Here is a 144,179-nt window from a genome sequence, read left to right on the forward strand (position 1 = left end):
ACTCGGGCAACATCCGCCAACTTCTGCTCACTGCACCTGCTCCTCTGGTATTGTACTTCGGTACTGCATAAAAATAGTTGATTGAGGGGGTCCACCGCTCGGAACCCCTGAGGATCAGCTGGTGGGATTATTATTGCGGACAGAGTTAGCAGTAGATAGCGCTGTTTATATTGTAGCAGTCTGGATTGGTATTGTATTGAATTCCATGGGAACTGTGCCTGCATTACCAATCCGGTCTGCTGCACTACAGACTGCACTTCCAGCTCTGTTCGCACTGATGGCAAGCCTGCTGTCACCAGGACAGTTCTCAGCACACCTGTTACCTGGGCGCATCTCCTGCCCAGACTGGCAAAAGTGCAGGAAATTTCTGATACAGACAGCAAACTGACATCTTCCTGCTTGTAGCAGAATAGAGCAAGACTGTGACAGGTTCATGCTGTGCTGACTGGGGACCCTATGGCTGTTACTGGGGGGGACCACTGGGGGCCACTTGCTACCCTTCAATTGTAGGTTTTTTTGCAATATAGTACCAAAATCTGTGCATGAAATTATATATTTACCCCAAGGAAAAGAAAGCTGAGCTTCAACCCCAGGGAGGAGGGTATGCTGTGAGAATTGGAAGGAGTGGGGAATGCTTTCTGTAACTACTGTGGCAAGCCAAGGTTACTCGCCTGCAGGATTACAGCTCTCTCCATCCGGAATAGCCACCACACATGTAGAAACACTCCAGAAGACTTGACTTTCTTTGAATCTGGCGCCTGCCCGTTTTTTCCACATCAAATGTATGTACAGCATAAACACAGTCCAGGGTTCACAACCCACAGGGTCTCCGTCACTAACCCCCACCCGGGGCATCTAGAGGGCGTCCTCCTCTGTCAGACGGGTGACAGGCCCAAACTGGTCCATGGCGAACCTCAGGCTCCCAGTCCTGATGGCTGCTCCTACAGCCTGTCTCTCTTTTGGCTAGCAGCCAGCTTTTTCTCCCCTGAATGCGGTAGGAACTGATCTTTTATCTAGTTCCTGTCCCACCCACAGGTGCTCTCTCACTGTCAGGTATCAGAATGGCAGTCTATCACCCTCTGCAGGCCATTCTGTACACTGCACTCCTACACTACTTGTTAAGAAGCGGCAAAAGAACGTGAGTAAAGCGTTGGAACTGTTGTGATTACTCAGGAAGCAGGGGCTATTGTAACTGTTGGTGGAAATGGAGGAGGGAATCATGTGAGTACTGGGGGAATGTGACATGTCTTGTTGTCACTATAGTAGGTAGCACTGCTGTGACTATATGGGGCAGGCTCTGATATGATTATAGGGTTGTGACCATGCTGTAACTATAGGGGGTAGACACTGCTGTGACTATCAGGGGCAGGCCCAGCTGTGTCTATACAGGATAGCGCTGCTGTTACTGTAGGGGTAAACACTGCTATAACTATAGAGGGTGGGTACTGTAGTGACTATAGGGGGCAGACCCTGCTATATAGGGTTTAGACCATGTTGAGGCTATAGGCAGTAGATTCTGCTGTGACTATAAGGGGCAGGCCTGGCTGTGTCTATACATGATAGCACTGCTGTGACTATAGGTGGCAGACCCTGCTATATAGGGTTCAGACTGTGCTGAGACTATATGCGGTAGATGCTCCTGTGACTATAAAGGGGAGGCCCAGCTGTGTCTATACATGATAGCACTGCTGTGACTATGGGGGGCAGACTGTGTTGAGACTATATGCTGCGGGCAGCAGTGGAGCAGAAGCATTGGCTGTCGCTGCAGGCAGCAGGATTGACTTCACCAGTGCAGCCAGCCAATGAGCAGCTTATGCTGTGACATCTAATACTGCTGAACCAAAATCACTGACAACTGCCAAGCTCCTCCCCCACAGATCCCCCGACACCTTCGGCGCAGCTCACATGTGCGTTACGGCTTCAGCCATAATTCCATTTCTGTTCCATTTTTGAAGCAGAGAAACGGAAAAACGGAATCAGTTTTTTCCTCCCATTTATTTCAATGTTTTAAAAAACGGAAGGCGAACTGAAGCTTCTATTTGGTTCCGTTCTGTTGGGTTTCTGTTTTTTGACCGGAACAAATAGCGCAGCGCTGCGGGTGGCACCTGTGTGCGGTCCGTTTTTTTTCTCTCCCTATTGACTTGAATGGGCGAGTCTCGTCCATAAAACAGATCAGTTTGGTGCCGGCGCAGTCCGTGTAATAATGTGGTGGTCTATATAATAATACGGGTCCGTGTCTAGTCCGCTGCTCGGCGGTCCAGCAGTGCGCCGCCGGACTCATCTCTCACCCCGTTACTCCTTCAGTGACACAGCTGGAAGCAGAACCTGCCGCGAGCCTACCGCAGCGGATTACAGCCGTGAGCCCGGCGTTACCCGGCGTACGGTCACGAAATCGTCCTGTGCGCGACCGCTTCCTCACGCCGGCGGTCATGCACAGTAACCGGTTTTAAATTTTTTGTTGCTGTCACTTAAGTGAGGCCGCAGATACCCGCAGCCTATAAACAATGTAATTGCGTACGGGCTGTGGGTATATCCGCGATCATAGAGAACCGTATATCTGCAGTAAAATACAACATGCTGCGTTTTATTTTCCGCTCGTAGATTACGCAATTCCCACACAATCTAATGTGAATGGAATGCATAAGGCAATACAACTGATTGCCTGCGAGCTACGGCGTATCACACGTGCGGACACAGGCCGCGCAATCCGCAGTTCAAATTCGGTCGTGTGAGACCGGGCTAACAGAGTAGAGAAAGCACGGGGATTTGTATGGAGGTTGGCGGCTGCAGATTACGTTTCGGCACAGTGGCGGGCACGCCGCAGGGCCGCTGTGGCATGGTCGTAGTGCCGCCTGCCAATGCCCCACGCTGCACCCTCATCAGGCCATGTGCCCTCCGCTGGTATCAGGGCAGAGAAGGTTAGAGGGACACTGTTACTATGCAGCCACAAAGGGGGGATTGTTACTTTGAGGGGGTCACTAGTACAATGCAGCATCAAAAGGGGGAGGAGGACTTTAGGGAGTCACTATTATGATGTAGCCACCAAGGGGGGATTATTATATTGGGGGTGCACTATTACGGTGTAGTCACTAAGTGGGGAACTATTATGCTGTAGCCACAAAAGGGTTATTACTTTATAGCCCCAAACTGGAGATATCACTATGTAGACAAGATGGGGGGATTATTATATGCAGAGGGGGCACTATTAGTTGGGCATAAAGGGAATACTGTTATTGTGGAGGGACACAAAGGAGAGCACTATGACTGTGAAGGGTAGAATTACTTTATATCCTCACTTGTGGGGGACGCCAAAGGGAATTCTTATTGCTTTGGGAGGCATCTATCACTTTTTGGTGGAAAGAAGGGCAGTATTACTGCGGGGCACAAAGGAGGCATCATGACTTGGTGGACATAATGGGGAATTATTACTGTGTGCACTAATACTCTGTGGGGTACAAAAAGGGCCACTAGTATTCTATGGGGTGATTGTATAGGGGGCACTGAGAGGGGCATCGGGTGCAGCAGCAGAATGGGCATTGTGTGCAGAGACTGCAAGAACTCGTCACATCGGTCAGTGATACCCAATCCGCTGTGACTGAGATGTGTGATATATGATTCATAACATCACTAGACGTCCAGACCCCCGCAGCTCTAGCGCCCCCGGCTTCCAGGTAGGTTTACAGGCATGCAGTCAGCGTGTGTAATCACTCATCACAATGCAGTTACACCGCAGGACTCAGCCAAATCTGCAGCTCTGGAATCTCACACCAGAATCCACAAGTCTAACTACGGATTTTGGAGCGGAATTCACCGCGGTTTGCAATGTGTCGGGCGGCCTACTCCGTCCCGTGTGAAAGGGCCCCAGTAATTGCCTTGTCAATCACTCGTGAGGACGTCAGTCCTGATGGTGGGCATGTGAGCGTGAGAGCAAGCAGACAGTGAGAGCGTGGGTGTGATAGAGAAAGAAGAGGAGTGCGAACGGGCAGAGACACAAGAGGAGTGCGATCGAGTTGGATTTCGTTACTTTCTTTAAGATAATTTGTAGATCCCCACTAGAATGTGCTCCATGATAGACAACCCACCCAGTTTACATCTTGTGCCATGTATGCTGCCCAGTGTACATCTTGTGCCATGTATGCTGCCCAGTGTACATCTTGTGCCATGTCTGCGGTCTTTGACCAGCCGGGTGCATACTGCTGTGGGAGATATGAGCGTGTTACACATTTGGAAGCCCCGATCCTGGATCTAAATGAGCAACACTGAGATCCATTGGCATCATGGAAAGGAGTTCGCTGGGGTAGATGTGGGGGCGGATGGTAGTTCGGGAGACCAGAACGAGTAGGCAGCTAGCTGGGTAACAGATAGAAGGAGGCGTAGAGGGAAGAGATCCAGGGAGGCTAGTCCTGAACTGGCACAACCCAACAAGTTTGCAACGTTGGCAGATGAGGGCGATGCCATTACAGAGTCAGCACCGCTGCAGCACGACATGCTCTCTGAACGCCAGGGAGATGACTGCTCCAATGAGATGGGGACGGGGAGCTCAGGGCAGGCTAGACAGGTCCTAGTGGTGGGGGACTCGATTATAAGGGGGACAGATAGGGCAATCTGCCATGAACTCCGGGATTGTCGAACGGTGTGTTGTCTGCCTGGCGCTCCAGTTCGACACATCGTGGATCGGGTTGACAGATTACTGGGAGGGGCTGGTGAGGATCCAGCAGTCATGGTGCACGTTGGCACCAATGAACAAATTAGAGGTCAATGGAGGGCCCTGAAAAATGATTTCAGGGACCTAGGGTCCAAGCTCAGGGCGAGGACCTCCAGGGTAGTTTTCTTGGAAATACTACCTGCACCTAAAGCCACACTAGAAAGGCAGCAGGATCTTAGGGAGGTAAACAAGTGGCTCCGGAGTTGGTGTAAGGAGGAGGGATTTGGGTTCCTGGAAATAACTGGGCTGACTTTGCTGTCGGCTACAGGCTCTACCGTAGGGATGGGCTGCATCTTAATGGGGAGGGTGCAGCTGTGCTGGGGAAGAAGATGCCTAGAAGGCTGGAGCGGTGTTTAAACTAGGGACTGGGGGGGGGGGGGGGAGGGCAAAGAGATAGGGGGGAAGACAGCTTCGACAGAGTTCTGGGGTTAAGGAGGGGAAATGGGGTCCAATGGGAGGTGGGGGGGGGGAGTACAGTTAGAACTGACAGAACAGCTAATAGGAATATAAGTGGCATAATGAATATAAAGAATAGCCATATAAATTGTATGGCAACGAATACAAGAAGTCTAATCGGTAAAGTGGGTGAGCTTCAAGCAAGAATGTCTGATGAAAACTGCAATATAGTAGGCATAACGGAAACATGGCCTGATGATAAGTGTGACTGGGCGGTGAACTTACAGGGTTACAATCTCTTCAGAAGTAACCGTGGAAACCAAAAAGGGGGAGGGGCTTACATAGTAACATAGTATGTAAGGCCGAATGAAGACAAATGTCCATCTAGTGCAACCTGTTTATCCTCCTATGTTGTTGATCCAGAGGAAGGCAAAAAATCCCAAAAGGCAGGAGCCAATTAGCCCTTTTGGGGAAAAATTCCTTCCCGACTCCCTAATGGCAATCAGACTGTTCCCTGGATCAACCCCTAATAGTTCCTACCTGCCTGTATACCTGGATTAACAATTAACCTAAGATTTATATCCTGTAATATCATAGCGCTCTAGAAAGACATCAAGTCCCTCTTAACCTCCTCTATGGATCCTGCCATCACCACGTCCTCAGGCAGAGAGTTCCACAGTCTCACTTCTCTTACAGTAAAGAACCCCCTTCTGTGTTGGTGATGAAACCTGCTTTCTCCTAGACGTAGCGGATGCCCTCTTGTTACCGTCGCAGTCCTGGGTATAAACAGATCATGGCAGAGATCCTTGTATCGTCCCCTCATGTATTTATACACAGTTATTTGGTCGCCCCTGAGCCGCCTTTTTTCCGGGGTGAATAATCCCAATTTCCATAGCCTTGTCTGTATGTTAAATCCTATTTAACTATCTTGGCCAAAACACTGCCCAATACCTCCTACATCCTATAGTTCTTCCATCTGTTATGTATGCAGGTGAGTGTTTGGGCGTCTGTCAGTCATTGGTTTGTGTCTGTCCATGAGTCCTGTTCCCGGTTCGCAGTTCACTGCCCCTTGGGGTGTTTGTGTAGTATCTCAGTATCTCTCTTGCTGGGTACGATATCATCCTCTCATCCGTGTCGAGGCGTGGCGCGCCCCGCAGACGGGACAAAGAGCTTGTGATTGTTTGCTCTCTCAGTATAATGGAGTACCATAGGATTACGTTATACTGCGATTTAACAGGCAATCTGCAATGGCAGCGCTGGGAGCCTTCCGAAAGTCCCCGGCTGCCATGGCAACTGAATGGCACCCTGCGATCTCATCAGTGCATTTAAATGCTACTGTCAGAATTGACAGCTGCTTTCACAAGGGTTAACAGCCACAATCAGCATGCGCACTGATTAAGGCCGCCTTCACACGGGCGGAAATCCCGCGGCGGTATTTCCCGCGGGATTTCCGCCACTGAAAGTTTGCATAGGAGTGCATTACAATACGCACTCCTATGCAGATGGCCGCGGTTTGGCCACGCGAAATCTCGCGCGGCAAACAAACCGCGGCATGTCCTATTTTTGTGCGGGGCTCGCACTCACCCGGTCGCCGGCTCCGGTCTGCGCATGCCGGGGCCGCCAGGCGCAGGTGAGTACGCGCTCGTCCCTGCAGGCTCTCGGGTTGGGTCCCGCGGCGAGAATTCTCGCTGCCGGATCCGACCCGCTCGTCTGCAGGCGGCCTATGGCTGCTGCAGGCGGGTGTCTGCTGTCAAGGACAGTCGGCAGTCACATTGTCTGGAGATCGACTACCGATCCCGCTTCATGCAAACCTCGAACCTTTATGACATAACTGTAGGTCATGGAGCATTAAAGGGTTAAAGGCGCTGTCCGGGCACGCCCCCACTCATCCTAATACTTAGCCCAGCCCCCTTTCTTTGTCTTGGCCGTGACAGGGGGGGGGGGGGGACTGGCTTTAGTTACTAAGGCTAATTTCAAATGGCAAGTGATTCATGGCCCGATGCCGCGCTCGCCAACGTGGGATTTTGCCGTGAATGCAAGGTGTTTTTATCTTAAAACCGCCTCACATCACTTCAGGGAAGTCAGCCACGGCGGAGGATCACGGGGGAACCTCTCATCGCGTGCATCTGCAGCTGTGATTATAGGGGGTCGGCCCCCAGGTGTCACTATAGGGGGTCGGCCCAGCTGTGACTATAGGGGGCCGGCCACCTTGTGTCACTATAGGGGTCGGCCCAGCTGTGACTATTGGGGGCCAGCCCCCAGGTGTCACTATGGGGGGCCAGCCCCCAGGTGTCACTATAGGGGGTCAGCCCAGCTGTGACTATAGGGGGTCAGCCCAGCTGTGACTATAGGGGGCCAGCCCCCAGGTGTCACTATGGGGGGTCAGCCCAGCTGTGATTATAGGGGGTCGGCCCAGCTGTGACTATAGGGGGCCAGCCCCCAGGTGTCACTATAGGGGTCGGCCCAGGTGTCACTATAGGGGGTCGGCCCAGCTGTGACTATAGGGGGTCGGCTCAGCTGTGACTATAGGGGGTCGGCCCCCAGGTGTCACTATAGGGGTCGGCCCAGGTGTCACTATAGGGGTCGGCCCAGGTGTCACTATAGGGGGTAACACTGCTGCTCATACTCTAGTATATTATTTACTCCATGTAAATATACCCACTATAAATAACGGGTTGTATTTTTGCGCATCTCGCAATGCACAAAACTTGCACGATTTTCTCGCCCGCTCCGTGTGTAAGCAGGTATCCGCCCTTGTGAGCCGATACCGCTTGGGGGGCACATGGACTGTTCTGGGGGTGTTGCTGGAACTGAGCACATACCAAGACGCCAGAAGTACGGCGCCGTACGCTGTGCATGCTGGGGGCTCCATCATAATGCAGACAGCCCTACTAATAATGCACAGCAGACACTTTACACGTGATAAACTCCAGGCCGGCGGGCCGAATGCCGACCACCATGTCCAGCCCTCAACGAGGCCCGGGCGCAGAAGGAACGGCGCTCCACTTTCCTTGGAAGATGCAGCCAGCACTCGGCAGAGGAGCGCCAGCAGAGGCAGCGGCTGCCATCCTGGTTCCTGAGCCCCGGCGCCCCTCCACACTGCTCTGTTTGGCAGCTCACAGGTGGCAGTTCAGCTCTGCCATCCCTACCCGCCACAGTAGGAAGAGGGGGAGGGGAGAAACGCCATCATAGTTCAGAGAGCGCCACAGCCATATTACTAGGTACGTTTAGGCCTCATTCACACCGGCGGATGCAGCTTCTGTCCGTGAGATACGCAGCGTATTCACTAAGTATTTGGACCTTCTTCTGTCTTTATTTTTGTGCATTATTGACTGCGCAAAAAAAAATCTGCAAGACCCCGTAGATTTCTCCTGCTTTCACGTGTAAATACTCAGTGGACGGGCGGTTATTCTGCATATTTACATGATCCCATCGACTTAAATTGGCAATTTTGGTCCATAATACGATTTATTTCACACAAGTAATAATAATAATAATAATCTTCATTTGTATAGCGCCAACATATCCCGCAGCGCTTACATAGACGGGGGATACAGAAAGACAAAAGTACAAACATTACAGAACCACGGTTACATAGTAATCAATTGATGGAAACAATAGGGGTGAGGGTCCTGCTCCAACGAGCTTACATACTACAAGTAATGGGGTGATACAGAAGGTAAAGGGGCTGGAGATGTGCACGGTATGGCGGGGTGGAGATGTGCACAGTATGGCGGGGTAGAGATGGGCACGGTATGGCGAGGTGGAGAGTGAGGGGTGATATACACATAGACAATGGTCAGACATTTAGCCATGTGACGGCAGAAACAGTATGACTGCAGGAGCGGTTTATGATGGCTAGCAGGGATTGCAGTCAGTAGGTCAGGGAGCATGTTATCAGGCGGAGTACAAAGGGGTTTGTTTAGGGAATTCGGTATGCCTCCCTGAAGAGGTGCGTTTTTAGAGCACGCCTAAAGTTCTGTGAGTCCTGGATTGCTCGGGTAGCCTTTGGTAGTGCGTTCCAGAGGACTGGTGCTGCTCTGGAGAAGTCTTGGAGGCGGGAATGAGAGGTTCAAATTAAAGGGGCGCTCAATCTGGTTTCGTTAGCAGAGCGGAGAGCCCGGGCTGGTTGATGGATTGAGATGAGGGATACAATGTAGGGGGGCGCTGCACTGTGGAGGGCTTTGTGGATGAAGGTGGCGAGTTTAAATTGAATTCTGTATTTAAAGGGCAGCCAGTGCAGTGACCGGCACAGGGAAGAGGCATCCGAGTAGCGGCTGGACAGAAAGATGAGCCTGGCTGCCGCATTCAGGATGGATTGGAGAGGGTAGAGTCTGGCGCAGGGGAGGCCGATCAGTAATGAGTTGTAATAATCGAGCCGGGAGTGGATGAGGACAACAGTGAGCGTTTTTAGCGTGTCCACAGTGAGAAAAGAGCGGATTCTTGCGATGTTCTTGAGGTGCAGCTGACATGTTCGGGCCAGAGATTGGATGTAGGGGGTAAAAGAGAGATCAGAATCAAATATGACTCCAAGGCAGCGGGCATGTTGTCTAGGAGTTATGGTGGCGCCACACACTGAGATGGAGATGTCAGGAGGAGGTCGGTTAGTGGAGGGCGGAAATACCAGCAGGTCAGTTTTAGAGAGGTTTAGTTTTAGGTAGAGAGAGGACATGGTGTTAGAGACAGCAGACAGACAGTCGGTGATGTTTTGGAGTAAAGGTGCAGAGATGTCACGGGAAGAGGTATATAGCTGGGTGTCATCAGCGTACAGGTGGTATTGGAGGCCAAATCTCCTGATGGTTTGTCCAATAGGGGCTGTGTAGATAGAGAAAAGAAGGGGGCCGAGGACAGAGCCCTGGGGGACCCCAACAGCAAGGGGAAGAGGAGGGGAGGTAGAGCCAGCAAAGGAGACGCTGAAAGAGCGGTCAGATAGGTAGGAAGAGAACCAGGAGAGGGCAGTATCCTTTAGGCCAATGGAGTGTAGCATACTGAGGAGGAGTTTGTGGTCAACAGTGTCAAATGCTGCGGAGAGGTCGAGGAGGATCAGTAGGGAGTAATCGCCCCTCGATTTGGCTGTCAGTAGGTCATTGGATACCCTTGTAAGGGCAGTTTCTGTCGAGTGTTGAGGTTGAAAGCCAGACTGTAGGGGGTCTAGGAGAGAGTGCTCTGATAGGTAGCTTACAAGGCGGGAGTAAACCAGCCGTTCTAGTAGTTTGGAGATGAAGGGGAGGTTTGAGATGGGTCGGTAGTTGGCGGCATCAGTCGCGTCCAGAGTCGGCTTCTTTAGCAGTGGGGATATGATGGCGTGTTTGAAAGGAGAAGGAAAGATGCCAAAGGTCAGAGAGAGGTTGAATATAGTGGTGAGATGGGAGATGACCACTGGGGAGAAGGAACGGAGGAGGTGTGAGGGGAGGGGGTCGCTAGCGCAGGTGGTGGGGCGAGCAGAGAAGAGCAATTTGGAGACTTCTTCCTCTGTCGCTGGTCTGAGTACAGACAGTGAGCAGGAGCTAGATGCAGTGCTGACAAGACTAGGGTCAGGGCTAGTCTGGGATTGGGAGGTTATTTCCTGACGGATGTCATCAATTTTCTTTTTGAAGTAAGCAACCAGCTCTTCGGCACTGAGATCCGTCACCGGGGGCTGTGGTTTAGGGCTGAGAAGGGAGTGAAAAGTATCAAAGAGCCGTTTAGGGTTGTGGGATAGTGAGGAGAAGAGAGAGGTGAAGTAGACTTGTTTGGCATGGTGGAGGGCGAGGTTGTAGGTTCTGAGCATGAATTTGTAGTGGAGAAAGTCTGCAAACGTTTGCGATTTCCTCCACAGCCGTTCAGCACTTCTAGAGCACCGCCGGATGAAGCGCGTTTGAGGCGTGAGCCAGGGTTGCCGTGGTCTACATCGGATGGCTCGGGTCCTGGGGGGCGCCGCTTCATCCAGGGCATGTTTGAGAGCGGTGTTGTAGTGAGCGGCAGCCAGGTTGGGGCAGGAGAGGAGAGAGATGGGGGACAGAGAAGACTGTAGGGACTCAGCAAAGTCCTGGGTGTGAATGGCCTTAAGGTTCCTGTAGGTACTGTAGGTGGGTCTGGAGAGATGGTAGGGAGCGTGACAGAGAAAGAGAGGAGGTTATGATCCGAGAGCGGGAGAGGGGAGTTAGTGAAGTTGGCAGCAGAGCAGAGCCGGAGGAAGACCAGATCCAGAATATTGCCATCCCTGTGAGTGGGAGAGACCGAGGGAGGAGGTGAGAGACAGAAGCTGAGAGGCAGATGGGGAGTTGGGGTCATTAGTGGGGATGTTAAAATCACCTAAGATGAGGGTTGGAATTTCACAGGATAGGAAGTGGGGGAGCCAGGCGGCAAAGTGGTCCAAAAACAGGCGAGCAGCACCTGGGGGGCGAGAGATAACTGCTACTCGCATGGACAGCGGGCGGAAAAGCCGTAGCATATGTACTTCAAAGGATGGAAAAGTGAGTGAGGGTACAGGGGGGTGACCTGGTAGGTGCATTTTGGGGAGAGAAGAGCACCTACTCCTCCGCCACGCCTGTCATCTGGTCTCGGGGGATGGGAGAACTGCAGGCCATTGTAGGACAGTGCAGCAGGGGAGGCCGTGTCAGACTGCTGTACCCACGTTTCTGTGAGAGCTAGCAGGTTTAAAGATTTAGCAGTAAAAAAGTTGTGGATGGTGGGGAGTTTATTACATGCTGACTGGCAGTTCCAGAGCGCACATTTAATGGAGTCAGGGGAGGGTATGCATGGGCTAGCAGTTGGGCTTGGGGATTTTATTAGTGAGCCCGGTAGGGGGGTGATAGCTAGGAGCAGTGGAGGGCGGGCCAGGATTGGGAGAGATATCCCCAGCAGCAGAATAGTGAGGGTTAGCAGATGGTTAGGAGATTTATGAGGAAGACTGTTATTTTTGTTAGTGGCATTAGGGGGTTTGAGGCTAAGCAAGAAGGTAAAGAGTGCCTGCGAGCTGTGCATAGGTGAGGACAGGAGAGAGGGGCTGATGTGAATAGACTGCATGCGAGCTGTGCCTAGGTGAGGACAGGAGAGACGGGCTGATGTGAATAGACTGCATGCGAGCTGTGCCTAGGTGAGGACAGGAGAGGGGCTGATGTGAATAGAGTGCATGTGAGCTGTGTATGGGTGAGGACAGGAGAGAGGGGCTAATGTGAAATAAATCATGTGAAGTAAAATAAATCTGAAGAAACGAATAGAAATTACCAAAGTTTAAGCTGTCTGTATCTGAATATGGAGCCCGTGCGAATGAGCCCTTTAATGGCACTTTGAAGGCAGCTATAATGCTGATGTGGCCCTCCGTGAGGACTTCGACACCCCTACTGCATACCATCTCAGCTGCTGGTCAACAGGAGGTGGCGCTGTGACCACAGTCCGGGCTGCGCGCTCTACCCTGTTTCCCCGAAAAGCAATCTGCAGTGGTACTTCCCTCATTCCGCCAGCAGATGTCGCTGTTGCCTCACCGCCGGCCGCGCACTCTACAGCGCTGCAGTAGTGCCACAAGCGGCCGCCGGCAGGTGGCGCTGCGGTGTTGTGACGTCAGCAGGAGAAATAAGTTGCTACATTGTATCGGGCGGCGGTGACGCGCTGCGGTTCGGTCTCCGTCAGTGATGTCATCGGGATTGTCGTGCTTCTGGTGCTGACGTCATGGATCAGGCCCTGCGGGAGTTCGCCGCCCACCTCGGGGTGTGTGAGGAGGCCCCGGGCTCCCAGCTGGCCGGCAACGAGTGGGATTTCCTGGACATCGATATGGAGGACATCGATCTGCGCTCCCTGCAGACCGCCGTCATCTGCTGCAACCTGGACGTGGGGGTCTTCTATGACGGGCGCTGCAGGGTGAGTGCGGGCGGCAGGTTATTGTGGCCCCGCCCAGCGGGGGGTGAGTGGGGCTGCAGAGGGGCGGCAGTGCTTACAGGTGGGGCTGGTTATTGTGGCCCCGCCCATTGGTGGGTGAGTGGGGCTGTAGAGGGGAGGCAGTGCTTACAAGTGGGGTTGGTTTTTGAGGCCCCGCCCAATAGGGGGTGAGAGGGGCTGTAGGGGGCGAGAAGGACCCTGTGTAATAACGAGTCATCTTCCCCGTAACGGAAAGCCGTTCTGGCACCGCTCTACCTGCCGTTCCTCTGTTACTCCTCCTGGAAATGTCTGCCTGAATGGATACCTGGTGATGCCGTTCCACTTGGCAATAAGGTTTGCCGTATTTAGGGCGCGTTCACACGGGCGAGAGCGATATCGGGGTGAGAAACTTGGATCAATACATCACGTGCGAACGTAACGCGCTTTGCGAGAAAAAGGCGTCGCGTCTGAAACGTGTCCAAAACCGCGTGTTGCTTCAATAGTAAAAATGTAAAAAATTGCGTAACAAGAAATCCGCGTGCGATTCGATATTTATAACAACTGTAGAAAATAGCGGACCATCGCTTCAAGAAATAAAACCGCGGATGACATCACTGGAGTCGGTTGGTCACGTGAGACCGCTGACCGTATCGCAATCGGACAGATATTGCGCATTAAACCCGACCGTGTGAGAGTGCGTTCACATGTGCGCTGTGACTCCTCTGCAGCAGGAATGGTGTCCGTGTTCAGTATGCTGGAGGCGCCCATCAACATGGAAGGGGCGGAGCCCAGACCACTGGCAGGTCTGATCCGCCCGTCGGACGGTCCGAGGCTTTGTCTAGAGACGGGAGTCGCCACGCTCAGAGGTAACGGCGCTGTTCTAACCGCCGTTCAGCCGCTCGTCCGTATATTGTTCAATGGACTGATGTTTCATCTGTAAAACGGATCAGAATAGCGCAGGCGGCGATTTTATCACGCAGTCCGTGTCCGCGAGACAAAGCTCTGTGGCGCGTGAGGACGGCGGGGCGGGGACACCCCTGGGGGCCGCAGTGCGGCTGATATCCGCGCCGGTGGGACTTTTATCACGTATCGGTTTGGTTTTCACAGTGACTGATGCCGCGACGCACCCAGAATCGCGAACGCGCCGCGTAGCATAAATAATACTGGCAAATATATATAATCCATTTCCAAAGTAAACATCGGCGCGGCGAGAATACCGCCTGTCAGTTCCTGCTATCTCAGGATGAGTATTCGCCGTTCTGTCCGCGCTCTCTGTGGATCTGGTATTTGCGCCGGCGCGGTCCATCCTTGCAGCGTGCCCGCTGCTGTCGCAGACCGTCCATCGGTGCCGCCACACACGGACCGCGCAAGACCAACAGATGAACCGGAGTTGGAGAACAGGGAAGGAAATTGTGCGCTACGGCCGTATTCGCGCATCTATCTTGTTACGGATTTGATGTGGAATCTGTGGTGAAACGGCCAGCTGAAGCGACGCGGAATCCTCGCGGTAGTCGCCGCCGTGCGGGTTCAGATTTTATATCTGTGTTGCGAAAAAATGAACTGCCGTGACTTCTTGACGCAGATTCTGCATCGGTCGTTCCGCGTGCGAATGATCCCCACTGAGCGAGGCGGATCCGCGTGCGACGCCGCAGTAATAAGCAGAACTCCATACGGGGCGCAAAATCCGCAGCCTTCCCGCATCCAAACACGCTGCAGAGTTTGACTTTGATTGAGTCGCGGAGCTGGTGTGGCACACAATGGCGCTCCTCTCGCCTCACTGCAGCGCGACTGTCAGTCAGGGGATGCGGACATGGGCCGCCTGTTACTGGAAAAAGATGGCGCTCAGTAGGCGTTGCCGGGTGACGGTGTGCGCTGCACTGAGCGGTCAGTATTTGGTGGCGAGAGGAGCGCCATTCTGTGCCGGCTGAACCGAGTAAACATCAGCGCCAATGCTGCGTTTTTGGCTGCAGATCTTCCGCTCGTGTGACCGCGCCCGTAAAGGGGCCGCCTTCTAGCAGAATTTCCATTGAAGTCCGCGTGGATTTTAACCGTGTGAACGGCGGCGTCTGTCTGCGCGTCCTGATAAGGTGGGAAGGTAAAAACCGTCTCACGAGTCCTTGTGGCGAGCCCGGTGCATGCTGGGAAAGCGTCAGTAGAAGTTCATGCTAGGACAGTGTATGGAGTTACCATGACAACACCTGACAGACATTTGCGCATCCAGGAAGAAACAATAACCTGTTATTATTCACAGCGAGAGAATGGCGCACTCCGTTCTCTCCTGTCCGGCGCGTTACTCGGCGACCTCTGCCCATGAAGGGTTAAACTATACCGGTTCCTAGTCGTAGTCCACGGAGTCTGCTGATTGGGCCGTCCACACCGGCGCTTTCATGTCCGTCTCACACGTGCGTAGACATTGGGCGAACGGTAAGACGCAGCCGGACGTCTCCGTGCGATTTTATTGATTGCAATGTTAAAGAAAGGGAGGGGCAGAAAAACGTAGAAGTCGCGGCTGGAACCCCGCAAAAAAGGCGCGCAGAAACGGATGAATGGCTTGAACATTGGAGCTTCTGGATCCCGGAAACGCCGCCGCCGCGTCCTCACCCCTTATTGGTACAAAATGCTATGAAACCAGCGGGGTGTCTGATCACCTCTGTTAGTGTAATGCAGACGTCACCATGACGATGGACGGCGAGGTTCCCGCGCTCGCCCGCCATTTTCCACATTGAAGTCAATTGGCGTTATAAATGGAACAGAATAAATGGCGCTCGGCGCTTTCCATAACGCTTACTTTAATGTAGCGCCTATCCAGGGACGGCGATGCACCGAGCGTCAGACATCATCGGGCATCTATAGTTGCGCCGCACGTGACGCCGCCGCGGCGAATCGTCTGACTTAGGCCTTTAGTTTATATTCGCATGAACGACTTTTCTGTCTGATTTTCAAAACTAAAAAATCGGACAGAAATAAAGCGCAATTCAATGATTTTATTCCCACGGGCGCGAAACGGAGGAGCGTGATGTGACTGCAGAACCTTCAGTTACGTTATTTGGCGCATTCCGTGTTTTTTTGGGGGGGAAAACGGATGAAAATCCCCCGAATAATCACAGAAATAAAAAAATAAACAAAAAGAGCTTGAAAAATCTGCCTTTTTTTTCCAAGAAAAGAAAGAATCCCGCCTGCGCGAATACGTTCTCGCCGTACCGTGAGGGGAGAGCGTTCCCATATTTACAATGCCGCACTCTAAATCTGCTTGCTTGTAGATTGTCAGAGCTGCGCCGTTCTTTACGTTCGCCGATTCTTCCGAATTTTGCATAAATACAATTTCCGTGTCTGGCTGCAGTCAGGCGGATCCCAGAGTGAACACTAGAGGGCGCTGCGGGAGCGCGTTACCATGTTTTGGGCCCACTTGCTGCTCTGACTCCTGCGGGTTACAGAAGGTCTTCCATTACTTGTGTATTCGCAGTAGGGGGCGCCATCCACCTTATTCCTTCACCAGCTGCCAGACAGGAAATGTCACTTTCCATGAATGCTGCGCCGATTTCATTCCGTCCGTAATCCGCCGCTGTTGTCAGTCTTTTCCTCTGAGATTCTTCACTTTTGGTGCTTAAATCAGTTTAACGGAAAACAACATTTATGCGACATTTTTGTTGATTTTTTATTACAATCTGACGCAGGGATAAGAAAGTCGCCTCATAAAAATGGCTTCACATGGCAGAATATCCGTGTCGCCCGCCGCACATGGCGCTCCCGCGGGGTAAAATAAATGTCAGCTATTAACGAAACCTCCCTGTAATCCGGCATCCGCCCGCCGCCGCAGACATCCCGGATTATTGGAAATTCTAATATGTCCGACCTTTACACTCGCAGGGGCGCTATTCATAAAAACAATCCGCCCGCAGAAGAAGTTCCCGTGTTGCTGCGGACCCCGTCCTGAGGCTCCATCTCAGGCAGATCTGTAAATGATGAGAGTTGTGGTGATTAGATGAACGGTCACCGGAGGCCCTAAAAGTGGTTCCCCCTTGGCCTATAAGAGGCTCTCGGAGGCTCCTTGTCTGTAGTGACCTCTTCTTCCGCTTGTAGAGCTTGTTGACCACTAGATGCCTCTACGACGCAGAGAAGAGATTTCACCCAGTTACCAGAGTCTGAGAGGGGCGCATTATTGGGATGTGAGAAGCTGGATGGTCGTATCCATGAATTGTCCCCCACCGGCCGTTCTGACCAGACTGTTAGGAGGTGTTGGGACCAGTGGATGGGGGCACACAAGGTCACCGGGCTCAGGACGCCCCCTACAGACCACCAGTAGAGAGGAGCGTCTGACCAGACTGTTAGGGGGTGTTGGGACCAGTGGATGAGGGCACACAAGGTCACCGGGCTCAGGACGCCCCCTACAGACCACCAGTAGAGAGGAGCGTCTGACCAGACTATTAGGAGGTGTTGGGACCAGTGGATGAGGGCACACAAGGTTTCCGGGCTCAGGACGCCCCCTACAGACCACCAGTAGAGAGGAGCGTCTGACCAGACTGTTAGGAGGTGCTGGGACCAGTGGATGGGGGCACACAAGGTGACCGGGCTCAGGACGCCCCCTACAGACCACCAGTAGAGAGGAGCGTCTGACCAGACTGTTAGGAGGTGTTGGGACCAGTGGATGGGGGCACACAAGGTGGCCGGGCTCAGGACGCCCCCTACAGACCACCAGTAGAGAGGAGTGTCTGACCAGACTGTTAGGGGGTGCTGGGACCAGTGGATGGGGGCACACAAGGTGGCCGGGCTCAGGATGCCCCCTACAGACCACCAGTAAAGAGGAGCGTCTGATTGTCCGACAAGCACCAGCAGCTGGTATTCCACGAGCAGATTATGCCCATTGGTGAGGCCATATCCGTGCGCACAGCGCTGCAGGAAGCCACGGATCGTGCAGGCCAAATTCACACCGAATATCCTGCGGCGATCTCTCCCCGTTTACACGAGCGGCACGACGAGCGCCAGTCAGCGAGATCGGAGCTCCTTGTTGCTGCCGCGTTCCTGTAGGAACGCCCGTATATCTGCAGCTTTATGAGGTGTTTGTAGATAAGCGCATCTCCTGGGAAGGCGCTGCCCCTTTAAATCACTTGGCGCTACCTTACGGCTGCAGCTCAGTGTCTCGAGGGTTAAATATCGGCACAAGAAAATCTGACGGAAAACGTCCTAATGAGAGAAAATAAATATTTCCTGCATTAAATATTAACGTGGGGGATAGTAATGGCTCCTCGTGTTCTCACCGCTTCCTGCGCGGCGCCCTCGGCGCGGTTAACTCCTGCTGGTCTGGTGGCGTTCCCAATTAACAAGCTCTCTAGGCCGCATCAGTCATGGCCTCCATCAGTTGGCGCTGCAACCAGCCTGCAGGGGCTGATAGCAGAGAGCAGTTGCTGGTGCTACGGGCTGCAGGTGTTGTTGCCGTGTGACATCTGTTGCCCGTGTGGCTGGTAACCACCATGGCTGTGATTTGGCGCAGATGTTTCCTGCTCGCCGCAGTCCGTGTCGCTGCTGACCTGTCGGGTTTCTCGCCCCCCGCAGATGTCGTTTATGCTGACTGCTCTTGTGGAGACTCAAGTTGGCGATTTAGCGGCGCATTTTATGGAAGTGAGGCTCAACGACTGCGGAACGGAGAGCGCTGCGGCGTTTGATGAGCTGCTGCTTCATTCTCTACATCACTGCTTGCTGTCACTGAATAGAAATATTTGCTTTTGGTGTCTGGGGTCCCGCCGCTGCTTCCCCCTCAGGTGACTATCATCTGGCTGGAGCTTGTGCGGAGGAGTAGAGGTTCGCTGTACGCGGCGTCTGCGCACTGACGCCAGGAAAGCCCCCGTTGTTTAGGTGAGGCCCTATGGACATCGGCATTCGTTCGCGGCGTCCGGCGTGCATCTGGTATAAAACGCAGGAATAAAAAGTCGTGCGTGCGGAATTAATCTCTTAAATATGGCGGCCAGGTGCAGGAAGCGAACGGCCTGTTGTAGTCAGCGGGTCCGTCCGGCACAGTGTGTGGAGCCGTCCATCCGGGTGGGACGTGTTTCTGCTCCCATAGTGCAATCTTTGGCGCAGAGATGTAAATGTCGCCGGACTCTGTCACATCCTGTTCGCCTTAAGGAGACGTGTAACATTTTGGGTGTCGCCCAACTCGCCAACATTTTACCATGCGCTGCCTGGGCACGTGAGAGCTGCACATGTGACGCGGAGATGCTGTGTAGTGCCAGCGCCGTCCTCGCGCGTCCGCGGCCCCTGCGGTCGGGGCTGCTGCTTTATAACCAGTATATTAGGGGAGCCCTTATAAAGATGGCAGAAGTCGCTGGGAAATCGGGATTCCTGCGCTCCGATAATCATGACAGTCTGTATGCGATGAACGCTGCCCGCTCCGTCTGGCGGTGTGAGATGGCGGTCCGGCTGCCACGAATGCCCCTATGAAGGGTGATGCTGCTCAATCTCCACGAGGGCCGGCGGCGCCATGTTGTCGCCTGTTGCTGGGCAACTACCAAACTAACTGGGGGGGCTGCCTGCTGAGTTTGGCGCTTGCAGAAATCCTCCATTTTGGGGTCCACAGGACTCTGCAGCTCCTCCTGGTAATGGGTAGCCCCCCCGTAGAGCGCCGGCCGCTCTGACATTGTATTTTCCGCTCTCCAGGTTTTGTCCGTTTTTCCGTCGTCTGATTTATTTCTCTCCTGAAGTCGTTCCATTAATATTATTGGACAATGAGGCGCTGTTCATTTATAGCCGTGGCAGCGGCTGGCGTCTGACTCCGTGACGTAATCCCCCACACCGCGGCCGCTCCGTGCACGGGTGGAAATCTTGTGGGATTTGCTGTTTTTATAAGTAGAGGGATTTATGGTCCAGAAAGCCGAGTGCTAACAATATGGCCGCCGGCTGCGGTGGGAGTTGGTACCCAGCTTTCCTGGGTTCCTGACTGACTGATGCCCTCGTTATGTTGGTGTCATTCCATAAACGGGAAGATCTACAATTTCCGTTCCCAGGGAAGCAGTTTGATCCCTGTGGGAGCTGCGATGGCGGCCATGTTGGTCCCTTAGTGAGCGGCTTGTTTTGTGCCTGAAGGACCGGGCGATTTTCATCGGAGTCGGTATGATCACTCCTTGAGGAGAGCACCCAGAAGGTGAGTGATGAGCTATAGGGCCATGCAAGCTCCTCTGGGAAATATGCAAATAAGGGAGATGGAACAATACCGCTGCAGTGCCACCTAGTGGTTGGCAGCATTCCTTCAAATCAATGTTTTGCCCCTTTTGCAGGAATGCTGCCATCCAGTAGGTGGCGCTGCAGCGGTATTGTTCCATCTCCCGTATTTGCATTATTACAAGAGCCATAACTCGCTGACCGCCGTATTGGGGTTTGAGTTGTATATGTTACTGGCTGCTCTCCGGGGTCCATATAATGTGTTGTAGAACTTTTTATTACTTTTTTGGGGGTGATGGAAAAAACGCCCAGAAATTCCATCATTGTTTTTGGGTTTTGTTTTTACAGCGTTCACCATTTGGCAGTAGACTCTTCCACCCCTCCCCCCCCCCCCCCCTCCCCCCCAAACCATCCTGAATGCAGCAGCCAGGCTCCTCTACCTGTCCAGCCACTACTTGGGCCCCTCTGCCCTGTGCCAGTCACTGCCCCGGCTGCCCGTCAAATACAGAATCCAGTTTAAACTCGCTACTCTCATCCATAAAACTCTTCACAGCACCGCGCCGCCCTATATTGAACGCGGGACGTCTCGGGCAGGTTTGGAGCAGATGTGCGGAGCGCCAATTCAAGCTGGTACTTTCCCACGGACGCAGCCTATCATTACCCAGCGCTTCGGGGCTGGAGACTCGGCAGACGGCTCGCTGTGATGGCGCACGCGGCCTCTGAACGTATATTTAGCAGCGTCTCACTTTTGAAGCTAAGATTAGACGGTTCTCTCTAAATTTACACCCGGCCGCTCATCAAGGACCGACCACAAAGCAAAAACACGTTGATGGTTTGAGGGGGCGAAGCGCGTTCTGCAGCAGCACCCGGAGCAGCGCTCCGCCGTGATGTTCCTCTACTGCATTAGTATTGTCTGTAACCGTCGACAGCGGCAGCCATGATGGTTTTCATAAAGGGAACCGGTCACCATTTTTACACCCATCAAACCCTCTACATACGGGGTGTCGGAGTCGCCCTCAGATCAGCATGCTGGTTGTCCTCGAAGGGCCATTTAGAAGGGCTCATTCACACGGGCGTATTTATGCTCCGTATTCTGCGCGTAATATGAATCGCTTAATCTCATTGATTTGCATTGAGGTATTCAGACATGCGTGTTTCATGCGTGTATTTTAGTCACATGTAAAAACTCGCAGCATGTCCTGTTTTTGGTCCGTACTGCAGTCTAAAATTGTCCATTAAAGTCAATGGGATGACGAAAGTCCGTGGTGATGATACTCGCTTTTACGTGAAGGTGGAGACATCTATGGAACCTGCTTGTGTTTTTATTTGTTTTTTGCACCCATGAAAAATGCAGTGAATATGTGCAAAAAAAATGCAAGAAGGTCAAAAAACCCGCAGTGAATACGCACCGTTACGGTCTATAAAAACGCTGCGCATTTCAATGACCGGGATGCCGTCCGTCCGTGTGAATGAGCCCTAAATGTCCATACATGGCGGTGTCGCTCCCCGCACTGTTCCCCTCCCCTTCTTCCTACCCTGGCGGTTGGCGCAGGTGCGGGTAGGGCTGTCAGAGCTGAGCCGCCACCAATCACAGCGCAGCGCTCATTTCCCAAGCTGCTGAGGTAAGGTGAACGGATAAAATGTGAGTTCTGAGGGTTTCGCATCGTATATGAGGTAGGTCCTGGTGGGAGGGTGGCTACATGGCTGGAGATGGTTGTCCGTAGAATACTCAGTAGCGTGTTGACTACTTCCCTTCCCTTCCCCGCCGTCTGCGTCTCTGTGCTGACAGTTCTTTTTCCACCCTCCATCTGGGGTGAAGGTCTCGGTGAGCGGAGTGTTTGTTTTTCATCGGAGGGATTCGCTGACCTCTCTCGCTCTCTGGACTCTGCCCGCACACCTTTCACTCCCGTCAATTGTTTTATAATTTTTTTCCATCCCTACAAACTAATAAAAACCGAGCGCAAATAAAGCGGAGAGGCTGAAGTCGCCTGAAGACGACCGGAGCGCGCCGCTAACCCGTAACAGTATAACGCTTTGTGGCCCTTGTATTGGGAAGCAACCTTTTGAAGGAAGGCCTTCGGGAGAGACCACCACAGGTGTCCTCAGGTGTCCAGACTTAAATAATACAGCGACTGTTAAAGCGGCCTGTGGTTTTAGATCTCTGTGCTTGGAGCAGAGGTGGCGGGGGACGTGTTACCTGAAGCTTTTCTTCTCCGCCAGTTCCAAATCCTGTTTTCGGTCGGCCGGCATTGGCCAATACAATCTTCAGACTGCCTAATCCTCGCGGTGCGTTGGTAGCCTTAAACTACCTGCGTACTATACCTGCTCTCTTATTCAGTCAGTCTATTAGGTAGTCAGAAAATCGCTGCAGCCATCTTGGACGGACAAAAACTGGGAGCAGAACCAGTGGATCGGCGAGACATCTAAGAAGTTCAACTAGAGTTTATATGCCCCCTCCTCCCTCTGGTACCGGGACAGACTTAAAATGTCTCCTACCATTTTCTGTCTAGAGTTCCTATATAATGCAATGTGTCTCCATGGTAACAGACTACAAACAACGCTGTGCAGTCTGATGTGTTCACAAAATGTACGGATGGAGATAATGTGACTGCAGGAACAGACCATGTTTGTAGTCCATAACTATATAGGTCCTCCTGGTGATCACCGATGCATCTCTTAATGACGGCCACAACTGAGGGCCCGTTCACACGGGCGTGATCCCTGAAATAGCACCCTTATCGCTGCGTGTTTATGGGGTTCTATGTTGTCTGTAAAAAATAGGAATGTAGTGTGGACAGCAAATCTACCCGTGTGAATGAGCCCCATGGGAAGGTTCGCAGCGTATTGTGGCTTCTGTTTAACACCTAAATATGCACCAAAATGTCTCCATCTTAACGACCCGTTTTTTTCTCTCTGACCTGTTTTTATAATATGCATCGCAGAAAAAGGGGGACGTAACATTTTTTTTTTCTTTTTTCCGTTTTCTGCGCCAGGATTTGGCTTTCCCAGGTGTGGACACTTATTTTGACGCGTATATGTGTCTAATAACTGAGCTCACAGGGGCGTACTCTGATGCAGATTTGTTTTCTGCCTCGTCAATTACACTGTGTGGCGAATTCCACCTCAGCCGCGTAAGAATCTGCCTCTACCGCGGTTTTTGGGGCGGTTTTGCACAAGGAATTTGTCAGCGGGCAAAACCAATATGTGGAATTTCAACGTGGAGATGAGCGTTTCCACATCAGGAAGTGACCTGTCACTTCTCCACGCGGAAACTTACGTAAACACTATTTCCTGCGTCGTAATTCTGCACGTGGATTTTTCCCATTGACGCCAAAAATCACTGCAAAATGCCGCAGATATTGATGTGCGTTTTTAGAAGCAGAAATTGTCGCAGAAGATTCTGCCACGTAAGGCCGCTCTCACACATGCGATCGCAAAATGCTGCATTTGAAACCGGAGTGCTTTACTGTGATTTCACACTGTGTTCTCGATGAGGTGCGTTAAAAAGCGCTAAAACACGTGAAAATGGAGCAGACTGCGCCGAAAATCGAGGTGTTCAAATGCTAGTTTGCAAGATCCCTATGAAATCAATGGATGTGTTTGAATCCCTTCACTAAATGCTGTAAAAAGTGGGCGAGCATGCCCTGTGCTACTGAGAGCCGGGCCCTCTATTCCAGCCGTTTAACCCCGTAGATGCCGTGGTCAGTAATGACCACGGCATCTAAGTGGTTTCAGAGGGTGAGATCCCTCAGCAAAGAACTGGATTGTAAAAATTTGCATAGTGTATTCAGCCAGCGAGGGGAACGCTATACCCGGGCCCTTCATTCTGTGTGCACAAGGGCCCCGGGGATCAGATGGGCCTCACGTAAGAGAATTGAATGTTGTGGGTTTTCTTCTGCTTACGTATTAACCCTCTGCTGGCTGTAATGCGTTGAAGCTTTTACTTTTGAATTAAAAACCTGCAATGACATTTTATGCTTCACTTGCAAGGGGAAAGTAAGTGCCCCCCTCCCCTGCGTGCAGCATTTCCGGGTGAGTGTAAAAATCCTGCAGACTCACTCCGAGGGGAGCGCTGCCAGTCATTGTTGGCGTCACGTGCGGCTCATGCTTCAAGATTAACCCCGAGCCAAGATAGCGGCGGGCCTCTGAGTCAGCATCCGTAGCCCACGATGAAACAATGCAGCCCTGTAAATGTGCGCACCGAGGGCGTCGTAAAACCCAACTGTATGGAAAATGTCCGACCACGCCAGGACGTCTATTACCAGCAGTGCGGCCGGCAGCAGCGCATTAATGCCGGCACTGATTGCCGACCGTGACCCGTAGCCGCGGTGATATCATTTACCAGCTGGCGCCCGGCCAGCGTCTTGCACCTCGTATTTGCCATGTGTTCCTCATAATTCATCCTTGTAAAATCCCCAACATTATGGGTTATAAATCTAGTAATGTAGGAAGGAATGACGAGCGGGAGTGTAAGGGGTGCGCTGTAAAAGGGGAGCTTTCTTAAAGGGATCATCCAGTGCGCACCGCACCATCGCCTACCGAATACAATCGGCATCTTGTGGTCCGAGAGCCGCCGTAGACTATTGCATTACTAATGTGGCTCCTTAGCGGGAGATTCTTCTACCCGTCCCTAAAATGTTCCTTCCTGGAGACGATTTAGTGTCGACCGCGCCGGAGCCGTCTTGGCCACTGACCGGTGTAAGGCTCTCAGGTTAGGGTGAGCACAAATGTTTACAGGGGCGAATGCGATACCAGTATTTCACTTTCAAAGCTGGGCACTTTACTGCGTGTAACGTGTTTTGCGAGAACATGCTCTATGGCGAAAATAAAAATCGCAGCGCATCCCACTCGCGTGAAAACCGCATCTGCTGCGCGGTGACTTTCCATCTTGCAGCGTCGTCCATGTAAATAATGCGTTGTTTTTCTACGTGAATGTAATGCGTTTCGCAGTGCGCAGACGGCCTTCCAGTTGAGCACCTAGAGGCGGTCTAATCGCCGTGTTAATTCTCTCTAACGAGCTCCATCCTCCTACAGTGCACGTTCCGCAGCCTCCATCCACAGTCGGTGCCGGGCTAGGACTTGTCCCCTTGACCTAACAGGTTGTAATGTCCGGCGGGCCGCAGCCGGACCCCCTGCACATGCTGGCTGTTATCAGGGTAATGTGTGTACATAGTATCCAGCACATCCACAGCGCTGCACTTTGTACAGACGTCTCGCCGGTCATCGGAATAGTCAGAGATTTTCTGCTAGACGTGATTTTCCAGTCTATTTCCATCCGCTGACCTTCTGGGTGCGGAAATCTGTGCAGCAGTCCTTCCATTCACCGACAGTTTCCATTGTATCAAATGGCCGGGATTGTTTCCGTAAAATGCCAGTTAGTATGGAGATATAGACTTGTTACACTGAACGGCCCCTTTATTAGAGACCCCCCATCTAGTTGTGTTGGGGTCCTCTGGCCTTCAGAGCCGTTCATCGTGGCGTAGATTCCACTAGGGGCTGTAATGGTTCTGCGGACAGGAAGCTTCTTGTAGTCCCTGCAGATTAGATGGCGGTGCTGACATGTTCTGACAGGAAGGGGTCAGCGATTCATGCTGCTTGCGCCAAATTCTGGCCTCCCATCAGCAACAGAGATCTGAACCCATCTGACCAGGAGATGTTTTTCTGCTGCTCGTCGGCTGTTCTAGCCCATCCCAATGGGTTAGTCGGAGCGCCAGCGTTGTATTCAGCTGACTCCGCAGCCTGTTGGGCAGAACGGTTCCTTCCTGAGTTGTTCACCAGGTTTTTCTGCCCCCAGCATGTAGCGTGTCTGGGGTATTACTGCATGCTACGTGCCCATTCGATCTAGTTTTAAAATGACCCTCTAGTTGCGGGACATTATTCTGCCCCGAGAGTGGAGGAGGTGTATTAGCTGTACGTGGTCTTCTCAGACAGAATATTGTCCCAAAATCAGAGTCACTAAGCCTTTCTAACCTTCTTTTCTGCGGGATAGACCATCAATAGTAGGTTGTGGAGATCCACCACCCGAGAGCCCCGCAGATCAGCTGTTCACCAAGCAAATGCACTTGTTCACTCAGCTGATTCTGCAGGAAGCAGACAGCTCCATACGCTTTGCAGTGGCCAGGCTTGGTATTACAGGCATTGAAATGAATGGGAACTTTGTCTGTAATACAAAGCCTGGCCACTGCAGAGAGAGTGGAGCTGTTTGCTTCCTTAAGATATCAACTGGATGCATGAGAACATTGACCTAGCAAACAGCTGATCAGCAGGTCTACTATTGATAGCCTATCCTTTTAAAAAGAGTTGTCCTCCAAAATAATGCATCAACTGTCTACAGCAGTGTTTCCCAACCTATTCAGCCTTGGGGCACCCCATGGAAAAATTTTATGGTGCGGCGCCCCTACCAAAAGGGGGTGTGGTCAGCAGCGTGGCTATGGTGTGGTGGGGGCGTGTCTAGGGTGTGGCTTATTACCACATATGATTTTTACCTCCATCGTTATAAAAAGGATCGGACTGTTTAAAAAAACACACAGAGGAGCGCTGGATCGGCCATTGATATACATGATATTTAAAATTACCATGCTGCAGAATTATATCCCGCCCCTCATGTCGGCGTCCGCACGGGTTTTGTGCAGATTGTTTCCACACCGTGTGGATGATTTTCAAAATCTCATCCACCTTGCTGCTACAGCTTCTATAGATTCCACAATTAATCCGCCCTGTGTAGTAATAGAGCCCCCCATCCCCCCCTATATTGGTGGCCCCACTAGTAATAGCGACCCCCTATATTGGTGGCCCCAGTAGTAAAAGCGACCCCTATATTGGTGGCCCCACTAGTAATAGCGACCCCCTATATTTGTGGCCCCGGTAGTAATAGCGACCCCCCCACAGTGGCCTCGGTAGTAATTATTACGGCGCCAGCAGTAATAGCGACCCCCCTATTGCGGCCCCGGCAGTAATGGGTGACCCCCCTATTGCGGCCCCGGCAGTAATGGGTGACCCGCTATTGCGGCCCCGGCAGTAATGGGTGACCCGCTATTGCGGCCCGGCAGTAATGGGTGACCCGCTATTGCGGCCCCGGCAGCAATGGGTGACCCGCTATTGCGGCCCCGGCAGCAATGGGTGACCCGCTATTGCGGCCCCGGCAGCAATGGGTGACCCGCTATTGCGGCCCCGGCAGCAATGGGTGACCCGCTATTGCGGCCCCGGCAGCAATGGGTGACCCGCTATTGCGGCCCCGGCAGCAATGGGTGACCCGCTATTGCGGCCCCGGCAGCAATGGGTGACCCGCTATTGCGGCCCCGGCAGCAATGGGTGACCCGCTATTGCGGCCGCGGCAGCAATGGGTGACCCCCCTATTGCGGCCCCACTACAGGGGACATGGCGACAGTGACAGCAGGCCCAGCGGCAGCACACGTGGACATGGACAGTGGGGCTGGTAAGGGGAAGAGAACAGCTGACGGGAGTGGGGACAGTACATGGGAGACGGACGGAGTTAAAGCGGGGACTGCAGGTGGCAGCAGCGGGGAGAGTGAGAGGGGGGAGTAGAGTTGGGAGACGACTGGCGGCGGCGGCCCTAGTAATATGCAGTGTGACAGCGGGGAGTGGAGGCCGGTGTGTTGTACTGCTCATCTGCCTCTTGTAGCAGCTGCACCTCTCTACACGACGCCGCCGCTTTCCACGACACCCAGGCACACAAGTTTCTGGCTGACTGCCAGGACCTGTGAGCCTGATGACGAGCAGGAAGCTGGCGGCCAATCAGCATCAGGGGGCGTCACCCGTTGTCAATCTGGTCTCCACCAGGACTTCCTGGTGGTGACAAGTTACAATAATACCAACGTGATTTCCAGCCAAAGATCTGCGGCACCCCGGTTGGGAATCGCTGGTCTACGGGATAGGAGATAAATAATTGAATGCTTGGGGTATTTCAGGGATCACGAGGGCACCTTAAAGGGGCTGGGTGAATGGGTGGACAGGGCACTCAACTCCTCACTCTGGTGGACTTGTATGACATTGCCTAATGTTCACTCCGGTGGCTGCATTTCAGGGAGTGTCTTATTATACTTAACTAGCAGGCTCGGTCCACGTCCCTGAGCCACAGCATTGATTGGCCCATTCATAAATCTCGCCTCCACAATGCGAGGGCTGTGATTGATTCTCAAGCACTGCTCAGCCAATCAATGCAGCGCTGGATGAACCAATCACAGCCATCGCATTGGTTCATCGAGTGCTGCATTGATTGGTTCTCAAGCGCTGCTCAGCCAATCAGAGCCATTGCTTCCTGGAGGCGGTATTTATGAATCCCGTAACCAGGAAGCAATCTTCTGTGGGCGGCCAAGGACTGCAGGTAGCCTGCCGGAGTTCCGGAGAGCAGCAGGAGGTACGTGGCCCGAGCCTACTAGGTAATGTTTCTTTTTTTATTTAATGCAGCTAGGGCTTAATTTTGGGGTAGGGCTTATATTCATAAGCCTCTCTGAAAAAAATCTGGGTAGGTCTGATTTTCAGGGAAACAGGGTAGCTAGAGAAGGTCACTGTGGTGGCCAATCATTGGCTGCAGCAGCCAAGGGGCCTGGTCAGAAGCAATTGGGAAGTACAGAGTGGCTATGAAGCAATTGTAAGTGGTGGAAAGACCCCTTTAATGATCCCTGGGGATTCCAGCGGTCGGACCCCCAGTGATCAGTCACTTGTGAATATGTGATGAATGATTTTGCTGGGATCACCCCCTTTAGAGGTGTGGTCTATTTTTAAACTATCAATGGTCTGTCCTTAGGATAGGTCATCAGTTAGTAGATCGGTGAGGTCCATGGCCATGGATCTCCATTGATCAGTTGTTCTCTGGGCCAAATTGCTTGTGCATTGAGCAGATTTCTGCAGGAAGCAGACAGCTCCATTCCCGTTGCAGTGGTCAGGCTTGGTATTGCAGCTCTCATTAACTTCAATGGGAATTTGGCCTGGAGTATCAAACCTTGCCTGTGTAGAGAGAACAGAGCTGTCTGTTTCCTGCAGCAACCTGGCAAATGGCTGAATGGAGGGTATTCGGGACGACTCACCTCCTGCTTATGTACCACAGATGACCTATCCTGAGGATAGACCATCAATAGTTTACGACTGGACAGCCCTTTTAAACATTTTCTCCTACACAGTGCTGCTATCATGCAGTGCAGCTATGCCCTGTTCACATAGCTCTGTGGCCCTTTCTTTCTGGCATCAGGTGGGGCCCGACTGCTGAAGCATCTAAGTGATGTAACTTCCTTAGAAGAAAACCCCTCTTTAATGGCCCGTCCACACTGACCTTTGCACCATCAGTTTCACATACTGACATCGGAAGTGTGTCCCGGCCCAACCTCGAGTCGCATGATGTTCAGAGTTCAGGTCCCGAGACTCGCGGTCAGGCTGGAACATACATGAAGTAGATGGTGCAAATGTCAGTGTGGACCGGCCCAAGTCCGAAGCTAGTTGAGAAGCGGTTGGCCATTGGTGCATTCCCCCGGTGGCTCACCATCTTGCAGTGGTATTCTTAATCCACTGATCTACTACAAGGTTCATCACTGTACCCCGAGTCGTAGCTTTACGCCAGCCTTCCTGGTAAATTAGCCATTTTCTCATACATGAGATGGAAAAAAAAAGTGGGTGTTGGTGGAAGATCCGGTTTATTTTAAGACCTTGCCGTCCATTCTTGTCGCTTCTTTGTATCGCAGCCAAGTGGTTATGCCAGATTATGCGAATATAATGTATTAAATTAATTTTTAATTGCTTAATCCTCGCATTCCTAGAAGTGCGAATCTGAAACAAACATGGTAACTTAGTTATTGAAGACTGAGCGGTGACATTTTCCATGACATCATCGTCACAGGAGCTCCATCATTTCGAGGTGTGTCAATGGAAAAAATCTCTCCGAGGACGGGCCTTACGCCGTTACAAGCTTTTGTTTGGCACAACCGGCTACAAGTAATTGGAAAAGCAAATTACAGGGCTTGACTCCGTGAGTCTGAGGTTAAATTATGCAATCACAATGTCTGGCTGAGGGCGAGATAGAGAAGGAGCCTCTTTGTTGTCAGGCGATACACCGAGGATTGGGTGTGGGTGCGCAGAGCTTGTCGGGGGAGGGGATGTTTGTTTTTGTGTACCCGCCCCATCTTCAGAAATCTTCAGAAGGGGTTGTACTGGATTGGAAAAAGATGGCTGCTGTCTTCCAGAAACAGCGCCACACCTGTCTGCAGGTTGCATGAGGTATTGCAGCTCAGCTCTCATCACATCCCATAGGCAGGAGTGTTACTGTTTCTGGAAGAAAGTCGCTTTGTCTTAGATGTAATCCAGAGCTGCTTTGGGTTCTGTCTCTAAGAGGGGGTCTGCTGTCCATGACCTCCATATGGCTTTATAGGGTGATATGGGGCATATCCACACTGCGCTGGCCTCTGCTAGTTAGCGCCAGCCTCCATATATGGCTCCGGAGATGAGGCCATGCCACCATCAATGGGTGTCAGCTGCCACAAAGTTATTGACCGCAGCATCTAAGGGGTTCGAGAGGATGGGAGGGGGGGGGCTGCTTCTGTCACCCTATCTACAAGCAAAGCGCTGATGTGAACACATTCTAAGGCCTCATGTCCACGGGCAAAATGAGATTTAAAATCCGCAGCGGATCTCCCGCGCGCGGATCCGCACCCCATAGGGATGCATTGACCACCCGCGGGTAGATAAATACCCGCGGATCGTCAATAAAAGGGATTTTAAAAAAAATGGAGCATGAAAAAATCTGGACCATGCTCCATTTTCGTGCGGGTCTCCCGCGGGGACGGCTCCCGCGGGCTTCTATTGAAGCCTATGGAAGCCGTCCGGATCCGCGGGAGACCTAAAATAGGAATTTAAAGAATTTACTCACCCGCAGCGGACCGGGAAGCTCTTCTCTTCCTCACGGCCGCATCTCCCTTGCTTCGGCTCGGCGGATGTGCCCGGCGCATGCGCGCAGCACGTCGACGACGTGCCGGCGACCTGCCGCCGGCGTAAGGAATTCATCCGCCGGCCGAAAAAGAAGATCCGGCCGTGAGGAAGAGCAGAGCTTCGCCGCCCGCTACGGATAGGTAAATTCTTATTTATTGTTATTTTCAGCGCTCATGTCCGCGGGGCAGGAGGGACCCGCTGCAGATTCTACATGTAGAATCCGTAGCGGGCCCGATTTTCCCCGTGGACATGAGGCCTAAAGCTCTTGTACTTTTTATCCCGCAGGGCGAATGCTGCAAAAACTAAACCCAAAAACATTTCTAAATTGAAGTTCTGACCTCCTAAAAAAGGGGAGAAAACCAGATTAAATGATTTTCAGTACGTTATTTTTATTCTAAAATGGTGTCATAAAAAATAGTTCTTGTCAATGAAAGAATACATGTGTGGCTCCTGAAAGGCAGGGGGGAAAAAATAGGAAAAAAATCTCTGTGGCCAAAATAGGCCCCACCTCTGCAGGAGAGCCGCCACGTGTCTCTGAGCCTTGAGAACCCCTTTAAAGGGATCCTGTCATCAGGTTTTACAATCCATACCTTGATAGACCTTTAACAGCGTCGCTCGTGAGATCTCCTTACCGCCCCCCCCCCCCCCCCGGTTCCGTAATCTGCGGCCGCTACCGTTACAATCTGCCCTTGAAGTTTCTTCACATTGTATTCTAATGAGCTGAAAAGAGTCACATTTTTCGCTCAGCGCCGCGCCGGCCGCCCCCGTTCTTAATTGGCATGGACACCGATTTCTATTGTGCGCTGTAATCCTGCGCAGGCGCCGTAGCAGACCGTCCCCGCGCACCAGCTCTACGAAGTGTAACTTCAGCGGGGTACACACCCTGAGGATCGTTACTCCCACTGCGCCCGAGTTCAGATGACTGTGGGAGTAACGCTCCTCAAGGCGCATGCGCAGTAAGTAGGGTAGGGCTGAGGTGCGCGGGGAGCATTTGCTACGGCGGGATTACAGCGAAGTTGAGAAATCCGTTTGCATGCCAATCAAGATCGGGCGTAGCGGGCGCGGCGCTGAGGGAAAACTCTGACTCTCAACTCATTTTCAACAGCATGGGAAAACTTGAAAAGCTGATTGTAAAGGTAGCGGGCGCGGATTACAGAACCAATTAGCGATAAGGGAATCTCATTAGCAGCGCTGTTAAAGGTTTATCGAGGCTGAGCGCCTCCCCAGCCGCGGGTGAGAACGCTTTGTAATCGCGGTCCGTGTTGGAGCCTCGCTTCCTTTTTTTCCCTCTTCCATTGATTGCTTTTGCTGTTCCGTAAATCGTGGTCGTTCTCGCGAATGTGTTCTATAAGTGTTATAAGCGGCGGTGACCTCCTATCTGAGATCAGCTTGTAAACGGCCGTGCCAGTGGTTACACATAAATGACACCATAAATGCCGTACGAGCTCCGCTCTTGGATCGCGAGGACTTTTTCCATCAGTTAGCGCAGCAGCTGGTTTATATATCACTCCTTAACAAGCTGCCTATATAATCAGTGTTTCCATGAGCAGCGCTCTATTTTCTGTCGGACCCCGGTGACCTGCCGAGCAGCAGGAAGTCTTAAGTGGCGACTATCTTTCGGGAATGTTTCCTTGGTGGAGATTCTTTTTCAGCACTCTGGGAAGAGATAAGATTCCTGAAGGTTTTGTTAGGACACAAGATAATGGAGGAGGCGACTGCTAAGAGCTTATTCACATGACCGTACATTGGGTGCCTGTGCTGTCTGAATCTACGATGGACTGTACATGGGCCCATAATAGCCAATGAGGCGATTCAGACATGCTGCAGCTTTTTCGCAATCACCGATGACCCGTGTGAAAAGAAACATGTCCCCTATTCTGTTCTGTTTTCACGGCTGAGAATATGGCACGTAACGTTAAAAGGGTTGTTCAACATAAATTGTCCTAAAAACAAGCTCCCCACTTCAAGTCATTCATTTACTCACCCTCCTGGCTCCCCGCATCTCCCGTGCCACTGCTCGGTCCTCCGTGCCCAGTGTGTGCTTACAAGCTGCAGCAGCCGGTGGATCGCATGTGATCTTGATATTTCTTGGCTGACTTTCTATGGGATCCTCAGATAATCTCGCATCTATGGAGTAAGTGACATACAAACTGGTACAGCGGGAAGGAAGACCCGATCCTTGAGGCATCACCATGTAGCCTTTTTAGCTCCAGACTGAAATTAGGACAGAGAGGGGGCAAAGATGAGTCTGGGAAGGCCCATCCATAAATGGAACCATGTGACAACATCCCTTACAGAAGTACAACCCGTGGCTCCTCCATCATCTTCTCAGAGTCAGGCAAGGGCCAAACCTACCCATGGGGCCATAGAAGAGACCATTGTAGCCATTCTAGTAATGCCTTCTATATCACTTGGAGATGAAGTCTTGGGGGGGGGGGGGCAGTTTTAGGTATATACCATGAATGTATAAATTAAATACTTGTATGCATTTTGATTGGAGCACCACAATTCTAGCAAATGCATGTGAATATGGAAAACTCTTTCTACATTGATATTGATGGCTTGTCAGACTGTTAACATCTCATTTAGAGTCTGTCGGAGGTATGTGGTGGGAGGATATATATATACCTACCTTCAACAGAAGGTTACAGCACTGTGTAGACCTACGGTGGGATATATTGCCCGTAAGCTACCTTATGATTAGTACGCTCCATGGTGCAAAAGAAAGGTTTCGCGGCCCGACTGAGTCTATTGAACACTCTTTTGGCCTCCTTCGGGTAAATGGAGCCTGTTGGATAAGTTGGGCGTACGTGCCAGGAGCAAATCGTGGGCTCTAAATAGGAAGTAAAGGGGCCTAGTACATGTTGGCCTTTGCAACATCCGTAAATGCTGAAAATGAGACAAAATTCAAAATGCAGAGAATTAAGTTCTGAACAATCGGATTTGTAATTTCAAACATTCCACCAGTATGATGAACAGTGGGGCCACCATGTTTGACGATACAGTTGTGTCATTAATGTAGTGAGTGTTGGAATCGTGCCCTGGGGGTGCTCACCGCCTGGTATTGACCTCAGTCCACACGAGGCTGTGGGAGAGCGATCGCTCCATGTACCATAGTGGCCCACAGGTTCCCGATTGGAGAGCGTTCTGGGGATTGTGCTAGCCAAGGAATTGCCTGGACATCTTGTCGAGCCACCTTCATGTTCTGCTAGAAAATGGCGTATTGTCTGAAGATCTGGTGGTGTGATGGGCTGCAGCAGATCATCAACATAACGGAGTGCCGTCAATGTGCCCCTCATGTACCAGAGGTAATCAGTCGGCTGTTGCTGCTGATGGCCCCCCAGACCATGACTCCACATTCATGAGGTGGGTGAGCCTCCAAAATAGTGGTAGTATCAGCCTGATTGCCGTGTCGCCTCCAGACCTTCACTCGGTGATTACCATTGTGGAGACAGAATTCCAATTTGTTGCTGAACACCGCACTGCGGCATTCATCACATCAGGTAGCGCTGGAGCCGCACCACTGCAAGCATTCACTACAATGGTGCGCTTTGGTGGGCGTTTTTTGCAACAGACAACTTGACCACAACCTACCTCAGTCAATCTACACAAAACGGTCAGCTTTAATATTGGAGTATCTGAACTTTTCGGTACACTCCGCAAAATATCGCCACCTGTGGATTTGATGCCGGAGCGTCGATCTGCATATTGTGATATTAGACCTAGAGCTACATTCCTACTATGGCAATACGCCTTTCCTTCTGTTGACCATGATCTCCAGATTCGATCCACCGTTGTGGCATTATGTTGGGTTTCTGCCATGACATGACACAAAGACCAACCGGCCATACGTAACCCTATGGTGAAACCTTTAGCAGACTCGACCATTTGATGAAATGGCTCTTGACGGTGTCTTGGAGGCATCTTCACTTCTTAGTCTTTATTCAGACGCAAAAAAAAAATGAAACGGCAAAGCGATTTCCATGGGCGAGACGATGTCGCCAAAGTTACCCTCACAGACTGGCTTACGCCTTATCCGGCTCCCAGATCACATGCTCGGCCCAAAAGGGCAGCAATTGTCAGGGCTTATTTTTCTGAAAATCCCCTGAAACTGCATAACGCCGCGACAAACTCCTGGTGGTGCAGCGCCTCCTCTGTGAGGCGGTCTGACTACTCCTAGAAGCCAAGTATTCACGTAGTGGAATCAACCTCACAAAGTGCGCTGACGTCTGCAACTCAACTTCATGGAAAGTTCCTGGAGTTCCTTATTTTCTCCAAATTACATAATTTAATTATTATTGAGACATTTTTTCCGTTCCGCTTTTAATTTCCTGGCTTTAAGCTGAGATTTTTCTTGTGCAGAAATAAAGTTTAGTCGTGTTTTGAAGTCGTTGGAGATGAAGCTAATCCGTATTTGACGGCTGCAAATGACCGTATATCCTCTTATTTTTTTCCAAGTATTACAGTGATCCGACGTCGGGAGATGCAGGCGACGGGGACGATGTTTGCTTCTCCATTCTTGTCTAAGCTGAAATCTGAATTGTGCTGGTTTCCTATTATAAGAGGGCAGTGCATTGTGGGAGCTCTGCTGGGAAGGACTGGGACAATTGCTTGTAGTGAAGTCCACTGTCAACCCCAATGGGTGCAGAGACATCCCGGACAATGTGGCATCCCCTCCCCTGTGGTAATACTCGGGTACAGCTCCGTGTCTCCACCAACACGACGAGCGCCATGTCATACGGCCGCAGTGTGGGGGAGCAGAACGTCTGCAGACTTCATTGACCGCCCAAAGTCTGGATCTCAATCCCATTGAACGCGATGAACTAGAACGCCGTATCCGTTCGCCCAACACACCCCTCATCCCCCATCACTATCTGAAGCTCCTCCAGGAATAGCAACAAATCCCTCCACACATCTATGGGGATCTGGTGGGAAGCGGCCACGGACGGGGACTGCAGGCATGGAGGCCAAAGGGGCCAACACCGGATGGTAAAATGTGAGCAAGTCCCAGTCCTTGTGTCAGCGGAGTGTATCTGCAGTAAAGTTGGTGTTCCCATCGTTCCACTCTCAGGTCTACGGACTACAGTGCGCAGCGATCATGTGCTAGGGCTACCTGGGGAAAGGGGCGGCAGGGGCGCAAAAGGGGTTAAGTATAGGCTGGCTTTTATTTGACTGCATTCCCGTCGGCCCCTATGGGACATGTCTCCTGCCCCCCGACATCTAGGACCGCCAAATCCAGGGCGTCGGGTGACATAACATTATTACACTTCCTATCATATCTATCGAAGTGGCGAAAAGAATGAAGCGGATACTCCTGTATTTTTCGAGGAAGCTCACCAATTGGGGCACCACCATTTATACTGTCTCTCTAGTGCCACGCCCCTTTTATGAAATCTCCACCTCTTCCAGGATGCAACACGCAGGACTGTAGTAAGGCTCGCGCTGCAGCTTGGCGTCCTGGTCATGCCGTCGGGTACGTTCGCCCCTTCCAGCGATTTCCCTATTATGATTTAGCGTCTGTTTCTAGATGCTTGTGGCCCCCCGCCGTAGACCTTCATATCCTTCCTTCTCCTCGCAGGTCTCGGCTATTTTTATTCTGCAGCTATTTTCCATGGCTGAGCAGGTATCACCCGTCCTTGGAGATAATTATAGGCTTTTATAGGGCGCTGCAGATGTTTAATACTTGTGCTTGGCCTCCATCATCCGCATCTTGTTGCCTCCTAGCGCTGACCTTGTAATCCGGGCCAGTGTAGCAGCTATGACAGATATGTTCTGGCCGCCCGGATCTGTTACAGAGAGTGCTGCCACCTTTTAGGGCCACGAGGTTCACTCTGTTAATATTTTCCATTTGATACTTTACACTTCTTCTCGTCTCCAACAGATGCTGCTTTATGGCCGTAGAGAGGTGGGAGATGAATGGTGACGCCACATAATGCGTGTGAAATATGGGTAACTACTCAGAGCCGTTGTCACCTCCCTTCCCCCCCACCCTCCTACTAGCTCCCGTCTGCGGGGGCATCTTCAAGACACCCACCCTAGGAGCTTCTGCCTTTCCATGCGGGAGGTTTTGGACAGGAACCTTTAGGCTGGTTTCCCACAGGGTGGAATCCCGCCGGAAATCTGGCGGTTTGGCCACAGTGAAAACCTGCTTCAAAGCCAGCGGCGCTTAGCTGCGAGTTTTGGAGCGGCGTGGTTGCATGCTTCTCGTTGCGGCCGGCACTCCCATAGCGGAGAGCATGGCAGCAACTGAACGAAAATTGACAAGCTGCGGCTGGGGAATCCGCGCTGCAGCGCCGGCTAATGCTGGCTTTGCCGTGTCAGATTGGCCGTCCCATGTGGACGAGCTTTTTGACAAATCTTGTCCACATGGCTGGCTAATACCGGAATCAGCGGCCGCAGGCGGATTTGCCGCAGCAAAATTCCGTACGGAATTTCCACAGCAAATCCGCCCTATGTGAACCTAGCCCAAAAGTTGGGGGATAGATTGGTGGCTTCACTGTGGCATCACACCCCCCCCCACCCCCCTTCCCGTACGGCCATTCTGGATACGGCACACCAAGATCACCTCCTCCGCTGTCCGGGAAACTGCAAGGGAGGTGAGGCAGTAGGTTTAGAAGTCTCACCGTCTGATCCCCCTCCTCTATGTAGCAGGAAGGAAGGGTGGGCCGAGTGCCCAGATGCCAAGGGCAGATGCAAGTGGAAAAGACTGCGAGTGTGATGGGAAGATTACGGACCCTGTCGTGATGGGCCGACCGTGCCATGAGCCAAGAGTCTAGTTGAGGAGTAACTCTTGGATCTCTTGGCTCGCACGCCGATGAAGTATGAAACTAGCTGCGAGAATACATGAGTTGCAGCACAGATTGATCATTAACACTTTGAATGCACCTTGAGGCCCCAGGTTCCTTCCAGGGGACATTGGTCTGAGGGTCACTTCACCTTTGAACACCGCCGTGAGGTGGCGTGACTGGGATTGTCGCAAGGAGGTGTGGAAGCTCGCCCCAAAGCAGAGCGAGGAGGGGAAGCCAACCACACCTCCTGAGGTGCTGGACCTCCAGCCGTGAAGCCACCGTGCTGTCATCTACACGGCATGGAGGAACACAGACACCAGGCAAGGAGGTCAGGGGTCACAGACTGGTGGCAGTGTGGCGGCCATCCAACCAGAGCCATGGAATGAGTGCAGAGCCTGTAGGGTTGCTGCCGGAAGGCTCACAGCTGGCAATTATTGTTTACTGGCCATTAATATGACCAGTAAAAAATAGATACTGGCCAGGTAGCATCCGTAGGGCCGCCCCTCTGAGGTCCTTGCAGCAGGCTCCGCTCGCCTCATGGAAGGGGCACCGGGCCTTCACCCGCTGCTAGGAAGTTACCCAAGCTCCCTTCTAGGCTCTTAGGACTTACCTGTTTGCAAACCCTTTAGTAATGGTTTGCTGTGGTGTGACTGCTCCGGCTCTTGTGTTAGTAGTCGCTCAGCCTGTAGACTGCAGTGGAACGTTACGGTGTATTTTCCTAGCACGGAATACATGCAAACTTCAGTCCTTTACATAATGTGGTTGCTGTGGAGCCGGACGACCTTGTCTAATAGAGCACTCTGTATTTTTAGCTTGTGCGACTACTGATGGGGGGAAAAAAAGTTTTGCGATGTGTCTGCATGTCCGCTGCTGACTTTCCAGGAAGAGATTCCTACTTAGAGGAGATGTTCTGCATAATGTAAAGTAGTTTTTATGAAAATTAGTGATTGTTAGCATCCTCCTGCCACTGTTTAGTAAAATATGGGGGTGCAGTCCGGGGGTAGACAAGCCTTCTCACTAGGACAAGCGCTCTCCCATATACTATTACAGTGTATCATAAGAGGAGAATCAAGGACCCCCTCACCACCATCACTATTGGCGCAGTACTAAATGCCGCTCGTGCTCTGAAGGACTCAACGTGACCACTTGGATGGCCGCCATGTAATACCACATTTCTCCTGTAGTGGCTGTACATTATACAACCTCGTCCATCAGATGTGTATGGCGGAGCTCCTACGGTAGATGGCGGAGGAAAAAGAGTTGGGCGGTTGGATTTAGCAGGCTGATCCTATCTCACGCCAGGGGGGCTGTCAGCGGCCCATTCCCTTCTACCCATTGAGAACAAGCGGAATGGGTTTACATTTGGGGGGGGCGGAGCGTGGATTAAGTACTGTGCCTCTAATTCTTGTGGATGGGGCAACCTTGTAAATGACAGTAAATAGAAAAGGTTTGTAAGGACTGCTGTTTGTAGGGAGTTGTGAGCGCATCACCGGATAATGGGAAACACGGAGTAATTGGTGTAAAATGTGGGCTTTACGGCCCTCGTCTTCTCTCCTTTATGATGATCTCGTATGGAAAGATTGTTCAGTGGAGGAATTGACTCATCAGGAAGTCTTGTGACTGAAGGAAGCAGCTGTGTGATACATTCATGTTACATGTATGATGGGATTACAGACTGATGTGTCATGAGGGACCGGCGCACTTCTAGTGGAGTCTCAGCCGGATTGTAAGAAACCCACAAAGTGGATCAGAACAAACCCCGTGGTGAATGCTGATAGCCGACTCAGCATTTTCACTGGTGATACACTGACCGGCCCCTTTATTAGAGCCCCTGGTTCTCTCACGATTGGCGCCCCCTGTATGGTATAAAATCACGTTACATTTTCTGTGAATACGTTTCAGTGTGAATCCACATTAGATGGGAAAATCCAGCGATCGGAGCGACTTCACTGCCGACCGAGGGGGGGGTTTCTCGTGTAATGGTGTGGAGAGTATACTGAGAATGGTGCGATTGAGGAAAGCATCCAGTGAAAGGGGATCCTGCAGCCGAAAACAACTCATCCCTGAAAGGGGTCGGAGGAGGATGTCAGGAATCGTTCTGACCAACAGGCTGCACAGTCAGCTGAATACAACGTTGGAGCTCCAACTAACGTGTCCGAACGCACAACTCGCCGTTCCTCCTCACGGATGGTATAACAGCGGGCGACCAGTTCCAGCGCCATTGTGTCTAAGAGAAACAGGAAGACTCCAGCGGGCAAAAGAGCGCAAAACTTGTATCACTGAGCAGCAGAGAAACATCTCCTGGTCAGATGGATGCAGATTTCTGTTGCTGATGGGAGGTCAGAATTTGGCACAAGCAGCATGAATCGCTGACCCTTTCCTGTCAGCCGGTCACAACATGTCAGCACCTCCATCTAATCTGCAGCGACTACAAGAAGCTTCCTGTCCGCAGGGGCCGAAATTCCTGCAGAATCTATGGGACGCAGAACAAATTACTGCAGTTCTGAAGGCCAAAGGAGTCCAGCGCTACTAGATGGGGGTCTTGTAAAGGGGCCGTTCAACACTTTGCTCTTGGCGTAACCTGGCAGCCATATATTACATCATGGGGAAGGCCGCACGTTTTGTAGTACATGATGTGCTTCGTGTCCTATGGAGCGATGGAATGGAGAGGATAGCGGGAGGAAGCGGCGGGTCCTCCAAGACGTTCTCATGGCTGCCAGCTGTGTGTAAACAAGCGTTGCTGGGCATGGCGCGCGTTCCAGACGATTGACAGCTCCGTGCATATATATCTCCTGACATCTGTAATCGGCTCTCCATGAAGAAGCGCCATGAGGGATCACTGGTTTTGGCCGTGGCACAAGAACACAGATTGCTTCAAATTAAAGAAATTGCTTCTTTTATACACGTTATTAAGTTGTTGGGTGAAACCTTGGCAAGTGACGAGAGGGAAGCTGCCGTGTGATGATGAGGTCAGATGGCGGTAATGGATCAACGGGCGTAATCTCCTAAAATAAAACTTGGCTGATCAAAGAGAAACTTGTAGAACTTACAGGAAACTGCGACGCGCTGCTCCACAGGCCGTGCCGGGTATTGCAGTGCACTGGATTTACTCAGCACTGCCCATGGGCAAAAGTCGTGCCGCTTCTAAGGAGAGACTCAGAACACCCTCTCATGGCCCGCCTTAGCTACGTGTGACCTGTGCCGTCACATGGATGGCCAGCCACCACCCCGTCGGGAGGCTACCAGGTGGATGCAGGCTGGCAGCAGTTGCCTCCCTTAGGTCTAGCCAGCCAAGTGATCATCTTCCTACATGCAGGAACGTCTTATGGAGCTACATGAATCCTTCTCCTCCCGGCTCGGTCTCTTCCCCGGTGATGTTCTGAGGCGCCGCTGTCAGCCCATCGGTACATTCATGCACAGAGCTTGGTTCTGGTATTGTATTTGTTGGAGCTTGCTTTGGCTGCAGCACTTATGTACTGAGTTTTTCTGGTTTGGACACACTGCTATAATACAATATACATTCTTTGCCAAAACCCTCCGGCCCCAGAAGAAGTTGTGGTTTTCCTGTAAAGCTCGCCCTGCAGTTCCATCTCAGGGGACATGATGAGTTTTGGTGGGATTAGATGAACGGTCTTGTCACCCGCCAAAATCGGTGTCAAAACATTAATAACCTGCTGGGCAGCAACAACTAATCACATGATTAAAGGGTTAATTACCTATTACATGAAGATGCGGCGGCACGGGACGACGGCGAGAAAACTGGGGAGGACGAGCCAGTTAGTAACCAGCGACCTAGACCGGAGAACCGGAAGTCTGAGTCTCTCGGGTCCATTCTCCTCTTGTAGACGTCTCTCTGTTCATAGTGCCAGACTACTTTACACTAGAAGGTAACGAGACGATGGACTGCGCTTCACAAGATGATCCACAACCATTCGCCAGGAAAGTAAGAAAATGTAAAGACTTCACACATGGCATACAGATTGGAGCCAAGTTCATATCCCGCCACACAACATTATCCTATATGATACAAGGTACATTGAAATGTTAACATACATAAATCAGTATGGGGCCCCTCTGCTTGCGAGGCCACCAGGCAAATGCCCATCAGGCCCATGCGCTAAGATGGCACTGCTTGTGTGTAGTGACCCCTTCTTCCACTTGTAGAGCTTGCTGGCCACTAGACGTCTCTACGACGCAGAGAAGAGATTTCACCCATTACCAAAGCCTGAGAGGGGCCCATTATTGGGATGGGAGAAGCTGGATGGTTGTATCCATGAATTGTCCCCCACCGGTCGTTCTGACCAGACTGGTAGGGGGTGTTGGGATCAGTAGATGGGGGCATACAAGGTGACCGGGCTCAGGACGTCCACTACAGACCACCAGTAGAGAGGAGCATCTGACCAGACTGTTAGGAGGTGTTGGGACCAGTGGATGCGGGCACACAAGGTGACCGGGCTCAGGATGCCCCCTACAGACCACCAGTAGAGAGGAGCGTCTGACCAGACTGTTATGAGGTGTTGGGACCAGTGGATGTGTGAGGGCACACAAGGTGATCGGGCTCAGGACGCCCCTTACAGACCACCAGTAGAGAGGAGCATCTGACCAGACTGTTAGGAGGTGTTGGGACCAGTGGATGTGTGAGGGCACACAAAGTGACCGGGCTCAGGACGCCCCCTACAGACCACCAGTAGAGAGGAGTGTCTGATCCTCCGACAAGCACCAGCAGCTCCAGCTGTTTCGTGGTCTTCCATCCAGGGAACGGGGATGCTATCCTTGCTATCGGGAACTATTTCCAGGCGTTTGGCTGAAGGAGATTTGGTCTTACGGCCCCCACTACATGTGCGACCTTTGTCACCCACCATTGCCTCCATTTGCAGTGAAGTTGTGAACAATAAAACTGGACGCTGCGGATGGGAACCGGTTTGTCTTCAGTGATGAACCCAGCTTTAGTTTAGGCGCTGATGATGGCCGCGTTCTTATCTGGAGACCTCGGGGTGAGCGCCTCCATCCTGCCTTTGCTGTGGAGCGGCACACTGCCCCCTGCTGGTGTGATGGTCTGGGGGGGGGGGGGTCAATCGGTCCCCCCTAGTAGTGGTACGAGGGACAATGACAGCTCAGCGATATGTTCAGGACATCCTGCAGCCACATGTGTTCCTCTTATGGCGGCTTACAGCAGGTTAATGCTCGGCCACACAGACATGGGGGTCACAGGAGCCCCCCCAACATTGTCACACTTCTGTGGCCACCGGTCACCCGATTTATTTCCAATATAACATGCATGTGACCATCTGGACAACTGCGTACTAGAGCCTCCGTGCCCACCCATATCACATCTTGTATCTAAGCTAGAGGTGGTACAACAGGGTACTAGAGCCTCCATGCCCCCCTATATCACACCTTGTATCTAAGCTAGAGGTGGTACAACAGGGTACTAGAGCCTCCGTGCCCACCCATATCACATCTTGTATCCAAGCTAGAGGCGGTACAACTGGGTATTAGAGCCTCCATGTCCGTCCGTATCCCATTTTGTATCCAAGCTAGAGGTGGTACAACAGGGTACTAGAGCCTCCATGTCCGTCCGTATCACATCTTGTATCCAAGCTAGAGGCGGTACAACAGGGTACTCGAGCCTCCATGTCCGTCCGTATCACATCTTAGTGGACACATCAGACTTAAGCCCGTAGTTACACGGCCTATAGTGAGTTCCACCCAAGATTCTCGGGTGCAGCTCGCATTGCACGGCACACGGACACCCCATCTACAGGCCGTGCGAGACACATTATATGTCCCATTTTCGTGCGTGAATCTAATGAAAATGGGATCTAGTTCACCTTTTCTGTCTAGAACCATCAGTGCGAGAGGAACAATGCCCATGTAAATGAACCCATTGCAAACAATGGGTTAACAAATTTGGGGACTGGTCTCTGTTTTGCACAAATGCACGGAATTCGCGCAATTTTCATGTCCGTGTAAATAAATCCTAAAGGAGTTTTCCCATCAGCTCAAGCACTGTCCATATGGACATCAGGGGGCAGGTGAAGCCATGTATTACATAATATCCCATTAATTCCAATAGTCACCATGTAGTACTACATTTCTCCATCAGTGGGCAGCACGTGAAAAGCCTACAGCTGATGGGTGATAACCGGTCAGTTGTGGTTCCGCTGCTGGACTAACCGCAATCAACTCATTGCCAGCAACTTGTGTAGATAGAATCTGCCTGTATTGCCGAAAATCAGGCTTAGAGTATTGGAAACGATCGCCGCCGCCTCCGGCTTGGAGCCAGATCGGGGCAGAGATTTTCCTGCCATGCTGCGTTCCTTCTACTGGTGCGCTTCTAGCCTGGCATCCAACCTGCAAATAATCAGCGGCAGGGCAGTGGAGAACAATAGTCTGTCTGTGCGTCTGTCTCATCCTCCGAAGGAGAGAAGAACAATGTGCTTATTATTTACTAATTAGAGACGAGTTAACTTAAGCAGAACTTTGGGTCATAAATAGTCTTCCTGGAGATCAAACGTGGCAAGGATGCAACCTACAGTTCTGCGTGTCCCTGTTTGACTTCGTCAGTAGTTGTCCTAGCCCAAGTTACATCATGCGGCTTCTGAAAAAGCCAGTTGTTAGGTCTGCGACCCGATTGGACGGTGTCCTGCCGCAGTCCAGAAGCCGCGGTATGTTACCTTTGGGTCCATCTTGAGATCTTTGCTCCTGCCGTGTGTTCTGCGCATGTTTAGGGGGACACTGGCTGCCATGTGGAGAGTGACGTACGCCAAGCAACTATTCACACGCCTTTGCATTACATATGGTGTAAATTAATAAAACCATTTGTCTTCCTATTCACTGGCGGCAGAGATCTTGACTCGGTATCATTAACTGCTGTTTATGTATCTTCGGTCTGAAGCAGGGTGGATGACTGGGATATCTCTGATTGAGTCATTAATAGGCCACACAAGGGGCAAAACTTGTCCAGGGCGCTCTCCACTGCAGGTGCACTTGGTGGGTAATGGGCACCGGTACCCCATACGGCCATAGCGGTACTCACTCGGAGCTGAAGTGGTTGTGGAAGAACTCCCTGTTGCGGGATTAACATTGTACCAACTGGGACAGTAGGAGACACTCTGCAACTCCACGCCTGTATTAACCAACCATGTACCCATGGTTGTCGTCAGGGATGGCGGTCTTATAGAACCGGTAGGGATTAAGCAGACTGCTTTTGTGTATCCTCAAAATAAAACGGACTTCTCTATTGGTCCCTCTATAGCACTCGGTAGCGTGGCGACTTGTTCTGCTGCCTTCTACACCAGTCAGTGAAAGCTCTTTCACCCACGAATTGTCATGTCTCAACAGCATTATTGCGCCACCCAAAAATAGCACTGGCCAACTTTCCATTCCGGTTCCTCAGACCATCCACTACTGCCCAAGATAAAGGAACATAAACCAGACTGACAACATTTTAAAGGAAGATGTACATAAACAATCAGTGCAATAGGAACAGCTGGCACGTGGCATCTTGTGATCAGTAACGTGGTACCACGTGATGCCCACATCATGATCTGCTCTAGGATAATGTGCTGACCCCTCCTCTGAGCCCCTGCACACAACATTTGGTGGTCATGAGTAATCGTGGGAACGTGAGTGATTTTGACCACAGGCAGATTTTTGGTGCCCGGAGGGGTTGTGCCAATGTTTATGAAACAGTAGCACCTGTTGGCTGTTCCTGAGCCCTGGTATCAAGAAGCGCATCAAGACTGGTTGAACCATGGAGAACATCTGACAAAAGATCACACAACTGCAGACCACATGTGGTTGATCCTGGAGGTGAGGGTTGGGTAGCATCTAGTATCTCAGCAATGACCTGTCATAGTTCACCGACTCAGTCAGCAAAACAGCAGCAGGGAAGTTAGACAAATGTCCACAATGGACTGGGGTTCAACAGCTGATAACCAACAGGGGTGCACCTGATGGGCCTGGATCAGCGCCAACAACGCCTCGCATGGGCCCAAGAAAGTCGTCAATGGACCTCGGACGCAAGGTTATCTGAAGTGACGAGTTCTGTTTCCTACTAAACCATATGGATGGTCGGGTCCATGTCTGGTGTAAATGGCACAAAGCTGTATTGTCTGTTTGCATCAGTGGGGTCCCACAGTCCGGTGGTGATGCTGTCATGGTCTAGGGAGCATTTCCCTGGCATAGCCTAGGACCGTTGGTCATCATACCACAATCCTTGAATGGTTAACGATAAAGGGACTTGTTAGCTGCCCATCTGCACCCAAGTTTTCGGGAAGTCTTCCACGATTATAGTGCCATCTTTCTACAGGACAACACTCCATATCATCAAGCTTGGATCACTATGGGAGTGATTGGAGGAACATGACAATGCATTCTCCACACTCCTTAGCCCCCAAACTCGCTGAACTGTTACCCCATTGAACATGTTTAGTTTATGCTGCAAAGGCCTGTGAGATCAGGCTTGTTTGCAGCTGCTGCAGTAGGCACGGGTCATGTTGAATATGGAGGTGCGCCACCTCATGGAATTTGTTCCCCGATGTTTGAAAACCCTTGATCACCCAAATAGGTGGACCAACCCGTTACTGAGGAGGTGTTCCCAATGCAGTGAATTGTTCAGTGTACAATGCAAATCTTGCACCCCTCAAAAGTCCACGCTCTCTGTGGTTCTCTGCTGCCTGGAAACCATCAGCAATGTGGAGACCGGTTTCTAATATAGGTCCATATTTTTAATCTACCTGGGCAGCCAAGACTTTACATTCCGCAGATTTGACTCTTCTCCTTGACCTATCTTGGCATTCAGCCCTGAGCACACCAATCCTTCGGTTGCCATTTAGTTGCGCCATCCACTTGGGTTCTATTGTTTCCGTGGCTGTTTTTCTCTCCGTCCCACGGCGGGTCGCTCGCTGCTGACCTTTTCATAGCAGATCAAAACTATTGTTAACTTATGGAAACATCTAAAAAAACAAAGTGAGAGCGAGAAAGCTGGAACCGGTTCTGCTTGTTTGTAAAGATTAGACATTCGATGCGTTGGCTGCGGCCGACCTGCGTGATTCATTTATAAGCAGTCTTCTAATCGGCTCCATAAAGTAATGTGCTGCAGTTTACTACAAGTCGTTAACGAGATTATCTGGAAGAATGTTCCATCACATAATCGATGTCTTTAGCGGCGTCTCGGGCAGCGTCCTACATGGCTGTTGTCTTTGGGTTGCTCTCTTCAGATTCATATTTTTCGCCATAGGGGGCGGTAGTAGGGCACGTTCACATGGGGCAGATGTGCTGTGGAGCGTCTGCAGTGGACATTCTGCAGCTGTAATTCTGCATCCATCCCCCCCCCCCCTCCCTGTACTGTTTGATGCAGATTTTGATGTGGGTTTTAATGCGTAATTCACCCCCTCGTTGATAAGAGGTGGACTCCGCAGCATAAACGGTGATACAATTGACATGCTGCAGATTTAATCGCCGCACTGCGAGTCCATTTCTGCACAGATTTTGTGCTGTTTCTTCCGCAGTCTGTGAACATGACTAACAAAATCTCAGTCTTATTGTGCTCACTGCTGACACTTAACCCCTTTAGTGGCGCGCCCGGAAAATCTCCTTCCTCCAAAATTTGGAAATTATTTTCCAAAATGGCTATAATGTATTCTTTCATTCTAAAACAATGTTGCAATGTGATTGTTGCATTCCTTAATAAATACGTGCGAGATTAAATCGCATTGTTGACTCTTATTTAAAAACCGGCCCTGTGAGGCGCGACGAGGTAATAACCCTGCCCCTGAAGGGGTTAAAGTGTTTGTCCAATTTCTAAACTATTTCTGGCCAATCCGCAGGGATCGGCGGCAGGGGTCTTGAAAGGCAGACCCCTGCTGATCTACTGTTGGTGACCTATCCTAAGGATATGCCACTAATGGCTTACAACTGGACAAAAAAAAATGTTCTGCCAATGGCTAAAAGGGCTTGTAAAGGAACAGCAGCCCGACGTGGGTACAGAAGATTTGTTGGTTCCCTTCCTGCACTTGGCATCTTATATGAAGGGTCTTTTAGATGGTTGTTATTTAGACTGAATGTTGTTTTATCCCACCATTCGGCCATGTTGATCAGCCGATGAATGCTGATCGCGGCTTTTTAACAAGCATAAAACTTCCTGTTCGTCCCTGTTTACACGGGGATTTGTGCAGCCGACCAATGACTGGGAGAAGCAATGGTATTAAAGGGGTGCTAAAAGTCTGATTGGTGGGGTCTGACCACTGAGACCGCCACTGATCCCAAGAACTGAGGTCCCATATTGCCCCACCCCCTCCCTCCCGGCTTGATGAACCCCCTGCAGTGAGAAGGAGATTTAATGGAGTAGGTGGTCACGCATGTGCGGCGCCGCGCCATTCATCCTCAATAGGACTCTCAAATTAAACAGACCTTTAATTGAAAGAGTGAAACTTGCTGCAGATCCGCCTAATAACCATCGGAATCCACAACAAACGCTGCTGATTTTGATGAGGTTTTTGGTGAAGTTCTGTACCAGAATATGCTGCTTGTGAATGCACCAGTAGGCACTTAAAGGGGTGAGGGGCATGGGGGGCCAGGGGGGCAGCGGGAAATGACCTACTGTGGAAATCAAGTATTTATGCTTTACAGATATTCTGAAGTTTTTATTTTTTAAATGTCCTGATATACACTACTTGTCAAAACCAATCCGTCCCCTAGAAGGAGTGCAGCTTGGATACAAGCTATATACATGAAGGGCGGACAATGAAACAGTTAGAGCTGCTGGTGCTTGTCAGACAGTCCTCTCTACTGGTGGTCTGTAGGGGCATCCTGAGCCCGGTCACCTTGTGTGCCTCCATCCACTGGTCGTAACACTCCCTAACAGTCTGGTCAGACATTCCTACCTACTGGTGGTCTGTAGGGGGCGTCCTGAGCCCGGTCACCTTGTGTGCCCCCATCCACTGGTCCCAACACCTCCTAACAGTCTGGTCAGATGCTCCTCTCTACTGGTGGTCTGTAGGGGGTGTCCTGAGCCCAGTCACCTTGTGTGCCCCCATCCACTGGTACCAACACCCCCTAACAGTCTGGTCAGAACGGCCGGTGGGGGACAATTCATGGATACAACCATCCAGCTTCTCACATCCCAATAATGCGCCCCCTCTGGTAACGGGGTGAAATCCCTTCTCTGAGTCGTAGAGGCGTCTAGTGGTCAACAAGATCTACAAGTGGAAGAAGAGGTCACTGCGCACAAGGGGCCTCCGAGAACCTCTTATAGGCCCAAGAGGGAACTCCCTCAAAGACGTCAATGGGCCAGCTCCTATCCACTCTGCCTATATTCCATGAGCTCTGCTGTAAAGCATATCTCTAAATGCTATTGCCTTCAGCCCAGGCAAGGTGGCCGCCCCCATAGTAATGTATAGCCGCAATGGCACCCCCATAGCCGTGTATAGACGCGATGGCCGCCCCCATGGTCGCGTATAGATGCGATGGCCGCCCCCATGGTCGCGTATAGATGCGATGGCCGCCCCCATGGTCGCGTATAGAAGCGATGGCCGCCCCCATGGTCGCGGATAGACGCGATGGCCGCCCCCATGGTCGCGGATAGACGCGATGGCCGCCCCCATGGTCGCGGATAGACGCGATGGCCGCCCCCATGGTCGCGGATAGACGCGATGGCTGCCCCCATGGTCGCGGATAGACGCGATGGCCGCCCCCATGGTCGCGGATAGACGCGATGGCCGCCCCCATGGTCGCGGATAGACGCGATGGCCGCCCCCATGGTCGCGGATAGACGCGATGGCCGCCCCCATGGTCGCGGATAGACGCGATGGCCGCCCCCATGGTCGCGGATAGACGCGATGGCCGCCCCCATGGTCGCGGATAGACGCGATGGCCGCCCCCATGGTCGCGGATAGACGCGATGGCCGCCCCCATGGTCGCGGATAGACGCGATGGCCGCCCCCATGGTCGCGGATAGACGCGATGGCCGCCCCCATGGTCGCGGATAGACGCGATGGCCGCCCCCATGGTCGCGGATAGACGCGATGGCCGCCCCCATGGTCGCGGATAGACGCGATGGCCGCCCCCATGGTCGCGGATAGACGCGATGGCCGCCCCCATGGTCGCGGATAGACGCGATGGCCGCCCGCATAGTAATGTATAGCCGCAATGGCACCCCCATGGTCGCGGATAGATGCGATGGCCGCCCCCATGGTCGCGGATAGATGCGATGGCCGCCCCCATGGTCGCGGATAGATGCGATGGCCGCCCTCATGGTCGCGGATAGATGCGATGGCCGTCCCCATGGTCGCGGATAGACGCGATGGCCGCCCCCATGGTCGCGGATAGACGCGATGGCCGCCCCCATGGTCGCGGATAGACGCGATGGCCGCCCCCATGGTCGCAGATAGACGCGATGGCCGCCCCCATGGTCGCGGATAGACGCGATGGCCGCCCCCATGGTCGCGGATAGACGCGATGGCCGCCCCCATGGTCGCGGATAGACGCGATGGCCGCCCCCATGGTCGCGGATAGACGCGATGGCCGCCCCCATGGTCGCGGATAGACGCGATGGCCGCCCCCATGGTCGCGGATAGACGCGATGGCCGCCCCCATGGTCGCGGATAGACGCGATGGCCGCCCCCATGGTCGCGGATAGACGCGATGGCCGCCCCCATGGTCGCGGATAGACGCGATGGCCGCCCCCATGGTCGCGGATAGACGCGATGGCCGCCCCCATGGTCGCGGATAGACGCGATGGCTGCCCCCATGTCGTTTACAGACAATAGGATAAAGAAATCTACAATCGGAAAATAAAACCGGATTAGAAATATGGAAAATGTTTCCCTATCTGGTTTTAGTTAGTAAAAACAATTTATAGAGGCGATACATTCCCTCGGAGACTCCTGAGAGGATTGCTATCATTACCGGAGTTGCTCCTTGCGCTGCCGCTCTTCTACTTGTGGTTTGTAGGATTTTACTGCTATTATTCTTAGAACTTTCTCTGTTTTGAGTTTTCGCCGTCCCACATCGCTCTCTTTCCCTCCCGGCCGCTCGGGGTTAATGGCCGTTTGGCCAGCGAGGATTATTTTTCCATATTATGAGATATGTATACGGAGGTATGTAGAGCTGGCGGCCAGTTCTCCTGTATGTAACCCCGCGCTTCGGGGAGGGCGCCCCCTGATGTCACCTGGCTTTTATTATCTTGGGTGATAGAATTTTATGCACTTTTATAGATCCGAGGAAATTGTTCACTTTTTATTTGGGGTTTTGGTAAAATAGAAGGTTTCTCTGCAGTTATTTTCCCATGCGGCTGCTGAAAGAAAAAAAATAGAAAATCGGTTCTTGAATTTCCATGTGCGGCGGCTGCAAACGTTTTATCATTTTCCCATCCGCCCGGGTGTAGTAAATCAGAAAGGAGCGGAAAAAACAAAAACTCCGTAAAACTGGATCATTGTGTGGACCCCGAGTGGTCTGTAGGGAGTGGCGTCATGGCCAGCGTACTGTGGGCACAAGTGTTGGCTTGTGGGTGTAATACCGTGAATGAACCGTATCAAACAGCGCCATTGTTGTCCGTGGGCCAAGTCAGGTACTGCATTGTTGCCAATGCTCTGAATTAATTGATCATAGAGGATCAAGTTCTCTTACCAGTTCAGCCGAGAATCCAAAAAAGAACCCTAGACAGTTGAAGATGGTAAAAAATAGAGAAAATGCTTGTTTCTTGAATGCCTCTCTGGTCTTCTCTGCCGCTTCAGTCCAGTTACATACCATTCATCTTTGACTTGACCACTGTGCCACATCCGAAGAGCGGGCCCCAGCCTAGGAGACAGCGGGGGTAGAGTAGTTCACTTGTCACGGTGGCTCTACCGTCTCCCACCCGGAGGGTAAACAGGGACACGTCCAAGGGGTGCGGGCAGACTATATTAAATAAGGAAACCCATGAGTGGATTACCTGAGTCCTTGTCACTCGTGACGCCACCGTTCCTTACTCCGCGGTGATCTCTCGGGGGAATAAATAAGAGCACACACACGGGGTAGAATTCAAAAGGCCAAACCAGGAAGGTCGGTAAAGCCGTTTACTGAGAAACTTGAAATAACAGTTCACAACAGTCCCCTTTACATCCACCGGAACGTTAATGAGGGTTCAGAACACGTGAAGTGACAGGGAGGAAACACGGGAGAAACGGGGTGACTAACACAGGCCTAGTAATCTGTGGTTCCCTGGTCCCAGACACCGACTCTGGAGAAACTCCACCAACGCTCTACCGGTCCACTCTACAGATCTCTACAACCGTTCACCCCACTCCACATGGCGGGCAAACTCCACTAGTACTGCACAGAAAAAGGGGAAGGAGAAGAAGGGATTCGCGGCCTAAAGGGGTATCCACTCAGCCTCTTCCATCTCTTCTCGTACTCAGACTGAAGGTGTCCGAGTACTGGCCTAGTCCAGTCCTATCCACTTCACCAACTAAACAACAACCACTTCATGCGCCTTGCATCCACACATATATATAACATATATATACGCATCCATATATATGTAACGAGGTCACATGACAGACAAATAGATACTTTCCCAGACATAACCCAGACAGTAACCCATTCAATGCTGCAAAGGTGCAATACACATCATAGTCACTCACATAGAAGACGGTGGAAAAACACAGAAATGCAAGACTACATAGACCATCCAGAAACTTCCAGAACACACGTGCGCATCAACTTCTGTACATACAGCTGGGCCAATCACTAGCCACAGCAGTGACCGATACAGCGTCAGCGATGGACCGAGGGGGGGACACTGAGGTGAGTGTAGGCTTTTAATCAATATTTTACTAATAAACTTTTTTTTCCCCTCCATTGCTTGGAGAACCCTTTTAACCCCTTAATGACACAGCCCCCCCCCCCTTTTTTTTCCTCTCCCCACTTTAAAAAATAAATCCTAACTCTTTAAGTTCGGCCATTTTTGGGGGGTCACTTGTTTCTATGTCGTACACACTGCAGCAAAATGACACATTATTCTATGGGTCAGTATGATGAGGACGATACCAAATTTATTTACGGTATTTACTCGTTGTCTGCGCGGCTCGTTGTGCGCGGCTCGTTGTGCGCGGCTCGTTGCGCGCGGCCTGTTGCGCGCGGCCTGTTGCGCGCGGCTCGTTGCGCGCGGCTCGTTGCGCGCGGCTCGTTGCGCGCGGCTCGTTGCGCGTGGCTCGTTGTGCGCGGCTCGTTGTGTGCGGCTCGTTGTTTGCCGGTCGTCCTGCGGTTATATTGGTATGACTCTGAAATACAGAAGGCTCTTTGATTGCTTTTTGTTACGTTTTTTTTTTTTTTTGGAGACAAAAACGTATAATTCTGGCGTTTGTATGTATTTTATTTTTATTTACATTCTCCGTGCGGGATACATGTGTTACTTTGGTAGATCAGACTTTTACGGATGCGGCGATGTCAAATATGCTTTTGGGTCTTTTGCTTTGCTTTTTTTTTGCTATAAATGAGTTTTTCTGTAACTATTACCTTTTACATTTTAATAAAACCTTTGTAAACTCCTTCTCCACTAATATATATATTTGGTCCCTATAGGAATCGCTCATTCAGTATAATACAATACCATGGTGTTACATTATATCGCGTTCTGAGGTAATCGAGCATGGCAGCGCTTAAGAAGCCCCCATGTTGCCATGGCAATCTCATCGCAGCGGGACCTTGTGGGACCCTGGGATACATTTAAATGCTATTCGAACTAGCAGCGGTATTTCCAGGCTTCACACTGATGGCGGCTCGTGCGGACGAGTGTTGGCTGGCGGTGGTACCCGCTGTGTATGTAACGGGATCTGGAGAATTGGGCTCAAGTGCAATATAAGACACAGACCGTGGACAGCAGGGACTACTTCTGGGGAGGACCTGCTTTCCTGACCCCAAACAACCCCTTTAAAGGGCCTTTTCATGAAAATATCCCCGTTCTCCTTGGCGGCCTTTTAGCTGTATAGGTTTCCTGGAGGATCCAGCCGCAGCGGAGGGCCGGCCATATGTGCTGGGGGGGAGCATGGACTCGGCAGGTAATACTCCGGAGCGTGCGGACCCCGACTGATGTGTCCAGTTCTCCTCGGTGAGGGTCCCGATCCCCGCAGATCGCTGCTTTATGACCCCTCAAGATTCCGCAAAAGAGTTTTTGATTGGAAACTCTTCCCGCAGATCGTCCGCTCGCTCGGCATCTCCTTGCGTTTTCAGTGAGTTTCCCGTAACGCGTCCAAGGCCTCCGCTCGCCTCCCGCTAAATTGGTCATGATGTTTGCTTGCCGATGGTCGGAAAATTCCAGAGATCCGGCATCTCTGATGAATAAGGGACGCCGCGCAGATCCTTCCTGCAGCGCAGTATAAGCGTGTTGTGCTCTCAGAGGACGCTGTGAATGTGGCGTGTCAGCAGCCGCACGGCGGTAGTATCCGCCCCGACCGCCATCCATCCGGAATGCTGTAGAATATGGCTAGGATGTACGAGATCTGGGATCACCGACCCGCCGCACTCTTATGAAAGCCATCTAAAAGAAGGTCTGTCTCTGTCGCCCCGAGCAACCAATCGCAGCGCAGCTTTCATGTTACCTCAGCAGTATAAGAAATGAACGCTGCGCTGTGATTGGTTGCTAACGGCGACAGAGACAGACTTTCCATTAGACGGCTTTCAGAAGTGTGGTGTCGGGCTGCTTTTCTGTGGCCCCCTGTATAGGACTGGCACTTTATTGCCATTTTATTGCCTTTTGGGACATAATTGCCCTTCTCCCTCATACAGCGCACGGACTACGAGCGAGCAGTGTGTGATATATGTTATATGTGTGTGTGATATATATATATACCCCACCATAGACTGTAATCATTTCGGCTGGAACTAACCTGCGTGACGGATAGAACGCTCGCATTAATTGCCCGTCACGCTGCGGTATAATCGGCGGTTCCTAGACTTCCTGGAAGGGAGCCGGTGTTTGCTTTTATATCATCACTACGGAAACAGAGGCTACAATAAAACCCGCAATTATTCAGTTCTGCGGGGGATGGGCCGGGATTACACAACGGCGCCTAATCCGCATCCGTGGAGAATTAATTTTTCCTTTTTAGATTTTGGAATTATTGCAAGGCGGATCATCGCCGCGTCTCTCGGAGCGAACCGCGGGCCGTGAAGGGCTGAAACGCGTGGAGCGCCATAGTGGCTTCTATCTCGTATGTTCTCTGAGCTCTCGTCTGTTCCAGAGGACCTCAGTGACCCGTCAGGCCGGCGGGATCCTTCACACGGGCGATCACCATATCACAGCGAGGAAAATTGAGACAAAATTGCAGCTTTTTTCTCGCGATTTTTAAGCGTTAGAGATGTTTTTTTTTCTCGCAAAAACATTGCTGCCGTTTGCGATTTTCTCGTACGTTTTTTTCCAGCACGATAGGGAATAACTTGCTGGGGGGCGGGGGGTCTTAGTGGTGAGACCTCCGCCGATCTCCAGAGGCCCCTTCCCCCATCCTCCTCACTGCGGGATTACTGCACCCCCCACCCCCGGCTTCCTGCAGGGAGGAGGCAGAATGCAGTGCTGGTCGCACGGGCGCTCCATTCACCGTCAACGGGACTGCGGAGATAGTTGCGCAGCACCCACTTAGGTATTTCCATCAGAATGGAGCGCTGACCGCTCATGCTCAACCAGAGCTCCATTCGCAGTGACGTCTCTGCAGGGGAGAAGCGACCCCCCATAGTGCCAGGCAGTGCAGGACATGGGAGTCTAATGCTGGACATTGTCAGGGGTCTCAGCAGTGAGACCACCGCCAATTACCAAGTTACCCCCGTTCTTGTGAGTATCCTGTGGACGGGGGGAGGAGGGCCTGGTAATTCTGGTACAACCTCTCTAAATCATCCCCAATTCATAGGATGGTGAACAACGTTTCAATTAGTGGAGGTCTGACATCAGGGACCCCCACCAATCCTGAGAATGGGGGTCCCAACATGGATCTCTGCTCCATGCCTTCCACTGCCAACGGACTGCCATTCAGCACCCAGAGCTTGAACTCTATCTGCGGCAGTCCCATTGAAATGAATGTAGTGGCGGTGCGCATGCTTGGCCATCGCTTTATTCATGCAGACGCCTTTAGGATCCCCGTTCTCAGGATTGGTGGGGGTCCCGGTGGTTGGACCCCCATTGATCAGAAAGCTGAGGGAGAGGATAAATCAGTGTCTGCACAACCCCTATCAGCTGTTGCGTTCCACATCCAGCACCCCTCTGGAAGACCCCAAACCAGCTGCCCCCTCGTGTGGCGCAGAGTGTTAAGGCTGCAGTATGCAGTCCTAAGCTCTCGCTCACGACCTGAAGGTTGCAAGTTCAGTCCCGCATGGTTCAGGTAGCCCAATGGTGACTCAGCCTTCCATCCTTCCGAGGTCAGTAAAAGGAGCCCCCAGCTTGGGGGGGGGGGGGGGGGTAATAAACAAATTACCTGAGAGCACTGCGGAATAGGTTGGCGCTACACAAATAACATTTATCTTTATGTAGGATAACCCTGCTGGTCTTTGTAGGACCCCCGGGGTCTTGGCTGATGATGTGGAGCCCCCCCCTTGACGCAGTTTTGGCGGGTGCTCCAGTCGGTCATACGCTTCCACGTGCCTTAATGTACAGCGTTTACATTGCAGAGATGTCAGACCCCATTCGTCAGATCAGCAAAATCCACAACACATCCCGCTGCCATCCGCTATCGGCAGAAATGTTCCGCACGGATTTTTCCACTCTTTGCTACTTTTGCAGCGGAATACCAAGGGTTAACCCTTTCCAATCCACTGTCTGACGTCTAAAGACATTATGATTTAAAGGGGTTGTCCCGCGAAAGCAAGTGGGTCTATACACTTCTGTATGGCCATATTAATGCACTTTGTAATGTACATCGTACATTAATTATGAGCCATACAGAAGTTATTCACTTACCTGTTCCGTTGCTGGCGTCCCCGTCTCCATGGTGCCGTCTAATTTTCAGCGTCTAATCGCCGGATTAGCCGCGCTTGCGCAGTCCGGTCTTCTTCTTTTCTCAATGGGGCCGCTCGTGCAGGAGAGCGGCTCTGTGTAGCTCCGCCCCGTCACGTGCCGATTCCAGCCAATCAGGAGGCTGGAATCGGCAATGGACCGCACAGAAGCCCTGCGGTCCACCGAGGGAGAAGATCCCTGCGGCCAACTTCACAAGTCACCGGAGCGCGGGGATTCAGGTAAGCGCTGTGCGGTTTTTTTTTAAAGTCCCTGCATCGGGTTTGTCTCGCGCCGAACAAAAAACCGTTTCGACGCGGGACAACCCCTTTAAGGCTGTACAGCTCTGATGTTGGAAGGCGTCCGTTGAGGTTCTCTTACTGTATATTGCCATCCTCTCTGCTGTCGGAGCCTATCCAACGTGTCACCTCATGCAGTACTGGCTTTAGCCAGCAGATAGCGCCGTTGTATAACGGCAGCAAAAGAGTAAGCCCCCTAGGAAAACCAGGATACAAATTGAATTGGAAAGGGTTAACCTACTGAATGACAATTGCCGTACACATTAGATGCATATCGGCTGCCCACCTAACGGGTATGGGGGCTTCCCAACTCTGCTCCTGGGGGGTGAGGCTGGGTCGGTGGATTTCAACATGTCAAATGGTGGCGTGTTTTTTTGCCATTCGGTGGACGGGCCGCCGCCATCATAGCCGCCTGGCTGCCGCTTTCTCCCTATTGAGCTGAGCCGAGCGTGCGGACGTATGTAGGCCAAACAAGCGTGCAGCCGATGGGCGTCGCACGCATATCGCCAGCGTAATCCCTGTTGGGCTGTATTTACTTGTGCGCACAAATCTCGCATGGGAATGAACCCATTATTTACATGAGTGTCCACAGATCTTTGTCGCTCAGCAGCGTGCCACCATGTGTCAGGGATATCGCCCGCGGTTTTCAATGCAGATGCGATTTTTTTTTTTTTTTTTTTCTCTACAAGTCCGAATTTTCTTTCCTATTGAATTAACATGTGATTTTTACATACATGTTTATTACGTGTGCAGAGATGCATCGCCATCGCCCCTCCGGACGAGCCCTGCATCTGCGTATTTAACGGCAGATTTGTTGCTGAAAACGTCCGGATTTCTGCCATAGACTTCAATGGAGCGGCTGAAATCCGCCTCTGTGACCGTGGCCTAAGGGGTTAATGTTTTGTCCATCTTTTCAGCATTTCACAGCATTTGGTATTTTCCCAGGTTTCAGGATCTCTGCTTGCAGTCATCTTGTTTGCCTGTCCGGGTCATGTGATCATCGGATTAGTCTGATTTATCGTCCTCTCAGTTTGAGCAATTCGACAGAAATCCGGGCTCGCAGGTCGGTGTGACATGGAAATCCTGCGTACACAGATGATGGCGGCGGCGGCGCGAAGTGCCGGCTGATTCTTAATCCCGGTGACACATTTGTAACACCTTTTGTCGGAAACTCTTAATGGCGTTACCGGCTCGCCGCTCCAGATCTTCCCCGTCATTTATGTAATTAGGCCGTCGCAGGAACGCTCCCGCCATCGGCTCGCCGTCAGCCCTGACCTCACTCCGTATGTTTAGCTACACGTGTAATTAAAGCGGCAGGTGTGTCATTCTTTCCATGCAGGTAAAACCACAAATATGCGAGATGTGTAGATCTGCTGAGTGCGTCTTATCTGTAAACCGCCGCTCGCCTCCGAGGGACTCTGGGAAATGCCGTAAAACTCCCAGGTGATTTTCCAAAACAATCCTGCCCTGTGGATGGGAGACGTGTCAACCCCGTAGGCCCGTACGCACGGACGCTTGTCTATCCGCAGGAACACGGGCCGGTCTGATTCAGCAAGTGGCAGGCCTGCAGCGGATTCCAGCTGGTAGCCCGGCCGGTGACCCTGCGTACATTGCGTAGGACCGTGTACTCACGCAGGCGGCCATGCGCAGTACAGCTTTTCAGCTTTTTTTTAATGTTTGTATTTCTGACGCCGTTGCTTAGCGATGATGCGGGTACCGCTGCCCGTGCCCACTGTAATTGCGTAACGGCTGCGGTTATATCTGTCACCATAGAGCACAATGGGCCGTATGATCACAGATTCTGCAGTAAAATAGAACCTGCTACGTTTTACATGTTAAGCGCGGATTACGCAATTTCAACCCACTAATGTGAGCGGAATTGTGTCATCCAATGTATTCGATTGATCTGTGTATTACCGGGGTCATACGATCGCAATTCAATCGGGTCGTATGGGACCGGCCTGATGCGGAGCGGCTGGCGGAAGTAAGTCATTTTCAATTCTGAATCCCAATCCGCGCCCCCGCTCTGCAGATTCTGCTGCAGGATTTTCCACTGGAAACTGTGAAAGAATTCCGGACGGTGAGAAAGATCCCTTAAGCCTGTCAAGACCGAGGGTCACCGATGCCCCTGCGTCCGGGTCACACTCCAAAACAACATTGGACCTTTACAGCCACAGCAATACCCGTTTGTTTGTAGAAAAAGGAAGGGGGCTAAACTTTAGTTTGTCTTTACTTTTGTTTTTTGGTTTTTTTTCTAGACCATAGGGGACGTGAACATGCAATCGTTTGGATTTGTCTATGCGGTGTAATGCAATACTGTGGTATTGCGTTATACTGTTTTACAGGCTGCTTATGAAAGCCTTGCCACAGGCCCTTTTTAATAGACAGTCATGGCAGCCCTAGCGTCCTTCAGAAGGCCTCAGGCTTCCATCACCCTTAGACATCAACCACATGTTCTTAGCATGACGTGGCCGTCCGGGATATTCAAATGCTGCTGTCAGAATTGACAGCAGTATTTAAAGGGTTAATAGCTGTGATTGGAGCTCCGATTGTGGCTGTTGCAGGTGGGTGATGTGAAAGACAGCCGATACCCGCTGTGTATGGAGCAGGCTCACCTCCCGACCTCGCTGCACACGCTGCGGCACATCTGGGGTGGTCAGGATTCGCGGTGGGCGGACCCCCAGCATCAGATACTTCTCCTGTAGAAACGTCCTTCTCTGTCGCTTCAGACAAATTGAAATCCATTCCTCTGCGTTCTTTGCTATTGCAGCGTTCCCCGCAGTCCTGCTCGCCGTGGGCGTGCGGCACATAATGGATGGCACTTATGCTTGGCGGCAGTAGCTCCCGCTCGTGCCCCGCTGCGTCGCGCCTCCATTGCTGTAAACTATTGTGGAGAATTCACAGGTTTTACTGCATGAATTACAAACATGTAAGCTAGTTGTGTCCAACAACTTACCTGCACCGACCTACCTCACGCTGACCGCCAGGACCGTCCGGTACTCTGACCCGCACATGAGCAGCACTGTGCAGCGCCTCCGCCCCGTCCTCCCATCATGCACTGCTCACAGGATGGTGGAGGCTGAGAACAAGATGTCACAGGAAGTGAAGATATTTCTCCGACGGAGTGTCACATGACCGCGCAGCTCCAGCCGCTCCAGCGAGCCGTTCCAGAATGACTGTGATGGTGGGCATCTTTACAACAGTAGTCCATGGCCGCTGCGCCCCTTTAAGTTTGTCACCCCACAAACCGAGTGTCTATAGTGGGATACGATCCGTCTAGCGCTGCGGCCGTCCCTCCGTCTGTCTTGGCACATCTCACTAGATTTACTATAATTCTGCAGTCCCGGTTCCTCCGCCTTCAGGACGCGCCGGACATTTCAGGGCCAAATGATTTTTTTTGAAGCGTTTTGATACTGTGCGAGTAACTGGTCAGTGATGGGAAGCAGAGGGGGCTTAATCAGGTCTCCATTACTAGTGGGGTACCACAGGGGGCAGTATTGGAGCGGTCACTGTTACTATTGGGGTACCACAGGGGGCAGTATTGGAGTGGTCACTGTTACTAGTGGGGTACCACAGGGGGCAGTATTGGAGGGGTCACTGTTACTAGTGCGGTACCACAGGGGGCAGTATTGGAGGGGTCACTGTTACTAGTGCGGTACCAAAGGGGGCAGTATTGGAGGGGTCACTGTTACTAGTGGGGTACCACAGGGGGCAGTATTGGAGGGGTCACTGTTACTAGTGGGGTACCACAGGGGGCAGTATTGGAGGGGTCACTGTTACTAGTGGGGTACCACAGGGGGCAGTATTGGAGGGGTCACTGTTACTAGTGGGGTACCACAGGGGGCAGTATTGGAGGGGTCACTGTTACTAGTGGGGTACCACAGGGGGCATTATTGGAGGGGTCACTGTTACTAGTGAGGTATCACAGGGGGCAGTATTGGAGGGGTCACTGTTACTAGTGGGGTACCACAGGAGGCAGTATTGGATGGGTCACTGTTACTAGTGCGGTACCACAGGGGGCAGTATTGGAGGGGTCACTGTTACTAGTGCGGTACCACAGGGGGCAGTATTGGAGGGGTCACTGTTACTAGTGGGGTACCACAGGAGGCAGTATTGGATGGGTCACTGTTACTAGTGCGGTACCACAGGGGGCAGTATTGGAGGGGTCACTGTTACTAGTGGGGTTCCACAGGGGGCGGTATTGGAGGGGTCACTGTTACTAGTGGGGTACCACGGGGCGGTATTGGAGGGGTCACTGTTACTAGTGCGGTACCACAGGGGGCAGTATTGGAGGGGTCACTGTTACTAGTGGGGTACCACAGGGGGCAGTATTGGAGGGGTCACTGTTACTAGTGGGGTACCACAGGGGGCAGTATTGGAGGGGTCACTGTTACTAGTGGGGTACCACAGGGGGCAGTATTGGAGGGGTCACTGTTACTAGTGCGGTAGCACAGGGGGCAGTATTGGATGGGTCACTGTTACTAGTGGGGTACCACAGGGGGCGGTATTGGAGGGGTCACTGTTACTAGTGGGGTACCACAGGGGGCGGTATTGGAGGGGTCACTGTTACTAGTGGGGTACCACAAGGGGCAGTATTGGAGGGGTCACTGTTACTAGTGGGGTACCACAGGGGGCAGTATTGGAGGGGTCACTGTTACTAGTGGGGTACCACAGGGGGCGGTATTGGAGGGGTCACTGTTACTAGTGCGGTAGCACAGGGGGCAGTATTGGATGGGTCACTGTTACTAGTGGGGTACCACAGGGGGCGGTATTGGAGGGGTCACTGTTACTAGTGGGGTACCACAGGGGGCGGTATTGGAGGGGTCACTGTTACTAGTGGGGTACCACAGGGGGCGGTATTGGAGGGGTCACTGTTTCTAGTGGGGTACCGCAGGTGGAAGTATTGGAGGGGTCACTGTTACTAGTGGGGTACCACAAGGGGCAGTATTGGAGGGGTCACTGTTACTAGTGGGGTACCACAGGGGGCAGTATTGGAGGGGTCACTGTTACTAGTGGGGTACCACAGGGGGCGGTATTGGAGGGGTCACTGTTACTAGTGAGGTACCACAAGGGGCAGTATTGGAGGGGTCACTGTTACTAGTGGGGTATCACAGGGGGCGGTATTGGAGGGGTCACTGTTACTAGTGGGGTACCACAGGGGGCGGTATTGGGCCCTATTCTTCTTAATATATTTATTACTGACCCGGTAGAAGGATTGTGCAGTAAAGTATCATTATTTGCAGATGACACAAAACTATGTAAAAAAATTAACACAAGAGGATAGAATGTGGGTATATATAGAGGTATATGCAGATACATATAAATATACAGTTGCAAATAGATCTGGATAAGTAGGATTTTGGGCAGAAAAGTGATAACTATAAGGTTCTGCACACGGGCACCATTACACCCCAAATGGGAAACCTCTGGGACCACCGACCTGGAGAAGGACTTGGAGGTTTTAGTTAACTGTAAGCTTAACTGGAGCAACTGGTGTCAGGTAGCTGCTGTCAAGGCAAATAGGATCATGGGGGCATCAGAAGAGATCTAGGGGAGCAAGAACATTGTTCTTCCGCTTTACAAGTCACTGGTCAGACCACACAGGGAATATTGTGGACAGTTTTGGGCAGCGGTACTCAGGAAAGACATACCAGATCCTGAGCGGGTATATAGGGGGCAACTAAAGTAATAAATGGAATGGGAGGACTACAATACCCAGAGAGGTTAGCAAAATTGGGATTATTTAGTTTAGAAAAAAGATGGCTGAGGGCGACCTAATAACTCTATAGATATAAACAGAGAAATAGTGAGGAAACACTTAACTAACTTCAATGAATTTAAGTCTCAAGGTCCAGATGAATTACATCCTAGGATACTAAAGGAAGCAGCAGCGGTAATTGCTGAACCACTCGCTAGAATCTTTGATAATCCCTGGAGAATAGAAGTCCCAGAAGATTGGAAAAGGGTAAATGTTGTCCCTATCTTCAAGAAAGGGAAGAAGGTGGATCCAGGAAACTACAGGCCTGTGAGCCTGACTTCTATATTGGGAAAGATCTCTGAACAAATTATTAAACAGCATGTATGCAAGTACTTGGATGAGAATGGAGTAACCAACCATGCTGAGGACTGGAGTTGAGAAACACTGTACTAATAGATCACAAGCTGAACATGAGTCAACAGTGTGATGCAGCAGCAAAAAAAGGCAAATACAATTCTGGGATGTATTAAGAGAAGCATAGAGTCTAGATCACGTGAGGTCATTATCCCCTCTACTCTTCCTTAGTCAGACCTCATCTGGAATACTGGGTCCAGTTCTGGGCACCCCACTTTAAAAAGACATCAACAAACTGGAGCAAGTTCAGAGAAGAGTTGCCAGGATGGTGAGCGGTCTGCAAATCATGTCCCATAAGGAACGGTTAAAGGACCTGGAATGTTTAGCAGAAGAGAATGCTGAGAGGAGACTTAATAGCCGTCTACAATATCTGAAGGGCTGTCACAGTGCAGAGGGATCAGCCCTATTCTCATCTGCACAAGGAAAGACTAGAAGCAATGGGATGAAACTGAAAGGGAGGAGACACAGATTAGATATTAGACAGTGAGGGGGATCAATGAGTGGAACAGGTTACCACGGGAGGTGGTGAGTTCTCCTTCAATGGAAGTGTTCAAACAAAGGCTGGACAGTCATCTGTCTGGGATGATTTAGTGATCCTGCACTGAGCAGGGGGTTGGACCTGATGACCCCGGAGGACCTGATCACCCCGGAGGAGCCGATGACCCTGGAGGTCCCTTCCAACTCTACCATTCTCTGATATATTGGGGTCAGTACAGAGATCTCTCCCATCATCTATTATACACAAGACTGTGACAGTAACAAGGGGGCGCCCTCTACGTCTAGAGGAAAGAAGGGTTCTACACCAACATAGGAAGGGGGTCCTTTACTGTAAGGGCTTATTCAGATGACCATGTGCGCAAAAATGCTCGCTGCAGCGCAATGTATTTGTGTGTGAACAAGGAAGGGGGAGGTACATTTGCGTGCGTCTGCGCACATTATTGTGCTTTTGCACATGCAGGGTCAGTTCACACGTGTAGCAACATACCTTTTCCATCGTTAAAAGTCTAATTACCCTAATGAGTCCAGATGTGTTCTTTCCCCACATTTGGCGCACTGTTTCGCGCTTCCCTTACATATTTGCACACCTTCTATAGACTTCTGCGGGACACTTTGAATGCAAATACGCAGGAAAATAGAGGAGTTCCAACGTTTTTGTTCCATGGGAGATCAGCCAACACCAGAGGTGTCTGCCTGCGGCTTATCCCCCTGAACACAAACACTCGGCCAAGCCCATCATTCATGGATGTGGGGCAGCTGGAGGAACTGGCTGAAGCTTCTCCTGTAGTCAGGCGTTGGGTGTACAAACAGATGGAATTTCATCTTCTTCAGAAGGTAACTTGTCACAACGTGATCTCGGACTCTGTACACAAATATTTACCCAAGGATGACAATGCGCCTCTCAAGAAGACGGCAGGATGGTTACCGCATGGAGACTTCAGTGCAGGCAACTGGGAAAGTACAAGAACCTTGTGCCAGGGAGTGAAAAGCTGCACTTAAAGGAAGATGTGTCTTCTAGAGGAAGCCCCCCCACCAACGGGGCACCCCAGTAACCTCCATGGAATGTAGCAGATATTTGGGGCTGGCCATCGAGCTTTATTATAAGCTAGTAGATATCACCACCCACCACCACTAATGCCCCCATCAGCCTGAACTGCACCATACGTCAAGTGGCAGTTGATGCTTCACACAATGAAGGACCTTGGGCTAGCATGGCACGTTGGGAGTTAGATTTACAACATCTGGTAGCCACAGATTGGAAATCAATGGCCGGTCCAATCTTGCATTGGATGAGGCTGATAGGGTGCCTATTATTTGGCCCCCTCCGCCACCATAGTATGGTGTAAGGTCATACAGTGCCTGAAGCTGGTCATGCATGTATGTTGGGCGCCCATTTAAAGGGGTTGTACCAGGAACACAAGTTATTTCCTACCCATAGGATCGGTGGGGGGTCCTGGGTCATCCGTCCTTACTGCAGGGTTACTGCATCCCCCACAGAGATGAGGAGACGCTCCTGCAAGCACACTGCTACTCCATCACTTTCATTGTGGCTGCCAGAGATGGTGGCGGAGTGCTTGCCACTTGCCTATCATTGACCTGCTCAGCCAGCGCTCCGTCCATTCTGATGTCCCGCAGGTGGAGAGGCGTTTATGGTGGCATTGTGACTCTTTCCCGATGACAGATGTCGGGGAAAGAATGGTCGGGCATGATTGATTTACACCTGCCCCAACATTTTGTCCTCGGAGCGGTCTGGTGGTAGTGGCTATCTGATTAGTGGTAATGTCCCATCATGGCACAACCCCTTTAACCGGGCTCTCTGGGGAAGGGAAAACGTACCCGATCCAGTTCATGTCCAGCGGTGCCGACTCCCTCACTTCTGGCTGGTTGAGGCAGCAGATCACTTGGCATGGACCTCATTGTTGGTGACCTCCTTGCAGAGGGGCGGGCCCCGTTGGATTAGTTTTTATACTACGTAATCTGATGTCAGAACCGGGACAAAAGTGGAGGTCTGTGCACCGCTGGACCAGGGTGAGGACTTTCCTTCCTGGAGAATCCCTTTAAGGAATCCCGGTAATCGCCGGCCTCAGACATCAGATCTACTGCGGCGCTCCTGTCAGTAAGGACAACTAATGCACCATGCTGACAGAAGTATTGGGACGCAACTAGACAGGGATGGAATTGGATTTTCTTGACATGGTGCGTACTCTGTGTGACCGCAGCTTGTACAGCCGGCCGGCCCGTCCCGACGCAGCGTTGATGCAGCCGTGTTCCCAGTTGCTTCATGTGATTTGTTTGTACAAGGTGTTTCCAACATGATAATATTCCCAGGAAACCGCCGATCCTGCTGCACTTGTTTCACCCCTCCAGTGGGTTCATCTGAGGTCCCTCCTCTTCGGTGCCTCAGACGGTGAGTCCTGCGTGTGTTCCAGGGGTTTATCATCTGTAGAGTTTAATTGTAGTTTGCCATTAGAGTCAGAAGCTACAAACACATTACATGCTCATTAGTGTCTGCATCCATCCCAGACCACCCTCACACTTGCTCCTGCAGGATCTCGCCAACACTTGGGACAGGACCGGCACAATTCCAGAGCCAACTGCACTGTTCACCTACGGGGAAACCAGAATTGTGTTGATAAAACATCGCCCCGTCTTATTTCATGGAATCGCTCTGTCATAACTGGTTTGATTTTTGCGGTATTCTTGTAGGGCTTGTCCCGTCGATACTTGTAACTTGTGTCCGTGCGGGGGAGGGGGAGGGGGGGTACAAACTGGTATAAATGAAATTCGGAACACTTGCCCCGAGCAACCAATCAGTGCGGCTCTCGGACAGCTTTCGTGGAAGTGGACAGTGGATGTTCTCGTCTCCTCGTGTTGGGGGGCCGTGTGAACAGGCAGACGTGAAGGGCCCCGTAGGCTGTGATGGGTCTGTGAGATACACGGGACCCTCATCTGAAGATGCTACGCAAATCTTAGAGTTCGCTGATGATCCGCTATAAAGATGCGTGATTTTACATTTACGGCCTGTAGACCCATAGGCCATATCAAATGGATACACATGCCTGAGGTCTGTGGGCAGGAAATGGTTACCTCTCTGCCCGCTGACGGCGGTATACGGCTGTAATTACCGTTTGCTGGTAGAACATATTTCCCCTCTGAGCATTAGTGTCCTCGCGGCACATTAGTAGCTGCGGTCAGTAATTCAGCGCTTGTTTCGCCGTCCGGGGGGAGCGGGCCGCGAGCCTTCAGCTCCTCTCAGCAGATGATCCGCCCCTCCTGTACTCGCTCCCATAATACGACTTTGTACTCTGCTTTCTGCCTCTGTTCCTCGCCGTTAGCTAGACCTCTGCTTGCTGTCATGCACTGTGGATGGACGTCTCCTTTTACTGCACGGTGGGCTTCCTGTCTTTCCGTGCAGTACGGGTGAATCGGCCGTGAATGTGGTGACCCTCCATCTTTAGATACAATTTTGCGGTTCCGCCGCAGACACCGCGCAGGATGGGAAAGGATTCGCAACACGTCCGCGCTATAGATATCAGTGCGGAAATCATTTCTGCGACTTGTTCTATATGTGCCGCGGATTTCATCAGAGACTTCCAGGATATCAGTGCAGGAAGTCACATGATGCAGCCACCGCATGTATGCTATTGAATCCGATGGAATCGCTGTGGTGTAAAGCTGCACCCCCCATTACAGATGTGTCTGACAAAATGCTCGTTGACTGTTTCCAGTAAGGACCAGCAGAATAGTGAGTGCAGCTCTGGAGTATAACACAGGATGTAACTCAGGAGCAGTACAGGATAAGTAATGTATGTACACAGTGACTCCACCAGCAGAATAGTGAGTGCAGCTCTGGAGTATAATACAGGATGTAACTCAGGAGCAGTACAGGATAAGTAATGTATGTACACAGTGACTCCCCCAGCAGAATAGTGAGTGCAGCTCTGGGGTATAATACAGGATGTAACTCAGGAGCAGTACAGGATAAGTAATGTATGTACACAGTGACTCCACCAGCAGAATAGTGAGTGCAGCTCTGGGGTATAATACAGGATGTAACTCAGGATCAGTACAGGACAAGTAATGTATGTACACAGTGACTCCACCAGCAGAATAGTGAGTGCAGCTCTGCAGTATAACACAGGATGTAACTCAGGGTCAGTACAGGATAAGTAATGTATGTACACAGTGACTCCAGCAGCAGAATAGTGAGTGCAGCTCTGGAGTATAATACAGGATGTAACTCAGGATCAGTACAGGATAAGTAATGTATGTACACAGTGACTCCAGCAGCAGAATAGTGAGTGCAGCTCTGGGGTATAATACAGGATGTAACTCAGGATCAGTACAGGATAAGTAATGTATGTACACAGTGACTCCACCAGCAGAATAGTGAGTGCAGCTCTGGGGTATAATACAGGATATATCTCAGGGTCAGTACAGGATAAGTAATGTATGTATACAGTGACTCCAAGAGCAGAATAGTGAGTACAGCTCTGGAGTATAATACAGGATGTAACTCAGGATCAGTACAGGATAAGTAATTTATATACACAGGTACTCAACCAGCAGAATAGTGAGCGCAGCTCTGGGGTATAATACAGGATGTAACTCAGGAGCAGTACAGGATAAGTAATGTATGTACACAGTGACTCCACCAGCAGAATAGTGAGTGCAGCTCTGGAGTATAATACAGGATGTAACTCAGGAGCAGTACAGGATAAGTAATGTATGTATACAGTGACTCCAAGAGCAGAATAGTGAGTGCGGCTCTGGAGTATAATACAGGATGTAACTCAGGATCAGTACAGGATAAGTAATGTATGTACACAGTGACTCCACCAGCAGAATAGTGAGTGCAGCTCTGGAGTATAATACAGGATGTAACTCAGGATCAGTACAGGATAAGTAATGTATGTACACAGTGACTCCACCAGCAGAATAGTGAGTGCAGCTCTGAAGTATAATACAGGATGTAACTGAGGATAAGTACAGGATAAGTAATGTATGTACACAGTGACTCCACCAGCAGAATAGTGAGTGCAGCTCTGGAGTATAATACAGGGTGTAACTCAGGATCAGTACAGGATAAGTAATGCATGTACACAGTGACTCCACCAGCACAATAGTGAGTGCAGCTCTGGGGTATAATACAGGATGTAACTCAGGATCAGTACAGGATAAGTAATGTATGTACACAGTGACTCCACCAGCAGAATAGTGAGTGCAGCTCTGGAGTATAATACAGGATGTAACTCAGGATCAGTACAGGATAAGTAATGTATATACACAGTGACTCCACCAGCAGAATAGTGAGTGCAGCTCTGGAGTATAATACAGGATGTAAGTCGGGCTCGGTAATGTATTTATACAGTGACTTGTTATGTAGCATGTATATATATATATATATATATATATATATATATATATATATCTGCACTATAATCCGTTTGCCCCGGCAGCCCCAGCGGTTGACTCTTCCATCCCCGTCCCGTGTTACATTGCTCCGTGTTCTCTGTCCGCCGGTCACGGTAACCTTTTCCATCTCGGTCGGTGCAGCGGCGGCGCTCGTCCCGGCAGTGAATGGAATTACTGGCTGTGGAAACTATGCGGCGGCGCTGATCGGGGCGGCGGGACCTCGGCGGCTTTTTCCATCCTGCAAAGCAGAAAAAAGTAAATTAGCATCAGGAGAGGCGGAGCCAGGAATGCGGGGAGGAGCCGAGAGAGGAATGCGGGGAGGAGCCGGGCGGCGGCTTATATAGGGCGGCGGAGCCCGGCCGGTGCATGCAGGGTAGCGGAGCTCAGCTGTAAGCCGTGTATACAGTGTAGCAGATCCCGGCCGGTGTATACAGAGTAGCAGAGCTCAGCTGTCAGCCGTGTATACAGTGTAGCAGAGCCCGGCCGGTGCATGCAGGGTAGCGGAGCTCAGCTGTAAGCCGTGTATACAGTGTAGCAGATCCCGGCCGGTGTATACAGAGTAGCAGAGCTCAGCTGTCAGCCGTGTATACAGTGTAGCAGATCCCGGCCGGTGTATACAGAGTAGCAGAGCTCAGCTGTCAGCCGTGTATACAGTGTAGCAGATCCCGGCCGGTGTATACAGAGTAGCAGAGCTCAGCTGTCAGCCGTGTATACAGTGTAGCGGAGCCCGGCCGGTATATACAGTGTACCAGAGCTGCCGTGTATACAGAGTAGCGGAGCCCGGCCGGTATACACAGAGTAGCAGAGCTCGGCCGGTGTATACAGTGTAGCGGAGCTCAGCTGTCAGCCGTGTATATAGTGTAGCAGATCCGGTATATAGAGGCGTTGGAGCTCCGCTGGCACTCAGGATGCACTTCAGCAACTTCCACTACAGCTTCGCCTCCCTGGTGGCCTCGGTGGCCGAGAGCGACGTGTTCCAGCTCAGCGATGTCCGGGTAGGCGCCGCCTCTATTATCTGATGTAGCAGAGCCGCTTGTGTTTAAGTTCTTCTTTATTTGTTGTGCGACTTACAAAAACTGTAACTTAGTATCACAAAGAGTGTCAGCGACCCCCCCCCCCCCCCCCCCCCCCCCCGCGTCACCAATTACTAGTGTTTATGAGAAAAAATGCATCGCGCCGCGTGAAAGGACCGCGCGCCTCCAGTCGTTGGATGGATTCAGTTTGGATCCGTGAAATCTGCGGTGTTTTCACAGACTGCGTGTCGGGGGGCTATTTGTCATGATTCGCTGCGTTTTAATGGAGGCAAAGAAAGTTAGAAGGCCCATTGGGTTAATCCATATCACATATTGCGCACCGGAACGTGAATATAATGGGATTAAATAAATGTTTTTTGCCCCGCTCCAGGAGGAACTAATGAGCGATTGTTAACATGACTCATGGAAGGAGATTTAATTGAATGCGTTTCCATGCGTGATATCTGACCGTATCGCAGGCCGTCAGATATCGCCCGTGTGCATGCACCCAAAGTAAGAGACCAACATCACACTGGGACATACCTCTGCTACATGTGTGGTGGTAATGCAGTAGAATGCTCCTCAGTCTTATGTGAAGACCTCACAATGAGTTGTGCCAGGTGACAAACTCTGCTCTGCTGCACCTAACCCAATGCTACTTAGATTGTGCTGGTTACAGTGGGTACGGTTGTCTCGCTGCGCTCCGTTGCCAGGGACGCACAGGGTGATCAGTCTGACTGCTTGTTGTTGGCCACATGGGCCTTATTATTGTGCGGCGCCGACCCCGCCACTGCTTTAGGGCGCGTTCGCACGCCGCTGATCTGCGGATTGTGTTGCAGAATTTGGAACAGATGTGCTGCAGATCTGCACCAGAACCGCGACAGTCTGCAGCAGATCAGCAGTGTGTGACTGACCCCTCATCAGTTGGTGGGTGTCTACTCTGACAGTAACCCTTGTCCATGTGACCGGTCAGCACATGTAGAGACCCCTGCCCAAGATCCCCCCCTGTAAGCCAGGCTGACCCACACCCATCAGACGCTTCCATTCTGAAAGAAGTTCTATGCATGAGACCGCCCCTTTAATTGTGGCGTGAAGAGCTCTGCAACTTTATACTTCTAATATAAGTTTCACTATCTCTGCTTGCAGTAAATAGACGAGTTTGCATCTAATTACACAACTCATTAGACTACTACGTTGATAACCCTAGAGCTAAACAATTCACTGACAGCAAGCAGAGGTTTTAAAAATGGTGAAGAATGGAAACAAAGTCTATTGGAAAGTTGCTGCACCACTTTCTGTTGTTGTGTAGGACCTGCAGGAGCGCCCCGGAGGGTCTGCAGGCACTTGTGAGATGTTCTGCGTCCGTAGATATAGCTCCGCCCCGTCCGTGAAGCCCGAATGTTTGGCCTTTTGTGAAACTAATTCTACTTCTAAAAATATAAACCTAAATTATAAGTATTTCAGTTTTCAGGGTAATTTCCGTGTTTTTGCTCAAGTGACCCGAGGGCTGCAGAGTGTACAGAGGAATGCAAAGTATGTGCAGGGTGACTGCCCCCTGCTGGCCAGTGTCTGCTCCCCAGTAGGGCTCTGCATTCTGTGCGTGTAGTTGTTCCTGCGCAGCCTCAGGTCTCGTACAGCGGGGGAGGGGGGAGAGCTGCGCAGTCTGCCCTCTGTTGGTAATGGTTGTCAACAGGAGCGCACGATGTTTATAGGTGCCGTACCCCCCCCCCCCCCAGAATACAAAATGCAGCCCCGCCCCTTTATTGGAGGCCATGCTGCCCTCACGATTGGCAAGGCTTCCCGTATAAAGATTCTCCCCTGTGACCCCGGAGTGCGATCATCGATCATCGGTGCTAGATTAGCCGGGGCCCTCACTGCCAACCGCGCGGGGGTTTTCTTGTGTAATGGCGCGGGGAGGATACAGAGAATGGCGCGATCGAGGAAAACATCCAGCGGAAGGGGATCCTGCGAACGGAAACAACTCATCCCTGAAAGGGGTCGGAGGAGGATGTCAGGAATCGTTCTGCCCAACAGGCTGCACAGTCAGCTGAATACAACGCTGGAGCTCCAACTAACGTGTCCGAACGCACAACTCGCCGTTCCTCCGCACGGATGGTATAACAGCGGGCGACCAGTTCCAGCGCCATTGTGTCTAAGAGAAACAGAAAGACTCCAGCGGGCAAAAGAGCGCAAAACTTGTATCACTGAGCAGCGGGAAAACATCTCCTGGTCAGATGGGTCCAGATCTCTGTGGTGATGGGAGTCAGAATTTGGCGCAAGCAGCATGAATCGCTGAGCCCTTCCTGTCAGCTGGTCAGAACACGTCAGCACCACCATCTAATCTGCAGGGTCTACAAGAAGCTTCCTGTCCGCAGGGGCCGAGATTCCTGCAGATTGATCTCATCACTGAGTGGGATCTACACCACGATGATCGCTGCACATATGATATCCGCAGCAGCCCGGCGCTCCCAGATGGGGCTGATGAAGGGGCGGTCGGGGGATTAGATGATGTCCGCGCGTCTCTGCGGTCGTTAGATGTATTTCGATGACATAAGTTGGATGTCGGAGGCCTACATTGGCGCACGTTATCATTCCTCTCGTGAATTCTGCATATGTAAGAATCGCCGCGCAGCCCCCTGACGTGTCGCGGTTCCGTCTCTGCGATCAGTTGGCGCCATCTGTGACGGGCTTTCTGTTTCTCCGGTCGTCTTTCATCATTTGTTCGTTTTCTTACCGTTCGTAAATAGTGTAGCGTTCGCCCATAAATGTGGCGCTACACGTTTGCCGCCGCTGTAGACTTCAGTCGTTACCACACTAGAGTGAAGGCCGCCATCTTGGCAGCTGGATCAGTATCCTCTGCAGCGCTATCCGTTACAAGGCCCCTCATAAAACGCCATCGTTGGCGCGGCTGCCCCTCTTTCGTGTGACCTTCCTCGCGGGGGGGCGGCAGCTGCTCTTCTCAGTTGGACCGTGACAGCTGCGGCGGGGGAAACGTATTCATGTATTGTCAGTAAGCGGTCATTTGGGCTCCCAGTCAGCGTTTGGCAGCGGGCGCGGTGACCGCGTAGAGACCTGCCATTCAATCGTCGCACCGGAGGGTGGGATGGGGGGTCTTGTTACTTGCTAAAAATGGCCGGTTGGATTAGGCTGCCGTCACATCTGCGCTTCGGCCTCCGGTCCGTCACAAAATACCGAAAGGGAAAGTCCTGGCGGACAGCTGAGCGGGGCACGAGCGGGGCCTGGTATAGACGATGGGGTCTGCTCCACGCTGCTCCGTCCGTCATAAGACGGATCCGTTCAGCCAGGGGATCCCCCTTTCCTGTTCCCAGAACAAAGTGTGAAAACGGATCCCGACGCGGATGTGAAAGCGGCCTCAGTGCCCTCCGTGTCGCTGGCACTGCAGGTTTAGATGGTGCAGGAAGCGATCATGGAAGAACAGCAGATAGATTGCCGCTCTGAGCAGTGGAGCTCAAACTGGGTTAAAGGGCTTGTCCAATTGTAAACTACTGATGGCGAAACCTTAGGATAGGTCATCAACAGCCAGTTGTTCCTTAGGCCGATGCACCTGTGTACTGAGCTGATGTGTGCAGGAAGTGGACAGCGCCGTTCCCACTGCAGTGGTCAGCCTTGGCATTACTTTCACTCCAATGGGAACTTAGCCTGCAATACCAAGCCTGACCACTGCAGTGGGAACAGCACTGTGTGCTTCCTGCGGAGATCAGCTCAGTGCACAAGCACATTGGCCCCGCAAAAAGCTGATTGGTGGGGAGGCCAGGTAGCAGACCACCACTGATCTACTATTGATGGCCTACTGTATCCTGCAGATGGGTTGTCCAGTTGTAAACTATTGATGGTCTATCTACAGTAGGCCATCAATAGTAGATCGGCTGGGATCGTCGCTAGGCCTCTCCGCCAATTAGCTGTTCTCTCAGCCGATGTACTTGTGTGCTGAGTGGATTTCTACAGGACAGACAGCGCTGTTCCCACTGCAGTGGCCAGGCGTGCAGTTACAGGCCAAATTCCCATGAAGTGAATATAATACCAAGCCTGACCAGACGGATAGAAGGGGTGTGACTGCAGGGTCTGACTACACAGGGTGTCTTTGTAGTCTGTAACCATGGAGACACGTGGCTGGCATGGATATTGGTAATCAAGATTATTAGCGGTCCCTTCATTTCCTCTGGTTGCCGCCGTCTCCCCCCTCTGATGTCATCGCGGTCTCTGCTCTATTGTTGGGCGCCCACCAGTAAGGCTTCACATCTATTGTCTCCCCTCTTGCAGACCAAGTTCGAGTCGCTCTTCCGGGCCTACGACAAGGACGCCACCTTCCAGTACTTCAAGAGCTTCAAGAGGGTGAGGATCAACTTCAGTAACCCGCTGTCGGCGGCCGAGGCCCGGATCCAGCTGCACAAGACCGAATTTCTGGGGAAGGAGATCAAGCTGTACTTCGCTCAGGTGCGCCATTAACCCTTACCTCCCCAAGAGCTGCAGTTGTAGCAAAGTTTAACATGACAGTGAAAACGCTCTGCAACAAGTTATCTTAATTCGGTCTTAAAGGGGTTGTCCCGCGGCAGCAAGTGGGTCTATACACTTCTGTATGGCCATAATAATGCACTTTGTAATGTACATTGTGCATTAATTATGAGCCATACAGAAGTTATCAGAAGTTATTCACTTACCTGTTCCGTTGCTGGCGTCCTCGTCTCCATGGAGCCGTCTAATTTTCAGCGTCTAATCGCCTGATTAGACGCGCTTGCGCAGTCCGGTCTTCTTCTTTTCTCAATGGGGCCGCTCGTGCCGGAGAGCGGCTCCTGGTAGCTCCGCCCCGTCACGTGCCGATTCCAGCCAATCAGGAGGCTGGAATCGGCAATGGACCACACAGAAGAGCTGCGGTCCACTGAGGGAGAAGATCCCGGCGGCCATCTTCACCAGGTAAGTAAGAAGTCACCGGAGCGCGGGGATTCAGGTAAGCACTGTCCAGTTCTCTGTTTTAACCCCTGCATCGGGGTTGTCTCGCGCCGAACGGGGGGGCTGTTGAAAAAAAAAAACAACCTGTTTCGGCGCGGGACAACCCCTTTAAGCGCTGCGGAATATGTCGGCGCTATATAAATAATACTGGATGTGAACATAAAATGTTTCAAAAGTGGTTGTTGTGAAGTTCTGAATCTGCTGGTCGGGGGATTATTGAGAGGGTCGCTGTGGATTTGGAGCAGAGATCTAATATAAAAAAGCCTACAGGTCCGTATCTCTCTATTGCTCTCTCTGGCTGTCTCTGGCTCTCTCGCTCTCTCTGGCTGTCTCTGGCTCTCTCGCTGTCTCTGGCTGTCTCTGTCTCTCTCGCTCTCTCTGGCTGTCTGTCTCTCTCGCTCTCTCTGGCTGTCTCTGTCTCTCTCGCTCTCTCTGGCTGTCTCTGTCTCTCTCGCTCTCTCTGGCTGTCTCTGTCTCTCTCGCTCTCTCTGGCTGTCTCTGGCTCTCTCGCTCTCTCTGGCTGTCTCTGGCTCTCTCGCTCTCTCTGGCTGTCTCTGGCTCTCTCGCTCTCTCTGGCTGTCTCTGGCTCTCTCGCTCTCTCTGGCTGTCTCTGGCTCTCTCGCTCTCTCTGGCTGTCTCTGGCTCTCTCGCTCTCTCTGGCTGTCTCTGGCTCTCTCGCTCTCTCTGGCTGTCTCTGGCTCTATTGCTCTCTCTGGCTCTATTGCTCTCTCTGGCTCTATTGCTCTCTCTGGCTCTATTGCTCTCTCTGGCTCTATTGCTCTCTCTGGCTCTCTCGCTCTCTCTGGCTCTCTCTGGCTCTCTCGCTCTCTCTGGCTCTCTCTGGCTCTCTCGCTCTCTCTCGCTCTCTCTGGCTCTCTCTGGCTGTCTCTGGCTCTCTCTGGCTGTCTCTGGCTCTCTCGCTGTCTCTGGCTGTCTCTGGCTCTCTCGCTGTCTCTGGCTGTCTCTGGCTCTCTCGCTGTCTCTGGCTGTCTCTGGCTCTCTCGCTGTCTCTGGCTGTCTCTGGCTCTCTCGCTCTCTCTGGCTGTCTCTGGCTCTCTCGCTCTCTCTGGCTGTCTCTGGCTCTCTCGCTCTCTCTGGCTGTCTCTGGCTCTCTCGCTCTCTCTGGCTGTCTCTGGCTCTCTCGCTCTCTCTGGCTGTCTCTGGCTCTCTCGCTCTCTCTGGCTGTCTCTGGCTCTCTCGCTCTCTCTGGCTGTCTCTGGCTCTCTCGCTCTCTCTGGCTGTCTCTGGCTCTCTCGCTCTCTCTGGCTGTCTCTGGCTCTCTCGCTCTCTCTGGCTGTCTCTGGCTCTCTCGCTCTCTCTGGCTGTCTCTGGCTCTCTCGCTCTCTCTGGCTGTCTCTGGCTCTCTCGCTCTCTCTGGCTCTCTCGCTCTCTCTGGCTCTCTCGCTCTCTCTGGCTGTCTCTGGCTCTCTCGCTCTCTCTGGCTGTCTCTGGCTCTCTCGCTCTCTCTGGCTGTCTCTGGCTCTCTCGCTCTCTCTGGCTGTCTCTGGCTCTCTCGCTCTCTCTGGCTGTCTCTGGCTCTCTCGCTCTCTCTGGCTGTCTCTGGCTCTCTCGCTCTCTCTGGCTGTCTCTGGCTCTCTCGCTCTCTCTGGCTGTCTCTCGCTCTCTCTGGCTGTCTCTGGCTCTCTCGCTCTCTCTGGCTCTCTCGCTCTCTCTGGCTCTCTCGCTCTCTCTGGCTCTCTCGCTCTCTCTGGCTGTCTCTGGCTCTCTCGCTCTCTCTGGCTGTCTCTGGCTCTCTCGCTCTCTCTGGCTGTCTCTGGCTCTCTCGCTCTCTCTGGCTCTCTGGCTCTCTCTGGCTCTCTCGCTCTCTCTGGCTCTCTCTGGCTCTCTCGCTCTCTCTGGCTCTCTCGCTCTCTCTGGCTCTCTCGCTCTCTCTGGCTCTCTCGCTCTCTCTGGCTCTCTCTGGCTCTCTCTGGCTCTCTCGCTCTCTCTGGCTCTCTCTGGCTCTCTCGCTCTCTCTGGCTCTCTCTGGCTCTCTCGCTCTCTCTGGCTCTCTCTGGCTCTCTCGCTCTCTCTGGCTCTCTCTGGCTCTCTCGCTCTCTCTGGCTCTCTCTGGCTCTCTCGCTCTCTCTGGCTCTCTCTGGCTCTCTCGCTCTCTCTGGCTGTCTCTGGCTCTCTCGCTCTCTCTGGCTGTCTCTGGCTCTCTCGCTCTCTCTGGCTGTCTCTGGCTCTCTCGCTCTCTCTGGCTGTCTCTGGCTCTCTCGCTCTCTCTGGCTGTCTCTGGCTCTCTCGCGCTGTCTCTGGCTGTCTCTGGCTCTCTCGCGCTGTCTCTGGCTGTCTCTGGCTGTCTCTGGCTCTCTCGCTCTCTCTGGCTCTCTCGCTCTCTCTGGCTGTCTCTGGCTCTCTCGCTCTCTCTGGCTGTCTCTGGCTCTCTCGCTCTCTCTGGCTGTCTCTGGCTCTCTCGCTCTCTCTGGCTGTCTCTGGCTCTCTCGCTCTCTCTGGCTCTCTCGCTCTCTCTGGCTCTCTCTGGCTCTCTCGCTCTCTCTGGCTGTCTCTGGCTCTCTCGCTCTCTCTGGCTCTCTCGCTCTCTCTGGCTGTCTCTGGCTCTCTGGCTGTCTCTGGCTCTCTCTGGCTGTCTCTGGCTCTCTCGCTCTCTCTGGCTGTCTCTGGCTCTCTCGCTCTCTCTGGCTGTCTCTGGCTCTCTCGCTCTCTCTGGCTGTCTCTCTCGCTCTCTCTGGCTGTCTCTGGCTCTATTGCTCTCTCTGGCTGTCTCTCTGGCTCTATTGCTCTCTCTGGCTCTATTGCTCTCTCTGGCTGTCTCTGGCTCTATTGCTCTCTCTGGCTCTCTCGCTCTCTCTGGCTCTCTCGCTCTCTCTGGCTCTCTCGCTCTCTCTGGCTCTCTGGCTCTCTCTGGCTCTCTCGCTGTCTCTGGCTCTCTCGCTGTCTCTGGCTGTCTCTGGCTCTCTCGCTGTCTCTGGCTGTCTCTGGCTCTCTCGCTCTCTCTGGCTGTCTCTGGCTCTCTCGCTCTCTCTGGCTCTCTCGCTCTCTCTGGCTCTCTCGCTCTCTCTGGCTGTCTCTGGCTCTCTCGCTCTCTCTGGCTGTCTCTGGCTCTCTCGCTCTCTCTGGCTCTCTCTGGCTGTCTCTGGCTGTCTCTGGCTGTCTCTGGCTGTCTCTGGCTCTCTCGCTGTCTCTGGCTCTCTCTGGCTGTCTCTGGCTCTCTCGCTGTCTCTGGCTGTCTCTGGCTCTCTCGCTCTCTCTGGCTGTCTCTGGCTCTCTCGCTCTCTCTGGCTGTCTCTGGCTCTCTCGCTCTCTCTGGCTGTCTCTGGCTCTCTCGCTCTCTCTGGCTGTCTCTGGCTCTCTCGCTCTCTCTGGCTGTCTCTGGCTCTCTCGCTCTCTCTGGCTGTCTCTGGCTCTCTCGCTCTCTCTGGCTGTCTCTGGCTCTCTCGCTCTCTCTGGCTGTCTCTGGCTCTCTGGCTGTCTCTGGCTCTCTGGCTCTCTGGCTGTCTCTGGCTCTCTGGCTCTCTCTGGCTGTCTCTGGCTCTCTCGCTCTCTCTGGCTGTCTCTGGCTCTCTCGCTCTCTCTGGCTCTCTCGCTCTCTCTGGCTGTCTCTGGCTCTCTCGCTCTCTCTGGCTGTCTCTGGCTCTCTCGCTCTCTCTGGCTGTCTCTGGCTCTCTCGCTCTCTCTGGCTGTCTCTGGCTGTCTCTGGCTCTCTCTGGCTGGCTCTGGCTCTATGGCTCTCTCTGGCTGGCTCTGGCTCTCTCTGGCTCTCTCTGGCTCTCTCTGGCTCTCTCTGGCTCTCTCTGGCTCTCTCTGGCTCTCTCTGGCTCTCTCTGGCTCTCTCGCTCTCTCTGGCTCTCTCGCTCTCTCTGGCTGTCTCTGGCTCTCTCTGGCTCTATTGCTCTATGGCTCTCTCTGGCTGTCTGTGGCTCTATGGCTCTCTCTGGCTGGCTCTGGCTGGTTGGGCAGTGTATGCTGTGTTGCTTAGCAACGCTTCACTCCTTCCAGCGCCGCCCATAGATGTAAATATTAGATTATAATTAGAGATGAGCGAACCTACTCGTTTCGAGTAATTACTCGATCGAGCACCGCGATTTTCGAGTACTTCCGTACTCTGGTGAAAGGATTCGGGGGGCGCTGGGAGGCGTGGCGGAGCGGGGGGTAGCAGCGGGGAACAGGGTGGCACCCCCCCTCCCCCCGCTCAGGGCTAGAGGGAAGGCCCCCGGCGCTCACAGTTTATGATCCCCTTCTTGTTCTTTATAGACGCTGCACATAGGAAGTTCCCACCTGGCGCCACCAAACCCCGAGAAGCAGTTCCTCATCTCTCCTCCCGCCTCGCCCCCTGTGGGCTGGAAACAGGCAGAAGACGCCACCCCCGTTATCAACTACGACCTGCTGTACGCCATCTCCAAACTGGGTCCAGGTAGGAGCTGCTGCACATACATCCCCCATAGAGGGGTCTCCGGCTCGGGACCCTCATCCAGTGTGACCAGAGAGCTGCTTTGGCAATCAGAAGTCATCGGCACATTACATGGGGGCCATTTATCTGCATGGCAGCCGTGTAATGCTACATTCTAACCTGTAGGGGATGCTGCAAGGAAATGTCTGTCTGGCTTCGGCTTCTCCTGGTATGCCAGTTGTTTGCCCTCGGGTGCCCGGAGCAGGGTAGCTCTTATCTTAAAGGGGTAGTTTGAGGTAATCCCTTTAAGTGTTAAAGGGGTTTTCCCAGCTTAGACCTCTATGGCATATGAGGGGTGCGGGTCCTGCAGCACCTCTGAGATCTGTCCCCCACTAGCGCTGGCCGGGATGACCAGGACCTACGGAAACAGCCAGGCAGATTTGGCAACACTGTTTCCGTAACTCCCATAGAAGTCAATGGTAGTTTTAGTAACGGCGGAGCGCAGTGAGCAGCCCGCTGGCTGCAGCTCCTGAGTTACAGAAACGCTGCAGTTTGCTGCTACCTGATTTCCAGAACTCCCATTGACTTCTGTTGGAGTTGCAGAAACAGCATAGCGAAGCCTGGCCAGCCAATCACCGCACATATCCGGGCCGAGGGAGAGGTGCTTGTGGGACCTGCAGCTCTCCTCCATGGATCTGCTATGGAAGTCTCCGCTGTGACCCTTCAGGGTCCGCTCACAGCGAGGGAGGACTTGGTGCGGACTTGAGCTCCGATCCGCAGCAGACTTCACGTTCTCTGTCGTCACTGCGTCTGATCGCGCCCCTGAGGGTCTGTTTTTCAGTACTTCCTGCCGGACACACTAGTGATATTCGGGTACTGATATAGCAGAGCTGAGTTTGCCATCCTTATTGTTTCCGTAAAGGGGAGAACCAAATTGTCTTAAGGGCACGCAACGATTACAGACGGATGGCTCCAGCTCTGCTACATCGGCGCCTCTTGGCTTGTTCCATAGACAGCTGTTGCAGTAAGATGCCCCCGCTGATAACACATCTGCCGCACCGCAGACAACCATTTTACATGCTGTAAATCCGCACGCACATTTAACCCCACTCAGTGGCACACATCTGGGCGCGGGCGCCCGGCACGGGAGGGGAGTCAAGAATTGGCAGGTCATTTTTTTTCCTCCCTTTTTTGCAGAATTGTGGCACAAATCACGATATGACCAAGACGAGTGACTATACGCTCCATCACCCGTCCACAACCGTGAGACCCCTGCCGACACCGAGAAGGGGGGCAGAGGAGATTGGTGCAGTGGTTACGCCCGCACGGTGCCGCTCCCTGAGACTGCCAGACATGGCACAGGGCTTGTACTTGGCTATTTCTTTGGCTGGATGGAGCCGCACCGCACGTGTGTGACCGCTACCCAAACCAATCTGTACAGCACTGCTCGTTGGTGCAGCGAGGAGAGGGGGGCCGGGGACCCAACAGCGGGGCTCTCAGCGGTGAAACTCCCACTTATCAGGTTTTATCACCTCTCCAATTAAAAGTTAATTTTGGTCCAAGCCCTTTAATCCCTTCGTGCGGTATATATAGAGGCGTTCCTGAAATAACCCTTTAAAGGGGAACTCTACTTTTTAAAGGGGTGTCCAGTTGTAAACTATTGATGGGCAATCCTCAGTTTAGGTCATCTGTAGCAGATTTTTGGGTGTCTGTGCAGGAAGCAGACAGCTCCATCCACACTGCAGTGGCTACGCCTGGTATTGCATTCATTTCAATGGGAGCTTTTCTTGCAGTACCCAGCCTGACCACTGCAGAGAGAATGGAGCTGTTTGCTTCCTGTACACATCAGCTCCGTGTGCAAGCAAACTGCTCATCTGTGGCAATGGACCCCCACCAATGTACTATTGATAACATTAAGGACAGGCCATCACCTGGACAACCCCTTCAAATCTTTGGACAGTGACCCGTCGGTAGGCCTTAGGTCCATAAGCCAGCAGATGTCGGACTGTCTGTACCGCAGCAAAATAAGAGCATTTGTTTAAAAAAATTTTTTTAACCCTGCGCTGTTTTGGGTGCGTGAAAGCGGCTAAAGTAAATGTCTGACTTTTGTAATGCATTGATGACTATCGCCCCTCCTCCTTCACAGGAGAGCAGTATGAGCTCCACGCCGCCACAGACACCACCCCCAGCGTGGTCGTGCACGTCTGCGAGAGCGATCCCGAAAACGAACTGGAGGTGGAAGAAGACGAGGACGGCATGAGCAAACCCAAACCAAAAATCATCCAGACCCGGCGGCCCGACTACATGCCCATCCACCTGAGCTGAGGCGCCGCGCCACCGAGGACAGAAGTCAATATCACTTCATGAGATTTTTGTGAACCTGAGGACGACGGAAGTCGGTGTGCGGCGCAGCGGCGGGAGAAGCCGAATTTACACCCAGCCTGGCTCTCCCAGACCGGCGCCGTATAGTTTGGCTTTTTTTTTCCTTTTTCCTTTAACCGGCCGGACGGCGCCCTCGCGTTTCGGAGATTCCGTTGAGCCTTATACAATGACTGATAGCGAGGAGACGGACGCCGGTTTGTACGGTTTCCTTATTTTTCCTGCTTGTTCATGGAATGGTGAGGCTCGCCGCCCGGCGGCCGGCCGTGTGCGGAGGCGCCGGTGACATCACTACCTTTGTACATATTGCTGGTTGGCGCACGCCCGTCTGGTGGCAGCTGGAAGAGGACAACTTGCTGGTTTTTCCATTTTCTATTATTTTGCATGTGGACTCGATGCCGACGCACTTCGCGTCTCGTAGGTTTAGCTTTTCCGTTCCCGGACGCCGCAGCCGGCGCGCTGTGCGTCCGCAGGATGAAAAGTGGAACGAGCCGCCGGGAATATTGTATTAAAGCGAGAGTTACAAAAACACACAAACCTTCGACCTTCCCGGCTCGTTAGCGGCTGATTTATGTACAATCGGACTTCCTGCGTTGTGAATGACCTTACAGTCTAATAGCTTTTTATGAATTTGCGTGTTCGCTGTCCGTGTGATCCTGGAAAGACTGTGCGACAAAGTATGCAATACCTGATGACCCGTGTGCTGCTGTGAGCGCCCCCACTGTGACATGCTGGATTCAACATGGCGTCTGTCGTCTCTACCTGGTCGCACCACCTGTCCGCCATTGTCACGTTTGTTGCCGATTGGCGCAGTTTACATGTTAGTGACGGTTAAAGGAATTTATTACTTGGATGTGTCTGACTGTCGGGGTTCGTGTGACGGGACCCCAACGATCCTGGGCTTGTATGTCTGTCTGGAAGGCCGCAGCCGCACAGGGTAGATTGGCGCAGATTTCACCTCGCTCATAGAAAGGGGTGAAAACCGCAGTGGACATTAGCAGCATAAATTGGCGCGCTTCGGATTTTCGTTCTGCGCCGCAGGTTAATTTACGCTGCAGTTTTTCTCATTTTGCAGCGAGTGCGTGAGCGGTAATTCATGCTGCCATAATGCGCTGCCTGGCTGTACGCTTTTTGAATGGGGGTCGTGGCACATCTGTTTGCGCAAGTTCCACAGGTTCCCTGCGGTCGGACCCGCACTGTTCGCGCATTTCTGGAGTGAACCCCTTTTACACATGACCCTCCCCATTGAGGAGATGTTACTCTTTCTTACATTTGAATCACAAATTTGTGCTATTTCTAAGTTCTGCCCCCAAAATGGCCCTTTTAATGCATATTCGCATAAACTCCGCCCCTTTGTGGCCCATTGGTGGGACTATCCAGTAAATATCCGACAAGCACCTAGATTATATTTCACATCTCCATTTTTAATTAGTAACTACTCCCATTTACAACAAAGTATCTTGTTCGTTGCAATTCCATGTCCGGCCAGGAGGCGGTGCTGTTGTACCACCTCCCCATGTAATACTCTCTGCAATCTGTATAAATGTGTAAATAGTAAAGGGTTAAATCACGCACAGAATAAATGTTTTTCCTCCCTTAGAATAAGAATGAGCCGACTCGTTGGTGTGTATTGTTACTTGCGTTCCTAGTCGGTTGTACGCCGGAGTAGCCGGGTGACTTGTGCGCCTTTTTTTTTTTAGTAGGAGTTTGCCCCTCTTATTATTTTTTCTAATGTGAGCCCTGATTTCTTACAACCAATCAGATTTTAGTGTTAATGGATATAATTTGCATTGAAGAGATCCGTTGCTATGTGCTGGAACCCCTAGCAACCAGGCGGCACTGCTGGTCTGTCCTACCGGCCAGATGAACGTGTAGCCGGTTGTGTGCATTTTCCAAAAACCTCTGCAGTGCGCCAGATTATCTGATGCCCGATGTGCCTGGTTTGACCATCTACGACTGCTGTATAGACCTAGTGGTTGTGATGGGTTACTGCACCCAGGTCCGTGTATTATGTAAATCGGTGCCCATCTGCAGCAGGAAGTCGGTGAACTCTGGTTCTGTGTAACTGATTTTTTTTTTCCGAAAATCCCCTCTCCCGTCACAGATTTAGAGTTAGAAATAAGCAGTGACTGATGACATCACACAAAGTGCTTACATCATCCCATCCTATAGTGTTGATCCAGAAGAAACCAACCCCCCCCCTTGGCCAATGCAGTCTGTGCCATGTTCTGTATGTGTCGGTTTGATGGGTCCGTAGATCCTCTATAGACTCGAGGGGCAGAAATACATCGTTAAACCGTTTCTGTTCTTCAGCGCCCCCCGGATGACGCGCGGTTTGCCGTTGTTGGTGCGTATGTCAGGAGCTTTCCAGGGAATTCGCACTGAATGTACCCCTAGATGTAATTTGTGCGCCGCCTTAAAGGGGTTGTCTAGGAAATGGGAAAAATGGCTGCTAGCTGTGCTGCCTGTCAGAAACCCAGCCTAGAATGTAAATAGGACGGCCTGATGTAAATGTGGGGCGGGGTCACAGGGGGGGCGGAGTCTAACATCACATTGTTCCTTTTAAGCCTGACGTATGATTGGACCGCCCTTCCCGTCTGCTCACACACTGGACGTCTCCAATCCATCTGTTGTGTAAATGTTTCCAGACAATAAACCTCCTTTGTATCCGTGTTTCTACCAACCCGCCTCCTCATTACTTCTTTACCTTCATGACTGTTTCGTAGTGAAGCCTCCCGGCCAGCAGCGGTGCCGGTCCTAGGTTAGAGGGTGAGTCGGACCCGGTGACCCTGGAGGTCCCTTACAGCCCTATCATTCTATGAGGTCGTTGGGAGCCGAGCCAGAATCCATGCACAGACAGCTGTTTCGGGGTTGACCCCTCATCAGTGTGCGGTACGATGTGGGTTTGGACGTGGTGGTATCTCACCTAGAAGGTGAGTGAGGAGACTTATAAGGCCATCCGTGCTCCTCTGGGTAATATAGGCATACTTGTATATCTCTCAGAGGAGCCTGCATGGCCTTATAAGTCTCCTCAGTCATCTTCTAGGTGTCTCCTTAAGGAGTGATGACCCTGTCCCAACCCCCGGCCAGGCCTCTCACTAGCCAAGCCAGGATCCTGCTGCACACTGATGAGGGCCCAAACCCCCGACCCGCCGTCTGTGGATGGAGTCTGGCCTGGTTTTCAATTCCTAATCATTGCTCTACGGATCTGTATAAAGGGTTGATCGCTGATTTGCAGGAATGCTGCCATCCAGTAGGTGGCGCTGCAGAGGGACTGTTCCATCATCCTTATTTGCATAGTTTACTATTGCAACATGCGATCTTCTCTTATGTGAAAAACGTGCAGCGAAGTGAAGCGTTTTTCTCACAAAACCTCAGAATCGCAGGAACATTTGCTGGTCCGGTCCGAGTCGCCAGGAGAGCGAGCCGTGATATCAATATAATGCTCGCCTGTGAAAATAGGGCCTGCCCGTGCGTTCACATAGGGGGAATGTCTGCTGCGGAGAACCTGGCAGCATTTCTGCATAAATACCTGTGGCAAAATCTGCACCGTAAGCGGCTGCCACCGTCCACCACGCCCGCCATCACTACAGCCTGCCGGGGGCCGCTGACAGCCGCTGTATTGCGAGGAGGAGGGATGTTACTACTAAAATCAGCTGCGGAGGCGCCGCGCCTTCCTGGTCAAGATGTTTATGTGGAAATGCTGCGGCGCGTGTGAACGGCACCCTGGGGCTTATTCACATAGGCCTATTTATGCTGAATCCCCATTCATGTCTTTTTAGGACAATAGAAGCCCCTCATTACGGGGATTGGTGGGGTCCCCAGAGGCGGCTCTTCCTGCACCTGCGGTAAAGAGTCATGTTCCCCCCCCCCCCCCCCATACCTTTTTTCTCTTGTTTAATTGTGGGGTCCAGATTTGGGCAGCGGAGGGTAACCCCCACACTGTGGCTTCTGGGAAGCCCGGATACAGCAGAGCGGTGCGCTGAACAGCGGCGTGGATTAATTCTGGCAGCGGCATTTAAATATTCGAACAGAGGTTCCATATTGCTCTGCTGTGAAGAGATTGTGACCGTCTGGGTGTCACGGCAGCCAGGGGTCTTCTAAAGACCCCAGAACCCAGGGCTGCCATACATTTCTGCCTATTAAAACAATGGCGGCAGAAATACCACATACTGCAATACTGAAGTATTGCAGTATATAGTATAAGCGATGAAACGATCATACATTAAAGTCCTCTAAGGGGAATGAAGGAAAAACGTGGAAAAATGGTTTATATTGTAAGAAATAGAGAATGTTAAAAGGTTAAACCTCCTTTTCCTGTATTTATAATAAAAAAATTAAAACCTAATTCTCTTCCCACATTTCATATCGCCGCGTTCATCAAAGTGCGACGGTCCGACAATACAGTATTTATTCCACATGCTGAGCGTCAGAAAAAAACATAGCGCCAGAATTGCGCTTTTTAATCTCTCCGTCTCCAAGAAACAAAATCAGTAAAAGTGATCAAGAAGTCGTAGATTCTCCAAAATGGTCCCAAGAGAAGCAACAGGCTGTCCTGCAAACAATAAGCCCCGCCCCCAGCGATACCGACGGGAGGATTAGAAAGTCACAAGATGGCGGCAGAAAGAAATCACAGAAGGCAGAAAAAATCCCGATTACCTCAAAAATGTCTTCACAGAAAAGGATTTAAAAATCACCGTTATTGACGGAGACACTTGGCAATTAGTGAGATAAAGATGCAGCATTGCCGAGAGCGGAGCCCCCCGTATGACCCGCCCCTCCGATATCTCCTACCGTATAATAGACCACCAATGATGCTACAGCGAAGGCAGTCCGCAAGAATGGTGTCGCCTCGGGGGTCCCATCCCAAGCCAAGATCTATTATGGCCATAGAGGCATCCGATATTGGATCTCCCACCGTACTAGATTCTTGGTGGGTACCTATGGGGGGGGGGGGGGGGGGGGGGGAATCCAGCTGTGACTGAGTAGTGACCCACCACCATGTAACTACGGACCCTCCTATCCTCCGTGGAGACCCGCAGTGAGTGCCAGCCCAACGGGTACTAATGGCACGACGCTCACAGATGGGTTTCAACAATATATCAAAGACTCTTCTCTGGGGGATCTGATTACCAGCAGCCCCAGCGCTGACCTAGGCCGGGGGCCACACGGGGCGGAACTGCCTTCTGAGCGGAAATCCCGCCCGCAGCTTTTTATCCCGGAATTAGCAGCCGATCCGTTGTGGCCGCGCTGGAATTGACCTGCTGTGTGGACTTCAATGTCGCAGCATGTCAATTCCTTCCCCGTTTCTGCGACAGCCGCTCTCCTTTCTCCTGCGGAAATCTCATGGTATTTCCATGCAGTCATTCCGTTTTGGTTTCCATGTGACCCCAGCTTTAAGGCCCATTTAGACGGGACGACTGTTGGGCAAACAATGCCCGCCCCTCGCCCCCGCACATACTGGCTGCGGTGCTGCTGCAGCAGCTAGTATCGGCGGCTCACAGCGGGGCGGCTGCAGCAGATTTCTCTCCCCCCTCTCCATTGCCATAACATAGCGACCGGTCAGTACTGAACGACCGCTGTGTTATGTCAATGGAGAGGGGTGAGGAGTGAAATCTCCTGCAGCCGCCCCGCAGCTGCAGCAGCACCGCAGCCCGTCTGTGCAGGGGCGAGGGGTGGGCATTGTTTGCCCAACAGTCGTCCCGTCTAAATGGGCTTTTAGCATAGCCCACCTATAGAATGCCTGGTGCCTATGGATCATCAGTGGAAAACCAAAGTGACTGCCGGCCAAAACGGCTGTTGACTGTAAGGCTGGGTTCACACGGGACGGATTTGCTGCGGACATTCCGTGCGGAATTTCGCAGCGGCAAATCCGCATGTGGCCGCTAATCCCGGGATAAGCCAGCCATGTAGACGAGATTTCTCAAAAATCTCGTCCACACGGGACAGCAAATCCGCTGCGGCGTGGATTTGCCGACCGCAGCATGTTCATTTTTTTTCCCGCTGCGGCCCCTCTCTCCTCTATGGGAACTCCGGCCGCAGCGGAAAAGAGCGAGCGACCGGGCTTTGAAGCAGCGGTTCTCCCGACGGAAATGTCACGGTTTTTCGCTGCGGCCAAACCGCTACATTTCCGTCAGGAATCCACACCATGTGACCGTGGCCTAACGCCCACACAAAGAGTCCAGCAGATAAATACTCTGAAGCTGGTAGAGAAGATGCTGTTAGCTGGCGGGGTGCCCCAGTCAGTCTTTATGCCCCGATATCTGGCTGACGGCCCTGATAACGACCACCAGGGGGAGTCAGAGTCCTGTCTACTGGCCGCAGGTGCGTCTGATTACTGGACTGACGGAAAGATGGCGGCAGAAAATAATAAAAATTTTTTATTCAAAGTAACGGTAAAGAAAAACAGGAGTGTGGTGTCGTCGTAATAACGCTGCCCCCGCAGGATGAAGTTGGCATTTTTGCTGCAGTGCATTCGCTGTAAAAAACAATTGCATTTTTCCCATTTCACATTTTTCTGTTTTTCAGCACATTATATCTTACATTTAATACTACTGTTGACAAATCTAACTTGTCCCGCAAAAGTAACAAACCCTCAGACCGCGACGGGGAAAAAAAAGGGCAGCGACCTCAAGGGGGTAAATTTAGCTGTACTGCAGTTTGTATTTCATCCACAGGGGGGAGACATTGTATCAGGAATGCAAATAAAGTAAGGAAACATGATGGAAATATTGACATATAGGAGTAACTGCGGCTTCGTTCACATCAGAGGCGGGGGTTCTGAAGTCGCCGATACCATGAAGAAAAACTAACAGGATGAAATTGCGCAGCACGCCATGTTATTTCAACCCGTCAAAACCAGCAAACTGCCAGCCAGCAGAAAACCGAACGCCCCTCGCTGCAGTCAGCGGGGTCGGTCAGCGGGGTCGGCCAGGGTTGGCATTTTCCAGCTCTCCAAATGAAGCAGGAAAACAAAAACGTGTAGCCGTGATGCGAACCCAGCGGTGAGGCCGCCGGACAAAAGGACCTTATTATGCCGTATTAATGGACAAGTATGTTTAACCCCGGAGTTGCTGCGCTGTTATTTGTGATCTTTGCTATTGGAAAATTCCAGTTATAGCAACGTATACACAGGGATTAACAATGCTGCCAATGGAGCACCAGCTCCAGGCCCCGCTGTCCCCTATAACCAGGGGGCCCCTGGCTGCCTGCTCTTCAGGGGGATGAGAGGGGCCCCAATTACTGGTCCTCACTGGTTCAGCAGATCCGATGAGAAGCAGTCGGCCCAGTTTTGTAGCGGTGTAAACCAGCTCTATACTCCTCTTGCGCAGCGCTCCCCCAAGCCGCTCCGGACCGGTCGACTTCTCCCGGAGTCGTGATATGCGCTGTGACATGTGACTGATGCTGGCCTATTCCTAGCCGAGGCGAGGGACAGGCTAGCGCTAGCAGCACTTACTGCATAGGGCCTAATTACTATCCGGGCACTATGGATTGTGTGCGGTGGGGGAAACGTCGATGGAAAAGCAAGGAGCCAAAGATTTTTGTGTGTCAAATTCAGCAGAGACAAGAGAGGGCTGGAAGGAGTCATCGTGACGATCTGGGCAGGAAGAGAGAACGACGCCAATCAGAGATGACGCCACTTGTGATCACTGGAGGTAATTGCACTGTAATCACTATCACTATGTAAAGCTGACTATTATCTAAAGATAATATTACTATGAAGGGAGTAGCATTACTCTGAGGAGCTACAAAGGGCGTGGCTTAGCATAAAGGGCGTGGCCACAAAATGGACAATTGATCATTAAAGGGGTTGTCCCGCGCCGAAACGTTTTTTTTTTTTTCAATAGCCCCCCCGTTCGGCGCGAGACAAACCCGATGCAGACGTTTAAAAAAAGAAACGGATAGTACTTACCTGAATCCCCGCGCTCCGGTGACTTCTTACTTACCTTGTGAAGATGGCCGCCGGGATCTTCACCCTCGGTGGACCGCAGGTCTTCTGTGCGGTCCATTGCCGATTCCAGCCTCCTGATTGGCTGGAATCGGCACACGTGACGGGGCGGAGCTACGAGGAGCCGCTCTCCGGCACGAGTGGCCCCATTCAGAAGGGAGAAGACCGGACTGCGCAAGCGCGTCTAATCGGGCGATTAGACGCTGAAGATTAGACGGCACCATGGAGACGAGGACGCCAGCGCAGGGAAGGTAAGTGAATAACTTCTGTATGGCTCATAATTAATGCACAATGTACATTACAAAGTGCATTAATATGGCCAAACAGAAGTGTATAGACCCACTTTGTTTCGCGGGACAACCCCTTTAAGCTCTGTTGTTGGCTATAGTCCCTGTGATGTACTATAAATTGGGAGGGACTGCAGCTGTCAGCATAGACCGGAGCGGGGGACTGAGCGCCATCGTAGGGCGCAGCGGGGAGAGGTGAGTACTTCACCATTTGTTATGATAATGTCGGGGCGAGGGGTTCAGTTCTCACAACTTATACAACTTCTTAATGATCCGGACAATTTACTTTTTCTCAATTTCGTTCCTTCCTCCCCGCTTACAGGAAGTCATGACTCTCTTATTTATTCACCGCCGTCTGAGGACTTGTTGTTTTCTGCGGGACGGGTTGTATTTTTCTTTGCTGCTAATTAAAGTACCGTAAAATGTCCGGAAAACCTTTACAAACCTATAAGTGGAACGAAAAGGGAAAACAATTAAATTCGCCTTCTTTGGGGTCTTTTATGGCGTACAAACTGCGGCAAAAACTGACATAATGACTTTATTCTGTGGGACGAAGACGAAGATACCAAATTCATAGTTTTTTTTATTGCACTAAAACAACATATTTTTTGAAAAACCACATAGAGGTATACTCCTGCCGCCGTAACTTTGTATCTTTCCATCCATATATCCTCCTGTAGTTTGTATTGGTACCATTTTGGAGGTCATGTGACTTTTTGATTGCTTTTTATTACATTTTTTTCCTAGGAGACGGGAAAAAAGCACAATTCTAGTACTGTACTTTTTTTTTTCAGCTGATGTTCACCGTATGAGACAAATAATATATATATATATATATATATATATACAGGGTTATTCAAAACGGAGCCGCCTTGGGGATTTAATTACAAACTACCAGAGAGCGGTCCACCATCCGCTCATCGCTGAACAGAGGAAGGTGCAAAGCTTTCTATGACATACCAGTAAGTTCCATTTTCTGCCGCATCGCAGCGTTTTGTGGGCCGGAGTTGCTAAGTGTGAATCCATTGTTCAAGTTCACAAATTTACAAGCGGCTCAGATGGTTGCCCTGTTTGGTTGCAGATGCAGACAGAGGAGCGCCGGTCGCCCGCACGCGTCTCGTGAAGATGTGGAGTGTCGTAGAGGGGCTTTCGATGGAACCCACAGGTGTAGCCAGCCTTGTACTTGGAATTCCTCAACCAACAATATGGCGTGTTCTAAGTGCCTGCGTGTGACACCGCACGGGCTCCAGGTATTGCAGGTACTGCAGGTATCTTATGCAGCACAGTGAATAACGAGGCTACATGGGACTGGGGGCGGGGCTTAAGGGATCAGCGAGCTAGATGGGGGGGAGGAGCTAAGTAAGGAAGAGGAAGGAGAAGACAGGAAGAAGAACAGAAGGAGAAGAAGCGTGGAGGAAGAGGACGGAGCCGAGCAAGACGCCCACCCACCCGCCCGTGAGATGGGTGAGGAAAGACTTTATAGGACTTTTATATGTTCGGAAGTTGTCACAGCTGTGGTTGGCCTTGAACTTTCCATGCTGGAGAAGAGGAGGGTTTACAAGCCCAAGGAAAGCGGGCTTACAAACGTCCTGTGGAATAGTTAAAGCTAAAATCAGTTTAAATTAAGCGGGTTGTAGCATGGGAAGGGTTTATGGAGTTAAAATAGTTAAATTAAAATAGTAGAGGTTAAATATTTAATAAAAGCTGTGGCCTACCCCACATTTTACATACAAGAAGTCTCCGGGTAAGTTTTTGTTATTAGTTAAGGGAGCGTCAGTCAGGTTGATGCCCCCAGTCTTACAGGTATTGCATCCAGACCACCAGGACAAAAGGTGGTAACTTTGTGCTGCTATTCTGCAGGATCTGGAAGAGGACGACTTACCGGCACAACTTCTTGTTTCAGATGAATCAACGTTTCATCTCTGGTGCGGTAAACCTCTAAAATGTTACAATTTGAAGGACTTAAAATCCTTGTGGTTAAACACGAAAGAGACTCGCCAAAAATGAATGCGTTTTGCGCCATTTCTGCAAGCACAGTTTATAGGCCATTCTTTTTCGTGGAGCGAACTGTGATAGGAATTTCACACCTTGACAAGCTGCAGCAGTGGCCCTAACTCAAGACAAATGCAGGTCCCGGGAGTGGAGTGGGGTGGGGGTGGGGGATCTGCACCTACCCCCCTTCTGTATCATATCTTGTGGATACACCTTAATAGTCAGTAATGGGAATACATCTTTACTTCCCATTCATTGTAGCTGCCGTAAAGCAAACTGCTGTGGTGTCTATACTGACAAAACAGGAAGGAAGTGAGTCGCCAATATGGCCGCCACTGGGAAAGTTTTTAGAAAAAGAAGATAAACAGTTTAAAAAAAAAAAGAATACACACATTTTTTCTTCTACGCACTAACATCTAACAACCTCCTTGGCAGCATCTGGTGTGCGTTGGTTTGCAGGGAGCAGGCTCAGGAGCCGAGGCCCCGCCATTTACAGTGGGTGTTGGCTGTGATTGGAGTTCATGCTAATTGCGGCTATTAACCATTTAAATGCCACTACCAATTCTGACAGTGTCATTTTAATGGTCTGATTAGGGTCTAGAAATCCAGAATGGTGTCCTTTTGCTGAGATAGTTGGGGGCATTTGGGTATCATAGCTGCCAGGAGGCCCCAGGACTGCCATGATTGTTTGCCTATTAAGATGCACCTGTGGCCATATCTTAATAGGATGCCAGTTCGAATGCAGTATAATGCAATACTATAGTATTGCAGTATATTGTATAAGTGATCAATTGCAAGTTCAATTTCCCTCTAGGAGCAAAAAAAAAGGAAAAATGTGAAAAACTAGCAAAAAATATTTAAAAGTTAAAAATTCATTTTCCTACATTTATCATAAAATCAAAACTTCCACTGTTTGAAGTGACTGGCACTTTGGGGATCACTGCTGTCATTACAGTCCGTACCGGGCACAGCGCCGTACATTGTATAGTGGTTGTGCCTCGTATTGCAGCCCCGTCACATTCACTTGAATGAGGCCACGTGATGAATGAAAGTGACCTCACTGGCCTGAGAAGAAGCCGCAACGCTCTATGGAACACCGCTGCTTCTTCAGCCAGCTGATCGTCAGGGATCGCGAGCAATGGACCCCACTGACCATCCATTGAAGACCCATCCTGAGGGCGGCTCATCAATAGTTTAGTCCCGGAAAGCCTCTTTAACAAAAAATCTCTATATATTTGGTGTCATAAACGTTCTGACCCGCAGAATAACGAGAACGGGGTATTTTTGCTGCAGCAGATGACACAAATGTGTTATTTTTCCATTTCTCTCCACTTAGACATTCTTTAAGTTTCCCAGTACATTATATAGTTTATTACATAACAGCACTGAAAAATACAACTCGTCCCGCAAAGCAGAAGCCCTCCGACAGCGACTCTGACCGAAAACCTGACGGGATTTTCTGAAAAGTCGGGAAGAAAATGCAAAAAACAGCTGCGTCCTCAAGGGGTTAATGAGGCTTCCATCCATGAGACGTTCCTTCAGTGCCGCACGCCGCTCCCTGCAGTCCTGGGCTCTGCTGCGTTGGCATCCTCAGTCGTCTTGCCCATCTGTGGGCGTCTTCCAGCGTTGTGATTTGCCAGTTGAGTTGGGTGGAGTCTTCTGCTGAGCGCTAATTGTACCTTATATAATTTCTGTCTGCAGGTGTAATTAATCTATATTACAATGTTTTCAGCTGTTTATAATCTCTCTGTAACCCTTTAAATGCCGCGGATCCATGACCAAAAGTCGTGTAAGTGTCCCGAACGTCGAATAAAACATCATTCCAAGTGTTGTCCCTTCTCATTAGTTTATAATATAGTACCCTCGGCCGGACCTCCTCGCTCCCCCAATTACAGTGTATGGGGGTCTTTCATCAGATACGGTGTTGCACCGCTTCTTCCACCTCTGATGCAATGTGGGATTAGTCAATAGGGGTGACAATAAGAGGCAATGGGAGAAACAGGGAATAGACAAAAACAAAAAATCTTTTCTATTGGTCATTGCCAGATATGCAGCTTTTCCTTTTCAGAAAAGCTTACCACCCCTGCTGGAGAAACATGCAGGAGAGAAGCCCTGCTGGGTGGGGAGAAGGGTAGTATTGGATAGAGGCCCCGCTTTAAGGAGAGAGTGTGTGTGTGGGAAAGAGGCCCTGCCAAGTGGGGGGAAGGAGTGCAGGTAAGATGACCTGGCCAGAGGAGCGTTGAAAAGCGGCCCCAGGCAGGGAAAAGGGGACTGTGCAGGTAAGAGGCCCTGCTGGTGCAGCGTCCGAGAAACGGACCCCAGCCTAGGAGACAGTGGGAATGAGTTTAGGCCTTGTCACAGTGGCTCTACCATCTCCCACCCGGAGGGTAACCAGGGACACGTCCAAGGGGCCAAGAGCAGGCTATTAAAGGGGAGGTGAACCTAGCTGCGGTTTAACTTGAATCCTTTTGTCACGTGTGACGCCACCGTTCCGTCCTCTGCAGTGAATCCAGATTTTTTAATGAACTGGTCCACACACGGAGTAGTTGAATTAGCAAAGCCGGGAACGGTCGGCAGTGCCACTTTACTCGAATAAACTTATTTATAGTCCAACAAGAAATAATCCATGCCAGCAGAATATTCAATGCAAATTTAACGAAGTGGTGCAACAGGAAGGAAATCATGGGTACACCAAGACTCTACAGTCCCAGTTATCTGTATGGCTCCAGGCTCGGCACAACCCCAATTCTCTTCTCCAGCTCTCTACTGGTAAACACTTACGTCCGACACACACTCAATTCTGCAGTGGCGGGCCACTTTCTTCCTCTCCTCCACAACCTCAGCAGGGGCAAACCACTGATATCTCCTGGGTGTAATGGGCCCAGGAAAAGCTGCGGTTATCTTTCTCTCTCTCCCATCACAGCCCCCACAGACTGAAGATGCCCATGTGGGTCTCTGGCAACTTAATGTCATATTCATACAACAAAAAGACACTGACAATACAGTAAGCACGAGACAAATACATTAATGCTTATGGAGGGGCCCCACTGACTCTGGGCCACTACAGTCCCCCTTACTTAGAACAAGCCAACCCCGTGCCTCTTTAAACAGAGTAAGTATCTGAAGTAGGTCAGTCCCAGAGCTCTGCTCACTAACCATTTTGAAAGATCATCTGCGCAGTCATGGAGTTTGCAAGGCGTAATCTTAACACTCTCTGGTCACTACTCAGAGGTCACCAATCCCGGTGTATACTGACTACCTAGGACTTCACTTTCTATGTAAAGTATTAATTTATGACAACATGTAAAGAAGTAGCATGGCCATACTTATTTGAAACAAGGGTTGCTAGGCTGGATGTAATCCAGGATGCACTAGCATTAGCTATGGGGCACTTACATAACTCTTCTCCCCAAAGACAAAAAAGAGAATACATCACTGTAACTATACAATACAATAGACGAGAGTGACTGGCAGGATTAAAAAACAAGAGACAAGTGGAATGACCATCCCTTCCCCTGAAAAAACCACATGAAGGGCGGTAGCCAGAAGCAAATACCCTCAACTGGGTTGACTAGAAAAATGACAATGAGTCTCGATCCCCTTAGACAGACATGACCACAGACGGCGCTGGCACATTCTAAGTGCATTAGTAGGGACATATAGATAAGAACCCCCCAGTGCATCTGCTTACAATCTCACACATCCTTCTCCTGCACATTGTCTTAAACATTATAGCATTGCATTAAACTTTCTGGTAAACAATACTGTAATAAACTTTTTGGAAACAGGTCATATGCAATTATGCAAAAAGGGTATACTGGCTTTTCAGTCCTTTCGGGCTTAAAACGGGGCAAACAAAATAAAGTCTCTGTAACATAGAGCCTATAATGTCTTTTGGCTTTCAACACCACAAAGTCACTTGAAGAGTGGCAACAGGTTCTTCTGACTCACAACTGATGCTAAACCCGGTGGGTGTTGCCCAACTGCTCCATGAATGTATGCCAACTGAGGAGCAAAGGGACGGGCTTTGGCATAAGAAGGTCCTTACCTCCCTGTCCTCTGCATGTGCACAACCGTAACGGAATAGCTGTTCTGACTTCCAAGTTGTCCCTGTGGATGACGATCCATGGCACAAAGAAGGGCTCTATTCTTGGCTGGTGGGTGTACTCTTGGGCAGCAGGTGACTGTTCCTCCTCCGAGGAAATGGAAATCAGAGGGGAGCTCTTCTTGGCTGGCCCCATGTCTCTGGGCTGTAATCCCACTTTACTCGAATAAACTTATTTATAGTTCAACAAGGTATAATCCACGCCAGCAGAATATTCAGTACAAACTTCACAAAGTGGTGCGACAGGAAGGAAATCACGGGTACACCAAGTAGTCTGCAGTCCCAGTTATCTGTATGGCTCCGGGCTCGGCACAATGCCAATTCTCCTCTCTAGCTCTCTACTGGTCAACACTCACGTCCAACTCAGACTCCACTCTGCAATGGCGAGTCACTTTCTTCCTCTCCTCCAGAACCTTAGCGGAAGCAAACCTCCAATATCTCCTGGGCAAAACGGGCCCAGGGAAAGCTGAGGTCACCTTTCTCTCTCTATCCCATCATGGCCCCCACAGACTAAAGGTGCCCGTGTGGGTCTCTGGCAGCTCCACTCACTCCAACTACAACTGAAACCCACGCATACCCCTTGCAAACATATATATAAAACAAGGTCACATGACATACAAAATATACATTTCCAGACATAACCCAGACAGTAACCTATTCAGTCCTGCAGAGATGCAATACACGTCATATTGAAACAACACAAAGACACTGACAATACAGTAAGCATGAGACAAATACATTCATACTTATGGAGGAGCCCCACTAACTCTGGGCCACTACACTGGGAAGAGGAAGGAGTGTGGGAAAGTGGCCTTGCTGGTGGGGGATGAGAGTGCAGGTAAGAAGCCCTGGTGGTGGGAGGGGGAGAGTGTAAAAAAGAAGCCCTGCCAGGGGAATGGGGTTAAAGTGCGGGAAAGTGGCCCTGCTGGGTATGATCTGAGACGCCCTACTGGTGGAAGGGGGAGGGTGGAGAGGAGTGTGGGAATGAGGCCTTGCTGGCGGGGTTGGGGGAATATGGGAATGAGGTCTACCAGGGAAAAGGGGTAATTGTGGGAAAGAGGGCTTGGAAAGGGAGTGGGGCAGGAAAGAGGCCCAGTGGACAACAAGGAGGACAATGTGGTGCAGTAAACTGTAAAACTGCGCACAAGTACACCTTTCAGAAATTACTCACTTTAGATCTGTAACACCAGGATGTAATGACGGGTTTTCATTGCAAAAGTCCTAACAGAGTAGACAGTCACCTTTCCAGGAAAACGCAGAACATAACAGGTGATACTGCTGAAGAAATCAGCAAAGGATATAATTGTTGATGACTAATAATACAGTAGAACTATTATGTCTCCACCGCTGTAATAACCAGCAATAATCCAAACTCACTGACCCAAATCCTGTTATTGAATAATGAACCCTTATTGAAGGATTGTCCCAGTCATCATCTGCATCAATGCCACAAAGACCCTACTGCTATCAACAGTAGGCAAAAAGCAGTAATCCACTGCAGTACGGACACCTACTGCAGCCCACCAGCGACTATCTGGAGAGCAACACTTGACACCAGGGACCGAGACCGAGCATCATGGTTTGGGGCTACGGTGGAGGGGTCGTGCTGATTTCAGACTGCTTCACTATCTTGGGGCCTGGACACCTTGTGCTCATTTAGGGAAGAACGAATAATAAAGAGCATTAGAATATCTTACAGGAGAATGTAACGGCGGTCGTATGACCTCAAGCTGAAGAGACATTGGGTAATACAATAGGACAGCAACCTAAAGTGCATAAACCAACTACAAAATGGTTATAAAAAACAGAAGATTTGGCTTTTGGAATGGCCAAGTTACACTCCTGACTTTAACCCTATGGAGATGCTGTTGCCTGACCTGAAGAGAGCTGTGCATACAAGGCATCCCAGAAATATTGATGAACTACAACACATTTGCACGTGGGAGGTTCCAATAATTCATCTTTAGCGTTGTTTAAAAGTTCATTGTAGCTGCAGGAAACATTTAATGGAGGTGATTGCTGCTAACGGAACAACTACAGGTTATTAAACCCGTCCGCATTTTATTAGTAATCACTGCAGAAATCCAGGGAATCCAGAGGGTTCACTTTTTCTTGCTACTGTAAAAGATTCCGTTTTTTGGATGATGCTGTGGGAACAAATGGCAGCGGGGTCAAGAACAGACTTAACCCTTTACTGTACATTATACACGATCACTCCGTGGCGCTACGCTTTAGTCATTGTATCACAATCAACTAATGGGACAACAGGCTATACGGCCACATAGAGAAACGGCCTCGTACTTACAGCTCTTTCACTGCTTACAGTCTACAGTTCCGCAGAGCGGTTTCCACCCAAGCCTGCAGCCATGAGGCATAAAAATACATTTTCTTACCTGTCCGACTGCTGTGCGACTCTTCTCCGTCGCGGCCGGATCTTCCTTCTACATGGTGGATGTGTCCGGCCGCGCCAGTGACGTGCTTTTTTTTTAAAATCTCCTACTTTCCAGTGTCAGCTGCATCTGTGCTGCAGAAAATGGAGCATTCTCCTTTTTTTTCCCAGGCATGTGATCCGCGTGACATCCGCAGGTATTCCCTATGGGCAAATTGATCTGCGTTTCGCACATGAGGGAAATACGCGCGGATTTGCGAAATAAATTATGCCCGTGGACATGAGGCCTTACTCTTTCTATATCAGATGGCCAAGCTCTCAAAAAAGCCCAACATAGTGATCATGGGAGATTTTACCCATCCAGACATTTGTTGGGAATCTCTCAGGTAAAAGTAATGGATCCAACAAATTCTTATCCGCTCTTGGTGACAACTTTATTTTCCAGAAGGTAGAAGAGAAAACAAGGGGATCTGCTATCTTGGACCTAATTCTTACCAACAGGGTGGAAATGGTTGAAGGAGTAAGGGTGGCTGGGACCTTAGGAGGCAGAGATCATGAGATCCTTGGATGTTGGATAACAAGGGGAGGAAGACCTGAGAAGACTCAGACCTCAAGGATGGATTTCAGAAAGGCAGATTGTAATGGACTCAGAAAGAGGAAGAATCCAATGGCTGGATGTTCTTAAGGACAGAAATGTCTAAGAAGGTTGGGAAATATTGTGAAATGAAATTCTCAAAGCGCAATAGTTAACAATCTCTAAAAGAAGGAAGAATGGGAAGCATTTAAAGGGACCCGGATGGATGAACACAGAACTTGTACACATGTTAAAGAGGAAGTAACATATGTTTATCAAATGGAAAGAGGGGGAATATCTAAAGGAGAATATAATGCTGACTGCAGAAACTGTAGGGCAAGTGTCAGAAAAGCTAAAGCTGATCATGAATTGAGGAAACAGAGACCAAAAGCATTAAAAAAGGATTTGGGGGTCAAAAGCAAAAGAAAAGTCAAATATGCTATTGGATGCTTACAAGATGAAAATGGTGAATTGGTTAAGAAGGATGTTGAGAAGGCCGGACTGTTAAATTCCTATTTTGTATCTGTTTTCTCTCAGAAAGTAGATGGAACATCAGCTGATCTTCCCTGTGCTATTGGGGGAATAAAAGAATGAGGTCTATCTGTAAGCAGAGAGATGGTGAGGGAACACATAGCTAACTTAAATGAATTCAAGTCTCCAGGTCCAGATGAATTACATCCTAGGATACTGAAGGAAGCAGCGGAGGTAATTGCTGAACCACTCGCCATAATCTTTGAAAATTGCTGGAGGACTGGAGAAGTTCCAGAAGATTGGAAAAGGGCAAATGTTGTCCCTATCTTCAAAAAAGATTAGATTTCTCACTTGTGTCATTGGGGGACACAGCCAAGACCGTGGGTATAGCTGCTGCCACTAGGAGGCAACACTAAGCACAAAAAAGTGTTAACTCCTCCTGCAGGCTATATCCCCTCCTGCCGACATGAGGCTAATCAGTTTGTAGCTTAGTGTCGTAGGAGGCAGACTGTCTCGTCTGCGGAGATTTTTCTTTTTACTTTTTTTGCATGTTTTTGATTTTTTTGATGGAATGACCAGGGAATAACGGGGAGGCAGGACTCTCCCCGTTAACCTACCGAGGACGGCGAACAGAGGTGAACTCAACACTCTGTTGTCTGCCGGGTCCCTCAGAAGGCAAGGAGGCACACTCGGCCCCCAAACTGAGTGTGACCCGCCAGCCATAGAGCCCCCCCGATACCACAGTCCAACATCCCCTCCCCCCAAAGGGAAGGCGATGGCGGGGAAGTTACTCTGCTGGAGCCGGGCTACCACCCGACATGCATCAGGAGGTAAGTATGTGCATTTATTGTGTTCCTCCTGCTCCCCCCCCCCCCCCCCCCACAGCTACTGTGCTACGGCATTTTGCCCTGTCTTTCAGAGGCCAGTCGCCTGTCCTGCGGCCGCTATGGTCGCCCCAGGGTCCCAGGACACTCTCACTCCTCTATGTATCGCGGCCTCCCGTAGTCGTGGCCTCTCCTTGCGGGCCGCCGTCTCTTCTCCGGGGGCCCCAGCATTTAAACCACGGGTCGTGGTCTTCTTACTGCGGGCCGCGGCCTTGGGTTCCATGGGCCACGGCCTGGCAGTTCACGCGGCCCTGTGGTATATGGGCTATTCCAGGCTGCGGACCTTCTCCGTGGCCACCTCTGGACCCACACTAGTTCGCAGGACGCGACCCGGCATCGGCAGGACGCGGCCCCGCATCAGCTGCCCGCGACTCTGTGCTCCTCGGACCTCCTCCTCGGGGAATGCAATGTACCCAGCGGCGTGGCATACCTCTGAAGCACCTCCTGGGGGAAGCTCCACGATATCCCTCAAATTTAGCCTCCGGCTTCGGGCCTACTTAGCCACACCTCTCCTCATCATGGGTGGGAGGAAACTGGGTCAGAGCGGGCTCTCCTGGCCAATCCTCAGCCAGTGCGCCAAGGGGACAGCGACGTCATGGGTTCAGCGCTTGGCCCCGCCCGCTCCTTCTCCCAGAGCGGCCATCTTTTCAACCCTGGGACTTGTGGCTCAACAGATCCAGCGAGGGTGGACACAGCCCCGACAGCCCAGAACCCCCGTTAGACCGGGTAGGCTCTGCCCTGGTGGCAGCTTCCCTGCACTATTCTTCCCCTGCATATTTCGCCAGCAGAGGCAAGTCGCAGCGTGCCACATACAGCACTATGTCAGACTCCAGAACCCAAGACTCTGGACAGGGATCAGCAAGAGCGACGCACTATGCATGCTCTCACTGTAGCGCAAAATTCCCAAGCGGGCAGGTGGAGCCTTGCTGTGCTGACTGTATCACTCCGAGGCAGGCGCCCGTACAACCTAATACAGGCCCCCCGCCCATGCAGCCCTCACTCTCGGCAGAACCAGAGTGGGTCTGCTCCCTGGCGCAAGCGGTCTCAAACCTTACCCTCGCATGTACCGCAATCTTGGACAGGTTGGACTGCGCGTCCCCACCAGTTCCAGACGTATCAGGCGGAATTGATACAGTCAGGAGAGATTCCTCTCGCGCTAGACTGCGGAAGCGCATTACACGGACAGGCTCTCGGGACTCCTCCAGATTGCTGGCGTCGCGGAGCCATGCTGACTTTCCAGGCTGTTGATAAAGGCTACTATAGCCGAAACACGTTCAGCGTGAACCTGTGAGCTGGATGCTTTTTTTACTCAATAAAGAATGACATTTTTTAACAGTAGCAGCTCCTCTTCGCTTCTATTTTTCTTTATATGGAATTTAGCCGTTTGCCGTCGGCTGCTTGAGGACGGAGCTCCTGTTGAATCTCAGATCTCCCTGCAACACTGGAAGATACTGCTGGTGAGGTGAGCCCATATTTCTTTTTTGGCTTATTGACTTTCCTGGGGTGACTTCCATGCCGTCCTCCAGAGAGAACAGCTGCGCTGAGGCAGAGCTGTCCGAGTCACTCTCTCACCCTGACATCGAGGACGAGTAGTTGCCTAACCTCTCCGAGATGGTAGACAGCCTGATCGTGGCAGTGAGCAACACTTTTCAGCTGCTGGAACAGCCACCCTCCATGCCTGCGCCGTTCCTTTCCTTTCCTTTCGGCAGCCTTGGCGGTTCCCAAAGACATTTCTGCCGCACGGGGACTTCGAGGCTGTTCTGGACAAGGAGTGGAAGTTTCCAGACAGACGCTTTGTAAAACCAAGGCGCCTGGATGTCCTGAACCTCTTTCCGGAAGACCTGGCTAAAAAGTGGGCGACGCCGACTGACGATCGACCTGCCGATTTCTCGACTGGTGAAGCACATTACTCTCCCCATGACGAACGCCTCATCCCTGTGGGATACACGTGACAGGAAGATTGACGCGTTTGCTAAATCATCCTTTGAGGCAGTGGGATCAGCACTTAGACTGACTTTCGCCTCTACCTGGGTTAGCCGGGCTACCGCCGAATGGGCCAAACAGCTGCGCAGAGGCATGCTAGCGGGATCAGCACCGGAAGAACTGGCGGACATCGCGCGCCAGATAGAACAGGCGGGCAGATTCATCTGCGAGGCTTCCTTGGATGCGACGAGGTTCATGGCTCGAGCATCTGCAACGTTGTTAGCCACACGTCGAATTTTGTGGTTGAAATCTTGGGATGCGGATGCATCCTCCAAGGGATCCCTGACTAACATCCCCTTCGTAGGACTGCGCCTCTTTGGAGTCAGTCTGGACGAGATAATCTCAGAAGCCACTGGGGGTAAGAGCACGCACCTGCCGCAGAACCATCACAGACAACCGGCGGCTACACGGCGCTCCACCTTCCAATTTCGTTCCTTTCGCCAGAGTAGTCCACGCGCGCTGGAGAATAAAAGGAACCACCAGGACCAGGGCCAAAAGAGAGGCCCATCATTCAAGCCTAGGTCCACATGGCGCACTAGGGCTCAGCCCCCTAAGGCCAGGGGGGACGTCTCCCGCACAAAGTCAGCCCCCACCCACAGTAGACAGGGTGGGGGGATGGCTTTAACGGTTCGTCACGGTCTGGCTGGCACAGGTTTCAGACGCCTGGGTACAGGAAGTCATTTCAGAGGGCTACACGATAGAGTTTGCTGAGTATCCCCCGGATCGCTTCTTCAGCTCTAGGATACCGGGGTCACCGGTAAAAGCCTCCGCACTTCTACAGGCGGTCCAAGAACTACTCAAGGAGTTATAGTGTGGGTCCCTGCTTTTCGGCGGTTCACAGGTTTTTATTCAAACCTATTTGTTGTACCGAAGAAGGACGGATCCTTCAGGCCGGATCCTTAGATCTAAAGAGGCTGAACCGATACGTGAAGGTGCGTCGTTTTCGCATGGAGTCCATTCGGGCAGTAATTGCGTCGATGGAACCGGGGGAGTTCCTGTCATCAATCAATATAAAGGATGCGTACCTCCACGTCCCCATCCGACCGTCACACCAGAGATTCCTTTGGTTCACGGTTCAAGCCGAACACTTCCAGTTCACCGCACTGCCATTCGGCCTGGCAACAGCTCCCAGAGTGTTCACAAAGATCTTGGTGTCAGTGATGTCCCTCCTCCATTCCAGGGGAATCGTCACGATACCATATCTGGACAACATCATGATAAAGGCCCCGATGTGGCAGGCCAATATGGAGAGTCTGCACATTACACTGGACACGCTGGACAAATTCGGCTGGATTGTCAACCGGCAGAAGTCGTTGCTATCACCGTCACAGAGCATGGAGTTCTTAGGTCTTCACTGAAACACATCCCTGAATCGGGTTCTGCTACCAGCACCGAAGCAGCGTCTGCTTCAGAAGCAGGTTCGCTCCTTGCGCACGCATCACGCGATGACTATCCATCACTGCATGAGAGTGCTGGGACTAATGGTAGCGGCCTTCGAGGCAGTCCCATTTGCTTAGTTCCACTCCCAGGCGCTGCAGTGGACTATCTTGTCAAGGTAGGACAGATCAGTGACGTCACTCGATCAGAGGATCAAGATACCGCCGAAAATGCATCGCACCCTACTGTGGTGGCTGGAATCCCCCTAGATTCGTCTCGGCCGATCCTTTCTATCCTTTCGGTGGCAGATCCTGACCACAGACGCCAGCCTCTCTGGCTGGGGGGGACCCTACGGAGCCTGGTGGCCCAGGGAACCTGGCCCCGGCAGAAAGCCTTACTACTGATCAACATCTTGGAACTTTGGGCCATATTCCAGTCGATGCAACACTTCTCTCCACAGCTGAAGGGTCACCCAGTCCGGATCCAGATGGACAACGCGACGGCTGTCGCGTACATAAACCATCAGGGCGGAACCCACAGCAGGAGGGTCATGGATGAAGTCGAAGGAATCTTGGCTTGGGCCGAAAAACATGTTACCGCATTGTCGGCAGTCCACATACCGGGTGTGGACAATTGGATAGCCAACTATCTCAGCAGGGAAGCGGTCGATCCAGGCGAGTGGGAGATACACACCGAGGTCTTTCAAGAAGTTTGCAAGCGGTGGGGACAACCAGATGTTGATCTCATGGTATCCAGGTTCAACCGCAAGCTTCCGAACTTCGTGGCAAGGTCAAAGGATCTCAGAGCATAAGCTGTGGACGCCCTGGTAACTCCGTGTTTCCACCCTTCCCACTTATTCCCAGGATCCTTAGGCGAATCAGGAGGGAAGGACTTTCGGTAATTCTCATAACTCCGGACTGGCCCCGTCGGATGTGGTACGCGGAACACATCGCCTTACTGGCAGACGCGGAGTGGCCTCTTCCTCGGTGGGAGAACCTTCTCTTACAGAGCCCCTCTTCCACCACAATTTATCCATGCTATGTTTGACGCCGTGGCTATTGAGGCCGCGGTCCTGAGAGCTCGCGGATTTTCGGAACCAGTGATCCGGACCATGATCAAGGCCAGAAAACCATCATCCGCCAAGGTGTATTATCATGTATGGAAAGGCTTCCTCCTATGGTGCGAACAACGGGACTTTCACCCTATGCTATCTCCCTGGCTCGTCTCTTGTCCTTTCTTTAGGACAGACTGGAGATGGGACTTAGTTTGAGTTCCCTCAACAGTCAAATATCGGCATTGTCCATCCTCTTTCAGTGACCATTGGCTGCTAGGTCAGCAGTACGCACCTTCCTACAGGGAGTCGCACACGTCACTCCGCCTTACTGTTCTCCGGTCTCGCCCTGGGAGTTAAACCTGGTGCTCGATGCACTGCAGTCCCAGCCGTTCGAGACGCTGAAGGAAGTTTTGGCAAGGTTGCTGACCTGGAAGGTGGCTCTTCTTGTAGCGATTACCTCCATTCGCTGAGTATCAGAGATTGCTGCATTGCCAGCGAAGCCACCATTCACAGTCTTCCATCGGGATAAGGTAGTATTGCGCCCGTTCCCTTCGTTTCTACCCAAGGTAGTCACGGATTTCCATCTCAACGAGGATATCGTGCTTCCGTCGTTCTGCCCATCCGCTGTCCACCCTAGAGAAAAAAACTCTACACAGGTTGGACCTGGTAAGAGCCTTGCAAGTCTACCTGGAGCGGACAGCATCGTTCCGACGGTGTGACTCCTTATTCGTCATCCCTGATGGCCCGAGATGCGGTCTGGCGGCCTCTAAGGTGGTCATATCCCGCTGGATATGTTTGGCGGTGGTGGAAGCTTACCGCTCCAAGGACAAGACGCTGCCTTTTTGGGTGACGGCACACTCTGCAAGGGCAGTGGGAGCTTCATGGGCAATTCACAATGGGGCATCAGCTTCCCAAGTGTGCAAGACGTGGTCGTCTTTACATACGTTTTCAAATTTTTATTGGGTGCATACCCTTGCCTCGTTGGATGCCTCTCTCGGTCAAAGAGTCTTACAGACGGCTATTACCTGACCGCATGGCTCATTTTCTCCCACCCCAGCAGGGACTGCTCTAGAACGTCCCACGGTCTTGGCTGTGTCCCCCAATGACACTAGCGAGAAAAGAGGATTTTGGTACTTACCGTAAAATGTCTTTCTCGTCATGTTCATTGGGGGACACAGCACCCACCCAGATATTTACAGATTACATCCGGTTCAGATATTTGGTTCTGGTAAGTTGCACATGGTGCGGTTGTGGTTTATAGTTGTAACCGTTATGCCTGTTGTATTTTGTTGTTCAGATCCCATGTTGCTGCTCCTACTGCTGGCAGAAAAACTGATTAGCCTCATATCGGCAGGAGGGGGTATAGCCTGCAGAAGGTGTTAACACATTTTTGTGCTTATTGTCGCCTCCTAGTGGCAGTAACTATACCCACGGTCTTGGCTGTGTCCCCCAATGAACAAGACGAGAAAAAGATTTTACTGTAAGTACCAAAAATCCTCTTATTAGACAGTGAGGGGGATCAATGAGTGGAACAGGTTGCCATGGGAGGTGGGGAGTTCTCTTTCAATGGAAGTCTTCAGACAAAGGCTAGACAGACATCTGTCTGGGATGATTTAGTGATCCTGTACTGAGCAGGGGGTTGGACCCGATGACCCTGGCGGTCCCTTCCAACTCTACCATTATAGGGTTCTATGTCACCCAACGACACCTGTGTGTTGCCCAACTGTACATTGACGTCTATGAGAAGAGCATTATATATGCCATATATAGTTATATATCATAGCCGAGGTTCTAATGAAACAGATGCCAGATATGATGTCATAAATAGAAGGTCTTTACACAGGGATACCAAGTAAACAAGATTGTATTAAAAATTGATTCATGGGATTGCTGTAAGGATAACCGACGTTCAGTCAGCTTTAAATCATATATACAGTCTTATTTAACAGGAAAACCATAGAACAATCCACTCTGGTTAGGGATAGTAATTCACTAAAGCCGGAATAAAGTAGAAGGGCTCCTTTTAGGACAAGCCTCCATATGCTCTCACTCTCTTGTATGGGGGAGGCAATGCCTGGCCCCCTTTCCCTTACAGAAAAGAAGTATGCAGCCATTCTGTCAGAGTGGCCTACGACCACACTTAGCCCATCCTCCTCTGGTCCAGTACCCAGCCGGGAGGGGGAGTAGGTACGAGGAGAAGACCGGCCGGTCCCAGGAGCACCATCAAATGCTGTTTGTTCCCCACCACCTTATAGAACCACGGCTGGGAGAGGAATAGAAGAGGCGCACACAGGCACCAAGGGACTGGGTGAGCCATTTTGGGGTAGCCTCATAGAGACTGTATAGAGAGGCTCCACTCCTTCCACTGACACGAGCGGTGATGTGCCTAAAGACTCGGCCCCTTGATAGGGAAATGAGTGGGGATAGTCTTTGCCCACCTCCCAAATGCGGGACAGGTTTTTGGCACCCTACTAGGGCGTATAAAAGTAGCTGGTAATCTAGGGAGGCCAATTATTATTTTCACTGAAAGAATCTCAGGATAGGTAGAAGGTGTCCTCAAACCACTGGTGAGAAACACAACCAGCTACTTGCAGAACACCACTGACCTACTGAACAAACTGTCAACCATAGGTCCCCTCCCCGCTGGCGCCATCTTGACCATTATGGATGTGGAATCCTTATGTTACAACATCCCACTCAAAGATAGATAGATCGCCTATCAGGCACACCCTGAGGCCAATAGGGTTGCCTCTGAATCTGTTACAACTCACAAGATTCATCCTCACACACAACTATTTCTCCTTTGGCAAAGAGGTAGTCCTGCAACTCACCGGAACCGCCATGGGCAGTAAAATGGCACCGCAATAAGCCAACCTTTTCATAGCAAAACTGCAAAGTGACTTTCTGGCTTCCTGCTCTAGCAAACCAGGCCTACTTCTGCTACATTGATGACATCATAATCATCTGGACCAACTCCAATGAGAGCTTTGAGACATTCCACCCCACCATAAACCTGACATTAAGCTACTCATATACAGAAATCATCTATTTGGATGCCACCTTAAAAAATGAGAACAACTCAATACACTCATCCCTATACCGAAAACTGATTGATCGGCCCACATACCTCAGATTGAGCAGATTCCACCCCAAACAGATCAAAAAGTCCGTCTACAGCCAGGCCATCATATATAACTGGATCTATTCTAACCAAACAGACATAGAGGAGCATTTATACGATCTTTAAAGGACTTTTTTAAATCAGGGCGACCATCCCACCTCAATTAATGACCAAATCACCAGAGCCACCAGGAATCAACGATTCCAATACACAGAGAAGGAAGAAAAGGATTGTTTACCTCTAGTAGTGTCCTACAATCCACAACTAGAGATACTAAGGAAAACCGCAAGGAAACTCCATCATACCTACACAAGGATGACCCTCTGAAAACCATATTCCCGGACCCTCCCCTCCTATGTTACAAGCAACCTCCAGATTTGAGGAACTTTATAATTAGGAGTGCATTGTCCTCTGACACACAAAAAGATACTTATCCCTGTAATGTAAGGAGTTGCAAGAACTGCTCATATGTATTGACCATGGATAGCATAAAAATCCCGAACACACAACAGGTGTCAGGATTCGAACCTCATGCACTCCAAGCAGTAGCTTCCTATTGAGCTATTCAGGCTGTTGGACAGTTCCTCTGCATAAGCCATGCTCCAGTATCCTGTTCCTAGCCCCCAGTTCCAGAATTGGCTCCACCCTGTTCTAATTAGAGACACTATATAAACCGGGCCTTGAACCTCCCACCCTTGTGTATTTATTTTGCCTCTAACCAAGCTACCTTTCTATCAACTGCCTCCCTTGCTGAATAGATCATCTTCTCATTGAGGAGCTATTTCCTCCTGACTTCGCTACTGCTTGAATCCCCTATGTTGCACCGTCTTATTGTGTACCAGACCCTGGCTGTCTCCCTGACTATGTTTCCCACCAGCGGCAGTTACAAGGTGACTCCAGTCCAGCGCCAGACTCATAACAGAATAAACACGCTCGTCAAAATGGAGTCCATTGTTGCCACACTAAGGAAACAAGTCGCTGAATTATAAGAGTTCTGCGCCACATATCAGGAGAAGATTTCTACCTTAAAAGAAGAGGTAGATACATTACAGTGACAAGGGTTTTTAAACCAATGCTGCATCTCGTATCTCCAGATGAGACCTGCTAAATTCACCAATAACCGAATAAAGGGGATATTTATTATTAACCTGCTGGAAGATGAAGCACTTGCTTGGGCTTTGCCTTATGTGGAAAACGACAGCAACCTTCTTGATTACCTCCGCACCTTCATTGTGGCTATGGATCAAGTAATAATCTCCAACAGGGTCAGCGTTCAGTCACCGAGTACATAGTGGAATTTCGTTGTTGGGCCAATGACATCACGCAGCTGAGTCAGTTCTGAAGAGGACTTTTGGAAGGGGTTAAAGATGAACTGGCCAGAGTGAAGCCCCCGGACAATTTGGAGGACTTCATTCAACTAAGTATCTGCATAGATCAGAGGTCTATGGAGGCTTACAGTACAGCGAAAGGAAAAGTTACAGTTTTTTGAAAATGCCCCATCCTATTCATTCAGTCTACCCACCCTGAACAGCCAACCAAGGGTGGACTCTTTACTCGAACCAATGCAGATCGACACCATTCGCAAACCCCTATCAATGGCGGAGAAAGAGAGGTGCCGCTCTGAGAATTCATGTTTGTACTGCGGGAAGTCTGGTCATTATGCTATGAACCGACCTAATAAGTTCCAGGGGACCATTGTCCTCACACATGCTAAGACCATAATTTACTCAGTCCCGAAAGAACCGAATACTGATCTGCCAGCTATTCCATCCATTACCAAAGAAGACAAGGAGAGCCATTACTCCTCTCTCCATTTTGTAATCCCTATCAAGATAATTATGAGGAGCCACAAAATCTTAAGCACTGCCATGTTAGAGCAGGAGGAAACTTCATGGACTGTCAATACGTTCTTGATAACCATATTGCAACCAGAACTAAAACTGAACCCGTTGATATGGAAATGGTGGACGGATCCCCTCTGGTTTCTGGACCTGTCACTCAGGAGACAAGTGAACAGGGAATTCACATTGAGCCGGCTCATCATAAGATAATCAGTTTTCATCTCATCTCCTCTTCAAAATTTCCAGTCATCCTAGGAATCCCTTGGTTCTCTACCCACAACCTGGCCATCAACTAGGAATCAAGAACTATCACCCTCCCCTCAGAGCATTGTAAGGTGAATTGCCAATCCAAGCTGCCCACTTCCAGTCAGGGGCAAGACCCCAAGAGTGTTCCTCAAGGAAACAAGAAGTTGCCACCACAATGCCAGCCATTCAATGACGTCTACAACAAAAATAATGCCGATCTATTGCCTCCTCATTGGCCATATGACTGTCCTATTGAGCTGCTTCCTGGATCTTCTATTCCGTTTGGGCGTATCTTCCACCTTTCGGAACCAGAGTTAAAAGTCCTTCGGGAATATTTGGATGAAAATCTAAAAAATGGCTTCATCTGGCCCTCTTCCTACCTGGCTGGAGCACCAATATGCTTCACTGAAAATAAAGATGCTACTCTTTTACCATTCATTGACTATCGGGAACTAAATAAAATTACTATCAAGAATCGCTTCCGTCTCCCTTTAATTCCGAAACTGCTGGAGAGGCTCCGTGCAGCCAAAGTGTTTACTTAATTGGATTTCTGAGGGGCATATATTCTAATACGAATCTGCCCCAGGTATGACTGCGTTCAGAACCAGATACGGACACTTTATCCGTATCGGACACTAGTCGTGTCATTCGGGCTTTGTAACGCTTCTGCCACCTTTCAACGTTTTATTAACAATGCTTTTCGAGACCTATTTGTAGTGCCCTACCTAGATAACATCCTTATTTTCTCTGACAACTTGGAAGAACATCATAACTACGTCCGGTTGGTCTTGGAGCGGCTCTGAAAGAACCACCTCTATATCAGACTAGAGAAATGTGAATTTGAACAGACCGGATGCAGTTTCTGGGGTATATAATCTCTCCAAACAGTCTGAGTATGGACCCTAACAAAATTAAGGCTCATGTATATTGGCCTGTTCCCAAAAAAATTAAAAGAGGTTCAACGCTTTGTTGGGTTTGCAAATTTTTACAGGAAATTCATAAAGGACTTTTTCAAAAACATCCTGCCTATCACTGTTCTCACAAAGAAAATGCAAGCATTTTCATGATCCCCAGCGGCGCAGGATGGCTTTGAAAGATTAAAGACCCTCTTTATGTCAGCACCGGTACTGGTCCACCCAAATCCAGAATTGCTCTTTGTCGTCGCCTCTGATTCAGCCGTTGTTGACAACTCTGATTCAGCAGTGGGTGCTATCCTGTCACAACAAGTTGGAGACAAAATGCAGCTGCCTCCATGTGCATTCCTATCATACATCTTATCGCCTGTGGAAAGAAACTACAACATTGCTTTCTGTAACGTCTTACTGGCACTGGATAGGAGCCGTGGGTGTAGTAGCCGTGCAAGTCACTGGAGAGTAGTCAGGATAGCCAGGAGTCAGCAACAGGAAGTCTTGGTTTGCAGTACAATGGATGATGCGGGTAATGTAGTCCGGAGGAAAGCCAGAAATCAGTATCAGGGAGTCTTGTAGAAATAGCAGGCAGAATCGAAGCTGGGTCAAATGCTGTGGAGCAGAATAATCATGCAATGTAGGAGTGCCAGGGCCAGGCTTTTATAGGAAGCTTAATCAGGAGCAGGGCAGAGCTAGGACGGGGAGGCAGAAACTAGGAAAACAGGATCATGAAACAAGGCTAGTGTATGCAGGGAAATTAGCCCAAAGGCCTGGCTGGCTCAGTGGAGAGAGCTGCTGGCTGGAGCGCAAGAGGTCCTGGGTACGAGTCCTGACACTTTCGCTAAATAGAGACACCTTCTGGAGGGAACTCATCATCCAGTGACTATTCTCAAAGACCATCAGAATCTAGAGTTTCTTTATACTGGCAAAGGACTACCAGTGAGGCAGGCATGATGGGCCTTATTCTTTACAAGATTCACCTTTATTGTCTCCTAGGTTCCCGGAATGGTAAGGCCAATGCTTTGTTGAGGATTCTGGGTGAATCAGGGAATAAGGCTGGGATGGACAGTACTATCCCGATCCCCAAAAAATATGGGGGTATTCTTAATGCTAAAGAACTGCTAACAAGGGTTAAAGAAAAGTATAAAAGTGACCCTTTCCTCAAGCAACCTTCTAAGGAAGCACATCTTTCTTACAAAAAGGGGTTATGGATGCAAAAACCCCAACATTTTTAGTTCTTTTCAGTGATAGGTTTCTAATTCATAAGGACTTGTCCTGCCTCTATGATTTGTACGTGCCAGAAGTGGACCGACGCGAAGTCCTAAAAAAGATCCATGACTCTAAACCTGCTGGCCTTCTTGGGGATCACAAAGACCTTGGAGCTCCTGCTTCACTTCTTCTGGTGGCCCAATTGCAAGGTTGATGTGAAGGAGTATGTCAACTCCTGTGATAGATGTGCACAAAATAAAATACCTTGAGCTCATCCGCTAGGACTATTGTAGCCACTTCCAGTCCCATCTAAACTGTGGGTATCCATATCTATGGATTTTATTGTGGACCTCCCTCCATCAAAACAGATGATCACTATTTTAGTAGTGGTAGACCAGCTTACTAAGATGGCCCATTTCATCCCCATCAAAGGGATCCCAACAGCTTAGTATACTGAAGAACTGATGATTGGAGAAGATGATGTAGTTTCTGACAGGGGGGTACAGTTCACATCAAAGTTCTGAAAAAACTTTTTGCACGGCCCTGGGCATCACCATAAACCTATCTTTGGCATTTCAACCCCAGTCCAACAGTCAAACCAAAAGGACAAACCAGACTCTGGAACAGTATCTGCGGTGCTTCATCTCCCATCTCCAGGAGGATTGGATGGACTGCCTACCAACAGCAGAGTTCAAATATACTAACGCCAGACACTACCTCACAGAGTCTATTTTTTGCAAGCTATAGATATGTTCATTCCGGGCTTCCCGGTCAAGACTCCTGTCTCCACGGCCAACCACAGACTGGTAACCTTACAGGAAACTCAGGAAAAATTGAAGAAAATACTACAGAGGCTCAGGCGAACTACAAACGAGCTGCAGATCACCATCACAGAGCCTCCACTGCCTTTCAGGTAGAGCCATGTCCCTCCTTCCAAGCCCGGATCAAAATTTATGGAGCCATTTCTAATCACGACAAGGGTGGGCCAAGTAGCATTCCATCTGGGCCTGCGTAGTAATCTAAAGATCCATCCTGTGTTTCATACAACTCTCCTGAAACCATTTAAAGAAAACTTCTTTCCAGGAAGGTCCCAACCACCTCCTACGTTAGTGGAGGTTCGAGAAGAGGAGGAGTATGAGGTGGAGAGAATCTTGGACTCCAGAATGCAAAGAGGGGGTTTACAGTACCTCATGCATTGGAAAGGGTATGGCCCCACTGAGAATTTGTGGGAGCCGTCTCGGGATGTTCATGCTCCAGGGCTCACCACAGACTTTCACAACAGGTACCCAGATAAGCCAGCCCCATCCGGAGGCATCCTGGAAGGAGAGGGCTACTATCAGGATTCGAACCTGCGACCTCATGCACTTCCTATTTAGCCATTCAGCCTACTGGACAGTTCCTCTGCATAAGCCATGCTCCAGTATCTTGTTCTTAGTCTCCAGTTCCAGAATTGGCTCCATTCTGCTCTAATTAGAGACACTATATAAATCTGGCCTTGAACCTCCCATCCTTGCGTGTTCATTGTGCCTCTAACCAAGCTACCTCTCTACCAACTACCTCCCTTGCTAAATAGATCATCATCTCGTGTACCAGACCCCGGCTATTCTTCTCAACTGTGCTACTGCTTGAATCCCCTGTGCTGCACTGTCTTCTAGTGTACCAGACCTTGGCTGCCTCCTTACCCACGTTTTCTGCAAGAATTACAACAGGTGACTCCAGTCCAACGCAAGACCCATGACAACAGACCTCCAAGATCCCTGGGACATTCACATGTTCCTCGTCTGATGTTGTGTACCTGATCCTGTGTAATGAATGTTCTGTTGGGGGCCTTTATGTTGGAGAAACAGGAAAAGCGAGGATGAGGTCTTACCACCACACAATTAAAGAAAGACCGAATTACCTGCAACTGAGGATTGTTCTAATGGCGGACACAAAGTTACTATATAAAAAGGCAACTTCAAATCTCAGTGACACAGAAGAATTTGGAAGTACAAGTTTATGACCATCTTTGATGCACTCAGTAGAGGCATCAACATCTCAAGAGGCTTCATGCTACTGCAGTAAAGTCTCTGAGAAAGAGTCCAAAACAACTGGAGTCTCTCAGCACAATATCACCTTTTTCACAATGGGTGGCCCGGTGGGTTCCTCCGTCTCCAACTTTCTGCTGCTCGACGACCGCATTCCGATTGACAAGCACAAAGACAGGCTAGTGCGCAGAAATGCTCCCACCTCACGGTCCTCTGGGTCACCGTTTTCCTGAACTGGCTCAGAACAGCCGCTCTCTGACTGCCGCCGGGCTTGTGACAAGTCCTGCAGGTAAGGAATTGGTTCCGGACAAAAAGGTTGCACTGGAATCCCACTGGGTGGCTGACGCAGGGGTCCTCTCTGACAGTCGCCACAAAATAGAACCCACAATTCGAGTCCTCGTATTCCCGGATGAATGGGTGCAGCGATGGCGGTAGTGCAGCTCTCACCTCCTGGTTAACATAGTGGATTAATATCCATGGAGGGTACCACAATTCCACAAAGCTTCCAGGAACTCTATACTCTATAGTCCGAGGCCTTTTCTACACTGGAGGAGCAGTAGAAGGAGGGGAGACATTTTCCACAGCAACAGAGTCACTGTCCTGCGGTTCCACTAGTCTCTCTTCTGCTGGCGGTGAAGCGGGAGAAGCGTTGGACATCAGCTCCTGCAGCTCCGGCTCATTACCCCGATAGAACCAGGGCCGGGGTCGAGGATATCCTTCAGGGACACAGTAGAAAGAGGCATAGGAAACCATGCTGTCCGCAGGGGTGCTCAAACTGGTCTGTTGGGACAAGTCCAGAGGCTCACTCACCAGCATTGGCAGCTCCTCCCCTGGGCGGTCCTCAGCTTGCTGCTGTTGCACTTGCACCGCGGTGGGGTTGGCCCTTCTACTTTTCCCAAAGCCCCAGCGGGAACCGAGTGGTGGGAAAGTTCCATAAGGGCGGAGGAAGAAGCCTGGGTGCTATTTTGGGCCTCTATCTTGTCTTTCATATTTTCTCTAACAGATTGTAAATTAGGCAGTTCTACCTTGTTTCGCAACACCACGCGATTTTTCCTCAGGGAAGAACGCATCCTGGACACAGGAGTGAAGCCTGAAGTCTACCTTTCTCTGCATTTCTTGCAGGTGACTCGGCCGTGATTCAGATGGCAGGAACTGGACGCAACTAGAAAGTCCGTATAAACTCAGGCACGGGCATAGACTTCCATCTCTGGAGAAAATGTCGAAGGCTCTTCTTTTCTGTTTGTTTTTTTTAGGGAAGGCGCGGAGGATTCATCCTGTTTGTGATGCCATAACTCCGCCCTGCAGCGTTCGAGGAGAAGGCCCACAGCTGAGGAGATGGCAGGGTAGATAAGGGCCTTGTCAAAGTGGTGCTACCATCTCCTTCTCTGTGGGTAGCTCGGGACCCATCCAAATTACTGCTGGGGGAGGTCACAGGGAAAAGTAACCAGGAGTTACCTTAAAGTTGGTTGTCACTCGTGACGCCACCGTTTTGTGCTCTGCGGTGAATCTTTATGAAGTAAATAGCTTAGTCCACACAAGGAAACTTTCTGGACAAACCGGTAACGGTCTGTAATGTCTGTTTACAGTAACTGCAGAATTGCACAAATAGAAGGTGGTGTGACAGGGAGGACTATCGGGGTAATCCAGACAATCCACAGTCCTAGTTATCTGTGTGATCCTGCTCCCGGCGACTTTCTTTCTCTCTCCAACACTCTACCAGCCAACACTCACACTTCTGGTGCCTTTTCTCTCTGAAACAGCGGTCCTTCTTTCTCTCTGTCAGTGCTTAGTTGTAGCACCGGCACACCCTGGGTAGAGTAGGCCCAGACCAAGCTGAAGAGAATCGCTCAGCTTCCCCCATTCTTCACAGACTCATGGACTTGAGAGCAGAACTTCTTGCACTTGTACTCTTAGACTGCCTCTACTCTCAGACTCTCTTGCAAAGACTAGCTGGCATGGACTTCTTCCTGCATAGCATATTTGCAAACACTTAGATATGACAAAATAACATCACCTATAACAGGATACATTTCTCAGACATAACCCAGACATTAACTCATTCAGTGCTGCAGAGATGCAATACCAAATGCACACTACAAATAAGACCCTGACAAGACAATTGCACAAGACAGACATATAACATTATGGAGGGACCCCACCAGTTCTGGGCCACTACAGTCCCCCCTACTTAGAACAAGCCGACCCCGACGCCTCTTAAAACAGAGTCTATAATCCGGAGTTTGGTTTTCTCAGTGTTCTACTCAAAAACATTGTGAGAACTATCTATATAGTCATGGAGAGTGCAAGGCGAAACCTGTAAACACAAACTCCCTCTTTGGTTACTACTCAGAGCTTACCCATCTTGGTGTACTCAGACTACCTAAGACGTCACTTGCCCTGTAATGCTGTAATACAGCGTGTACAAAAGTAGTATGACTATAAACTTTCACATCTTTATCAGTGGACTATTTAAGTATTTATTTATTTCTCTACTCATTCTGTTCTGGTATTTTTTTTAAGTGCAAATTAATCACGCCAAGTCTGTGCCCTGTCATATGTGTGTGTATATATATATATATATATATATATATATATATATATATATATATATTTCTTCAGATCTATTCCATTAAACCTGAGGAAGAACCCCTGCGTAGGTTGGAAAGCTCACTATAACATCATGTATTTTTGTTAGTCATTAAGAAGTATTATAGCTACAAGATTACTTGGTTTCTCTTGCTGAGAACAGCCACAGAAATTTCCCCTGAATGGACACCACTGCACCAACATTTAGGCCAAACTGATGGATTCCCCTTCTGTAATCTTGTAACAAGACAGGGACATCCAGGAGGTAACTTTGAGGGGCGTTTGTCCTGTATGTTTTTGTAATCTACACATGACAACACAATCCTCTGACAACAGAAAATAAAAAGCAGCAAATAGCAATAAATTATGACGCCACCTACAGGCCTTGTTGTGAAGTGGCATTAGCAACCAGATGGGCGGCTGTAGGGGCTGCCCCTCTAAGTCAGAAGGTCTACTTTGTACCTTCGAGGAGTTAATCCACCCTTCTCCTGCCCCCTGGAACAACTCGCCATTGTCCTTGTATACAACCACGAGCCGCCGCCATATCTCCCATACAATCAGTGTCAGACGGACTCGGCTCTCATCGGTCGGATATGAGTTTTCCATTTAATTAAATTTGACTTTGGATGCACAATGAATTGGTATAGGAAATAATGAAGTTTAACCCATTCTCTTCTGACTCTTCTGTAGGTTATAGTCACAGTCCGCTTATGAAAAAAAGTAATCTCTGTCTTACAAAGTGTTATTTTAGGGACTTCTGTTTTTAACAATCCCTATTTGGAAGAGTAAACCACATAAATTAGCTTATCATAGGGCGTCCTGCTACTGGAACCCCCAACAATCAGCAGCAATTTGTGAAGGAACCCAGCAGTAAGTGCTCAATATCCCTGCAGCACCCCCACAGGGGTAGTCAGGCATTACACAGTGTTTGCTGAAATCAATTGCCTGTAAGTGTAATGCACAGATATGGCAGGTCCTTCACAGCAAAAAGATACTCTTTGTAATTGCTCTTTTCTCTTGCTAATAGGTGAGGGTCCTGAAGAGGGTCCCCCTACTCTATGTAAACTCAGAATTCTTTAATCCCTTGCTTCCACAGGACGTAAGCTTAATGTCCTGTGGATGGTGCAGGCTCAGAAGGTGAGCCTGTACCATCTGCAGCGGGAACCAGCTGTGATTGTCAGCTGGTCTCCTGATGCAACAGCAGGGATCAGTGAGAACAGTGATCCCCGCTCTTAACCCCTTACATGCCATGATAAATGTTGATTGCAGCATTTAAAGGCTTCACAGAGGGAGGGTGCTCCCTTTGTGACGTCATCAGCCATCCGCTATGTAATTGCAGAAGTACTGCAGTGTATTACCATAGTGATCATAGGATCACAGTTTGAAGTCCGCTACAGGGATATAAAAAATGTAAAAAAGAAAAACTTAAAAAAGAATGTCTGTAATAGATTATGTGTACCCAAAAATAGTACTAATAAAAACCACAGCTCTACATCCCTCATACGGCCGTGTCAATGGAAAATGAAAAAAGTTATAGTTTTTGAAAAGTGGAGATAAAAATCCAAAAAAAATCAGCCCATCCTTAAGCCCAAATTAGAGTCTGACACTAAGGGGTTAATAAGACATATTACAGCCTGTAGTTATTTTATATTAAATGTCAGTCATCTTGTGGATTACAGCTCACGCCTCACTGCTGCCGCCGACGGGTTATCGTTACTTGCTGCATTGCATTGTGGGAGACGTAGAGCTTCTATCAGTAGAAGAATGTGAAGAAGAACTACTTTATATCAGCCGCTAGGAAAGGGTTGCACAATGCAGGTGATGTGGGCACGATGGGCACGACGCTGCAGCTCAGGATCCACCCTAGGCAGAACCCCAGCATTATGTGATTGCGTGCTGCGCCAGCTTTCCGTCGTCACCTTTTCAACCAGGTCATATAGGGCGGTACAATATTGTGAGAACGCGCCTGGATGCGTGACTAGAACAGCCTGCTGAGCTCCAGACCCAACACTCAGGTAAGACGGCTCCCATAGCTGCCATTGCATCAGTCTCAGTCTGCGCTTCCCCTTTAAGGGCAGTTCACGTCGGCCTCACCTGTTGCACTGTTTTTTTTCTGACAGTTTAATCCGCTGTGGATTTTAATGCAGTTGGCACATGGATGTAGCCCCATCGATATCTGTCCGGGGAGGCATACTTAACCCTTTCCTGCTGCAGGCCTTTTTGTTTTTCATTTGCGTTTTCTCCTCCCCACTTTCCATCTTCTGGTGACATCACTATACAAGGGCTTGTATCATTGATTGTACCATATAATGTGTTGGAAAACTTTTAAAAACTTCTAAAGTTGGGCAAAAAGAAAAAAAATCAGTTTCACCATTTTGTGGGGGAGGTGGTTGTTTTTCTGGCATCTCTCTATTCTGTGTGATTGCAGCGATGACAAGTTTATAGTTATTTTTTATTTAGTGCTACTTAAAAAAATACCTTTTAAAAAATTCTCTCGCCATCTTTAGACCCCATAGCTTTTTTATTTTTCCACTGATGCAGCAGTGTCGGGGGTCGTTTTGTGCGTGGCGAGCTGTAGTTTTTATTGACATGATTTTGGGGTACATATAACTTTTTGAACCCTTATTTTCAATTTTTTTTTCTTGGAGATGGGGGTGACTAAAAAAAAAGCACATTTCTTGCACTGCACACTTTTTTCTGACGGCGGTCACTGTGTGAAATTAATAATGTGATATTTTAATATGCTGGACCTTTACAGATGCAGCGATACCAATTTTTTTTTTATTATTCTTTGAAGCGACAACTGGAAAAAGTTGAATTTTTTTTTTTTAAACTTGAAATTTTCTCTAATAATTAGAAAAATCCTTTTTTAACTTATTTTAGCTCCTTTTTTTTCTTTCCATAGGGAACTACAGTACAGTGTTGCATTATACTCTATTTTGACTGCCATCCTATTAAGATGTACCACAGGCAATAGGCACGTCTTAATAGGCAAACATTCAGGCTGCCACGACACCCAGATAGCACCTCACAATCACATCATGGAAGGGGAGGGTGGTGATCAGGACTTCGCAAGCCCAATGACTACATTTAAATGCGGTTGCCAGAATTCATATAGGCATTAAAGGGTAACAGCAGTAATAAATGTCAAACCACAACTGTGGCAGGCTGGTGTCGGCTGTCAAAGATGGCCAACACCCACTGCGTATGCAGCCAACTTGACTCCTGAACCCACTCCCACAGTGACACCTGATGTGCGCCATACATGTAGAGCGCAAGACGGAGAAGGGTTTATTACGATTTCAACACCAATTTGGGGTTGTGGAAACCCCATTTACCTGCAAGCGAGGCAGATTGAGCATAGATTTGATTCATGTGTCTCACAGATTCCGCATGGACATTTACGTAAATCCTCGACGCGTGAACTTCGTTTCAGCCCCAAAAACGGTATTTAAAGAGAACCCACGGCAGATCCATTCACATTCATGCAGAGTCAAATGGGGGAAACCTTGGTCTTGGTTTGACCCAGTTCTATGTGCTTTGGAAGGGACATTAGTATCTATTTTGCCTAATTTGCCTTTTGGACTCCAATTACTTGAAAGTGAATAGATCTGCTGTTCCATCATTTTGGGGTATTCAAAGTGAAAAATTGGTAAAACTGATTGACTCGAGTATAAGCCTAGCTATACTCGAGTATATACTAGGTAAAAAAACAAACAATAGTCACCTCTCAGTTGGCGTCTTGTCCCTGGCGAAGCTGGCCAGGCCTGATGCTCTTCCCGGTGGTGTGGCAAGCTGCTTCAGTTTTCTCCCTACTGTCATTTCCCTGGCTTGGTTATGAAATCCCCGCGGTCAGCGCTGTGTAAGGAAGCACTGTGATTGGATCGAGCACCGGACAATCACAGCCATTTAGATTGACATCACTGAATGGCTGTGATTGGTTTATTGAGCGCTGGCTGTGATTGGCCGGAGTTTGATCCAATCACAGCCATGACCGCGGGGATTTCAAGACCAAGCCAGGGAGATGACAGCGGGGAGACTGAAGTAGCTTGCCACATCGCTGACAGCATTGCGCCAGGGAGAGCATCGCGCCGGGGACACAGACGCCGGCTGAGAGGTGAGTATTGAGGTTTTTTTTATTTTTTACCTCACTCGAGTACAAGCCGAGGGGAGCTTTTTCACCACATTTTTTTGTGCTCAAAAAACTTGGCTTATACTCGAGTATATACGGTATTCACATCCATGTCTGTGCCTTGTCATAAGTATGTGTGTGTAAATATGCATGCCTCTTCAGATCCATATCATTATGCTTTGATGAAGGACTCAGAGTAGGCCTGAAAGCTCGCTGTAACATTATGTATTTTTGTTAACCATTAAAAGGTATCATATCTACAAGATGACTTGGTTTCTCCTGCTGGGAACAATCACATATTATATTGCAGCGCTACAAAGCTGCTGGAACAGCTCAAACATTACAGACTTCACAGCCAGTCCATGCAGGAAGGTCAAACATCATCCTGAGGACCATATGAAGAACTCGCCGTAGATTTGTCCTCCCTACTGCTAGGAATGTTTAACTTCAGGGTCATAGAGCACATAAGTCAGACACTAGACTGCAAGGGAATAGCTATAGGCACAGCGGACCATGCGACACCAAGGGAGCCAATAAAATAATAAGTCTGTGTATGGAACATATAAAAAGAAAAAGGTTTGGTACCGTGTCGCCAGTAGAGCAAAGTGTGATTGTCCCTAGCAAGAGAAACCAAGTAATCTTGTAGATATGAGACCTTTTAATGCCTACAAAAATACATGATGTTACAGCGAGCTTTCCAACCTACTCAGGGTTCTTCCACAGGCTTATGGAATACATCCAAAGAGACATACATATATATATACACACATATATATATGACAGGGCACAGACATGGGGGGATTAATGTGCACTTAAAACAATACCAGAAAAGGATGAGCAGATGAGTAAATACTTAATAAGTCCACTGACAAGAATATGGTGTTCAGACGGTCATCCTTGTGGAGGGTATGATGGAGAAACTCCATCATACCTGAAAACCATATTTCCAGACCCTCCCCTTTTGTGTTACAGGCAACTTCCAAATTGAGGAACTTTATAATCAGGAGTGAATTGCGTTTTTGAATGCGTCACAGTGTTTGACAGCATTTTTTTAAAGCACCCCATCATTGTGATGGGCAAGGAAGTGTGTTTAAAAATGCGAAAAATAAAAAAAGTTTGGTCCGGTGTCGGCAGTAGAGGAAAATGTGATTGGTCTCAGCAAGAGAAAGCAAGTAATCTTGTAGATATGATTCCTTTTAATGGTATATATATATATATATATACATACGCACACATCCATATGACAAGGCACAGACTTGGCGTGATTAATTTGCACTTAATAAAATACCAGAGCAGAATGAGTAGAGAATAAAAATAAATACTTAAATAGTCCATTGATAAAGATGTGAAGGTTTTATAGTCTCTGAATTGGTGTTAGGGGGTCACCAGGCCAGAGTGTTATCTGTGCTATAGATGCCTAATACTTCCCAGTCACGCATGAATCCTTGTGAAGAATTTAGGTCTCTGTTGAAAGTGTCAAACGTCGTTATAAGGTTTTACTCCCAAATTCTTCTATGGCGTTGTCATTTGAAATTGCCTTTTAATAAAGCCCCCAACAGGACATTCACTACACAGGATCAGGTACACAACATCAGACGTGGAACATGTGAATGTCCCGGGATCTTATAGTCCTGCTGTGTGTTGGGGTTATGTATCCTGTCCGCGGTCCGTACATGTGTGCAGGTCTTACAGCTCCTTACATTACAGGGATCTTATAGTCCTGCTGTGTGTTGGGGTTCTGTATCCTGTCTGCGGTCCGTACATGTCAGCAGGTCTTACAGCTCCTTACATTACAGGGATCTTATAGTCCTGCTGTGTGTTGGGGTTATGTATCCTGTCAGCGGCCTGTACATGTCAGCAGGTCTTACAGCTCCTTACATTACAGGGATCTTATAGTCCTGCTGTGTGTTGGGGTTATGTATCCTGTCTGTGGTCCGTACATGTCAGCAGGTCTTACAGCTCCTTACCTTACAGGGATCTTATAGTCCTGCTGTGTGTTGGGGTTATGTATCCTGTCTGCGGTCTGTACATGTCAGCAGGTCTTACAGCTCCTTACATTACAGGGATCTTATAGTCCTGCTGTGTGTTGGGGATCTGTATCCTGTCGGCGGTCCGTACATGTCAGCAGGTCTTACAGCTCCTTACATTACAGGATCTTATAGTCCTGCTGTGTGTTGGGGTTATGTATCCTGTCCGCGGTCCGTACATGTCAGCAGGTCTTACAGCTCCTTACATTACAGGGATCTTATAGTCCTGCTGTGTGTTGGGGTTCTGTATCCTGTCCGCGGTCCGTACATGTCAGCAGGTCTTACAGCTCCTTACATTACAGGGATCTTATAGTCCTGCTGTGTGTTGGGGTTATGTATCCTGTCTGCGGTCCGTACATGTCAGCAGGTCTGTTACCATGCAGGGCGGCGCTGGGTCCCGCGGCCGGCGCGCGCCGCTTCGAGCTCGGCTTCGGCGCCCCGGAGCTGTGCTGTCAGGGATCTCCCGGCGGCGTGGAGCAGCCAGCGTGCAGCAGCGTGGAGCAGCCAGCGTGCTGCGGCGTGGGCGTGTCCGCCCGTAGGGTGCCGCCCGCTCTCATCCACCTCCCTTATGCAACAGGGGGAGAGTCGGCTCCTCCCACTCTCCGCCCCGGGGCGGAGGCTTTTAGTTAAAAGGCTGGCAATGACCTGAACTCACTGCCAGTTATTGGTTCTGCTAGCCTCTAGCCAGGTCTATTCTAGTCTGTCCTAGTTGCTTGTCAGTTTCCTTTCGTTTGCCTGTGAGCTCCACCTCCAGTCTTGTTTCACCTCGTAGTTTTGTTGGTCTGTTTCACCTGCCTCTTCTGTCGGCACTCTGTCCCCTGTTAGTAGTTCCATCCAGGTAGTCGCCAGGTCCCTAGCCAGTGCAGGGACTGCCGCCCAGTTGTCCGCCTGGGGTTAGCCAGGGCCGAGGCAAGTAGGCAGGGACAGTGGGGTGCGGAGATCAGGGCACCCCAACTGGCGCTCGGGGGGCAGAGTGCCGTAACATACCCCAACTGGCGCTCGGGGGGCAGAGTGCCGTAACATAATAACTGGCCCTTTAAAACCGTTTTTGTCATGGAGGCGATCAGTTCCCTCACGAACCAGCTGCAGGCCCTGGTGCCTGTGATCCAGGATTTATCCGCCCGCATGGTGGCCCAGGAGCAGCGGGGGGTGTCGCAGGGGTCGGACGCCTCAACCAGCCCCGAACCCAAGTGCCCTCTTCCCGAGGTGTTTTCTGGGGAGAGGAACAAGTTTTTTGTTTTCCGACAGGCGTGTCGCCTGTTTTTTCGCATGCGTCCCCGTTCTTCCGGGTCGGAGGCTCAGAGGGTCGGGCTGATAATGTCCCTGCTGCGGGGCTCGGCACAGACATGGGCTTTCTCCATCCCCGAGGGTTCCTCCTGCCTGCAGTCCGTGGACTCCTTTTTTCAGGAACTCGGGGGTATCTTCGACGAACCGGACCGAGCGGGGTTGGCGGTTTCACGGTTGTTGGCGCTGCGGCAGGGGTTGTCGTGTGTGGAGGATTATTGCTCCAACTTCAGACGCTATGCGGGGGATACGACATGGAACGATAGCGCGCTGAAGGACGTTTTTCTGCAGAGCCTCTCGGACGCAGTTAAAGACCTGTTAATTTCCCATCCCGTTCCCGGGTCCTTAAGGGAGGCTATGGAGCTAGCGGTGAGAGCAGATAGGAGGCTCAGGTCTAGGAAGCAGGACAGGCAGACCCGTAGAGTCAGGGAGGTCAGTGGCCCTGGTCCCTCCTCCTCCTTACCAGTCTCTGCGCCCGAGCCGATGGAGGTGAACCCGCTGGACCCCAAAGAGCGACGCCGGATCCGTTTGTTGCATCGTCTCTGCCTCTACTGCGGGAAAGCTGGACATCGGGTGATAACCTGCCCACTGAGGTCTCAAACGCCCGCAGCCGGAACCGGCGGAAAACTCCGAGTCCTAGGCGATTGCAGGGAGGATCGCCTAGGACTTCAGGTACTTCCTAAACTTTTGGTACCGTGTCATGTTAGATTCGGGGATTTTTCCCGATCAGGGCGGGCGTTTATTGATTCCGGAGCAGCCGCTAACTTGATAAGTCTGGGTTTTGTCCGTTCTCTGATGGCGGAATTTGTGGCGTTGAAGACGCCAATTCATTTTACCAGCATTGATGCTACCCCTCTCTCTACAGGCTTGGTACGATGGAGGACCCCAAGATTACAGTTCACGGTGGGGGTCCTCCACTCGGAAGAACTGTCTTTCTTGGTTATGGAAAAAATGTCGGTTGATGTGGTGCTTGGTATGCCCTGGTTGGCACTGCACAACCCCCAATTTGATTGGTCCACCCGGGAATTGACTCATTGGGGGTCATCGTGTCACAATCACCTGTCTACCATAGCTGTGTGCTCCGCAGATACGGTGCTCATTCCGGAGTATTTGTCAGACTTTCAGGATGTATTCTCCAAACGACTGTCTAAGGCTCTGCCCCCCCATAGGGAGTGGGACTGTGGTATCGACCTGATTCCCGACGGTCCCATCCCTAAGGGAGCCATTTTCAATCTGTCAGGTCGTGAGCATGAAGCCCTCAAGTCCTATGTCTCGGAAGCTCTGGCCAACCGACATATCCGGCCGTCCAGGTCCCCGGCCGGGGCAGGTCTCTTCTTTGTAGAGAAGAAGGACGGGACACTAAGGCCTTGTGTGGATTATCGGGCCTTGAATAAAATCACTGTGAAGAACCAGTGCTCCTTGCCCCTAATTCCTGACTTGTTGAATCAGGTGGTAGGGGCTCACTGGTTCTCCAAACTGGACTTGCGGGGGGCTTACAATTTAATTCGCATCAGAGAGGGAGATGAATGGAAGACAGCGTTCAACACCCCGTTAGGACATTTTGAATGTCTGGTCATGCCTTTTGGACTCTGTAATGCCCCCGCTGTGTTTCAGGGTTTTATGAACGCAGTCTTCCACGACTTCCTGGGGGTATTTCTGGTCATTTATCTGGACGACATCCTGGTGTACTCACCTGACTGGGATTCACATGTGCGGCACCTGAGGTTGGTCCTGACCCGTTTGCGCGAGTATCAACTTTTTGTCAAATTAGAGAAATGTACATTTGGCTCTAAACAAGTATCCTTCCTTGGTTATGTAATTTCCCCCACAGAGATTCAGATGGAGTCTGATAAAGTAGCAGCAATCTCCCAATGGGTCAGACCCGACAACCTCAAGGCTCTCCAGCGGTTCTTAGGTTTTGCAAATTTCTACCGCAAATTCATTAGAAATTACTCAGTTATTGCTCAACCTCTGACCGACCTGACTAAGAAGGGGGCTGACTTGGGTAAGTGGTCGCCTGCAGCCCTTGAGGCCTTTAGCCGTCTAAAAAAGGCATTCACGACTGCCCCGGTGCTAATACAGCCGGACGCACTACTACCCTTTTTTATTGAGGTAGACGCGTCGGAAGTGGGGACAGGAGCAGTATTGTCGCAGGAAGTCAGTGGGAGGTCTGGCTATAGCCCATGTGCGTTCTTTTCGCGAAAGTTCAATTCAGCAGAGCGCAACTACGACGTGGGTAACCGGGAATTGTTGGCTATCAAATGGGCTCTGGAAGAGTGGCGACACCATCTTGAGGGTGCTAGACACCCAATTACCGTATATACTGATCACAAGAATCTGGTATATCTCGCCAATGCGAAAAGACTCACTGCTCGTCAAGCCAGGTGGGCGTTGTTCTTCGCCAGGTTTAACTTTGTCGTGACATATATCCCCGGAGAGAAGAACGTGAAGGCGGATGCTCTGTCACGGAGTTTCGGGGTACCAGACAGTGGGACCATGACTCCCGAGAATATCTTAGCCCCCGGCGTGGTGGTGGCAGTGTTAGAGTCTAACTTCGTCCCTCAACTACAGGATGCCCAGCAGGACGCTCCGTCAGGGGTGCCGGAGGGCAGATGGTTTGTGCCAGAGACCCTACGCCCTAGAGTCATGGATGAGTCCCACTCGTCGGCTCTCGCCGGGCATCCAGGGTTCCAGGGGACCCTGGAGCTTTGCTCCCGATACTTCTGGTGGCCAGGCATGTCTCAGGAGATCCGCAACTTTGTGAGGGGTTGCTCGGTCTGTGCTCGCAATAAGAGTCGGCGGCGTCCTCCGGAGGGTCCTCTGAGACCACTACCGGTTCCTTCCAGTCCCTGGTCTCACTTATCAGTAGATTTCATCACTGACCTACCAGAATCCCAGAAATGCACCACTATCTTAGTGGTGGTCGACCGGTTCTCAAAGATGGCACATTTTGTGGCGTTAAAAAAGCTACCCTCGGCAAAAGAATTTGCCACGATTTTTGTAAAGGAAATAATTCGCCTACATGGGGTTCCCCAAAATATTGTATCTGATCGCGGGGTTCAGTTTGTGTCGCAGTTTTGGCGTGCCTTCTGCAGAAACCTGGGAACGTCGCTTTCCTTCTCGTCAGCGTTCCATCCGCAGACTAATGGTCAGACTGAGCGGAAGAACCAAGACTTAGTGCAATATTTACGGTTGTTTGCCAGCGAAAAGGCTTACCAGTGGGCAGAGTTCCTGCCGTTGGCAGAGTTTGCACTAAACAACCGCCTTTGTTCTTCTACTGGGGTGTCTCCATTTTTTAGTGTATACGGTCAGCATCCTCGCTTCCTTACAGCAATCCCTACTCCGTCGCTCTGTCCGGCAGCGGATGACGCCACAGATACGCTTCGGGGAGTATGGAAAGAGGTGCAGAGAAACTTGGAGGCAGCGGGGGCCCGTATGCAGTTGCGCAGTGGGAAGAGTCTGTCTGTGTCTGAACCTTACAGGGTGGGACAGAAGGTATACCTGTCTTCTAAAAATCTCAAATTGCGGGTCCCGTCCTTGAAGCTGGCGCCACGTTACGTGGGGCCGTTTGCCATCACACGTGTGGTGAACCCACTCGCCTACGAGCTGGGGTTGCCAACCACATGGAGGGTTCACAGGGTATTCCATAAGTCGCTGCTGAAACCTTTTGTCCCTTCGGTGATACCCACCTCCGGTCCCCCTCCGCCCACCCTGGTCCGGGATGAAGTCGAATACGAGGTCCAGGAGATACTGGACTCTCGTCGGTGTCGAGGAATCCTACAATACTTGGTGGCCTGGAAGGGTTTTCCACCAGAAGATCATTCCTGGGTGGCCGCATGTGATGTTCATGCTCCCGTGTTGGTACGGCGGTTCCACCGTCGTTTTCCAGATAAGCCTGGTCGAGTTTCCGGGGGCCCAGAGGTCCCCCGTCAGAGGGGGGGTAATGTTACCATGCAGGGCGGCGCTGGGTCCCGCGGCCGGCGCGCGCCGCTTCGAGCTCGGCTTCGGCGCCCCGGAGCTGTGCTGTCAGGGATCTCCCGGCGGCGTGGAGCAGCCAGCGTGCAGCAGCGTGGAGCAGCCAGCGTGCTGCGGCGTGGGCGTGTCCGCCCGTAGGGTGCCGCCCGCTCTCATCCACCTCCCTTATGCAACAGGGGGAGAGTCGGCTCCTCCCACTCTCCGCCCCGGGGCGGAGGCTTTTAGTTAAAAGGCTGGCAATGACCTGAACTCACTGCCAGTTATTGGTTCTGCTAGCCTCTAGCCAGGTCTATTCTAGTCTGTCCTAGTTGCTTGTCAGTTTCCTTTCGTTTGCCTGTGAGCTCCACCTCCAGTCTTGTTTCACCTCGTAGTTTTGTTGGTCTGTTTCACCTGCCTCTTCTGTCGGCACTCTGTCCCCTGTTAGTAGTTCCATCCAGGTAGTCGCCAGGTCCCTAGCCAGTGCAGGGACTGCCGCCCAGTTGTCCGCCTGGGGTTAGCCAGGGCCGAGGCAAGTAGGCAGGGACAGTGGGGTGCGGAGATCAGGGCACCCCAACTGGCGCTCGGGGGGCAGAGTGCCGTAACAAGGTCGTACAGCTCCTTACATTACAGGGATCTTATAGTCCTGCTGTGTGTTGGAGTTATGTATCCTGTCCGCGGTCCGTACATCTCAGCAGGTCTTACAGCTCCTTACCTTACAGGGATCTTATAGTCCTGCTGTGTGTTGGGGATCTGTATCCTATTTGCGGTCCGTACATGTCAGCAGGTCTTACAGCTCCTTACATTACAGGGATCTTATAGTCCTGCTGTGTGTTGGGGTTATCTATCCTGTCTGCGGTTCGTACATGTCAGCAGGTCTTACAGCTCCTTACCTTACAGGGATCTTATAGTCCTGCTGTGTGTTGGGGTTATGTATCCTGTCTGCGGTCCGTACATGTCAGCAGGTCTTACAGCTCCTTACATTACAGGGATCTTATAGTCCTGCTGTGTTGGGGTTATGTATCCTGTCTGCGGTCCGTACATGTCAGCAGGTCTTACAGCTCCTTACATTACAGGATCTTATAGTCCTGCTGCGTGTTGGGGTTATGTATCCTGTCGGCGGTCTGTACATGTCAGCAGGTCTTACAGCTGTTTACATTACAGGGATCTTATAGTCCTGCTGTGTGTTGGGGTTATGTATCCTGTCGGCAGTCCGTACATGTCAGCAGGTCTTATAGCTCCTTACATTACAGGGATCTTATAGTCCTGCAGTGTGTTGGGGATCCGTATCCTGCCTGCGGTCCGTACATGTCAGCAGGTCTTACAGCTCCTTACATTACAGGGATCTTATAGTCCTGCTGTGTGTTGGGGTTATGTATCCTGTCCGTGGTCCGTACATGTCAGCAGGTCTTACAGCTCCTTACATTACAGGGATCTTATAGTCCTGCTGTGTGTTGGGGTTATGTATCCTGTCGGCGGTCCGTACATGTCAGCAGGTCTTACAGCTCCTTACATTACAGGGATCTTATAGTCCTGCTGTGTGTTAGGGTTATGTATCCTATCTGCGGTTCGTACATGTCAGCATGTCTTACAGCTCCTTACCTTACAGGGATCTTATAGTCCTGCTGTGTGTTGGGGTTATGTATCCTGTCTGTGGTCCGTACATGTCAGCAGGTCTTACAGCTCCTTACATTACAGGGATCGTATAGTCCTGCTGTGTTGGGGTTATGTATCCTGTCCGCGGTCCATACATGTCAGCAGGTCTTACAGCTCCTTACCTTACAGGGATCTTATAGTGCTGCTGTGTGTTGGGGTTATGTATCCTGTCCGCGGTCCGTACATGTCAGCAGGTCTTACAGCTCCTTACATTACAGGATCTTATAGTCCTGCTGTGTGTTGGGGTTATGTATCCTGTCCGCGGTCCGTACATGTCAGCAGGTCTTACAGCTCCTTACATTACAGGGATCTTATAGTCCTGCTGTGTTTTGGGGTTATGTATCCTGTCGGCGGTCCGTACATGTCAGCAGGTCTTACAGCTCCTTACCTTACAGGGATCTTATAGTCCTGCTGTGTGTTGGGGTTATGTATCTTGTCTGTGGTCCGTACATGTCAGCAGGTCTTACAGCTCCTTACATTACAGGGATCTTATAGTCCTGCTGTGTTGGGGTTATGTATCCTGTCCGCGGTCCATACATGTCAGCAGGTCTTACAGCTCCTTACCTTACAGGGATCTTATAGTGCTGCTGTGTGTTGGGGTTATGTATCCTGTCCGCGGTCCGTACATGTCAGCAGGTCTTACAGCTCCTTACATTACAGGGATCTTATAGTCCTGCTGTGTGTTGGGGTTATGTATCCTGTCCGCGGTCCGTACATGTCAGCAGGTCTTACAGCTCCTTACATTACAGGGATCTTATAGTCCTGCTGTGTTTTGGGGTTATGTATCCTGTCGGCGGTCCGTACATGTCAGCAGGTCTTACAGCTCCTTACCTTACAGGGATCTTATAGTCCTGCTGTGTGTTGGGGTTATGTATCTTGTCTGTGGTCCGTACATGTCAGCAGGTCTTACAGCTCCTTACATTACAGGGATCTTATAGTCCTGCTGTGTGTTGGGGTTATGTATCCTGTCCACGGTCTGTACATGTCAGCAGGTCTGACAGCTCCTTACATTACAGGGATCTTATAGTCCTGCTGTGTGTTGGGGTTATGTATCCTGTCTGCGGTCCGTACATGTCAGCAGGTCTTACAGCTGCTTACATTACAGGGATCTTATAGTCCTGCTGTGTGTTGGGGTTATGTATCCTGTCTGCGGTCCGTACATGTCAGCAGGTCTTACAGCTCCTTACATTGCAGCGATAGGTTCCTTTCTGTGTGTCGTGGTACAACGCGTCGGGTGTGAGAGCAGCCTCAGTAGGTTCAAAAGCTCACAGTTTTGTTTTACATTAAAAGCTCTCATATCTACAGGGTCACTTGGTTTCTCTGGCTGAAAATCCCATTTCGGACAGATATAAACACACATTCGTTATTAACCATCATTATACTCACTTTACCAGCGTTCTATCTGTAGTGCTGCACACATTTTATGAAGGGCGGTTTCTTAGATCGTTCTAGAATCCTTGGAGTCCCTGTTATTATCTCTAGTAGTCCGGTTTAGTTTAGGAGTTAATACCTAATATTTTCTGTGTTCTGCAGTGCTCAAGGAATGACCTATAATATCTTTAGTGTTAAGGATGGTTATGGATTATTGCCTGATATCCCTGGTGGTCTGGGGTGATTATAATTACTATCTAGACCCTTGTGGACTGGGATAGTAATGAATTAATAAGTAATTTCCATGTACATTCTTGATGGTTATAAATTAATGTCCAGTGTCCCTGGAGATCTAGGGTGGTTATTGAGTAATGTCCACTATTCATGAAGGACTAAGTTTATGATTAATGCCCAATATTCCTGGAGATCTAGTTATCAATTACTATCAAGTATCCCTGGAAGTCAGGTATAGTAATAGATTAATAACTGATTTCCATTTACATTGTTAATGTTTAATATCCCTGGAGGTCTAGAGGGGTTATGAATTACTATATAATATCCCTGGAGGTCTAGAGGGGTTATAGATTACTAATAGGCCTGGAAATCTAGGATAGTAAGGGTTTAATACCAATTCCATGTACACTATTAATGTCCAATATCCTTGGCGGTCCAGGTCCAATATCCCCCTTCCCCGTGTACGGATTTATAAATGTCCCTCTGAGTTCAGTACTAAATGTAAGGATCCATTGTAAGGTTCCTTTCATTGCGTCAATCTACAGCTATGCTTTTCCCCTCCCAAAGTTGTCAGGGGTTCTGGGCATTAGATGTGTCCCTACGGAACGGACATAGAAGGAAAGGGTATTCATGGACATTCCCGTGACTTCAGGATAACTATCTGCAGAAGATGTCTCACCAGTGGAGCATCCAGGGAAAATTGTGGGAGGCAGTCGGTGAGGCGATATACCATCGAAGCAATATAGGTTACGTATTTTATTGACCCAGTGACCATCCTGATTGGTCTTGGTAATATCTACTCTCTATTTCCAGATTCAGAAGTCTCCGGTGACGCCATGGAATCCCCTGATATCAATAAGACATTGCTCAATCAATTCATCTCATTCTGGTTAAAAGACCAATGCCCCAAATGTGAGGACAACTCCACCAGCACGGTCGCCACACAAAATGAAGACCCCGAGAGACTCTTGTATGTTTTACTACTGCTGGGCGCCTTTGCCTTCTTCAAATTACTTGTGGTGTATTGGAAAGTCTTTTCTAGGCTGCGTGGTCACTCCAAGGATCCCTATCACACTTATGTCAAGGGAAGATGGGAGAAGGAAGAACACCCCCTTGCCCATCAAAGGGTCAATTCAGTATCATTGTCTATCAGAAACCAAGGTGTGGCAGACCCCCATACTGCAGAAGAGGATGGAGAACTCAGCTAAAGTTATAACAAATCCGACCTTCTATGCTATACTGGATCTATGGTAACATTAATCCTCATAGATACATTGGATAGAAAATGGACTATCCGCCACATGGAATGCCTGGATCCCACCGATGCTACACCGTCGCTTGGATCACCTGCTGGTCTCTATTAGCCCTTAGACATGACCAGCATGGATGGCATGTCACTAGGATCCCGAGAACTGCTATTTCCCCGAATTCGCCTGTGAATAGAGCGGCGTTGCACATGCTCATTGCTGCTCCATTCACTTCTATATGATAGGTGGAGATCGATGCACTCAGCGATCTCGGTTCATCTCATAGAAGCGAATGGAGTGGTGGCTAAGCATGCACAGGGCAGATATCTCAGGATTGCTGGGGATCCCAGCAATCACACCTCCATTGATCAGACATTCTGCGAATAGGTGGTAAATGACTTTTGTGGTAAAACACTTTAATATCAGGTCTCAATTTCAAGGAATGTTCAGAACCATATTACATTGGTATTCTCAGATGCTACATTATGGCAATCTCTATATTATATACAGTGCCAGCAGTAGGTTAGATGTATGATATATTGCACTAATATGTAGAAAGCAGCAGAGCATAAATACAGCAACAGAACCAAGCTCTGGTTCTGCTAGAAGAAGCTGGTATTCCTTCACTCTAGGGTTTGGTTTTCCTGCATGCTTGTTATATGTGCTATGTGTGTGAACAGCGTCTTGTCCAGTGTCTGTGCAGGTGGCCAGACATTAGGTGTGGATAATCCTGTTCTGTGTGTGTTCTGTCTTGCATGCTAGCCCTAGTGTGTTGGTGTGAAATGTGTCCTGTCCTGCTGGATTGTTTGTCATCTCTGGGCTAGTTAGGCCCTGAGGTTCCAGTCCAGGGTGGCCCTCATCGGGGCGATCACCCTGCTTGCAGGCAAGGTTCTGGTGAATGTTGTCTTGTAAGAGTAGGGACCCACGAGACAACGAGGAGCCTTGAAGTGGCTTGTGGGCTTAAGTCACTTGGCCAATCCACGAACCAATACCTCATACTTCTATAGCAATTCCATCTGTTATGTGTACAGGTTTGCAAGGTGAGTGTTTTGGTCATTTGTCAGTCCTTATGTTATGTCTGTCCATGAGTCCAGTATGCAGTTCACTGTCCCTTTGGTGTTTCAGCCAGTGTGTCTGGTTTAACATGAATTTACTCCTGCGTACGTCCTGCGGCGAGGTGAACCCAGCGAACGTAACACCAAGCTTATACATAAATACAGCACAAGAGCCAATGTCTGTACGTGGATCCAATACTAGAACCAAGAATACTAGAAACATAAATGTAGTAACAGAACTCAGCGATTATGTTGCGGAGGTACCAATGGGCTGACAGTGGCGCCTAGGAACTTCAAAAGGGAGGAGACAAAGCCAGGAAGAGGAGGATTCATGTAACTCGACAAGACACTAACACACAGAGGAAGAAGATCATCTAGCTGGGCAGACCTGAGGTGGGAGCCCTAGCCTACATCTGCCTGTGCCCCCTCTACAAGCTGGCACCCTGTGTGATAGCAAGGGTCGCAAGCAGCTATGGCGAGCCATGAGGCATTAGGCAATGCAAAGCAGAGGCAAATAGAGGTAGAGTAAAGCCCTATAGACTTCTGGGGATGATGCATTATGAGGCCATACAGCTTATACAGAGCGGTGATATGGGACGTGCGGCTGTAGAATAATTAACGTCATATTAAAGAACGAGGATCAGTTGCCTCCACCTACATCACAGTTGGAAATGGACCAAAATGTTGTTCTTTCATGACGGCATCTGTTCAATGGAGGCAAAGCTGGAGATTGTAAAAGTTCTGCTGTCACATAGGAGTGTATTGTACATACTAGACCGTAATAAAACTCTCTACATTCACCGAGCAGCTTCCTCAGGACACCAAGAGCGATATGGTTATGGTACATGATGAAAAAGGTGTTCCAAATCCAGCTTATATAACATTACATGAAATCTATTAACCCTGTGCTAGGACTCTATATGGGAGATGGATATGAAAGCAGATAGCATCATCAACATTGCAGCAGCCCAGATTGGTACTGGAGGCACGGCTGACACTGAATTCAATGCAATACCAACCGGGGCCACTGCAATACAGACAGCGCTCTCTGCTTCCAGTGCTGTTCGCACTGACAGCGGGCCAGAGGATCAGCTGATCGGCAGGGATCCTGAGCGACGAACCCCTGTTGATCAGTTGTTGTTGAACTATCCTGATATAGGGATGGGCTGGGAGGAAGGCTGGCTTTTAATCCCTTCCACCCGAGGAGACCAGGCCGGTGATACGGGTCATGTCTCCTCACCGAGAGATACGGACGGACTTTTCCGTCTCTGCACAGGTGTCTGAACCATTATTGGGGTCATTGTTGCCTTGTCATGATACATCCCCATGTCTAGGCTCTGATCACTTCACGTTTGGCTTCGGCCGATACTGCTATTCTGTGAATGGTACAAAGAGGTCTTCTCAGCCGTGTTGCTGAAAGTTTGGATGCAATGAGCCATAACAGACCACAACAACAAAACAATGACTCCCGGGAACTGGGTTGGTGGAAATAGTCCAAGTGTGGTGTCCCAAAGGACCATTCGGGACATGAGGCCCACGCTGAGGAGCTGGGAGGGTAGAGTGGTCACTTGTCATGGTGGCTTTTACCAGACTTCTCCCCAGAGGGACACACTCGACCTCGGCCTGAGTATCACTGTGCCTCTTCTGGACACTCCTGGAACAGGGATAGCCTGTATACATGTAGTGGATTTTAGGATTGTCACGTGATGCCACCGTTCCCAACTCACCAGAATGAACTTCGGCGGAGAAATGAAGGGGATCCACACCCAGTTAACTTTGTAGTACCTCAGTCCCTGGGAACTGTCAGGGCTGGCAAAACTTTACTTGTAGCTTTAGCAGTGCACAGCATAAAAACACACCAGTGCAGAAAGGACAGAAGACTTGAGGTCAGGGAGGAAACTCAGGATGATATTGCAGCGTCCCATAGGATACATGGCATACGCTGAGGAGCTGAGAGGGCAAGATGCTGGCTTGTTACGGCGGCACTTACCAGGCTCCCTCCCGGAGGGACGCACGCGGCCAAGGCCAGGGCAGCGCTGGGCCTCTTCCGGACACCCCCGGCATGTGGATGCCCAATAAACATTAGGACAGGTGAAGAGGGTTGTCACGGGTGACGCCACTGTTCCGGTTCCCACCAACATGAACTTTAGCGAGGAAATAAATGAGCCACAGACAGTTGTATAGTACCTCAGGTCCCTGGGAACAGTCAGGGCCCGGAATAACTTTTACTTGAAACTTCAATAGTACAAGGCACAAATGACAAGTTTAGAACACGCAGGAATAAGATGAGACAAAGTACCTCCACACGGCAGACCCAGACTTCAGGCCGCCCTTGTGTGATTAAATAAAGACGTGTACCTCCACTCAGCAGAACTCCGACTTTTGAATGCTTGAGTCTGAACAATGAAACTGAAGTACCTCCACCTAGCGATCCCAGACTGTAGGACGCGCGGATGTAAATTGATTAGATAAGAGTACCTCTGCACTAGGCCTCGCCACAAGAACACGCACGCTCAACTCATGCTCTCTCTCTCTTTTGGGGGCTCACTCCTCTAGCAGCATTTCTGGTGGTGTGTGGGGAATCTCTCTTCCTCCTCCATTCTTCACCTCATGAGGGCTAAAGGTGCCCCCATGTAGCTGAAACTCTTTGACAAGAACCTAGAAGACATGGACCCCTTCCCGCTCTCAAGCACTCACATTTATACCTTCTCTCACACCATGTGACGGGACGGAATTGTTACATTTACCAGACAGTCTCCATGCTTTGCAGACGTTAACCCCTCACACGCTGCAGCTGTGCAATACACAAAACAGAATGACAAGACAGTTTTGCATAGAGCATCAGCATAAAACACTATGTATGACATTATGGAGGGGGCCAGGAAAGCATGTACTGGGCCACTGCAATATTGGTCCTGCTGTGCATGTTACCTGTAAGGTACCGCTCCTGGAGGGGTTACTCTCCGGGGGAGGATGGCGGTAGGGTCACTCCACGGACACTCACTTGATAAGGACTTGAATCTCTGCACGGCGGACTCTTTACTTCGCTCTTTCTCTCTCTTTTTCTCTCTATAATGGTTCCTAGAACCGGGGACCTCAGGATACCGCTTTTCCTCCTCCATCACTCTTCACCAGATGAGGGTTTAAGGTACCCCCATGTGGCCAGCACTCCACCCCACTCTCTACCGTTGAAGATGATGAAAGACCCACTGAAGAAGATGAACGAACCAACGAACCAGCAAACCAACCCCACCTCGCTCTCAAACACTCATACTTATAGTGTCTAGCATACCACGTGACAGGACATACATTGATACTTTTGCAGACATCTCCCAGCCACATCCAGACATTAAAGGGGTTGTCCCGCGCCGAAACGTTTTTTTTTTTTTTGCATAGGCCCCCCGTTCAGCGCAGGACAAACCCAAGGGATGTGTTGAAATAAAATAAAAAAATTTACTTACCCGAATCCCCTCTCTGCAACTTCTTCCTTCTTTTCCTCCAAGATGGCCACCGGGATCTTCACCCACGATGCACCGCGGGTCTTCTCCCATGGTGCACCGTGGGCTCTGTGCGGTCCATTGCCGATTCCAGCCTCCTGATTGGCTGGAATCGGCACACGTGATGGGGCGGAGCTACACGATGACGCATAGAAGGGGGCAGAGACAGAACGCCGCTCGTGCCCGGACCGACCAGAAGGGAGAAGACCCTTCTGCGCAAGCGCGTCTAATCGGGCGATTAGATGCTGAAATTAGACGGATCCATGGCGACGGGGACGCCAGCAACGGAGGGGTAAGTGTATAACTTCTGTATGGCTCATATTTAATGCACGATGTATATTACAAAGTGCATTAATATGGCCATACAGAAGTGCATAACCCCACTTGATTTCGCGGGACAACCCCTTTAACCTCTCATATGCTGCAGTTGTGCAATACACATAACTAGAGGCAAGACAGAGCATCTACACAAAAGACATGACATTTAAGGAGGGGCCAGAAATATAGACTTTGGGCCACTACACAAGCACTGTAACAAGTCCGGTTACTCGGTATTACTGAGAGTCCGTTCCACAAAGAAGTAGTAAATGATTAACTCTGCCCGGACACGGGGTACACTGCAGGCCTACCATGTTAGGGTGGTACCAACAGCCGACTGAGCTTTTGGCAGGCATGATGGGAAGAACTCGGGAAGTGAGCAGCCCCTGGTATATCTCAAAGTATAAAAAAAATTCTGGTTGTAGAGGACCGAATGTCGTGGCAAACCGTAAATCCATCGGACAATCTGGCTTTTCCATTTCTCTTGGCTTGGTGGAGATACCCCGGTCCCCGCCTATCTTGCTCACCCCTCAGAGCACAACTCTACCACTTCTAGGTGCTGGGAATGTGGAGTCCCACCAGAACTACCGGTAGTCCCCCCACCGAGCCCTCTGCATGGCCTTAAAGGAGCAGACATGTAAAACTAAGTGCACAAACAAAATAGTATTTCCCCCCCTCATACTGAGGGTAGCTCCTCAATAGGAACAGTCCTGGACAATCTATTTAGGGGGTCTTCCCTTTCAGTTTATTAGAGAGCACAGCCTACAACACTGTGACAATAGCATTATAATAGTGACTACCTGTCCAGTCACATCTTTCCTTAAGGGGGCGCTCCATCTATCAACCATTTTTGCTCACATCCCTGTTACAGGGGTTGGACAAACCCTTTTTATCAGAAAGGATCCCTATAAAATAAACTCATGCCAGTCCCAGCTGCGGCGCCCCCCAGTGATCAGCTGGAATTTGCAGTTGAAATGAAGCGATCGCACGGCGTACAAACCCTGATGCTGGAGGACATAACTTGTGGTAAACCTTTCTATCTAAGGTGTCGTATCTTGCACCTGTCTCGGCAGCACTGACAGCGGGCCGGAGGATCAGCTGATTGGTGGGGATCCCTGCTGATCAACCATTGATGAGCTATCCTGAGGTCCGAGAGAACCCCTTTAACTCAGGGTATTTAAAACTGTGAGGCACTAGGTGGCGCTGCGCATCAGCGTATTTGATGTCCTGTGCCATTAGTTCTATTTTCTTTCTTCAAGGGAACCTGTCAGCATTTCCAAACATGTATTCAGAGCATATAATACCGCCCGATGCAGCACTGAAGTACCACCGATTGCAAACTCTACTAGGTTATGATTCCTAAAAAAAGCGTACCTTCAGAAACAAGGTTAAAATTTCCCACGCCGTATTCTAATACTTGCCAACCGGTCCGGTAGGGGTTCTCTGCCTCCTAGAGTATCTCCGTAATGCCACCCCACTCGGCCGCTGGGACATGGATGACGTAGGAGATGTCATCCACAAGTTGCAGACCGCCCGCTGCGCTGATCACTTGGTTGTTTTGTGCCCAGATTCAGCGCACTCTTCTGCATGTGCGCCATTTCCGAGTGGTTGCTCATCAGTATCTGTGCTAAAGCATGCCGCTGGTTGCTGGTAGTTGTACCCGCCATGTACCTTGGCATCAGTAAGTAGGGTCACTTTCTGTGTTTTTTGCATGAATTGATCCTTTTCTCAGTAGATTATCGGTATGGACAGTGGCATATAAAGGGTTAACGGCCAAGATCAGAGTTATCTCTGATCCTAGGCATGGTAGCTGGCACCTGCCAAATGTGGAGAGGGCTTGGCTGCTGAGCCCACTCCCTGTAATGACACCTTACTTGCGCTGTACGTGTCATGATGGGGTTAAAGATAGTCTAGACTTTGGGACCCCCTTCTAGTTAGTGGATACCCTGATGCCTTGCTGCGCGGTTCCAGTTAAACGTTCCTTACTTTTTAGTGGCTGGTTCCATAAGGCCGCATTCACATGGGTGTGTTTTCTGTCTGTATGGCATCCATATTTTTACGGACGTAATACAGACAGCATAAACCGCATTGATTCGCATTCAGGCGCATTCAGCCGCGCATTCAGACGCATTCAGACGCATTCAGGTGCGTGTCCTACTGTGGTTTGTATCACAGATTAAAATCACCAATTAAAGTCTATGGGATGGCATAACAATGTAGCAGATATGCAGCTGCGTACATATTCACTGTGTTGTTACACATGTTGGCAGATGACGGTGGGGGGAAAAATAGTGACATCTTGAAAGTGAATACAGATGCAGTCCAATCTTAAGAAAAACGTATATGCACCAAAAACGCACTAAATACATATATTTATACACAGTGAATACAGTGTCATTTTCATGCACCAAAATTGCAGACCCCGCATGTAAATGTGGCCTAATATGTTATGATCACATTCAGTTTTCAGCTCCAAAAAATTGTTGACTTCTCTGTAGGATACCTCATAGTGGAGTTCCGCCTCTCGAGATCCCAACAATCAGCTTTTTGACAGGTCACTTTCATGATGTATGTAGCAGGAAGGATACAGCACCATTCATTGTGCAATGGCCCAGCATGGTACTGCATGCACAGCTAACACTAGAGAAGAGAGAGAAAAGCTTGGACAGTGGGCGGCGACTAATGGTATTTAACAGGGAGAAATGCAAAGTCCTACATCTGGGCAAGAAAAATGAAGAAAGCACATACAGAATGGGAGGAATTGGGCTAAGCAGCAGCACATGTGAAAAAGACTTGGGTATACCAATAGATCATAGACTGAACATGAGTCAACAATGTGATGCAGCAGCCAAAAAGACAAACACAATTCTGGGATGCACTAATAGAAGCATAGAGTCTAGATCATGTGAGGTCATTATCCCCCTCTACTCTTCCTTAGTCAGACCTCATCTGGAATACTGGGTCCAGTTCTGGGCAGCCCACTTTAAAAAAGACATAGACAAACTGGAGTAAGTTCAGAGAAGGGTTACCAAGATGGTGAGCGGTCTGCAAATCATGTCCTATGAGGAACGGTTAAAGGATCTGGGAATGTTTAGCAGAAGAGAAGGCTGAGAGGAGACTTAATAGCTGTCTACAAATATCTGAAGGGCTGTCACAGTGCAGAGGGATAAGCCCTATTCTCATCTGCACAAGGGAAGACTAGAAGCAATGGGAGGAAACTGAAAGGGAGGAGACACAGATTAGATATTAGACAGTGAGGGGGATCAATGAGTGGAACAGGTTGCCACAAAAGGTGGGGAGATCTCCTTCAATGGAAGTGTTCAAACAAAGCCTGAACAAATATCTGTCTGGCATGATTTAGTGATCCTGCACTGAGCAGGGGGTTGGACCCGATGACCTCGGAGGTCCCTTCCAACTCCACCATTCTAGAGTTCTATGAGTAAATGGGAAATTCCCTTGACATCTTGCAATGAACCTGCATCCACCATTCACCATATATACATCCTGCAGGCACATAGAACGTGTCCAATATTCACCCACTTGTGGTAAAGTGGTGGACAGCTTAGAAAATTCAGTCTTAGATATTAGGGAACTCTGAGTTATTAGAGGGGGTTCTTCATTTGGGGTCCTCATCTCTTGACCAGTAGGGAGCAGTCACGAAGAGCATCTCTCACTCTGGAGGAGCCCATCTGTCCTGCATTACACAGAAAGACCATTGATGTGACTGGGCATGATGTGAGACTTTCTTTCTTCTGTGGGGGCGCTGCAGAGAAATTGACCACTTACTACCAGGTTTTCCCATAGATTACAGCTGTTTATTGAGGTCCCAGCAGCGGGACACTTTGTGAGCAGTTTTTGTCAAGGGACCTTTTGAACAAGGAGAGATTGTCAATAGCATCTGTTCCTCCATGATGTTCTTAAAGGGATTGCCTGGGACTTTTTGAAACTTTTTCTATTGATGACTTGTCCTCGGAATGGGTCACTAATAGATGATTGGCTGGAGTCCGCTGCTTGGCATCCTATCCTATCAGCTGATTCCTGATGTTGCTTTTTGTACGGACAGCGCAAGAAGCAGATTGTGTTGACCGAAGCGCAGAGTCCAGGTTGGTACTACAGGTGCAGTTCCCCTTAATTCAATGCAATATCAACCCGGACTGCTGCAATAGAGACTACCTGTCTCGGCGCTGTCCACACTGACATCAGTGCTGGCAATCAGCTGATCGGCAGAGATCCCAAGCGGTGGACCACAGCCGATCATTTATAGATGACTTATCCTGAGGACAGGTCACTAATAGGAAAAGTTCCAAAAGTCCTGGACAACTCTTTTAACCCCTTAATGACGCGGCCCCTTTTTTTTCCATTTTCGTTTCCCCCCCCCCTTTAAAAAAAATCATAACTCCTTTATTCATCCATCGACGTCGCTGTATGAGGGCTTGGTGTTTTTGTGGGACGAGTTGTATTTTTCAATGGTGTTATTTAATGTACCATATAATGTACTGAAAAACTTTTAAAAAATTCTAAGTGGAGTAAAATGAAAAAAAAAACAACATTCCGCCAGCTTTTAGTGCGTCTTGTTTCTACGGCGCACAAACTGCAAGAAAAACGACATGATAACTTTATTCTACGGGTCGGTGTGATTACTACGATACCAAACTTGCATAGTTTTTTTTTAATATCCTACTCTTTTTTTTCAAAGACATTTAATTTTTTTCAATTATTTTCTGCCGCCATCTTGTGCCCGCAATAACTTTTTTATATTTCCGTCAATGTAGTTCAGCGAGGGCTCATTTTTTGCAGGATGTCCTGTAGTTTCCGATAGTACCAATTCGGAATACATAAAACTTTTTGATCGCTTTTTATTGTGCTTTTTCTGGGAGACAGGGTGACTGAAAAAGTGCATTTCTGGCGTTCTTTTTTTTTTCTTCGTACGGTGTTTACGGAGTCCGATATATGTATATTTATTTTATGATTTAGATTTTTTAATTACAGATATGGCAAAAGGAGAGTGATTTAAACTTTTATTACTTTTTTTTTTTTTTAACAATTATTGATCTTTATTAATCTTTTTTTTACTTTACTTTTAAGCCCCCCTGGGGGACTACAGCATGCGGTGCTTTGATCTATCTTGCAGTATGACGTAATGCTACAGCATTACGTCATACTGCAACGTGACAGGCAGCCTATCAAGCCACCCCACGGGGATGGCTTCATAGGCAGCCTCCTAAGGCAGCCCTGGGGCCTTTCAGAAGGCCCCGGCTGCCATGACACCTGCACGGCTCCCCCGATCTCACCGCGGGGGGCCTTACGGATTTAAATGCCGCTGTCAGAATTGACAGCGGCATTTAAAGATTAATAGCCCCGATTGGCCGCACGGCCAATTGCAGCTATTGCCCCGCGACCTCCCTTCATACATACCCCGACACTCCAGGACGTAAACGTACGTCCTGGAGCGGGAAGGGGTTAAAATCAGGACTCACTGAAACCCTATAGAGCTGCACCAGCAGGATATCTCCTCTCAACGGCCTCCAGCATTATTACGTATTCCCTGATGATTTCCAGCGCCAAATCGTGTTCTGCTGCCGGTGGAGAGAACTGCTGACCTGTGACTATAGTATCCGGACTGCTCCCATTACTTATCTCTGCTCTATAGAAACTCAGGGGGTCAGTGCGACCCGGAGTCAGTGTATCAGAAGGGCAAAGGACCATAAAACTAGCAGTGAATGCAATGCAAATGTTCTAGAACTTTCTAATAATTTGTTTCCATTTCTCACCGTTTTACGATCTCTATAAAGAAATGCCGGAGCTGAGCACGGAGGGCAATAAGCGTAGGCAGCATGACAGGGTTAACGGGGAGTGAAGGGGTTAACTAATCCGGGGGAATGCTGGAAGCTAAGGGGGTGGAGTTTTTACAGGAAAAGACCCAGGAGAAGGAAGACCAGAGCCATGACCCACGGGAAAAGAAAATTTCCTTGCGAGGGCTGCAGTCGCGGCTGGGAAAACTTAACTTGGCATGCAGGATATTGCCCATGGGCAGTGTCTTATGTAGGAGATTGGCAGCAGCCATGGCTGGTGTGAAGGCCCCGCATCATTTCATTAGATTGGGAAAAGGTCACAAGGGTGACCTGGCTGTGTGGATCTCCTTCCTGGAAAGGTATAATGGCGGATCGGTAAGAATGGGGGGAATACGTGAGAATGCGGATTTGGAGTTATATATATATATACGGACGCAGCAGGCAGTGCTGGGTTCGGTGCATATCTCCAAGGACAATGGTGTGTGGTGGAGTGGCCCGAGGCTTGAAAACAGGCTGGCTTGGTACAGAAGCTGGTGTGATTGGATCTTTTTTCCAATTGTGGGGGGCGAGGTGCTTTGGGGTGCTCACTTCCGGAGCAGGAAGGTGAGGTTTCATGGTGATAACCTGGAAGTGGTTCAGGTAGTTTAACATGCCTCATCTTCCCCAGTGGTGACTGGTATCTGTCAACTCTTTGCTTTGTCAGATCGGTGCCCTGCAAAGTTGGTTGGTGTGGCTAGTCGGTCTCGGGGTCGGGAGGTCGGCGACTAGAGGCGAGTTGGTGAGCCTCCCAAGTTGGTTGGTT

At 50.4% G+C, this 144,179-nt stretch overlaps 1 protein-coding gene across 3 annotated transcripts; it reads left to right on the forward strand.

Moving 5' to 3' along the window:
- The first annotated feature begins 12,640 nt into the window (after positions 1-12,640).
- RCAN1 (regulator of calcineurin 1) lies at positions 12,641-84,494 on the forward strand. 3 transcript variants are annotated; one of them, XM_066599003.1, is made up of 5 exons: positions 69,453-69,890; positions 69,955-70,092; positions 74,392-74,565; positions 79,297-79,456; positions 81,579-84,494. In XM_066599003.1, exons 2-5 carry the CDS (start codon positions 70,006-70,008, stop codon positions 81,755-81,757), a joined length of 600 nt encoding a protein of 199 aa, XP_066455100.1. In that variant the 5' UTR covers positions 69,453-69,890; positions 69,955-70,005; the 3' UTR covers positions 81,758-84,494. The 3 variants fall into 3 exon arrangements, with proteins under 3 accessions (XP_066455098.1, XP_066455100.1, XP_066455099.1); XM_066599001.1 differs by lacking the exons at positions 69,453-69,890; positions 69,955-70,092 and adding an exon at positions 12,641-12,940; XM_066599002.1 differs by having other exon boundaries at positions 69,454-70,092.
- The last annotated feature ends 59,685 nt before the right edge of the window (positions 84,495-144,179 follow it).

The sequence above is a fragment of the Eleutherodactylus coqui genome, chromosome 4, assembly GCF_035609145.1.
Source record: "Eleutherodactylus coqui strain aEleCoq1 chromosome 4, aEleCoq1.hap1, whole genome shotgun sequence".
In the NCBI taxonomy this organism is placed as follows: Eukaryota; Metazoa; Chordata; class Amphibia; order Anura; family Eleutherodactylidae; genus Eleutherodactylus; species Eleutherodactylus coqui.

Excerpts from the sequence above, each read along its gene's own strand:
- RCAN1 (XM_066599001.1), top strand. The coding sequence starts at position 12,752 with ATGGATCAGGCCCTGCGGGAGTTCGCCGCCCACCTCGGGGTGTGTGAG. Across the intron at positions 12,941-74,391 it reads TCTATGACGGGCGCTGCAGG|ACCAAGTTCGAGTCGCTCTT; the intron begins GTGAGTGCGGGC and ends CCCCTCTTGCAG. Across the intron at positions 74,566-79,296 it reads TCAAGCTGTACTTCGCTCAG|ACGCTGCACATAGGAAGTTC; the intron begins GTGCGCCATTAA and ends TGTTCTTTATAG.